Genomic DNA, 114,751 nt, shown 5'->3' with positions numbered 1-114,751 from the left:
AGTGGTTGATATGTGACAAATGACAATGACGTGCGGATTATATAGGTCACTTTGATTCAGGGTGTTGTATTAAATTAGCCAAATGTCAAGTTTAGCAAAAATATTAGCATTCTCAACATAAAACTCCTTGTATTGGATTAAGCATTCATGTGCAAGTATGGCTTTGAGATAGCTAACTTATCTATTTGAATTTTATATTATTTTTCACTTAAAACTCTTAGCACAAAAGATAACGTACTCCCACAACTGGCTTAATATGTTGAAGGCCTAAGATTTATTGGAAAAAGTAAGATTCAATAAATTTATTTTAATTTCATTTTTTACATTACATTCTTATTTAAAAACTATTCTTCTATTCCTATCATTTTGCAAAATAAAATTACTAATTAAGATTTAACGCCACCTTCCCAATTAATATAATATTTAATCTTTGTTAGAAAAATATTTGTTTAGAGAAGATTTTACCAATTTTATTTTTGAAGAGGTGTTTTAATTATAACTATTATTGCTAATAAAGTTTTATAAATAACCTACCCATTTGAAAAAAAGTGAGCCCTTACCTCTTTAAAAAATTATATAAACAGAAATTATATTTATAGTTATAGAATGCGTAAGCGCTGATACTCATTTTGAAAAATTGAATAAATATGAGATTTACATGAAAAAAATTAATTTTTTAATGATGGACCATATTCTTTTTCAAAATAAATGTATGACATTTGCACAACTTATGATTGTATATAATATTAATATTCTTATACAAAATCCTTTTATGAATACTTAAAAATTAGATTTTTCTATTTATAATTTATAATTTATATATTATATATTAAAATAATAATGACAAAGGAAAATGATAGTATGCTCTCTCAGTTTGCTCACTCATTTTGACTGCACATGTATTTAATTATTTTTTAATTTTTTTTTGTTAATAGTTAAGGAAGTGACTATTAGTGTATTGATATATTTTTTTATTTTTTAAAAATCTTTAAAGATGTTTAAAAATGAGAAAAAAATAAAGAAAAAAAAATATAAAAAGTGGGATTTAGCCTAAGGGTACACCCAACTCTTACTGCTGAGCGGCACCCTAGCAATACCACAAATGACAAACGATAGGTTTATTCTTATAAAATATAATATGTGAAAGAGAAGTATTACATGTACTTATATTTTTACTTACAATACTCATTTTGTTAGTTTACTTAACAGTTTTCTATTCGCTCTATCGGTTACCAAACATGGGATTCCTTCTTAGTTTTCTTAATCGACACTATCAAATGGAACTATTCATTTCATTGGTAAAAAAAGGGGGGCTTTTAAATTGGAAAATAAAAATATCAAAATTGTGGAATTCAAAGTTTAATTAATTCAAAAAAAAATTAATTAATTGTCCTCAGTGACACAAAGAGTGAACATGTTTACATATTTATTGAGAAAGTTATATTTTTTGGGTATTGTAAATGGAATGTGATTATAATTTATAATAACACATATACACAGTATGGTTTTTATGAATATCAAAAGTTAATTCAATTAACTCACTTATTCCTAGAAATAATGATTTCATTTCATTTTGTACTCTTATCGTAAGGAAAACTCTAGGCAACCGCGAGGTATCCCTGTCGTGGCCTCAAGGCCTATGTGGGATAAAAAGAAAACGATCAAAATCCCTCCCTGTTCTCTCATCCCTCTCATTAGATTTCCCGTTTTCTTTCATCCCTCTCCTTCAATTATTCTCTGTTTTATCTCATCACTCTCCTTCGATCTCTTTGTTCTCTCATCCCATCATGATCTAGGGAGACAAGTGTTTGTTCTGGCTGCCAAGGAAATGGTCACTCTTGAGAATGGTCTTCTTACCTAGCACAGATACCCCTATCAGCTTCATCAACTACTCTAGCTCCTTAGGTATCAACATTACTCTCTCCATACTTGCTACAGTCCTCCACACAAACACTTGCGCAAATTTTCTTAACTTGAAGTTAATTCCAAAGCAAAGTAAGAATGTGCCCTCTGTAAGTCCGCAGCTTGGGATTGTGAGTTTGGAGCCCATTTTTTTGTAGTATGCGCAAGTAGAGAGTCCCCATCGAGATCCACTTTCTTTTTCTTTTTATTTTTCCTCCACCAAAGGACGTGATACCTTTACAACTAAAATCAAGTTTAAAATGGTTCCATTATTGAAAAGGACAAACTCCACCATTTGGCATCCTCTCTCTCAAACATTTCTCATCATGTCTCTCTTGGATCTATCTAGAAACCAAACGGTGAAACTTGAATACCTTTTTACTTGTATCATCCTCCTTCCTCGAAATTGCCACTATTTTCAGGTCCCACCAAAGATTTCAAAACTTTGAAAATGGTCTCTATATAAAACTAATAAACAAAGCCATGTTTTCACATATACACAAAAGAGAAAAGAGTAACAACCCAAAGCTCCTGTTCTAGTGCGAAATCCATCAAAGAAGAACAATAAACATGCAAAGAGCTCATGTTCTCTTACCCAGAAATGCCGATGAAAGAACCCAGCAAAAACCCAGAAGAAATGTCAGCGACAACAACAGAATAAGATGGCGACCACAAGGGCATTTTGTTTCTCTCTGGTTTTGGTGAGTTTCTTTAAAATGAATTCACTCCCTCCCCACATTTTGTTTCTGGTTTTTCATTTTTTTAATAATATTATCGTGCCACATCAGGGGCGAGGCCATGGCTGGAATGTGCGTCGTTTTCCTTTTATGCCACGTAGGCCTCAAGGCCGTGTGATGGAAGGCTCACTTGCGCTCAATCGTTTAAGGTTGCGTTGGGTGAATGAATCTAGGGTTACCTCGAGACAACACCAAGATCCAAATAGTTGAATGATGAAAATCAAGACTAACTCAAACTAGCACTCAATTTTTAGAAACAAGTGTTTAAATTTTTATTCAAAATAACATAATAATCCAATACAAAGCTGCAAAATATTTAAATACCCTAGGGTTTGGTTAGTACTTCCCCAATTATTCCCTCTAACTTTTTTAAGATAACATTAAAAAACAAACCCAACAACTCCAAAAATTAAGGGAAACAAATCTAATAAATGAACAAATCGATATTCAAACTAAATTATTCAAACTTCCTAATTTAAAGAGCATTCAAATGCCAAATTTCTTTCAAATCGCATTAGCCCCTACAATCAAGGGAATTGCCAATAAACTCAATCAACATCTAGGTAGCAAGTGGTTGGTCCTTCTTGCATCTCCATCAGTCATCCTCTCTTCAAGACCGACCTTATTCTCAAGGTCAAGCTCTGGGAATTGCTTCCTGCTCTTCATCCCCTAAGTCTTCCTCCTCATCTAACTCAATCTCAATGAGAAAAATTTGCTTCACCTTGCATTTGTGGCCCATTGTGAACCTTTTATTGCAATTGAAATAAAGTCACTTCTCTCTTCATCGTTGCATCTCTTCCCATGATAGCTTCTTCATGCCCGCGGGTAGTGTTTTGATTTCATTTGATCCACCTCCACTAGGGCCTCCCAGTAAAAAGTTCTTACTAAAATTTTTGTTCAAACTTGGAAATCATTGGGGGTGCTTTCCTTACCTTAGTGGCTATTCTTCCTCAAATCTTGGAGTTAATCCTCCTTAATTCGTGCAAACTTTAAGGCCTGCATCAAGGTTTTCGGCTTCTTAAACTTTACCTCCACCGCCATTTCACTCTTTTGAGCTCTATAGGTCTTTCCCATCCATTGCTACCATTGGTTAGCCTCCTCCTCAAGGAAGTAAGCGGCATAGGACACCTTAGCACGACTCTCCATGTGATTATATTCAAAGTATTACTCGGCCCTACTTACCCAAGTACTCGGGTCATTACCATTGAAATTGGGAAAATCCATCTTAGGTTTGATGGCTTCCCTCCTTGGCCTTTTATAACGAACACCTCTTCTCTCACCTGGGTTGACTCCTCATCAGAGTTTAATGAATCTTTATTAAATGAATCTAAATCCTCCACCCTCTCATGGTGTTGGCTTCTTCTAGACCCAACGGAACCCTCGGAACTATGGTGTCTCTTGGCCCTTCTTCTATGGCGCTTCCCACCTTCATTCTCAGGTAGCCTCCTTTGGTTCACCAATTGGTGGAGCACCTCTTCTATCATTCTAAGCCATTCATTAGTGGCTATTTGTTGTGCCTCAAAAGTGGCTTCAAGGTTCTCAATCCCTTCCCTATGCATCGGTTGTCAATCAGCCATGATTTTCCTTCTTGGCTTCCTCTCTAAGGGTTGAACGCCTCTCAATGAAAGCACTAACGATGGAAGCCTCGCTTGCACTCAAGTGTTTAAGGTCGCGTTGGGTGGATGAATTTAGGGTTATCTCGAGGCAACACCAAGACCCAATGGTTGAATAATGAAAATCAAGACTAACTAAAACTAGCACTCAATTTTTGGAAACACGTGTTTAAACTTTTATTTAAAATAGCATAATAATCCAATACAAAGCTGCAAAATATTTAAATACCTAGGGTTCGGTTAGTTCTCCCCCAATTATTCCCTCTAACAACCTTTTTCAAGATAACATTCAAAAACAAACCCAACAACTCCAAAAATTAAGGGAAACAAATGCAACAAATGAACAAATCGATATTCAAACTAGATTATTCAAACTTCCTAATTTAAAGAGCATTCAAATGCCCAAATTTTTCTAAATCACATTAGCCCCTAAATTCAAGGGAATTGCCAATAAACTTGGTCAACATCTAGGTATATAGCAAGTGGTTAGTCCTTCTTGCATTTCTATCAACGGGGATACCTCGCGGTTGCATATAGAGTTTTCCTATACCAAAATAGCATGCAATGTAATGCACACAATATAATATGTAAGGGAAAATACCTATTGCAAGCGCAAGATGCAAACAGGGCAATCGGTGCCATTTAATAATTTTTTTTTTTAATTTTTTCTCCTCTTTTTTTAGTTCTCTCTCTATCAATTTTGTTAGTTGCCATTTAATAAGTGTCTGAGGAGCAAAAGCCATGGCCGATTCAGACTTAAGAGAAAAGGTTGAGAGAGAGAGAGACTAGTTAAGAAGAAGGGAAAAAAAAAGTAAACGGTGCGACGACTTTCTCTATAAATCTCCTAGATTTACACATTGTCGATGCTCAGCAAGTGGATCGTTGCTTGGGTCATCTTCCTTGTGTGGCTCTTCGGCTTCATATCAGTGCAAAGTTCCATGAAAGGTCTTGAATAAGTGCGGCTATTTGTTCCCTGAGTTTGACTATAGTCTTCAATTCATTTCATGGTTTTCAAATCTTCAAGTGGAGATATGGCAAAGAGATTGGTGTTGTTCTGTGCTCCCTCCCTCGTTGAAGACGACTACAAGTTGTGGTAAAGAGAAACTAAGGGTGCATCTATAGTTGAATCTATTTGCCTTTAGATTCATTTCAAAGGCCAACCGCTTGCGTTTATCAATAGAGATCCGGGTTTTAAGACCAAAAAAAAAAGATAAAAAAAAACCTTTGATTGAATGCTATGGGATGGTGGGATATCTTAAAACCAACCTAACATTTGTCCATTGAAAAGAAAATCTAACTAGCAGCAGAGAGATAGACGGGACTGAAAAAATACATCTATGAAGACCAAAATGTGTGTGAGAGAGAGAGAGAAGGAGAAATAGATCAAAGAGAATTTGTCAGTGTTGGATGGTTTTGGCAAATTGAAGATAATATAGGGTGAACTAGTGAAGGACAATGGAGACAAGTTCGAGAGAAATAAGATGGAGGAAGAAGATAGTGAGAAAGAAGAATCCAGATGCGAGAAAACGATTAGGAAAAAAAATAGAGAGATGAGAAAGAAGAAAAGGAAGAAAGTGAAAAAGAGAGGTATGTTTTTATTTTATTTTTTATTTCTTCTGTACATTCATTTACACGCTACCTATATATGACGACTGTAACTAACCGTTCTGAATACGTAAGTCTCTCCATTAAGTATTGTATCTAGGAGGTATGATAAAAACAGCCACCAATTAAGAGAGCTAATATGCGAGCAAAAATCCGTGACAATAATGAAGCAGGAGACAACTGCAGCCAAATTAAAGCACATTAAAGATGCGTAAATTTGGAAAGAGAACAAATTATATGATCTCCGGAGAGCCACGTATTCATACTTTTGTTCGATTTTTATTATATACCGTCAATCATTAAATATTATTTTTATATTTTATTTATTTATTTTATTAATGTGATTAATTAAAATATTTATTTTATATTAAAAAATAACGTAATAAATCATATTAATAAAATAGATAAAAAATACACAAAACTAATTTCCCATAAAATTTTTGCTATCTATGCAGTCACTTTTCATGGTAAGTAATAAATTCTTATATTTGAGAAATCTTGCTTTTTTGATTTACCAATCATGGTTAATTTCTTGATGGCCAATTTTGCTCGGGCGCGTATCCCTGGCCGGCCTCTTGTATCAGGGCGGCAAAGGCATGAGCTAATTCCTTGAATCTTCCTTGATGTGATCTTCAGACCCTTTTCTCTATAAAATTACGGTGCATGTGTGAGATCTTAAAATTTCAGTTTTTCACATCACCAAAAGATGGGGCGCAGAAGAAGAAGCATGGAATTCATAAGCAACGACAAGTCTCGAATGATAACCTATCATAAGAGAAAAAAAGGTTTGGAGAAGAAGCTTTACGAGATCTCCACTCTCTGTGGCATCAAGGCGTGCATGATCATCTGCGGTCCCAGACGAAATGGCCATCCCTGCGATATGGCAACCTGGCCGGAAAACGATGAAGATTGCGTCAGAAACTTGGTCAACAAATTCAAGTCCAACACTAGCAGCGCACGTAAGAGAGGAACACAGGATTTGTCCGACTACTTCATTGACCGCAAGAAGAATATTGAAAAAGAGATCTCAAGAAAGCGCTCGGAAAATTGCAGGAGTAACATGTTCCGGACGTGGGATGAACGTATGGATTATTTCTCTTATGAACAACTAAGGATAGCTCAAGGGTTTCTGGATACGAAGATTGAAGCAGTGCAGAGAAAAATCGACATGTTAAAGGCCGTAGATAACAACTATGCGATGAATATTGATGCAGCATTAGAAATAACAGGCAACTCCAACGTCTTTGGATCAATCCCAAGCGATTTTCCTAACTACACTCAGGGCATGCTTCAAACGATTAACGTTGGACTAGATCAGGCTAGTAACCTGCTGCCTATGCCTGAATCTTGTGTACAATCACTGGATGATCATAACGGCCTGCAGTGGCCCGATTTCTATTCATCTTATGATCAGGGTGATCATTCCTCTTTGCTTCCGTTTTGTATTAATCCTTTAGCCGATCCGATGAAGGTTGTCAAGGTCGACGAGTCTTGTTCTTCACATGGAAACATGTCTATTAGTACTAGGATACAGTATTATCCACCGAACTACCCGATCTGTTATGATCTGACTGTTGGATTGATGGAAAATATATCAGTCAACAACTCCTTGTTGCCTCCAATGTTCAATTACAATCCCAGCATGCAGCTGATTCCGCCTATTAATATACAGAACCCCATGATGCAGACTAATTTACCAGATGAACAGATGCACGGTCCTCCAGCGGATATGAACTCAATCTATACTTAGGTACACCCGGCATCAACGAGTTTGAGATCGATGAAGATGCAGCAACTAGAAATTGAAGGTAGGCATGATCATGAAGTTGGATACATGATCAGATTAACTTTAACATTGGGGTTCGATCGGATTGGGTTTCAGAGTTATCTCAGTTTCCAATTACTTCTTCGAATTTAGTTTTACAACCGGATTGGATATGCATGATTTTATATCAATTTTCATTCTTGGTCACAATTATTATTATTATGTAGTTAAATTTCATGGCGGTTAATTAATGTATTTTGCCAATATGCTTAATTTTGGGTTTATCAATTTTTGTGACTTGCAAAAGCACCAAATATCTCGAACTTTGCCTATCGTCTCTCAAATCCGATCCAACCAGCCTGAATGCTGATACCAAGGGATTAGCAAGAACGTAATGCGCATTACGTTCTTGCTAATATTTCATGGCTTTTTGGTTATCTGAACTCTAAAACTGATGTTGTGTATCAGACTTCTGTGTATATTAAAGCATTGTTGAGGCTTCTACAAGTTAGTTTTGTAGTTAACGTGGAAGGTTTTCAAGACTCTATCGTAAGGCCTTTCATCGGAGTTTTGGATAAATCTTTTGCAGGAGTTACAATGGTTCTAAAGTAATCACACCAGGTTGTCACTCTGGATTAGACTGAATATTGCCTACTTACAGCCAATTGATCTATATGTTGAACCCAACCAGGAGAAGAAATCAATACAATATTTTTGAGGAAGGGCATCCTCGAATCACTCATTCTCGGGGTTCAACTTAAAACTAATAAGCCAATCCGATCATATCTATAAAAATACAACGTCAATGAGATAAAGTCATTCACGTTTAAACATATACGTGTTGATCTTCAACGTTAGATCTTGAAATGATGGTTAATTAGGTTGCGGTCCAAGTTGAACATAATCTGCTTATCATTGGGTCAGCCTGTGGTCTTTGAATTAAACCTTATATATAGACAGGAAAAATTAAACTCGCTTATTTTCTGGACTTGGAAAGTTCGTTGCTGATTTTCTAAGATAAACTCTATGCTCATTATTAGGCTTATCCTTGACTAGGTTTCACCGCAAGGATATCCTGGGCCTGCAGTGGTCTGCCGATGGTGCGTTTCTTTTGTTGAGTTTTGCTACATATCGATTCGCATACCAATACTGCTGTTTTCATGTTCAAAATTATAATTGGTATATTTTTCATTAAAGTCTGACTTTCTAATCAATCATGTTAGATAGATGCACGTACGTATTAGTGCATAGAATTGCTTACAACTAGATTTTTCATTTGGGATTACGGCCAAAAGAAGAGCTTTCAGATTTGTATCATTTAGTATCTTTTGAGAATTATTGAATAATAGGATTAAAGAGATTTCAAACTTTCTATTGCACATCCTTTATGGCCAGTATTGGGCATGTCAGTTAAAATGCTTTTTTAATTATCTTGTTTTTCATGTTTCTGTTCTTCAGGTTCTGTCCATCAGATTTTGGATCCCCGCTTCCATTATGTTCAAGGCGTCGCGTAGGATCCACTGGCCAAGTATGTTGCTTCGCTTCGTTCTGATAGAACTTGCCGTATTTACGTTAATAAGCCTCAAACAAGAACAAAGGGCATGGGAAAGATGAATTACGTTTGCCAGAATGTCATAACAAAGGCAGAACATTCACCAGTAGATACTCCAAAGTAAGGACATAATAGGACATTCTTTTGTTTTTTTCCTGGGTTGTACAACAAGGCATCGCATCCTGTAAGTCTCATGAATGGTTTCTGGTGCAGTCTGCATTAACAATCTTTTCCACGATGAAACATTGCCATCTTTCTTCAAAGATTAGCCTGGTGCAGGTACTAATTTCATCTGTAATATACGATCCAATCTACTGTGGACTTATGCAGACTAGTACTTTTTCTTTAAATGTTGGTTTAAGAATCCTTGATGATAATTTGATGGAATTATAAAGTTGCTGCTTCATGAGATTGTCATTAGCACCTTAGAGTCCCCGATCACTCACATGAGTATTGTCGCCTAAAATCTAGCATATAAGGCCGTTCATCTGATGCATTATTTAGGAGATGGTTGTGATATTCTTTATTAAAAACACGGTTTTGCTTTTCTTGGTTGGCAAAGGTGTTATTGTGGTCGAGGAGTAAACATATTAAGCTGACACTCATGTGCCTTTGGTGTCAAAATTTTCAGCCGGCATTAGAAATGGGAGGATTAATCTGGTGTTGTTAACAATTAGGTTGCATTTTTGTTCCCGTAACTGCAAACTTTTAGGACACTAACTGATAGGACTCTTGAATTTGGTTCGAATGGACAATAATGGTTGATCAGCATCTGAAGAACATAGATGGCACCTTCTTCTACTTTACTAGTACATGGAACATGTGATGCCGTATTGACAGGAACATAGATATCAAAATTCCTGTATATTTTGGCCTTTTATAATTTTTACCCATGTCTTTCTTAATCCAATCCAATGCGCGAGACAGAGGGAACAGAACATGAACCATCTTATAAACAGTGTGGTGTGAAGCCATGCCTCAATATTTTATTGTCTTCTAAATGATCTCGCCCTTTTCTGATTGTGCTCCATTTTAACTTTTTTAATAACCTTGACAAAGAGCTGTACTTTATGACGCTTCCAGAACTTCTGACTCCCTTCACTGAAGTAAAACATTTTTTCTATTTTTTTGTTTGAATTTATGTTGATGAGACCACTTTTCCTTTCAGGTTCTTGCAAGATTTCAACTTCATCCGAAACAGTAAATAAAGCTTACATATTTTCCAGAAATTATCTTTCAAGGTAAGATAGTTGCTGCACATTTGTATACTGTCTCTTTTGGTACTGCACCTTTGTTGCTTTCTTAAGAGCTATTTGTGCCAAATATTGAGCATGATCTCTTAATGAAGCAAGCTGAATTAATAGCAATCTATGTTTTTCAGCAAGTGATGATTAACTCCTTTAAATAATAAAATAACTTTAAAAGGGGACCTTCGGTTTTGCTGTCATTTTCTTAAAGTATCTCACATGCAGGCCCGCTCTACAGCTCCCAGGTGCCAGTAAACCAGTCGTAGCGGTTCGTTTCTGTCCAGTAGTTTTTAGCCTTCGGGGGTCAACTCCAGGTACTTTTATGATAGTTAACCTGTTGTTCAAAAATGATTGCAGCTAGGCCAATATATGATAGTAATCTGAATTATCTTCCGGAGGTTGTGCAGCTGCGCTCTTTAAGCTCCCATATCGCCTCATTTTTGCGGTGGCCACTTTGAATTCTTTATACTTATATGATACAGAGAGCATTCCTCCCATAGCAATCTTGGCTGGTCTTCACTATGCAGCCATAACAGACATTACATGGTAAGTTTTGTACTATTTCCTATGTAATATGCACTATTGTGCGAATGTTGACAATTCTTTTTTATAATTATAGTTGATATTTTCTGGACATTGAACGACTAACATTAAATTACTTTGTGTTCAAAGGTCACCTGATGGCCGGTACTTGGCATTATCCTCCCAAGACGGTTACTGTACTATACTAGAATTTGAACATGATGAAAGGGGATCTCCCATCTCTTTATCAGGTTGTTGTCCGTGGTTTTTATTTTTGAATCACTCGTTTGCCAATCCTTTGTTTCCCCTCAACTGCTTAGTTCCTTTGATTTTAGTTCTTGTTTGATCTGCTTTAGAAGGAAAGAAAGTCATGGTTGATGAGAACCAGGGGCCTGTTCAGAAGCCAGAGGATATGGTAATTGATGCAACTAGGAAAGATTTTATCATTGCAGCAGATAGCACGAAATCAGAAGCAGGAGAGAATGAAAGGAAGCTCGCATCACCAAGCTCAAAAACTACTCCTATCTCAAATAAACAAGCTAAGAGGCGCATTACTCCCTTGGCAATTGATCCTTGATACCAATGCAGGGTCTACATGATATATGGAACAATAATCTTGTTTATAAATGTCTAAAAAAGACCCCTTCCCTTTCCATTTTATTTTTCAGGGGCTATAGGGTTTTGTGGATCACTGTATTTCATGGAGCTCCAATAGTACACGCAACACAAACTGCACGACTGCCTATCACATGTAAAAGTGTATAAAGCATGCATTAACGAATAGTATTTACAAAGACGATTAAAACTAAATGTTACCTTATAGGACAAATTTTTTTTTTTCCAGTCCTCTTTGCAATAGGTAAGTGATGGGCAAGCATCCCAATTACTTTAGACTAATTCTTATAAATAATAAAATAAATATTTTTAATGAAATAAACAAATCCAAGGCATTCAATCACATAAACATAATAATAGGTTCGGAGGAACGCCACATAGGTTATGATTTATCTTTAATAAGTTCAAAAGTTCATTTAAGAATAATAGGAGATAAAGTCAATTTACAATGAAAATAATTAATCAAATTTTATAAACTTGTTAAAATGAGACTACAAAGAATATTTAAACCAAATCTCAATTAAAACCCTAAGTCAAAATAATGCCATTTCTTCCAAAAATATCCTTGGGTGAATAGTGTCGCAGTTACAGTAACTCAACTATAGTAACTTAAAAAGCCTCTTGAAATCCTAGTTTAACAAAATAAAATATATGTAGGCCAAGTATCATCAAGTTCAATTATTCTAGACTAATTCTTATAATTAATAAAATAAGTCGGTTCTTGAAACGAGTTCCTCATTGGGTTTAGATTTTTCAATTGACTTGATTTTGGCTTTTTTGGGTGGGTCTTCAAATTGATTGTAGGTTCAAGGGATTTCATTTTTGCGGGTTTATATCAGTAAGTTTTACTTCTTCATGCATTCTAGTTTCATTCCGGAACCCCATATACAAATGGGTTATAGAAGATACATCGTAAGATTCCATATTCATATCATTTAAATTAAATTGTAAGATTTGATTAATAAGATTAAAATTTTAAAATTTTTCTTTTAAATTAAATTATGTTATGTAAGTATTTTATTATATATATATCATCTTATAAATAAATGAATGACTCGAGGTGAGTTGCTCACCTGTGGATGCCAAATTTTGAAATCTATAGATGCCGCGATGTGAGTGTATTGGACATTGGACATACAATTTATGTGCTTCCAAAATGTAGTAGCTGAACTTTTTTTAGGCAAAAGAATGGGCAGAGATGGATGACCAAAGGTTGTGCTAGACATAATCATTGTAACATCCTATTCATGAGATCTCTTAATACGTTTTTATTTATAACAAGATTTTACAACAAAATATTCTGTCAAAAATAATGCTACACTTCATTTTAAATTTTGTTATTTTTAGTCAATATGGTATGTTTTAAGTGATTTTATATATTAAATAAAAAATTACTTAAAGTATGATACATAAACCAGAGTGATTAGAATTCCAAAGCCAAGAAAAATAACATCAGTTCTTCCCCCTCCGATGTGTTACTCTCTGTCTCTGATTTCTCTGTTTAATCTCTCCCACCCCGTAAGCCCTCTTTTCGGTTCCCTCTCTGTTTACTCTCTCCATCGCTCATTTCGCTCTCTCTGTGTTGTAGGGTAACTCATTTGACCAGTGGAGGTCGTGGCTTTCATAGTCTCTGTTTCGAAGTGCCGCCGAGGACGTCTCCAATGCCTTAGATAGCGTCGTTTTGCTCTAAATTTGATGGGCCATCGCACGAAATTAGGTATAGTATTTTCGAGTTTCCGTCTGGTATTTTGCATTGTGCCGTTGTGACATGAACTACTGGTGTTAGTTTGCAGTAGTTTTATTGATGTTTGTGTTGGACTTGTGATTTTTGGGCTATGTGGTTGTGATTGGAAGTTTTATGTGAAGTGTGGGAATGGATTTGTGGCATTGGATTGTGAATTTGTGTAGTGGTCGAGTGCCCGTGTGCAATGTTGGAATAAAATGTATAGTGGTGATGTGGTGGTTGTGCCTGGTGAAGTGTTGAGATAAAATGGGTATTGGCGACGTGGTAGATGTGCCGTGCGAAGGGTTAGGATAAAATTTGTAATGTGATTTGACGTTGTGGTCAGTGGTGGGATATGGATGAGGTTCGGGAAGTTATACTTTTTGTGGATGGGAGTTGAGTAGCAACTGCGTTGGAGGAATTGGAACCACAGAATTTGTTGTCATGGAGTTGTTTAGTTATGTTGTTTATCTTAGATGTGACAGGTTAATTGTATTAATTTATAGTGTGTTTCAAAGTCCCGCCAAATCTTCATGTGACCGTTTGAATTTAACAACTTGAAAAATGTCTAACATGACTGTGTTTTCCTTGTCTTCCCTCTTGAGAAAATGTGCTCTACTCCCTGCAATTTCCCAAACTAAGCAAACTCATGCCCAAATCCTCTTTCATGGCTTCCTTACCAACGTGACCCTTCAAACCGATCTCTTACTGGCCTATTCTAAATGTGGCTTTCTCCAAGACGCTCGCCAAGTCTTTGACAATATGTCTGAGAGGAATATGCATTCTTGGAACATCTTGCTTGCTTCATATGCGAATAATTTTCTTTATTCGGATGTTATTCATGTTTTCCTTGAGTTTCTTAAAATGGGTATTCGACCTGATCACTATACTTTTCCTCCGGTATTTAAGGCATGCGCTGGAATCGGAGATGCTTATCTGGGTAAGATGCTTCATGGTTGGGTGGTTAGGCTTGGATTTGAGCAATACGTTGTTGTGGGAAGTTCAGTTTTGGATTTTCATTTAAAATGTGGGAATTTAGTTGATGCAAGGTGTGTATTTTCAAATATGTCGTCTAAAGATTCTGCTGTTTGGAATTTGATGATTTCTGGTTCTGGTAGGGCTGGCTTCTATGCGGATGCTTTAAATTATTTCAGAGGCATGCTTAATGAAGGGAAAAAGATGGACTCTATGATGATTCCTAGCATTTTGAATGCTTGTGGAGGGGAAGGAGACTTGATAAAAGGGAAGGAAATTCATGGGCAAGTAGTTAAAAGTTTCATATTTGACGGAGATGTTGCAATTGGTAATTCATTGATTGATATGTATGCTAAGTGTGGATGCTTGCATGACTCAGAAAAGGTTTTCAGGAACATGCGTGAGCTGAATTTGATAACTTGGACCACAATGATATCTTGTTATGGTGTTCATGGGAAAGGAGAGGACTCGCTGGCTTTGTTTAAGAAAATGAGAGATTGTGGGTTTAAACCTAACTATGTCACACTAACAGCAGCTCTGTCTAGTTGCAGCCACTCAGGTCTTATTGATCAGGGCCGGAGGATTTTCAACTCAATAAGTTTTGATTATGGGTTGGAACCCAGTGTAGAGCACTATGCTTGTATGGTGGATCTTTTAGGTCGTTTTGGGTATCTAGAGGAGGCAATTGCATTGGTTAAAAATATGAAGCCGGCGACAACAGCAAGTGTTTGGGGTGCCCTACTTGCGGGTTGCATGATGCACAAGAATGTTGCAATTGGAGAAATTGCAGCACTTCAGCTCTTTGGATTGGAGCCTAGAAACTCTAGCAATTACATAGCTTTGTGTAGTATCTATGATTCTCTTAGCATACGGGATGGTGTGTCACTAATAAGAGCAAAGATGAGGAAATTGGGTTTGGTTAAAACTCCTGGTTGTAGCTGGATAACCATTCAAGGAAAAATCCATAAGTTCTATCAAGGGGACCATTCTCATCCTCAAAGTCTGGAGTTACACGAAATGTTAGATAGGATAATACAGGCATCAGTATGACCTGGTGATTGCAGACTGGGAAACTGCATCTGAGTACAACCGTAGGTTGTTAATTCAGTGTTCTTTGCAACAACACTATTACCATATTTTCACATCTCTACCTGCTATTTGGGTTGGGAATACAACCAAATCTTTTTTAGTTGCATAATGCACTGCTGGAGGCTTCATTCAATTTATGCAAACACAACTTGCACGTCAGCATGATCCATGAATACAAATATACAAGCTATCAGACCATCTGTACATTGAAATTTGGCTAGGCTTTGGACTTTCAGACCCCTCCTTTCAAGGCAAACTCCTTAAACCTGCCCATAGATACCATATTATTATTTTAAGAAAAATCCTTTACCTTTAAGGACATTCATTCGTTCACAGCTTATTTGCTTGAATGTCAGGTCTTGTCCTGCCAATTTCTTACCTTCTGGCAAGCGGCTTGTACTGCTTCTCATTCCTGACGGTATGTTTCCCATCATTTAAGTAAATGTTTCATTTGAACTTGGACAGCTCATTCTGCTACCTGATTCAGTATTATAATGCAAATCTCTGTTAAACATGAATCTGGCTGAATGGTGTAGTCCCTGTATAATTTTCTAGGGAAAATTTTCCTTTAGACGGCAAATTTGGCACATCTTATCAGGTTTTCAAACTAATAGGATGCCATCACATTTGTGAAATCTTAAATCAGGGAAGCTTATCTTTGACTGCTAATTGCTAAATTCATGGCAAGGTTCGTTATTCATGCCAGAATATGCTGACAGATTGATTGCTACATGAAAACACACTAGTTTATGATACACACACATAATTATTTGTATTTTCACCTATCTTAATTATATAGGTGAGCTGTTGTGGAGGACATCACTAAATTCATCTTATAGATACCAGACATGCTGCGAAATTGAAAATAGTAATGCATATAGATATTCTATACATGCTTGGAGTTCAGAAGGGAAACCCCCACCATAAATACGACCAACCTTGCGTTTCCTTGTGCGCTTTGTTTATCTTGTAGATCTGTCTTTTTTTATTTCTTCATGAAATATTACTCAATGTAGAAAGGTAAACTTGCTACCCACCATACTTACAGCCAAGCAGTATTCCTTACATATAAATATATATACATGGATCTATCTGCATATATAATATATATTTGTATTTATGTATGTATGTATGTACATACGTACTTACGTACCTACGAATTTGTAAACACACAAAGAGGAATATGAGGGTATAGTTCGACAATCTTAACACCTTTTATTCCAACAAAAAACTTACAAATTTGGGTAAGAATGATAAATTTCCGATTATTATCTTATGAAAAAGTGATCGTATAGAAGGGATAACTAATCAATTTGTTGCTTCGCCGGTTCATTTGGATGGCATTATTCAGGCGTTTTGCTCAAGATGGTAATGAATAGACCCAGAAGAGGATGCTGCCGCTTTAATAGCTTGAAGATGATCCTCTGCAGATTTAAAATGTGGACCATCCCTCATTTTTCATTTTACACGATCTCTTCCTCAATGGGCATGTCCTCTTTGATCAATTGAACCTTAACTCGCTTGCCATGTGGGCCCGGTATAATGGCTTCCTGGACCTTTCTATGTTCTTCAGTAATTATTATCTCAGTTTTCCAATAGTTCCTTTCTTCCTGTTCTTAATGAAGCAGCACAGAACAACTGAAAGGAATGCAAGAAAGAATGGACCACCAAGTGAGACGAAGACAACTACAATAATAGTTGAATGGTGTCCTGAGGGAGGTGGAACAAGAGGTGGTGATGGAGAGATATGATGAGGTGGTGGTGTCATGGTTGGTGAAGGAGGTGAGATTGAATGACGGGGCGGTTTTGCTGCTGGAGGTTGGTGAGTAGAAAGAATGATGGGGTGGTGTTGTCCGTTGTGGTGCAATGGGGCCATGGGATGGGGTTGCTTATGGAGGGGATGGATTACCATGACATAGTGCTACCTTTGGAGTAGAGGGAAAGTTAGGGGGTGGGTCCACTTTTGGAGGTATTGGAGAATTATGAAGAGTCGGTACTATGGGAGGGAATGGAGGGTATTGGTGGGGAAATGGTGAGGAAAAAATGGAAAAAAGTACTCTTCAAATTTGTAAGAGCCATTTCAATGTTTTAAGTATAGAATTGTGCTAGTATTCTGCCTATTCGCAGGCCTGATTAACTGTTTTGAATACTTCTAATCTTTCGATTACTTTGACCCCCATGCAAGGATTTTGCAGAAGTGTCATTGAATGCATCGAGAGATATTTCTTAGTTTAATTTATTTAGTTTTCCCTTTCCATAGATTTGCTAACCCATTTGTAAGCCTCTTGGTAAGAAACCATACAGCTGGATCGACTCTTTGTTTTTTTTGTCAAATGGATTCGATCATCATTTCAAAGGATTTCCTCCCGTTTTATAGAAAAAATTTACATGGTTATGTACTGTATATTTTGAGTGGGAATACCACCTAACATGTGATTCCTTCAATTACATCTAATGCTTGATAGCACTGTGTGTAACACCACCTAACATGTGAGGCCCTAAATTACGCACGATATTTAGCAATGTCATGTGTAGCCTACAATATAAAATACTACAACTATACAATATTACAAAGATGACAAATAACGTGAGGACTGCTGTACGTTGACAGCCCCCCTCAAATTGATGCGGGTTGATCAACAAACATCAATTTGCTACTTAGGAAGCAATGTCGATGACGAGTGAGAGTCTTAGTGAAGATATCAGCAATCTGTAGTTTAGTGAAAATATGTGGAAGAGTGATAACACTAGCTTCAAATGCTTCACGAATAGAGTGACAATCTACTTCAATATGCTTCGTGCGCTCATGATGGACAGGATTGGCTGTGATATGAATAGCACTCGTATTGTTGGCATGTAGAGGTGTCGGATCGTTCTCAGAAAAATCTAGCTCAGCAAGTATACCTCGAAGCCAAATAATTTCAGAATAAGCTAAAGACATCGCCCGGTATTTAGATTCCATAGATGACTTAGAAACTCTGTCTTGCTTCTTACTCTTCCAAGAGATTAATGCATCACCTAATAATACACACCAACCAGTGATGAAGCAACGTGTATCCGCATAACCAGCCCAATCAGCATCACTATAAGCAGCAAGATGAGTAGAATTACTGACCGGGAAGAATAAACCATGGGTAGAAGTGCCTTGAACATAGTGTATGATCCTACGGACAGCAGTGAAATGAAGGTGACGAGGAGTCTGAAGAAATTGACTGACTTGCTGTACATCAAAAGAAATGTCTGGTCTAGTAATTGTGAGATAAACAAGACTACCCACCAACTTCCGATATAAACTGGGATCAGCAAGTAAGTCACCCTTCTCTTTGCGAAACTTGATATTTAATTCCATGAGAGTATCAACAGAAGTAGCCTCCTATAGGCCAGTTGTAGCCACCAAGTCACTAGCATACTTATGTTGATTGAGTGAAATACCAGAGGGACTACGATGCATCTCAAGACCAAGAAAATATGTGAGAGATCCAAGATCTTTCATATGAAAGGACTCTGAGAGATGAGTCTTGAGCTGACCAAGTAAAACAGAATCGGAACCAGTAATCACAATATCATCAACATAAACCAAAAGCACAACAATATCCATGTCTGATTTCCGAAGAAACAAGGAAGTGTCACACTTGCTCTACTTGAATGAGAATTCTAATAAATTAGTTCAAAATTTATCAAACCAAGCCCTTGGAACTTGTTTAAGACCATAAAGGGAGCGACGAAACTTACACACATGTGAGTTAGGAGAGGGTTCCACTCCCGGGAGTGGCTTCATATAAATACATTATTTAAGATCCATGTGAAGAAAATCATTCTTGACATCCATCTAATGTAGTGGCCAATCATTGGAATTGGAAGCAGCAAGAGCTAGAATTGTACTATCAGTGGTCATCTTAGCCACAGGGACAAAGGTTTCTTCATAATTGACATTATATTCTTGATTATTTCCAATTGCAACAAATCGAGCTTTATAACGATCCAAACTCCCATTAGATTTAACCTTAATGGAGTAAACCCATTTGCAACCCAGAGGAACTATGGTGGAAGGACAAGGTGCAATGTCCCAGGTGTGATTGGCCTCTAGAGCAGTAATTTTTTCTTACATAGCTTGTCGCCAACAATCATGCTTGACAGCATGTGAATAGCATGTGGGAATATTAAAATTGGACAATGTAGAGCAGAAACAAACAACCCATATTGGCCTATCCGGAGGTACAGATACTCGAGAGGAGCAACGTACCGAGTGCTTTGAAGCTGCTGTAATGGACTGATTTTGGAGCATGGTAGGATCAGATATTGGTTGAGCCACTGGAAGAGACTGTGCGCGGGAGCGTCTTGTATACACAAGACCTGGTTTAAAGCGAAAGTTGATTTAATGAAGATCTGAAAACTATTGCTCAAAAGATGGAAGGACCATAGTAGAAGAAGAGAGCACAAATGATACAGGAAAGAAATGTTAATTTTTAAAGAAAATAACATTCTTAGAAATGCGTGTACGATGTACAGTAGGATCATAGCAAACAAATCTCTTTTGACACACATTATATCCCAAGAATGCACATATAACAGATTGAGCAGATAATTTATATCGCTCATGAGAAGGTAAATGAACAAAATATACACATCCAAAAATATGAAGATTCTCATGACTAGGTTGTGTAGCAAACAAGCGGAAATAAGGAGACTCCATATGTAAAACTTGGGATGGTAACCGATTAATTAAGTGAGTAGCAGTTTTCAAAGCCTCAACCCAGAACATGGATGAAACAAAGGATTCTCACAAGAAAGTACGTACCACATCAAGAAGATGATGATTTTTGCGTTCAGCTACTCCATTCTATTGGAAGTAGCAGGACATGTACGTTGATGAATAATACCTTTAGAAGCCAATAATGTCTGAAACTCAGTAGACAAATATTCACCACTAGAATCTATGCGTAATGTCTTAATAGTTCCAGAAAATTGATTGTCAACATAGTGAAAGTTCGAAAAACTTCAGATTTAGAGCGAATAAAATAAACCCAAGTGAATCTGCTATAATCATCAATGAAAGTCACATAATATTTAAATTTTTCATGTGAACTAACTGGGGAAGGTCCCCAAACATTACTATGGATGAGATCAAATCAGTGAGAAGCTCTACTAGCATTCAAAGGAAATGGAAGAATTTTACTTTTATCAAGTTTACAAGAATCACACTCAAGAGATAAAGAGGAACGTATTTTATTATCAAGAAAACCCGAGTGCAAGACATGAGAGAAGATTTGAGTGTTAGGATGGCCTAACCGACGATGCCACACTATACTCAGATCAGGAACATTATTACAAGCAAAAGACTACAAAACTAAAGATAATGGAAACAAGCGCTCCACTTTAGGTCCCCTCACGATCGGCTCCCCTGTTTCCTGGTCCTGCACAATACAACCATTACCAGAAAAATTAACAACATAATTATTATCAACTAATTGACCAACCGAAATAAGATTTGTAAAAAGTTGAGGAGCAAGAAACACATCAGTAAATTTGGAAGAGACATCTCCGACAACAGCGATGGGCAAAGAACTGCCATTGGCAGTCTGAATGGCAGATTGACCAGCATAGAGCCGCACATGACAGAGCACTGGTAGTATTCGTTATGTGATTAGAAGCACCTGAGTCTATATACCAGAGTTTAGTATAATTTTTACCTTGAAACCCTATTGTAGATAATGCCGAAATTAGCATCTGTTGCACCATTTCTGGTGTGCAGTAATTTGTTACGGGAGGTGCAGGATCAGAGGAAGCACCTGAGGAAGAGCCATGTGCTACAGAAGTCTTGACGGGAGGAACAATAACAGAAGTCTGAAATGCTTGGGCCTGATGATTCTGGGGGCGGATACGACATTTTTTGATAATGTGACCCTTCTTCTTGCAATAAGAACAATATTTCTTAGGACAATTAGCAGCAATATGCCCATGTTCCTTACAGCAAAAACACTGTAAGGTGCTAGAATGTGTAGGCGGTCCTCGTCATTGAGCAGCATAAGCTACAGGACCAGACCCTATCAGAGAAGCTTGAGTGCTAAGCCTTTGTTCTTCACAAAGTAACTCACCAAAACAAACATCAAGAGAAGGAACATGAGAGCGATTCAAAAGAGAAGAGTGAACAGATTCATACTCAGGATGAAGTTTCATAAGGAACTGATCACAACGACGAGTCTCGTGAATACGTTGAATAGTGGAAAGAGAGGCAATAGGAACATCCGTGGTAACCAAATCAGAATATTTGTTTCAAAGAGTCAAGAACAAGGAATAATAGTCTTGGATGGAACAACTGTCATGTTGAAACATGGCAATCATATGGTCTAACTGAAAACGACGAGCATCGTTATCTTGATGATAGACTTTCTTTAAGTAAATCCACATTAATTAAGCGGTGCGATGGGGTTGTAAGTGGATAACAATATGTGGCTCAACCGAGCCAAAAAGCCAAGACATAATCCTAGCATCAAGCATAGCCCAATCCTTGGATTTACCAGGATTGGGTGCACAATCAGTACCATCAATATGATCCCAAAGATCTTTTCTCTTAAGAAAAAATTCAAACTGAAATGCCTACATAGAATAATTGTTGCCTGTAAATTTGGTACACACATGTGCGAAGTCCATGCTAATTAAATGGTACACACAAAAGCTGAAAAATATTACAAAGGGCGAGAAGAAAATTAACTGAAATGCCCACGTGGAAGACTAATTAAATGGAATTTGAGACAAGACAAAAGCCAATGACAGGAAGAAAATGACCCACGGCAAAAAAAAATTATAGTGAATGCGTTTGACTATGCTTAACAGCCTGTACTCAAGCTGTATTCTATGGCAAAAGAAATGAGCAAATGGCCAACATAAATGGAACCGAAAATATCACAAATGTCCCTCGACAATTTTTTTTTTGAAGAAACGAAAGAGACTGAAAAAAAAAATCCAAACAAAAAAATATTGCCGAAAGCAAGAAACGGAGTTGCCGAAAATTGAAACAATCGGCTAGCAGAGTTGCCGAAAACAGAGAAATAGAGTTGTCGACAGAAAAAAAATTACTGAAAACAGAGAACCAAGCTCAAGAGACGCCGAAATCAAGCACAAAACCAAGAAAATAAAGAAACAGCGCAGACCCAACTGAGACACAAGATCGAAGGTGCCAAGGACACCAAATCACAAGAGAAATAGACGAAACACAAGAGAGAAACCTAAAAATTCGAGAGAGACAATCTTCGGCTTTGATACCATGTCAAATGGATTCGATGATCCTTTCAGAGGATTTCCTCCCATTTTATAGAACAAATTTACATGATTATGTACTGTCTATTTTGAGCAGGAATACCACCTAACATGTGATTCCTTCAATTACGTCTGATGCTTGACAACATTGTGTGTAGCACCACCTAACATGTGAGGCCCTAAATTACGCATGATATTTAGCAGTGTCATGTGTAGCCTACAATCTAAAATACTACACCTATACAATATTACAAAGATGATAGATAACATGAGGTACAGCACTGCTGTACGTTGACATTTTTCCCCTATATTTCCCGTTATAAATTATTTATTTTCTAACAATGTGTTTATTGGTTTGAAGTGTTTATAATGTTCTCCACCCTCTCTCCCTTTGCATGTTGGTTGAATTGACTTGTATAAAGGGAAAATTACTCAGTGAGGCGTCATAGCAGCAAGTAAAACTAAAAGTTTTATACCTCGAACAATCAAGTACTGCATTCTTCCCGAACAGTTGGTTCAATTCTTAAGATTTATGAGATTCAACTGATACGAAAATTAATAAAAGAGTGAGCGGAAGTACTCACCCATGGATAAATCGTACAAATTACTCCATTTAACAACTTATATTCCTTGCCCATTGATAGAAAGGCACAAAGATAGAATTCACATTCAAGGAATTTTTGTGTCACTGTCGTTCTATCATGCTAAACCATCATGGACCATGCAAAACTCATGCAAATGATCTTTGATGACAAAAACTGTAATCAATATTGTGAAAAAACTTCCCCTCTTGTTCTAGCCGATGAAATTGCAATTAGCAAAAGAGCATTCCAATACTTGCATACTAATACCATAAAAAATGAGTATCTCACAACCTTCTTATAACTTCATGTTAGATGGGATCGAACCAGTGAAAATCACCTTACTTTCATTTTTTACCATCAAATCTTGAACCTCCAATGCAATAGAAGAAACAGAAGTCACCAAGATTGGATTTGAATTGAATCGAATTAGCGAAGGAGTCTAGAGCAAGTGAGATCGAACTTGAACAAACATAAGAAATCAGATAAGTTGGAGATGGAATTTAAGTCGATCCTATTCCATGTAAGGGGGTGGTTGTATTGATGGAGCAACAATGTTGGTGAGTTAGTGAAGATCTCAACAAGATGACATGGAGATAAAATAGTCTGAAATATGACTTCATGTCTCTAGTCATTTTATAATCCAAACACTTGATTATCCTATTGACCACCCTAACGTACAATTTTCTGTTTGTTGACTACCAGTTTTTGCCTTTACATTTTCATGCTTCCTAAATAAACAGCCTTTTAATATTTATGTATTGTACATGCAGCTTGCAGTCTTTGTACATTTATAATGTAATTTTAGTACATTTTTTGTTTCCTGGAGTATGTTTTTTAACTTCGTAGGAAATCCGATATAGTATCTTACACCATATATGTTTAATTCCATGATTGAGTGAACTGTGTTTTCAATTTCCACAAGGTCACTGTACACACCAGAAGGGAGAAAAGGACACAAGGAATACCCTTTTGACTGGCATTTTAACTTTTGCTTGGGTCAAAAAGCGTTGCGTCAATGGAAAGGATGGGCTGACATTGAAACGATGGGTTGATGACTGCCTCTTTGGCGTTTCGATTGTTCAGACGTTTGTAGCAGACCATAACTTCTAACAACCTTTGCATGAATTTTACAACTTCCAAGCCAATTTCCAATCCAAAGAACAGTATTATGGACTGGCACTATAATAGAAACAGTAGTTCTATATGCAAACGGGAAATGTAAGCGGCACGCAGTCGGGTGACGTGGCATTATGCCACGTCAGCATCTATTTAAAAAAAAAAAAAAAAAAAAAAAAAAAAAAAAAAAAGGGAAACGAATGAAAACCAAAACCGGTGCAGATTGAAAGCATTTCCGAAAGGCACCTGATTTCCCGCTTCTTCCATTCGCGAGCCCCCCAGAACTGAAAGGAGGAAGACTACGTCGGCGTTGGTGCAGAGAGGTGTTGCCGGTGGGTGGGTTGATCTCGGGCTGGTCCGGTCTGCGTTGGAGTGGGTCAAAGGCCGACCGTTGTTTGGGTCAGGTTGGTTTCACTTGAGATTGGGTCAGATCCGTGGGCCATCTGCTTGGGTCCGGTTCGTGGGCCATCTGCTCGGGTCAGCTTCGTGGGCCATCAGCTCGGGTCAGCTTCGTGGGCCATTTGCTCGGGTCAGATTCGCGGGCCAGCAATTTAGCCCAGCATCTCGGGTCAGGGACGTGGGTGGTCAGTTTCGTGGGTCAGCACCACCACGGCCGCACCACCACGGCCAGGTTCTGGTTCTGAGATGGATCTATATCTGCATGCTTCAAAAAACCTGAAACAGATTTTCCTCCATTTGTTTGATATATATGTGGCTCTGTTTTGTGGGATTTGAATGAACATGGTAAATATATATTGTTGAATGTGAATCCATAGAGGAGTTTGAAAATGTTGTATACAAATGTGGTGTGGGTTTGCTCGGGTTTGTGTCGTGTAGGAGGCCAATGATATTGGGTTGATGTTGGTTTTTACGTTGGTTGTAAACTACAAAATGTAAAGGTGTGATTCAAGTATAAAACAATGGATTTAATATTCGGTTATTGATGGCTTTAATATTTGGTTAATGATTTGAATATATAAAAATTTTTCTCATGAAATCTTTGCACGATTTTTTATTGGCTCTTTTCTGTTGGAGATGATTTGGTTTAATGAACTTGTTATGCAACTACTTTGTTAAAGGAGTTTATGTTCCCTTTTTTAATTTGTTGAACGCCATAAGAGAAGAAATTTGGGGAATGGAAAGCAATATGCTTTTATTTTATGAACCAAGATATAGCTTATTTCATAGGAAAGTTACTAATTCCTCATCGTTTACTTCCACTACCTAAATTATAAACTATTAGTTTCAATATGTAGATTTGATTACCTGAAAAGTGGGCTGAATACATCAATCTCTGGTAATATTTTAAGGAGTTTCTACTGTGGTGAAGCTTAGATAAAAATTTTTTTTTTTATTTGGTAGTGCCATAAAATGATACCAGGTATTTATTATTTTGTTATGGTCAATTTTGGTTTTTTTAATTTAGTATGCCATTACCAAGTGTTTTTTCAACATTTGGAGATAAAAGTGAACAACTTTTACAGGGCATGGGAGAGTTTGAAGAACATGCATTGGATAGACCAGAAGAACGGGAAACTGAAGATGGCAGTCCAGGTGAACGGGAAATCGACGATTGCACTCCAGGTACATCACACGTAGTGCCATCGTCGAAAGGTGATGATATGATTGAGGAGCCAAAGTCGGGCATGGAGTTCAATTCGTTTGAAGATTTGTTTAGGTATTATAAGCAGTACGCTAAGCAATGCGGTTTTGGGGTGATGACACAAAGGAGTGAGAGGTCAGAGGATCAAAGTGTCAGATATGTTACTCTTGGTTGTGCACGGGGAGGGAAGGCACGGGTTAAGACATCCAATGTTGCCAACCCACGTCCGACGGGAAAGACAGATTGCAAGGCAAGGATAAATGCCTTGAGAGTCGATGGAAAGATGCAGTTGACAACAGTCAATAATTCACATAATCATGTTACCAGCCCACAGAAATCTCGCTTCTACCGATGTAACAGAGAAGTGAGTGAGACAGTTAAAAGAGTCCTTGACACCAATGACTTAGCGGGTATCCGATTGAACAAGAGTTACGGATCTCTTGTAGTTGGTGCAGGTGGCTTTGAGAACCTGCCATTTCTGGAAAAGGATTGTCGCAATTACATCGACAAAGCCCGTCATCTACGACTTGGTGCAGGTGGTGCTGGAGCACTTCGTGATTATTTTTTAAGGATGCAGTACAAGAATAACGGATTTTTTGCATTGATGGATTTAGACGATGACGGGAGGTTAAAAAATGTTTTTTGGGCAGATCCACGTAGTCAGGCAGCCTATAAGTATTTTGGTGATGTCGTGACATTCGACACCACATACCTGACTAATAGGTATGGGATGCCCTTTGCACCATTTGTTGGTGTAAACCACCACGGGCAGTCGATTCTTTTGGGGGCTGGGTTGATTTCCAATGAGGACACGGAGACCTTTACATGGCTATTCCAAACCTGGTTGCAATGTATGGACGGAGTAGCTCCAAAGGCGATAATTACTGATCAAGACAGAGCAATGAAAAATGCAATTGCTATTGTTTTCCCGGAAACGCGACATAGATTTTGCCTATGGCATATACTGAAGAAGGCACCTGAGAAGCTTGGGGCATATGCTGCATATAAAAGCGGGTTGAAAACTGAGTTGATGAAATGTGTATACGACACACAAACTATTAAGGAGTTTGAAAAATGTTGGGCCGTGTTTATTAATACATACGACTTACATGAGAATGTGTGGTTGAAAAGTTTATATTTGGAGCGTGCGCATTGGGTACCGGTTTTTCTAAAAGAGCACTTTTGGGCGGGAATGAGTACCACTCAGCGTAGCGAGAGTATGAATGCTTTCTTTGATGGTTATGTCCATTCAAAAACAAATCTGAAAGAGTTTGTCGACCAGTTCGACAATGCACTAAAAAGGAAAATTGAGAATGAAAATCAAGCAGAGTTTCTTTCCTTTAGTGGCACCATTCCCTGCGTATCTAGATCGCCAATTGAAAAGAAATTTCAATTGTTGTACACGAATGCAAAATTTAAGGAAGTTCAACAGCAAGTAATCGGTGTGCTTGATTTGGATCCAACTTTACAGACAATGGATGGTGTAATGAAGACTTATTTGGTAGAAGATGAAGTTCGTATTCAGGAGTTCACAAAACAGGTTACATATTTTGTGGATTTTAATGTCGATGACTGTAATGCAAAGTGTTCATGTGGTTTATTTCAGATGAGGGGGATACTGTGTAGGCATATTTTGTCTATATTCAAATCAAACGGTATAAAATCGTTGCCAGATCGGTACATTTTAGACCGATGGCGGAAGGACATCAAGAGAAGATACACTTTAATCCGATCTAGCTACGATGCCGGGGATGAAAGGCCAAATGGTAATAGACAATCCATTCTTCTGAATATGTGTTATGAGATGATAGATTATGCGGTTGAATCTGAGAAGGACTTTGACGATGCAAAGAAGAAGATACAAGAGATGACTGGATTATATCGTCAGAACCAACGACCCTTATCTAGCGGCCAAACAGGTTTGAAGACCACCAATTGAAATTTATTTTTGTGAAAAGTTTTTTATTTTGTATATTGAAATGTGTATTTACAATTTTGGGTTTACATTTGCTATTTATTTTGGATTGACATTGGAAATGATCTTTTATTATATTTTTGCAATGCAAAGTTTCGGAACCTGGGGTTACAATACTAGATGGGGCTGTAGTTGGTAGCTCACAACAAGTCAAGAGTCCACTTGTTGTCAGAGGAAAAGGAAGACCTCCGTCTCTTAGACGAGCATCCAGGATGGAGACAGAAATGCGGAAGGTTAAAGCCAAACAGAAGAAAGCACAAGTGGTTCAAAAACGCAAACAGGTTCATGTTTTAGTAGGGGATAATAAAAACATAAATATTTTCGTAGTGTGTCATTATGATAAAGTTTGGATATATTCCTTATGACGAGTTATAACTATTTACTTCACTTTTAGCGAGATGAAGGAGATACAGTACCTATGGGCACAAAACGGAGTTTATTTGGGCCATCAGAAGCAGATGCATATTCCAACCACGGACAATTTACGGTATCATGTTTGGATAGTTTGTACGATTGGCATATTTTTTGAAGGAGGTCTATATTTGTAATGTGTTTTAATAACCTGTATTTATTAACAGGTTATGGACAGTAGTGGGACCACGCAAAGTGTTCAGTCGTGGTATTTTGGTAGTCAAGGAAGTAATCCTCCTATGGTTGGTAGTCAAGGAAGTGTTCATCATATGGTTGGTAGTCAAGAAAGTGTTCATCCTATGGTTGGTAGTCAAGAAAGTGTTCATCATATGGTTGGTAGTCAAGAAAGTGTAAGATCTCTCACTTATCTAGGCCATTTTAGTAATATTATTTATTATTTGATCAAGATTTGTTTATTTGGATGGAAATAGATTTTTTATGATTGGATGACACACAACCAAAGCGGCCTGGGTGGAGATGGGTCAAACGCATGGATGTAATGCGTTTGTATATTTCATGTGACTTGGTGTATTTACAAGGAGGAGGCTGATGCATTTTTTGTACACCACATGATGTGGTCTATTTTGCTTTTCCCTCTGAATTATTTGGGCAGCTTGCCAGTTATTTGTAGATGAGATCCTATTTTGTATATTCTCTCTGAGAATTTAAGTGGATAAAAGGAGGAAGTGGCTGAAAAATGTATGATGTAAGATTCAGATATATATATATATATAGATTACAAGAGAATTTGTGTTTCCCTCAAAACGGATTTTAATTGATGGCATACATAATATAAGCATTGATTTATTAACAGGTCATGTGATGTGAGGTTATTGGGATTGTTACGGCACGGGTTTTGACTTGGGGAAACTATGGACCAATTGGTAAGCACAACAGGTGTGCGTGCAATTGATGTTATTTGTTAGGTGATGTTTGTTAGGTGATGTTGGTGTATTTATTGTGGTGAAAGACCATATTGTATGAGGATTTGTCTTATAAGACCTGATGCTGGTATCCGTTTCAAGCTTTTTGGCTTACATATTTTGTGTCTATGACACATCTATACGAGTTAATGTGCAATGATGTGGTAACGTGTAGCATTGTAGTTTATTGTAATCTTCTGTCTGATGCAAAAATTGACTACTAAGTATTCAATTGGTGGCAAAAAGCTGGTATCCAATAATACACTGCCAAATTTGTATTGTACAAGCAATATGCTTAACAGAAGCCCAAATAATCATACCTTAATATACTGGAACCACATAAAGAAATGGTAATAATTTCCCTCATACATCAAACTATAAGCACAAGTGGTCTATATACAGAGGATCAAACTCGTTAAAGTACCAGAAAATTCACCTGAAATTTCAAAGTGTTACAAAAGTCCCATGAAATTTGTAAAGAAATTTTAAATACATACAAAAGTCCCAGGAAAAAGACAATAGAAATTTTAAATACATCTTAACTGTCCCAGGATATACAAAATTGCATATGACACATCTATTACATCCACTGATCAAAGTGTCATGAGCATCAAAAGGGGTTGAGTTACATGAGCTGAAGCATTGGCCGATAGACATTACAACCACTTCGATACGAAATAAATACAGCACAAACTAGTACAAAAAAAAACCATGAGACTTTTAATACTTTCAACGCTCCCTTGTACTTCTTCTCCAATGCGGTAAATTTGGCTTCCTCCGTGCACAGCCGCTCATGAAGTACCCTTTCGTGCCTCCGTTCAGCTAACTCCAACGTCATCTTACAGCAAGTGTTTTGCTCACTTTGAAGATCAATCCACTCAAAAAAGCCACATTGTTTATTCATCTTATAGTTTGGACAATTGAAAAATCTTCTACCAAAAGATTTTGCTTTTCCAGAAATCCGTAGTTTCGCTTGGGAGCCACAATAGCAAAGTGGTCTCTCCAAGCTTGACCCAGAATGAGAAGCAGAACTCATTCTCTATCATAATATTGAAGTAAAAACAGCCACCAGTCAAGAGTATATATTAAACAGTGTATATATGCATGGGAGAAGAAATATACACGGGAGGTATGGCATAATATTTTGCAAAGAGATAAATTGTCTAACAAAAATATTTATATAACATTTTGCACTTGGGTGATAATTTTACACGGGAGGATATGGCATATTATCCTGCAATGAAGATATATAGTAACTGATATTTCCATCCTAAACAGCAAATAATATATAACATTGAGCATCTATTACACCAAGATTCAATGTGCTCATAAACCCATACACTTCAGCCAGTTCGACAATGCACCACATACCAATTACCCACCAACTTAACCAAAGTGTCACAATAGACCACATAACAGAGCACATAAACTAAAATTCACAAACTAAAAACAGAAATCAGATTCGAAGCATCTACTGGGCAATTCAATAACACAAGATGAACAGAAATTTGTAAATATTATAGATCTAGTAACTGAACAAGAGTCATCATACGCAGGAAAAAAACAGCCCCCATACAGTATTATGATGAACTAGTGGACAGAGAAATCTTACCTTAATAGTTTCAGACCGAACAGAGAAATGAATTTAGGGTTTTTCCACTTCTAAGGGGTGAATCGCTCGAGAAGTAGAGAGGGAGGGAAGTGTTCATCATACCAACAGATTCCCGTTCGACAACCAACAAAAATAAATGACAGCCTAAAAAATGACAACCAAAAAAAAAATTGAAAAATTACGTAGCGGAAAAATTTAGGGTTCGGAATTCTCGGGATGAATCGGACGAACCTTTGAGGGAGGAATCGAGAGAGAATCAGACCAATCGTAGAGAGTGAGATACGGAATCGAAAGTGGTTCGAGAGAGGAGAAGCAGTCTAGGGTTCTCTACATCTAGGGTTCCAATCGCAGAGAAGGCGAGAGGGTCTCGACCATTAACTGGTTCGACAGGATTTGGGGTTCCAATCACAGAGAGGGAGAGAGGGTTTCGAGGGTCTCGTGATGAAACTGGTTCTGAGATGGATTTGGGGTTTCAATCGCAGAGAGGGAGAGAGGGTTTCGAGGGTCTCGTGATGAAACTGGTTCTGAGATGGATTTGGGGTTCCAATCGCAGAGAGGGAGAGAGGGTTTCGATGGAGGTTTCGATGGATTGCAAGATGAAACTGGTGCTTGAATGGATTTGGGATTGGATTTGGGGTTCCAATCGCAGAGAGGGAGAGAGGGTTTCGATGGAGGTTTCGATGGATTGCAAGATGAAACTGGTGCTGGGATGGATTTGGGATTGGATTTGGGGTTCCAATACCAACCAGAGAGGGTTTCGAGGGTCTCGAGAGTGGATCGAGAGAGGAGAAGCAGAGAGTAAAGAGAGAGACTTAGGGTTCCAATCTATCCAATCTAAACGGTGAGTTCCAGTTCCAATCTAAACGGTGAGTTTTGATTTATCCACGTCAGCAGCGCCGACTGCACGCCGTTTACACCAGGCGACTGCACTCAGCATTTTTCTAATAGAAACGCAGTCCTTTTGGTCACAGAATTTTCCTCATAAAAATCTGCTTCTCTTATGATGTGTAAACTCAACATGGATTGCCTATAAATGGAAAAGAAAATGAGTCATCATTCGTATGAAATGCAAATAAATCAATAGTATGAACTATGAAAGGCGATTATGTCTACAGTACCAGAGTAAAGAAATAGGTCGATAGCACTTTTACCCATGAAAGAAAAAATAATTTGTAAGCCTATTTATTGACACATCCGACATGTTATATCGTATCAATAACCATTAAAAAAAATCATAATTGTCAATTTATACAATAGTAATGCTATACACCATACTCACATCTTATTTTTATCCTATTAAGTAAAATGTGACTGAATGAAAAAGAAACATGCAATAAATGATCATTCAATGATGATAAATGTGTCATATCATACCTAATGGAAAGAAAATAAGATGGTAATATAGTGTATAGAATTTTCCTTCAAAAAGACGTTAAGAAAAAAGGTGAGGAAATTGCAGGTGGCCTTCGAGTAAAAGAAAAAGACTCGTCGATGGGTCTAATTTGCGTCGCCCCAGTGCCTCAACATGTTCTTCCAGTTGCAATAATTGTCTATGCATTTCTTTACACGTTGATCCCTTACTTTAATCCTCCAATGCCCATCCGTGTAGTTTGCTTTCTTGGCTTGCCTACGGTCCCATTCTAGCTGTGCCTTTTGCGTCGATCTCAACAGACAAAACTGCTGTAACAGAACTGGCATTGCATCATGCACTGTCCACCATTTTTGGTGAGCGACATCACTTGCGAACTCTTGTAATCTATCAACATTCCAATTACAATCGTAGTCACGGAAGCACATCCATGGCTTCACCCCCAGATAGTGAAGAACATAGATAATTGGAGGCTCAGCGCCAAAGAGCCTAGTTTTCATTTGCTTAACTTCTTCCTCGTCACCAACCCAGAAATTCTTCAAGAAATTCATGTGTCTTGGAATCCTATGCCACCATGTGAAGATCTCGTTTAAGTATCCTTGGTCCCCCCCATTATAGGACTCAATCTCGTTAATGTGATCCATCAAAAGCTGGAAAGTGCAATTTGAAGGCTCAACTACCATTACACCAGAGTTAAAAAGTGTGCCATTGTTCCCCGTTGCAGATATTTCTGGCATCCCAAATAAGAAATCGATGTTTCTGAGCATAAGCAAATCAGCATCGATGAATATGATCTTGTCATAATCTGTTAACTGCCATAACCTGAACTTGCTGTAATTCCATTCGTTATAGGCATCTTTCTCAGCTTTTGGGTTCCTGATCCTCTGGATTGTCTTAATCTTCCAGCCTGCAGCTTCAAGTCCACTTCTGTGGTATGCACTGATTGTCTCGTCCACAAGGATAACAAGGTCTCTTGTGGAGCCGGACATGCGGATGCTCTGGGCAGCAGCAATGGCTCCACAAACATAAACGTCAGCTGAATGCAGAATCGTTGCATATGCTTCTCGGTGCATGTTTTTTGAGTAAACCAGATCTGTATTTCTAAGTGTTAATTAATAAATTTGCTTTCGTAACATCGTTAAGAAAAAAATTAATACTATTAGATTAGCACTTACCACTGCCCCTGAAAGGAAGTGCAAGTTCGCAAGAGCCAACTGGGAGCTGAGCTTTTTGTCTTAGCGCATTTAAGTCTGGTTTGTATAACCATGAATTCCCTTCACGTGAAACAAGTTCCTTGCAAGAAAACAGACTTGGTTGTGGGAAGCACTTGGTAATAAAGAGCAAATGCACAGGATACAAGCCTTTGAAAGAGGCTGCTAGATCAGCAGCTGCAAGCTGCAAATGCAAACGAGCCACATCTCTGGACCAATTCCCCTCGTTCCGACATGGAAGCTTAACAGCTATAAGATCGAGTCGTATTCCGGGGGGTCTAAGCTTTGGTAGAGATGGACAAATTGGAGCTTCAGATTCTTCTTCCTCGTCTATCCACTCTGGGTATAAGGAATCCCATGTCACATTTTTTGCTGCATGGTCCAGGTGGAGATCAACGCTTTTGGCATCAGGAATGAGCTGCTTCCAATGATTGATTTCACGCTCATTGAAGTTCAAAAGACCAATTCCCCAATTTTCACTAGTCTCAGACACCTTCTCAAGAACTGTCGTGATGTCATCCCAATCAATGTCTAGATTTGATAGATAACGAGGATCTGGACCGCCCCATATCCACCTGTCAACAAAACTCGGCTTGCATTACTAATTTTTTGCTATACTCAGTGAATAACTCCACTCTATATGCTACACAGGTTGTATTTGAATGGAGTGGAGTTATTAAACGGAATGTATTCTACTCTACACAACTATTGCGTTTGAAAAAAGCTGTTTATTAGTCTTGTCCTTTGCCAGGGGGAAAAGAACTGGAAAAATTGTCACTCAGCAAAACTTCAGATATCAGTAACAGCACATTCAGGAGTAGAACATTACATACCCAGAGCCAGAATTTGGTAGTTGATTGCTATTGTAAGCCTTTGGAGAGTATAGGAATGTTGCAAGTGTTCCAGATACGATAATTATGAGCGCAAGCTTAAGCAGAGCAAACTTGCATCTTGAATTTCTATCTTGAATGGATATATGGAAAGGCTTAGCTTTGCTTTTTTGAAATCTTCTCTTATAAACTTCTTCACTGTTCCAAGTTAGAAATTTAATTACAAAACTAGTAAGCAAAACGAAAAGATTAGTTCATAGAGAAGAATGAAAAAAAAAATATTTTGATGAAAAAGTGCATCAAGAAAAGCAAACTTTATTTGTTGAATGCTTCTAGTAGATATGTGTTGCTTGTATTATATGTACTACGTTTGTGCTCATCATCTAATGTATCATTTCTGCAAAATGTTACTTTCTGGAAGAAATCACAAATGTCCTGTTTCTGGCTAATTTTAAGATTCTTGAAATGAGATGTGATGACAGTTCATCTGTTATTACACAACTTTTCAGATACATTCCCAGCCTAAGATTTGGAACCTAATCTTCAAAGGAGACAAGAGAGTACTTGGATACAAAGAAAGAAAAATGTTTCCAAGGTTATAATGCGATTGTACTTGTACATAGTGCCCTGCATAGGCCACATCAAGGTTTCTGTAATCATTCAATCGAACTCGTATTCACGAACCTAACGAAGTGATCTAAGTAGAAAATAATGACATAAAACTGGAAGTTCCATGCTTACAGTAGCCAACTTTCTTATATCAATGTAAATAATGCATATTTCAAGCAAATAAAAGACTTACACTGATGCAGATAAACGATGTCGAGCCTCAAAAGCACTACCGGAAGCACCCTTTGCTCCTCTCATACTGATCTATTGCAAAAAGAACATTGCAACATCTGTGCACGAATAATTGGAAGAAAACTTTGAACTTCAAAAAATGATAAATCAAGAAATGGTTAATGGTTTTACAAGGAGTTGCTTGTTAACACTAGTTTGTTCATAATAGCATACAAACAGCGATCATACTGGAGACCAAGAAACCCAGAAACCAAATCCTTCCATTCAGATATCAGAGCTATGAATCAATTTATGGAACAAAGAGTCAGAATGCATTTGAGAGAGAGAGAGAGAGAGAGAGAGAGAGAGAGAGAGAGAGAGAGAGAGAGAGAGAGAGAGAGAGCATGTATACCGGACCGTATTAGGAACTTTGCAGAATAAGATGATAGTTGAGGGATGTTGAGAGCGTAGCAAGGCAGCAGAGCAATATAGACAGACTAACGACCAATTGAATTTTCCATCCATTCTAGAATTTTGGTTTTCTTAAATTTATATTTGTTGTTTCTCAGCTACTTTTTCCATGTCTTTTTTCCTTCTCAGTTTTTTTTGCTCGATATTTCTTCATGGTTGTCAAAAAAGGTAGTCAAATGGAATGCTAAGTATATTTTCCCCCTGTATTCTTTTGTTACGTACTTAAGCCCTGTTTGGACGGAGGGAATTCAAGGTCTTCACTTTGTTTTGCAAGTTCCCTTGAGATAAAGATCCACTATTTTCACTGAAGTCAGTCTAGCATATTGCCATAGATGGAGTGCATCATTTTATATAAAAGAAATGACAAGATCCTTTAGGCACAAAGATCTGTCTCTCTTGCTGCTCATATTAATTATGACAAATACTTGTGGATTGGATTTGGTACTACAATGTTATTTTCTTTAATCCAATATTTCTTTAATTTTCTGACAGATCAGTAAATATCAATGCTTTTGTAGTGCCAAGAAATGAAGTAGAACTTGTACTCAACGTCACAATTTAGACCTCATGTTGGCATCATTGATGGGTACCCTTAAACAAAGAAAACATCTTTTACAGAAACTCTTCAAGGATATTGATCAGCAGATGTTTTGGACAGTAAACTAGTTATTTTTTATCTGCCTCTGAATATGAGAGATAGAGAGAGAGAGAGAGAGCACACATGAATGCACACACGTTCACATTTCCTTCCCTTGAAAAACCAGTCTCTTTGTTTCTACGTTATGAATCGAATGTTCTATTTTCAAGGTAAGCCGTAGGTAGTTCGTATTGTCCCTTTCTTTTGTTTTCTGTTGTTGATCTTAATGAAGAAGCAGATGCTGCTATTTCAAGAATTCATGAGCACCTAATTCACAGCCCAATTAAAGACGATTGATTGATGATTCTATTAGTTTATGTGCTTTCATTATAGTTTCAATTTTCTTAATGCAGAAGGAACACTAATTATCAAAAGTGATATAGGTTTAACGTCCCTTTCAACAACCATGCCTGCCACCACACTCCTCAAAGCCCCAATAAGAAGATAACTGAAACAAGGGTTTATCAAATAATGACTGATCAATTAGTACTGAACTTGCATGCCAAAATGGACACCCACTTCTTGGTGTATTTGGTCCTACTGTTGATGATCAGGATGCCAACAAGTATAAACCTTACAGTATCGCCAAAAAAATCTGGAGAAATTAAAGGCAATACATATATATATATAGATAGAGAGAGAGAGAGAGAGAGAGAGAGAGAGAGAGACGCGAGGTCGTTTCCATATTGTATTAGAAGCAAAGCAACCGAAAGGGCAGCGGCTAATTGGTCATGCAATGAACAGGGCCATCCTGACGTGTGACGTGCCTTTGACCAATAGATAGAAAGATCGAGCTGAAAGGCAAAGTTGTTTAGTTAACATTTGGTTAATTAACTAGGAAATCTCACCATATCATCGAGCTTGAGTACTGACGAAGAATAAGAAGAAGAAGAAGAATAAGTTTTTTCTTTTTTGTATAGGACGGTGCTACTCTGCCGCCCAGAGTGCACCGCTCCTTTTGACCGCACAGCGGTTTTTTTTTTTTTTTTTTTCAGATTTTTTTAATATATTTAAATATTTTTAAAAAATATAAAAAAAATATCAATACACTTAAAATCACTTTTTTAATCACTAAGTAAAAAAAATTATAAAAAAAAAATTGTGACTAGCAGTCACTTTGAGAGGACACGGGGAAGGGGCATCTTAGCATTTCCCTTTTCTATATATACTACCGACCGACTACTCTACCCGCCCTTTGTCCACCTTTTAATTTAAAATGAGTACAACTTACAGTTTTATTTATATTTTTGTTTTCAGATCTTATGATTTTCTTTGTATCAATGAAAAAATAAATTTTTTATAAATTTTTATTAAATACATTTAGTATTTCTCATTTTAAATTAATGTATCCATTCTCTGCCTAATAATATCAGGCCGATACAAACGGATGGGTCGGATAAACCGGGTACAAAGGCCCACCTAGTGGTTCTAGAGATGACTCATTGCAATCATTTCCACTCTATGTTGTTATATTTTCATCCCGCTTGCCTTTTAATTTAAGATTGGTTTAGCTATAAAAAAATTTTATAAAATAAATTTATATAACTTGATATTGTACTTTAGATTGTAAAACAACTTTGATCGTAAACTAAATTTAATATATTATATGAAGTTATGTCAATTTATAAATATATTTTTATAAAATATTTTTGTAGCTGTAGTATTTTTCTTAGTGCTAACAGATAGACCAAGCAGGCCTGGTATACAAGCCCACCTGATGACTCTAGCTATGATCTATAGTAGTCATTTAGGATCTATTTAAATACTTAGACTATCTTGATATATCTGTAAATAATAGTAAAATACTTTTAATTAAGATGTTTTATTAGGTTTTAAAAAATAAGAGAGAAAAAATTGAAGAAAAATATTATAAGTTAAAAAATTATTTGAATATAATTTTTATTTTGAAAGTTGAAAAAGTAGTATTATTTTTTATATTTTATTTAAAATTTTGAAAAAATTATATTGATTAGGTAATGATTGGATGGAAAAATTCAATACATAAAATTAAAAATATTTTATATTTGAAAGATATAAAAATATTTTATAATAATTATGTTGTCAAACGAATCCTTATTATCGATGAAAAAAACAAAAGAAAAAAGAATCCTTATTATCGAAAGTGTACAAATGGATGGGCCAGGGAGGTTGGGCACATGGACCCAGCCAGTACCTATAGTTATGATCAATAGCAGTCATTACCCCACCCGTCGGCCCCGTGTTATTTCATTACAAATTAGACACTGGCAATGGAAGAAGTTGCAATGTTATAAATTCGTCTGCTCAATTAATATCGGGCTGAATGCAAACGAATGGGTCGAGAAGGCCCAATAGCTCTAGTTATGATCAATGGCAGTTACTGTCACCATATATTGTTACATTTAAAGCCATATAATTTCCCATGTGGTAATAACAAATTGGGTGAGAGTGAAGGTGAATTCATGTTTGATGAAACCATCTTTTTTATTTGAATGATTAAGAGAGAGAAGAAACCGTACGTTTACAATGTCCAATGATCTCTAATCTTTATGTTTGACTAGGGATCGTGCCAAACGTAGAAGACAAGTGTTTTAACGATAATAATAAATAAATGAGAAAGATATAGACAGTTATGTAATATATAAGCATTGCTCACCCATTTTGATAACGATAGGTTGCCACTTTTTTATTACATATTTATTATTATTTTTATTTGATTTTTTTAATTTTTAATTTTATTTGATAGTTAAAGAAGTGATTATTAATAAAATTATATATATTTTTTAATTTTTTTAATGATTAAAGATGTTAAAAAAATACTTAAAAGAAAATGATAAAAAAATAAAAAACTTTAAATATATTGTAAGTAGTTAATGGGTAGTAAAATAGTAATAACCTTATTACTATCCTTTAAAAAAAGAGAACTGCTACATACATAAAAACACAAGAAGATTATATAAAATAAACACTCAAATTAATACGGCTTCAAAGAATTTGTTAAACATACTTTATAATAAAAAATAATTTTACAATATAACATATTACATCAAATCACATCAATTTATTAATTTATTTTTATGTAATTTTTTTGTAACTAAAATATTTTCTTTAAAAAATATAAATAAATATAAAATTTACATAAAAAAATTGATATTGTAAGAATAAATTTCATTCTTCTTCAAAAAAAAAAATAATAGACATCACTTACCTAACTCATAATTACATCTAACGTTTCGAAATACATCAACACCCATCCACATTTTTTTGTTTTTTTGGGTGTCGATAACAATATCCTTCCAAATAGGGCCTCTTTGTTGTATGCATCATTCATACATGCCACATAGCATCCAGCTGGACGAATAAAATCTAGTTCTGTTGTTAACTGCAGCAGTAGACACGTTAAGTTTGATAAATAAAAATTTTCATCTCAAATTTAAAATTTTTATCTTATCATTATAATTTTATTAAATCTTCATATAAAATATAATAAATAATTTAATTTTTTTAATTTTTTTAAATCATAAAATAATAATAATATTTTATCTAAAATTTAAAATTTTTATCTCACCATAACTAAGCCACTGTTTTGCGCCAATTGTTTTCCAAATCCCTCTGGTTTTTTTCAGTCTGACCTGCTACTATATAAGTTGTCTTTTCATATGTTCTCATCTAATTTTTTATGCATGTGGGCCGACGTCAGGTTTTGGATATGCTTGAAACATAAAGCATATAAGGATTCTTGGATCACACAACTAATCTACGAACCTTGAAAACAGAAAACAGTCATGTTGAGTTTTTTTTTTTTTTTAATTATTATTTATGACCCCTCAAATTGTAGATAAATAATTATTAAATTGTTTAAAAAATGAATGCATATATTCTCATCCTACATATATATATTATAGAGTTAAAAATTAATGAGAAATAATATTTACAATCGTGAGTGTGCAAGTTTCGTATTATCATTTTAAAAACAATAAATAAATATGAGACACATGAAAAGAAAATTAATTTTTTAATAGTAAAATTTACTTTTTTTCAAAACGAATACACGGTATTTATATATTTCATAACTATACATAATATTACTCAAAATTGATATTTAGTAAATAATGTTAATAATATATTTTGCGATACATGATGATCAACGTGATCATGAATACTACATCACCTATACGTGATCTCTTATCATAAGTGTTTTTTCAAATTTGAGACCCCACCTCAGAAGCTCCACAGGAGAGGAAGAAATCAGTGGAAGATGATATATGAAATTGGAAACAAATAATTTACAGAAGCCTCAAAAGATGTGTTGGTTTAAATAATCAAAGATAGGGAGTGGTAGATCAAATAATGGGTTGGTGAAAAATGTAAAGAGTAACGCCTTTAAGATTTCAAAAGAATATGATATTAATGTCTTCACTATAAATATATAAATATATATATATATTATAACTAAAATGAGTAAGAGGACCTAGACGACAACACATAGTAGCAGCTTACCTACTCCAAATTGGACAAGAGAAACCTAGATGATGAGAAGCTGCAGATGCTTTCTCAAGTTGAGTTAAGTCAGTCCTACTAGAGAATTCAATAAATCATTATGTGGCTAATACCAATGGTAAACCAATATTCGGGCTTGAGTTTAAACCTAGTACATGCCAAATTATTTGAAAACAACTTGAAAGAATTTTTTTTTATTTTTTTATTTTTTTATTTTTTATATAGAGAGGGTTTCGAACTCAGATTTTTCATTTAAAAGACTGAGTCATATGCCATCAAACTATTAGACTCTTGACAACTTAAAATATTGTTGAATTACCACCCTTTGAGTTGAAACTGTATATTAAATGCAAGTACAAAGTTTTTCTAATGATAATGACTAATTCACTATAAATATCATTTTTCTATATATAAATTTGATGCCGCTCCTAGTAATAAGCAATTAAAATAAAAGTGGTCAGTTTTTATTATATTGCATGTTTCTATGTTATCTCGTTGTTAACATATACCTCGTGCAATTCATGAAATGTGTAGAGTTTCCTTCTACTCTAATATTTATATTTTAGAAACATATTTAATAATATATTTTCATTCGACTTTTATCCAATCATGTTGATATGCCATTATGCATCAACTCTTAATTTTTTTTATTTTTTTAAAAGAACTCTATATAAGACAATATGATATTAGTACATAATAATTTTTTTTAAAGAAAAATGTCATGATTTATTTATAAAAAAAACTTACATCTATGACCAGATACATTCTGGAATGTCTTTCATATCAAACATGACATCATAAACTAAAATAATGCATTTAGAGCTACACCAATAGACTATTTCCATTTGTGACTGGTCTGGTCTTCATTATTGCTAATATTCTCTACAGACAAACGTCCAATAGACAACACTCTTTGTCTAAATAGAGACTCAACCTCACCCTTCATAAAAAGAGATGACTCAATTTTTACAGACAAACATCTGAGAGACAAACTTTTTTTTTTAAATTAACAATAAGGAAACAAAAAAAAAAGTAGTAAGATAAATATGAAAAATGACGGATTACTGTTTGGACCAACTCTAGTAAATTTCAGAATTAATGATTGCTCACGAAAACAATACACTTGTCTCTTTCAGCCATAAAATTCAAATCTGAAAAGTCTGGTGATGGTAAATCGGGTGGTCAAGCACATGTTTTAAAAAGAGCTACCAAAAGAGGTGGCACGTGAGGACCACATGTAGATGTGGGCGGCACTTAAGAACCATGCACGGTGATTTTTACAAAACTACCACTTTCCTCCAAACGGTTTTCGACCTGCTAATTTGATTATGCCATGCGTGTCTCTCAAGAGTTGTCATAAAGTTGTGATCTATCTTTTTCTACCTTGAAGAAAGTAAAATAAAACTAAATAAAAAAAAAAATCTTCATATACAAAGTGGGTGAATGGGAGCATTGAATGAAGGAGAGGGAGGAAGAAGCTCAGACGTCCTTCCCCTCCAACGAAAATCCGATATAGAATCCTTAATTTTTTGAGAGAGAGAGAGAGAGTGGGGAAGGAGGCACGTAGGGTTTTTTCAAAAGGATGAGACAAGCCTCATCAACTTTCTTGACATCAAATAGAATTTATCATTATATAATTTTAGTGATCCCAGTAAAGTTTGACTCGTGATGCCCATTATTCTTTGGGGTAATCATCCTGCAGGAAGAAAATCTGTAATATATATATATATAGGTATAATGACACCATTTCCCTATTATTATTTTGTCAAAAACTTGACTATCACCACCTAACTATGGATGCACCACCACGGATAAGAAAGCCCATGCACGCATGATCCATGCATAAATTTTGTCAAAATGAAAATTAGTTTTTTTTTTTATGTGTTGCATATTTAATGGTGGATTATATTTATTTTCAAAAGAAGTACACAGCACTAGCACAATATATGACTATACAATACATAACTGTAAATAGCATTGTTTGATTATTTCTCAAGAAGTATATACCCATAACAAAATCTGATCTATCTCAAGTAGAATAACTAGCCAAATCTGCATGCTTGTTGACGATCTATCAAGGAAAAAAATAAGAAAAGGTGGACAGTAAAAAAATGTCAATGAATCTTTCCAATGAAAGAAGATTGGATGCATATCTATATTAGGAGAGACAGTAACCACGTCTAAGAAAATAAAAGAAAAATATTATAGACATAAAGGGATCCCACATATTGGAAATGTGCCATGTCTTCCCTTATTTTTTTTTCCCCTTCCTTTCTCTCCCCCCAATTTTTTTTCTCCCCCTCCCCCCGTGCCCTATCTCCCACGTCTTGTGCCAAGGTGCTCAGAGGCATCACTCTGGGAACAAAAAATGCTGACAGATCACATGGTGGCCATTGGCACTCCTGTTGTGCCTCGGTGTGACTAGGCCGAGGAGTTGATGGCCACTGTTGCACACTCTTGTTGTGCCTCGGCATGACTGGGCCGAGGAGTTGATGGCCATTGTTGCGCCCGTGCAGCATCCTGTGGCCAGGCAACTAGGCAGTCGAGGACCATCTTCGTCATGGCCGGGCGGTTTCGTTGTCGAATGCTCATTGTCGCATGCTCCACAACTTTGTCGTGCCCTTCTCTCTCTCTCTCTCTCTCTCTCTCTCTCTCTCTCTCTCTCTCTCTCTCTCTCTCTCTCTCTCTCTCGTGCTCAGCTCCTCAAACGGCGATAGTGTCGCTACATCACCGTGATCCGTTGTCACACGCTCGTCTCCGTCAATCCACAGCTTCGTCATGCCCTGCTTTGCCGCATGATCTCTGTTTTGAGCGTGGTGGCCGGTGGGGGAGAGAGAGAGAGAGAGAGAGAGAGAGAGAGAGAGAGAGAGAGAGAGAGAAATCGACGTGATACACTGCTAGTTTGCCACATCAGTGTGTAGGATCCCTTTGTGTCTCTAGTAGCTCCCAAAATAAAAACTTCAGAGATTGCATATATATATATATATATATAAAAGATCTTCATTGAGATATATTTTTCTGCATCAATCTGCAGTCAGATTTGACACAGGTGAGACGTCTCAAGAATCAGGGTATCTCCATAGTCAAATACCACACTGCTCATGTGAATCATGACTAATAACGAGACCTCTGTATCCTGCAACAACAATCTTCCAAGTCCTAATCTCTATACCTGTTTGCAGCCCAATATAGACTTCCCAGGAGGCAGATCAAACGAGTTCTAAGTACATGTATATGAGTTTTGGTGAAATATATCAAATTCTTCAAATGGCAAAACTATTTATAGGAGGATTACACGTTTATTAGATGCAGACATGGCCACAATGGTGCACATTATCATATTCCGTCTCCATACAGCTTCAACATTTGTTTTATATCTAAGAATATAAGATTTTTAAGGTAATAAGAGTCATAGAGAGAAGCACATGCACGTAGTGCACGTTAACATACCTAAAGTTAAACAATAAGGAAATAACAGGAAAAAATAAAATAAAATAAAATAAGGAAAAATATATGGCAGAATTGCGATGGGTACATCCCTCGCCTCGGTACAAAAAAGGACCTAAATAACCAAATACATCGACAGAAATACCAGAAAATAAGAAGGGAACAAAATTGGGCAGCCTCTCTGCCAATATTAGAACTCGGCAATCAAAATTTCAGCAACAATTTATGCTCATCCCAGAAAACTGACTAGACAAGGCCGAACCGCCACCCAAATTTCTCTGCCTATTAGGTTTGGCCCTTGGAGGCGAGGGTGTCCAGTTGCTATACTCATCTGTAACACTAACACCTTTTGCTTTTCTCTTGTCTGCAGAGACTTTGTGAGTGCAGCCAGAAAGCCATTTGGACTGCATGTAAGTGGTAGTCCTCCATGGGGGGATGTGGAGGCCCCTCTCTCTAAGGGACTGTTTAGCAGCTGAGCATAGAAGAGAGATTATATTGTTAAGCTTGTCCTCAGTCCCAACAAAGATCTGTGGGAGTGTTTCTGTTAGCTCCTTGTATGTTGTTGTAGGCCTTGCTAGCTCAAACTGTGACTTGAAATCCACGTCCACAAAAAACTTCTTTGAATTACCACTCTCATCATCTTCCATTCTGATATCGATGTATTCATAATCACCTGTTAAAACCGAAAAAAAAAAAAAAGAAGTGAAGAGTTTTAACTCATGCTCGCAACTTAGGGATTTCCCCTACAGCATAATAAGGAAATTGGAAGATATGTATAGGCATTTAAGTTCTTGTGATTAAAAAAAAAATGCCTTAAATTCTTGTGATAAAAAAGTGGATGGATCAGACTTGGAGGGGACGGGAAGTATGGAATTTGAGGTAAATAATAATAAATTTGAAAAGAGACCCACCAGCAGGGCATCCCAAGGAAGTGATCCAAGAAGTCTGACAAAGTGAAGCCTTATAACCATCCCTTTTGAGCCTCATGACAAGCCACTTTTTCAGACTGCTGGTTTTATCAGCATCTCTTTTGCTTCTCATATGCCTCAACACACTCTCAAGGATCTCAACCTCGGCTTTTGTCCCACTCCCAAGAATCTCCTGAAACCAGACAAAATAACAAAATCACACACTCTCTCCATAACTTATACACGCACACAAAAGAAAACCGAAAGCAAGACCAAAAGATCATATTCAAAATAACAGATTATAAACTTCTTGGGCTGGAACCCTGGAAGCATCATGTATGTGGGTCAAAATACATACGTGTAAAGCGAGATACTGGGTGCGATGGTTTAGAGGACGACACTTCGAGGAAGCAGAAAAGATAATGGGTGATGGCGATTCTGATTCTATAAACTCCTCTACCATCTGAACCAGTCTTTCATCTTCGAAGCTACTCATCTCTCTCCCACACTCGTCTCTAGAAATGGATCCTAAGCTTTTATTTATATTGGGAGTAGTAAACAAGCTAGATAAGTATGAGTTTGGGGATGGAGAACATGGTTTATTGGGTCCTTGGGGGGCCTTCTATATATGGCAGACTGTGCTATGGCGGTGGGAATAACAGCTATATGTGGACAGATGAGGTCATGAATGGAGCTAAGTAGTCTGATATACGTGCATACATCGGCATGGTAAATAAGATTAATGATATAAGTATGAGAGGGTGTAAAATTATGGCATGGTATATTAATGGATAATATACTTATTTATGTACTGTAAAATTGACAATCTTCGCACCAAAAGGCCGTCGGTTCAGTTCCAGAAGCCACTTGAAAGATTCAGGTTAATGTTCGGTGACATGATGATATCCAAGGGCTGGAAATCTATCCTGCCTGGGCCTAGTCTTTACAAAATCTAATCCAGTAGGACTGACTCGGACCTCCATTGACTACTCATGATCGATGTGCAATAACGTTGGATTAGAGAGTTTAATTAATTTCTAACAGTATCTTCTTATTACAAACTTAAATAAGAAAAATGATAGATATATAATTATTTTTACAATATTTTATATTAACATTATTTTATATAAATATTTTCATTTTAAAATATAGCTATATATATTAATATTTGTAAAAAGAGTTGTGCCTGTATAATTGAGAATTTGGTATAATATTTTTCTTATTTGAATAAGATTGTACAATATTTATTGTCAATTTAATGTTACTCAAAATATTTATACAGACAATAAGAAATATTGTATGACTAACTGTATGGATCTATCTCTCTCCTACTTCAAACCCTCGAATTTATTGCTTATTTTAGATCTTAAATGATTTTAGATCTCTCACAATTAAAACCTTGATCCGATCCTTAAATGGATTTAGATTAGTAAAAGATATAAATTATTTTAGATATTTTGATCATTTTTGTATGTAAAATAATAGTATTTAATATCTTTCGTTAGCATTATAATAAGTTTTATATGATTTTTATATGGGTTTAACTCTCATTTACATCTTAAGGTTTACAAGAGAATCCTCATACTGCATAAATAGGAAATTAGAGAAATAATTTTAGATGCCTTTCTAATTTCATTATATTTCGACATCTAGATTTTATTATCCATATAATTAAAAGTTACTATACCAATATTTGTGTAATGACATGGTACTATGGTACAATTTTACTTTAATCCGAATATAAAAATAAAGAAAAATACACTATTCACGCTTTAAAGTCACATTAGAAAAAGGCATTCTTTTATGATTTAAAATGGCAATTGAGGTATATTATTAGTGTACTATTATTTATTATTTTATTATTATTTTTTATTGTTATTATTATTATTTTTCACTATTATTCATAAAATATTTGAGATTACTTACTTATATAAAATTGGTTAGATCAAATTTATTTCATATTTAATAATTGTTTGAAAAAATATATATACACTCAAACAAAACCCTAGCTATGCATGTATAGCTTTATGGCATGAAAAGAGTGATTTTCTTCTAATTATACATGGGCACTTTCATCTTGGAAGTGAAACGAAGAATTTTACGAGACTTTGTTCATTTGGCGTTGGTTTTGGTTAGTGGAACTGGTCGTATTCAACCATCATTGAATTTCCAGGAAGTCAAATCAGGACGTACGTTGGATGCAACTTATACTTTTTCTTTTAGTTTCAATTTTTTATTACGATACAGATAGTGTCGACATACCGCGTGCCGATGCCCATAGAATGTTCTGCTTGTCCCTTCCATATTGATCATAAGTAAAATAATGCATTCTTTTGGATTGCAAGCAAGCAAAGATCTATTTATTTTTAATGCCAGTTTGCATTGAATTTGAGTAAAAATCTCATGCAATGCTTGAAATGAAAAAATAAAACATGAAAATTGACCGAGGGTTGTTTGAATTCAGATGAGATGAAAGATAAATGTTGAATAAAATATTGTTATAATATTATTTATGTTTTGAAATTTTAAAAAGTTATATTATTTATTATATTTTATGTAAAAATTTAAAAAAGTTATAATGATGAAATAAGATAAAATGAATTATTTTTCAAATCCAAATGGGACTTTAGAAATTCGACCTTATCATGATAGGTTTCGACAAAAAAGTAGTCTGAAGATCGAAGAATTGCCATGGTAATAAAGTGATTAGTGTTGGGTTTGTGGAGCTTGGTTCATTGGTGTGTTGGTCTGATTTGATTATACAACCCGATAATGATGTGTTATGGTTTTTTGACAGATTTTCAAGAAGGCTTGGCCATATTAGTTTTGGTTAAGGTCGTTGCTTCCGGAAAAAAAATTTTGGCACCACTTGTGATAAGAGGAAGTGCCAATAGAAAGTTTGCTCAATGTTTGTGCAATAGGTCACTCTAGCAAAGCTCAGACAGAGAATTCGCTTAACAAGTCGCTCAAACTAATGCCTGACAAAGATTTTGCTTGAAATGTGCTCGACACTTCACTTGAGTGAATAATTCAAAAAAATAAAAATTAGGTTTATGTCATGTGACATTATAAATATATACTTAATGAATAATATATGCGTCTTGAGTGTTTTGAATAATGAGATTTTACTCCAAAGTTTATTTTGTGATTTCTTAGTACAATAAAATCCTCTATAGCTCTATATATGTAAACATGTTAACGAACTATGTTAATTTTATTTTGTGTGATTGATTTATTTGTGTCTGCTTTTGCTTTGTCTGTCATCATTTTGACAACAAAGAGGGGTAGATTGTTATCCTCTAATAAGTGGACTGCAGATCAATTGTACTTGGGAGGCTGTAACTAATAAAGGGGCACTGCAAGCAATTCTTTTGCCATATTCATTGGGGGGTTTTCACTTCTATTACCTTAATGTTTTTCAATCGGAGAAGGCACCTGGAGAACATACGTTTTGAAGATATAAGGCCAATGAAGTCGACAATATTACATTTTAGGGCCATGTGTAGAACTCATGCATGGATTAATGAGAGCCACATAAATTGGTCCAATGACGGCACTTTTGTCTTCTGCTCTCTTCTTGAAGATCGGTGAGGAGTACTGGAGGCTGTTATGATGTGGTGCGTGTGGTTTGCAAATGCTTGAAAGGTGGGCAGATTGAGGGTTTTCCGACTTGGATCGAGAAAATGAAAAAGAAGTGAAAAATCCATAGACAGTTGAACAAGAGGGAGATGGGTATGGAGGAGAAGGGGGGGAAGAGGGAGGAATCAGGACAACCCCTCCTAATTTTCTTTAACAGATAGAAGCGAGATTTGTTGAAGTGGCTTCTTGGCAAAGGTCTATTAATTTGCACCTTAGGTTTTCAAGTATGGTAAAATCAAAATAGCAGAGGTGATGGAAAACATTCCAACAAGAGTTGCCGACCAGATCATGAGGCATGTTAAGTAAAGTGAAATGTGATAGTTGAGATTGATTCATTCACCATAGCCATGTATTTGTGGGATTTGATCTCATAGTGGCTGCTCATACATATCTAATCACGCAATATTCTAAGGAAAGACGATCTGTTTGCCTCGACCATTTGGTGAATATTGTAAAGCCATGCATGGCTTTTTACCTTGCAAATTTCCTAATTCCCTGTGTTACAATTAGAAACAACAGGATGTCATGCTGATATCCGCATGCTATTCACCAAAGGACTCTCAGTGATAGTGATACATTCATCTCCTTACTGTTCTTTTCTTTATGGAGATGGGATATTCTCTTCTCCACCATAGGCTGTGCTACAACCGTATGCTAGTTCTGACAGATCCTTTACCTAAATTGTATGCTCTAGTGGGAGTTGTCAGTACTCGGATCGAATTGCTGGACTTTCCACTACGTCCTTAATGCTTGTCTGCATAGACTCATACGAATTTCGGGCATTTTGCTTCTTCTATATGTAGTTATCTTTTAGCTATTTTTGTATAACAATACAACTTGGCATACCCTTTTGCAGTTTGCCACTAAAATCTGTGAATGAACAGATTAGCTCATGATCTGCACTTAAGGGTGAATGAGTTGAAGGATTCATGAATTGAATTGAGTTAATAACCAGCTTCAATTCAAGACTGGTTAATGCCCAGCCATAGGAGAACCAGCCCATTATCAACAATTTTCTATGTATTTATTTTTTCGTTTTTAATTTTTCAAATTAAAAAATACCTACAATATTTCAATTAGCTTCCTCTATCAAATGTGTCATGTTAATAAATATGGGTCAGGATGACATAGTTTAAGATGAACAACAACAACAACAACAACATTATTCCTTGAGATTTCTACTTTCTAATGCATTTTTTTTTTTTTTAAATTTTGCTAGATAATCTTTTGAACATCAACCCTTGACATGTCCTACCACTGAATGTGATCATCAACTTGCAACTCACTGTGAGGGTGGCACTATGTACTTGTAACAACTTTAATACTTAAGTTAGTAACAAGTGATAGATAACAACTCAAGAATATGAAATCAGACCTTTGGAGAATTACCTCTTATTCATATATATAGGTGGAGAGGTTCATTGGATAAATGCCATAAACAGATTAATTTTATGCGATGCTTAGCCATTAAGGGACTTATATTGATGTATCATAATTATCTAATCACCACATCATAAATATTCATAGGCCGATGATTCATTCCTTCTAATAAGCCAGGTGGCTAGGTCTGTATTAAACAACATGACTTCTTTGAGTAGTTATCCTTTAAGAATAGTGGGCCTTGAGCTTTGACTTGGGCCATGCCAATATTGACCCAATATATGCACGCAGACCCCTAATTTGAACAGTACATTTACTATTGACATAAACGGTATATTTACTGTTCAAAATCCATTAATGGGCCCTTGGAACCACAAACTCTTATAGCTGCTGGTCTAGAATAATTCCTTGAACCAACTGATTCGATCGTGGAAATGGGGTGTTGTTCAATCGGCCCAGGCCCAAGCCCAAGCAAAGTAAAAAGTCGGATCCCAAAAGCCGAAATCCAAAGTAATGCCCAAAGGGCCCCGAAGACTGTCTTTAGTCCTAGAGATCTGTTTAAACGACGTAAATCGAGGTGAACTTGCGCCTAAAGTTCCTTGGCACCTCATAGACTGTGTTAGGGAAGTTCACTTCATTATTATTTAATATATATATATATATTTTATACATATTTTTTATTATTATTTAATATTTTATTATTATTATTTTATTACAATTTTACTATTATTCAATATTTACAGATCATCTAAAATCATCTGACTACTCAAAATTAATTTAAAATACAGTTACAAAAAATTCAATAAATAAACTTATAAATTGACATATTTTTATATTATTTGTTAAATTTATTTTATAATAAAATATAACTTTACAATCTAACATATTACATCAAATAAATAATATAAGATACAATTATGAATTTATGTAAGTGCCATTACTATTTAAAAAAGATTTGGATTCATTATTAAAAAATTAATTTTTTTCATGTGAATATTATATTTACTTATTTTTTCAAAATGTGTGACGGCGCTTACGCATTCTATAACTGCAAATATAATTTTCTATACATATTTATTTGTTCAAAAAGAAATTGGGTTCAATGTGATTTGTTTTTTTGTTTTGTTTTTAGGTATGGATCCCATTTTGTTTAGAAGCTTATGCAAAGCTTCCACGTTCTAACTCTTGTATTAATAAATTTGCAGGTTCTAACTCTTGTATAAATAAATTTTCTTAAAATAATCTCACTTAGTGGGAGGTGGACAGTGGATGAAAAGTTTTCTTATTCTCTAATTATGAATTAAGAGTTAAGAGGCGGCAGGGATGATGCCATCGCCTGCTTAATGTACTCATAATCATAAACATATTATCATAACAATGACTACTCTAAAAGATATAAGGCAACTTCAGTTTTCCGCAAGTTGAGGAAGACGGGGATCTTTATTTTAGGTTACTGTCGGTTACCTTTATGGAATGAATGCAGTTGTTAGTAGTTTGTAAGCGGTCCCACAAATGTAGTTCAACCAACTTATTGGTTGCCATACTAATGGATTTACGTGAGGTAGGTCCCAGCCTCGATATTCCGACAACAATACACTTTGCATGGTAGGACGGGTTTATGTAATTTAGAAATAATAATTACAAATATGTAAGTATTGTATAATTTATTTTAAAAAAATTAAATAAATATAAAATTTATAAGAAAAAATATTATTTTTTAATAATAGACTTTTTTTTTTTTAAATGATTATACAATATTTACACATTCTACGACAGCATGTCATATTATTCTTAATCTTATTTAAATATTATAATAAATAAATTTTATTTTATATATCTATGATATACAAAAATCGACCACACCAGCCATCACCGATTCAAACTGACCATCAAAGTAAAAAATTAGTCGAAATTGACAGAGAACCAATTTGTTGATAATGAAAAAATGTAAAAACTAACGTCAATCGCTTCAGGCCCAAGTTGAACCTTGATTTGAACCTAGATTCAACCCAGATAAAACCAGGCGATTATATATATATATATATTATATCATATATAATGGTGTCATTTTAGAGTTGACGTTTATAAAAATAATTATATAAAATTTTGTGGTTTGGTTTAATTAAGCCAAACAATGTCATTTCGATTTAGGGTTTAGTAAGCTCGCCTCCTCTCCTCCCTCTTCTTTCTTTAGAATCTCTCATCTCTTTCACCCGCAACCCCATAGCCCGTTGCTCCCCTCTTCCTTCATAGCACCACTAATGAAAAATCAAAGAATCGATTGAAATTACGCTGACACCAAAACTGCTAATTTGCTCCCCTTAATCGGTTAGTTTAGCTGGTTCTAAACATGTGAAAAATCCAGTAGTTTGGCGTCAATTTTGAATTGAAATTGTAATGACAACGGTCGGTTTTCACCCTAGATTCTCTTCCTCGAGGATGTGAATTTAAACAAAGTTGAGAAGTCATTTATTACAATTTAATCATTAAGTTAAGACAACTAATTAGAGATTTCAATTCAAACAAATAAAATTACCTGAGGAAAATAACTGATTTTTAAAAGTAAAAAAAAAAACAAAAGAGGAAAATAATCTTTTAAAAGTACACACATAAAAATTTAAAAATAAAAATAGAAGAAAAAGAAGGAAAAAAAGAAAAAGAAAAAAAGCAAAACAAAACAAAACAAAAACGAAGAAATAGACATTCTTTTTGGGTTGTTTTTTAAGTCAATGAAATTGCCTAGATTTGTCCACGCTGCTTGAAAGGTTGAATATTCATTAGCTAGCCAGCAAGTTCCAACTTTCCTCTTTACCTTTCCCTTCCCTCTCTCTACCTCTTCCACTTCCCCAATCTTCTATTTTGAAAAACCTCACCCTCTCCCCTTTTTAGTTCCATCGACACGATCCAGTCGAATTGCCTCTCGAGAGGATGAACCCGCCGGACCCAAGATATTCGCCGGAAACTCCCAAGAAAGAGCTTCAGCTCCAGGGCCCCCGCCCTCCTCCTCTCAGGGTCAGCAAAGACTCCCACAAGATCAAGAAGCCTCCCCCACACCCACAACCCAAACCGCCGCTCAATCCCTTCCGCCCCGAACAACAGCCGCTGCAGCCTGTGATTATCTACGCCGTCTCTCCCAAGGTCATCCACGCCACCGTCTCTGACTTCATGTCCATCGTCCAGCGTCTCACGGGCCCGTCTTCGTCTTCGTCTAGGGTGGGAGATCTCTCGCCCGCGGCTAGGATCGCCTCCATCGAGAAGACCAGCCCGCCGGAGAGAAACAGAGACAAAGCCGCAGCGATGGGTGAAGACCCTATAGTGGACGGAGAGGGGGTAGTAGAGCTGGGTCAAGCTCATCCGGGGATATTATCGCCGGCGCCGATGACTTTGCCTCCTATTCCGGACGGTTTCTTCTCACCCACAAGTGAGTCGCAGGGATTCCCTCCGTTCCACGAGCTGATGAGCCCGTTTTGGCGTAATGGATTCTTCGCGCCAAGCCCATCGGGGTTGCTCTCGGCTCCTTTGATTTCTCCATCTCCTTCTTCACTGGAATTCTTGTCCAACTTTTTGAACTTCTAGGCTCAGCCGCGTGCCGCCGTGCTACTTAAGGAAGAGAAACAAAAGGCCTGGAAATTCTCAAAAGAAAGTGGTAAAGTTTTTGCATTGACTGACTTTTGGTGGAAGAAAGGTATTCGCCATAACCATTTTTTTGGTTCTCCTTGCCATTTTTACTGAAAAGTTAAGGTCTCTACTCTTCCAACGATGCAGCAGGCTGCAGCAGCAAATAGTTTGTCTGAGTAAATCTTAGGGAGTGTGTAATCTATTTTTTTGTCTGTAATTTTACTATTGTTGTGCTGGTATAAGTGAGGTAGTTGAGCGGTTGGGCCTGCATTTAATGATTGATAGGCCATTCACTTCAATTCTTTGTACTTTGCAACACTTTTTTTTTTTTTTTTGTTTTTCTCGCATCTTGCTTTCTTTCCGTTTGTTTTCCTTTTTATTTTGTGTGATTGGGGATAAATATCCAGGTGGCACGAGATTTTGGTGGCATGGCACAAAGATATTTGATTTTTTTTTTAATAACTGTTATTTTTATATAGAGATTATATAAAAATAAATTTATAAATTGATATAATTTTATGTTATTTATTAAATTTATTTTATAATCTAATATATTAATTTAAAATTTTATTTTTATATAATTTTTTTAAGATTAAAATATTTCCAATAAATAATTGAGTGGTCGGTCTTTTCCTAGATATCTGTAACCAATATTTAAAAATCCAGATTCTTCCTTTGATGGGATCCCATTAGAAACTATCCACTAGGGAAGCCACTATTTTTGAGGCATCTAGATGATGATTGTCTTGTATTAATGGTCAAAGGAACTAATAGGGAAAGGAGGTATTTATGTTGTCGTGGCACCAATCTGAGGTGGTGGAGAAGGGGATCGAATTTGATAAATAAAATATTAAAAAAAAAACAAATTTTGTCAAAAGAATGATGGTAAATAAGATAAAAGTAATAAAAGAAAGACATAATGTTATTTATTTTAGAATATTGCCACATCTATAAAAAATAATTATATAAATTAACGTGATTTTATCTGATCTGTTAGATTTATTTTATAATAAAAATAATTTTATAATTTAAATAAAATCAAGTCGCATTATTTTATGGGATTACTTTTATGTAATTTTTTTTATTCTTAAAGTATTTTTTTTCATTTTATAATATCTTATCTCAACAGTACATGTTATGTTAAGTGATTGTTGTTTAATGGATTAATATACTATTTTAAAAATACGGGCTGATTTAGTTAACTAAATTATTTTATCTCATATAATTATTATAATTATTTTAAAATTTTCACATAAAATATTATAAATAATTCAACTATTTTAAACATCAAAATAAAATTAATATTAAAAAAATTATATTATAATTATATTTTATTCAACTTTTAACAAAATATCTCATCTCATTACATTTCAAATTATCTCTATTGCGTAACCAAAAATCAATCCATGTGAATAAGGATGACAAAATATAAGTTGGAGAGTAACATTGTAATCCAATCATGCTTCTTCATTAAAAGGAAATTTTATTTAATGAAAGCACCTTTCATTTTATATAAAGTTATAAAGTAGTCCATGAAATTGCCTCAACTTTAGTGCCTTCGCGTCCATAAAATATGTAGAATAACGATTAAATAACCACAGATAGCGTGTTTCTTCGAGATAAAAAAAAAAAAAAAAAAATAATGTCATTTGCTTTGTGAGGATAAGACGGATAATTAAGAGGTAGTCGCGTGTTGTCGTAAAGTACCATATTAATAGAAATGATATTTATAATTGTAGTTGTATAAGTATCATGTAGTCTTTTTTAAAAAAATAAATTAATATAAAATCCACATGAAAAAAAAAATTAACTTTTTAATCGTAAATCTCATTATTTTTCAAAGTGATTGTATAATATTTACACACTCCATAACTATATATAACATTACTCCTGTAACAACCCGCTAGAAATTCAATTGTGGAATTTCTTTTGACCTTAAGAACCTCGTGAAAATTCTGTAAGTTTACACGAATCGACTAATCGCATAGGTTTTAGCCTGTCAACATAGTTAGTGTTATCACTCACTATGGTGCCAGAAATGCGATTTTAATTATTTGAGATAGTTAGAAGTGTCAGAATACATTATAGTCTACACCACTAGGCTTAATTGAATATTTAGGATTTTTCAGTACTAAGTTTATTACGTTTATTTTTGGAGTGAATAGTAATCTCGGTAAACGTACTAAACGCGGTGTTTTCAAAATCACAGTGTGAAATGTTCAAATTAGGTTAGCGGAATTTTATTTGGATACTTGGCAAGATCTTAACCACACATAATGAATAGTATTAGATACTTAGCACAAAGAGAAACCATTAGATGGAATTGTGAAGGAAATCAAGGTGTGAGATCATGACACCTAAGCAAAATACACATTTGGAAAATATCTTAAGAACATAGATTTAAAATACACATGGAAAGATTTTAACCACCTTACTCTTCCAAGTCTACTCTACATTTAGAAAATATTTTAAGCTAATTTCCTGGATATTATTGGGTAAAAATATTTTGAGTTGATTTTTGTAGATATTATTAGGTAAGAGAGTCCTACACTCCACTCTCACTCCGGTAAGAGAGTCCTACACTTAACTCTCACTTTGGGTAAGAGAGTCCTACACTTAACTCTCACTCCAGCCTCATCTCTTCCATATCTTATCCACAAGTATCTCCAGCCACCTCTCCCCACGAAATTATCTTCATTTATGCTTTCCATTGAAAGAATACCAAACACTCTCTCTCAGACAGCTTTTAGGAGTTCTTTTTCACACCCATTTCGAAGCTTTTGTAAGTGTTTTATCATAAAGTCTCCTTCATATAAGTTGTTCCTCTTTGAGTCTAGTTTCCGTAGATGTATTTTTCGTATCATTACATGATCATTTGGTCGGTCAAAAGTATTTTTAACCATAGAAAGGTCATTCTGGGCGTGAATCTGGAGAGTATGTTATAGTTTGGAGTTTTTGACCAAGCTAATGGATAGATATTGGTCCGAAATTTTTATGGAGTATTGTTAACATGTATATATGACTATTGGTTGAGGATTTTTGCATGATTAAAGGTTTTGATGAAAGATTTTCTTAGATTTAGAAACTTAGAAACTGGAAGAAGAAAAACAGTTTCTGTTTTGAGAAAGTTTAACTCTTTGGTGGTCTAAACCTATTCTAATGACTTTAATAATTTTATTGGAGGATACTAAGTATCTTATATACATGTTATATTATTATTTTGAAGATATTTGATGTTAGTTTCAAAGATATAAAATTTTATGCAAAGAGATATTCAAATAAGCCAAAGTGTGGATATTCTTGGCTAAATTTATGTTTTGGTTAATTTCTAACCATGTGATCTTGAATTAGAAGTTTATATATGTTTTAGGACATCTTTTTAAACCATGTGATGGTTTGGTTTGAAGATCATATAATTATAAGTCATAGATCAAGAGATTTATCAAAACTAGTTGAGGAAAAAGTTTATGTTTTTTGGACTAAGTGTAAAACCAAAAACTCCAAATGTTATCTTGTGATTTTGGTGACTTTAGTTCGATGATTTAAAGCATGGTTGATGTTAGGATGATATTATTAATATGTTAGAAGTAAGATTTGATTTTTGAAATTCTTGGAGATGTTTTGATTTAAGGTCAAAACTTGTGATTCAAGTGCTTGAATCTTTTTACAAAAAAGTTTGGTGTTAATTATTAGCTTTTTCTAAATGGATGTTTTAAGTATGGTTTTGAACTTAGAATTGGAAGATGTTTGTTGTAAAATTTTGGTTTAAGCATGAGTTTTGAAGTTGGAAGGAATTGCAACAAAAATCAAGGGAAATGGCCTATGGATGTTTCGGCCATAGTGTGTTTTCCATAGTTGTGTTTTGTTTTAAATTTTTCTGAGTTGATATTTAAGTTTAGAACAAAATTTACATGAGGAATGTAAATTTTGGAAACTTTTGGAATTAGTATACAAAATCCTTATGGGTAAAACGGTCATTTTCCCACATGTAGAGAGTAAAATGAAAATTTTACTCTTTAAATTAGTATTTTCCATATTTTAAATTATTAGTGATTTAGTTCTAACTTTTAGAATCACTAATTACAGTTCCTCGTGATCGCACTTGAAGTTTTATAAGAAACGCGGAGATCGAGGTAAGTTAGCTTTTAACTTACTAGCAGTCTACTGTGTATGTATGCTAAGTAAAAGAACTACAGTGTATGTATGTATGTTATCATATGTGTCATGCCATGTCAAGTTATCATGTAATTGTCTATTATACAGAATTTATTCTGTCATCAATTTTTATCTGTTACATAATATATTCTGTTATGTATTACTGTACATTACAAGTACGTCATGCTAAGTATGTCATCTATTACATGTAAGTCAAGTCATGTAATATTCACTGTTGCAAATATGTCATGTTAAATATGTTGTCTATTATATGTTATGCCATGTTACGGAATGTTTCTATCTCAAGTTGGTCATGTATTCTAAGTTATGTTCAAGTCACGTTATGTTATGTCAGGATTTCAGTCCTTTCATATTCCAGTCACATTTCATCTTGAGTACATTATGATGTGTAGAATACATGGGGCCACAACAACTGTGGAGTATGTATTTAACTACAATTGTGATGCGTAAAATACATGGGACCACAACAACTGTGGAGTATGTATTTTTCATATTAAGTCAAGTTTGTGTAGAATACATGGGGCCACAACAACTGTGGAGTATGTATTTTTAATGTTAAGTCAAGTTTGTGTAGAATACATGGGGCCACAACAACTGTGGAGTATGTATTTACACGTAAAATACATGGGGCCACAACAACTGTGGAGTATGTATTTTTCATGTTAAGTCAAGTTTGTGTAGAATACATGGGGCCACAACAACTGTGGAGTATGTATTTACACGTAGAATACATGGGGCCACAACAACTGTGGAGTATGTATTTTTCATGTTAATTCAAGTTTCAGAGCAAGTTCATGCTAAGTCAAGTTTCAGATCAAATTCATGTCAAGTCAAGTTCAGTTCATGTTTCAATTTAAGTTATGTCAATTATGCTATGTTGTATGCTAAGTTATTCTTTAATTACTTATGAATTTGATTATGCATTTATGCTTTTACTGTCATCCATGCATCATTAGTCTGTGTGGAAGTTTTTTGTTAACTTGCTGAGATTTGTAATCAAATCTCACTGTGGTAGTCCCAACTACCATTCCTCCCGAATGGTAGATCTTGTTACAGGACCTGAAGGAGGATCAGGAGCTGACCAACTAGACACAGTCGACTGAACGACGGTGCGTCGTTAATGTTAATATAGTAGTTAAATTACTACTTGTACGATGGAGTTGCATCTCCAGTACTTTTGGATTATAACTATTTTGGAATAGTGCTGTGATCTTAGTTATTCAATGGATCTTTATATATGAAGTATGTTTTAAGTATTGGGATATTTTCAGTTTGGTGCATAATATTGCTAAAGAAAAAAATTATCCGCTGCGAATATTGCATAATGTTATATGCATGTTAGGATTATTGCATCTTATATGTCATGAACGGGGGCAGGTAACCTTGTGTTGCATGTCTCGACGCTTCAAATGTTCGTCCGATCTCAAACGGAATTTAGGGGCGTCACAACTCCCATACCAATGAACTCAAACGGTGGTAAGGAAATTACATCTTACTCTCTCTTAATATTGTTATCAGTTATTAAAAAAATATAGTATTTAAGACAAATTATATATGATAAAATTGACTCTTTACCATAATTTTAAATACCGTTTTGTTCTAGTCATTTTGGTTGAAATTTTTCATTCCAGTGTAGTGTCCAATATACCAAACCTCCTTATTCCGTATCGTTCCAAATTCTGGAACTTTCTAATCTATTTGGTCATACCGGTCAAATTCTAGCCATTTTGACCGGAATTGACATTTTCATTTCATTCTATTTTTATAAATTTTAAATTCAGATAATATTTAATTAATTATAAAATATAAAATATGTTTATATAATTTTGATTTTTTTGTAACTTTAAATATTTTCCTCATTCTCTCTCTCTCTTTTTTTTTTAAATATCATTATTTTTAATAATTTTTCTATTCTTTTATTCTTTTTCTTTATTTGTCTCTCAATCCAAATTTGCGATTTTTTAAACTTATATTCATTTTATAAATTTTTAATTTTTCTATATATATACACATATACATAATACACACTTATATATATATTTATTTTATTAATCGATAGTTTATATATATATATTTAATTAATTTTAAAACGGTATTTGAAATAATATTAATATTAAAATATTTTATTTCAATATCTTATCCTAAACGGCAACTAATATTCAAAACTGTACTCATTACACAAGTCAATACGTATTTCAACTCGATATGAGATCATGCTAACGTAGTTTTCATAGATACCTATTTATTTGGAAGGTCATAGAATTTTACTTTTAAAAGTCAGAAAAGGCTTCTGCCGTGTGATTATCAGTCCAAGTCAATTTTTTTGACATTTCTCGGAACTTTGTCAAACAAAATGAATTAGATTTAAAAGTGTTAGCATTATTTTGGAAATTTGCGATTAAATTCAATCCTCACGAGTCACGAGTCCCATTTCAATGAAACGATGAAAGTCAACACAAAATAATGCTAATGTAGCATTATTTACAACTAAATATTTAATACTTAGTTACAAATAAATTGTGATATAATTGTTATTATATCATTTTTCTTTCTGTAATCATCTTCTCGTATATTCTTAGATGCAATTTTGATAGCAAGTTAAAATAAAGTTAAAAGTTAAATAAAATAATATTTTTTAATATTATTATTATTTAGAATTTAAAAAATTTGAATTATTTATTATGTTTTATATGAAAATTTAAAAAATATGTAATAATGAAATTAGAAGAGATGAGACAAGATATTTTCAATATCCAAATTGGGCCTTAAATAATTCTCAATTAAATAAAATATAAAATAGAAATTTTCATTTGATTCCTTGTAAAAAAGATATTATTAAAAAATAATAAAATAGGATGAATAACACTTCTAGGCAGTCTAAAAATTTCAAAAAAAAAATATTAATATGCCGCTTGAGTTTACTCCTTCATTTTAACCGTTCATGTATTTAATTGTTTTTTTTACTTAATAATTAAGTAATGACTTTTAATGTATTTGTGTGTTTTTTGAAAAAAAATATTTAAATATATTAAAAATTATTAAAAAAATTGAAAAAATAAAAAGCTAAATTTGTATTTAGACGACACGCCCAGCGCAACCTAGCATTTTTCAAAATTTAATTGCATGGCCTGCCTTGGCTGAATAAAACCACGTTTGCTAGCCATTTGTAATATTCTAAATGCTCTGATGTAATACTATTGACATGATAGATATTGATATACATGTCAATATCGACGCTGTTATCCCGGCTGTTACAGCTGAGGTATAACTAGAATTTTCTAAGGAAATAGAGGAAGGTATTCATTCACCATCCATCAGAGGTGAAACTTCATAGTTTCTAAATGCTCTAGCTTGCATGCTTCCAGACGGCCAGGAGAGATCACCAGAAAACTCTTACAGCCTGACGGGAAGCCCATAGTTATGGAATGTCCGGATTGTTCCATCGCATCCAGCAGTCACAATCACCAACCCCCAAAGGTTTGATATGGCCCTGTGTTTGTGGGCATTACCGTGGTGCTGATCCTGAGATTCTTCCTCTGAAACTGGTACATCCCACAGAGGAAGTTTCTCTTCCGGCCAAGTTGCATAACCCCTGCATGAGCCATCCATAGAAAACCAATTACCCCGGCTGGAAAGCCGCTCCGAATCTTTGAACCTAGAAGTGGCCTCTTGGTCCAGTGCCTGTGAACTCCTCTGTCCTGCTCCACTGCCCGACCAAGGTATTGCAACCGTCACACCTTCGGAGAAGAAATGCTCACAAGAACGCACGGATTTTGTTCGTTTCGATGTTTGGATGCACATCCCATCATAGTTCCAGAGATAAACACGAGAGTCCTCTCCATTTGAGACTATATGCGTCCCACTCGAAGTGAAGGAAGCTGACATCTGACTTCCTGACTTTGGAAGACCTGTTTGAAATCAGTTGTAAATATTTTTAAGACAACTTCATCCAAGAATGCGAAATATACATGAATATAGAGGTAAATCAGGTAACCCCATATTTTGTTCACAAGTCGAGTGATTTTATGGATGAAATGCATATAAAGAACAGCATAAGTATTAATTTAACCCAAAAATAAAGAACTGTGCACTAAGGCATGTGTAAAGAATATCCAAGTTAAGAATATATAGCTGTAAAGGCTTATGGGAAAGCTTTGTCGTATTATGCAAGATCAATCATCTGCATGTACACAGGTATTAAAATTATGTGCATGCGCAGGACGATTTTCAAAGAATAGGGTGTGTGAATTCATTCACGCTCATATGCATGTGGAGTGCACACAAAAAGACTACATAGAAACTATATCCACACTTCATGTATGGCCAACTGAGGTACGGCACCAAACTATATATAGGTATGGTTCTCAAACTCCCAGGAACAGCAGTGCATATGAAATTCGCATTCTTTATATATGATTAATTTCTCCAATTAAAGGCAACCTCATCTAGTTCTAACATGGATCTCAAACTTCACTGATACAGCTTTCTGAACTCGGATAAAGAAACAATACTCTAGCATCACAGACAGTTGAGTCAGATCTGAAGTGTGTAATGCTGCATCAACATTTGATTCACAAGACCCCTTTAACAAGGACCAACCACAAAATCCAGATGTCCCTCATATAACATGGAAACTCGCTACGGTAAGCATAGCATAAGGAGAGGAAAAAAGTGACTAATAACTAGGACGTGATAGTGGGTATTGAAAACTGCTTCAACGACACAAATCACTTGGAACAGACTACTAAGCGTAACTCGTAACTCTGTCTCTTTTTTTAGAAGAAATAACTCTATCAATATAACATGAAAAAGATGATCGTATGAGAAGGTTTAGGATATATGATATTTTAAAAGGCAAGATGTAGGGCCAAATAAGGAAACACAATTAAATAATTATAACGTATAGAATATGATAGGGAAGTTTCGAATACATAAGCAAAGGACCATAAGTCCAATTGCAGAATTTTAGTCCTACTAGAACTGCAGATTCGACCATAGGATGATTGCAAAAACATGATCAGTCAGTCAATGTAGGGTTGATATTGCAACACACAGGAATTCAGTTCATAGTTATATTCTATCTAAGGCTGCAAGTAAAACCTAGAATATAATGGAAAGAAGAATTGGTAAAAACAAATTTTCACAGCAACAATCTCAACTCAATGATATAAAGTCAGCTCTACCTCTGTATTTCTGGACAAGATCAATGCCATCATATACTCGGAGCTTGGAGTCTTCTGATGTTATCATAACTCTTTGAGATCTTTCTTGGCAAAACTGCAGGAAGAATATGCACAAGGTAAACAAAATATGTCACAGCCAGTATCATTTTAATTACAGCAAGAGTAAAGCAGACCTGAATGCCAGTGATCTTGTTAGCTGAGGTCTTCTTTCTACCTTGAATACGTATCTGTGCATCAAGTTTTAAATGTTTGCCTATACAATCATTAGATTGAATTAGGCACTCCAGGAGGGAATTAGAAAGATTCAAAGTATACTATTGGCACCACCTAGCATAAAGCTGTACCTGATGCATCGTAGAATCGGCACGTGCCTCTAATAGAACCAACTATGAAAACCTGATTGCAGAGCAACATGAAATATGATTATTGTCATGAGCTTCAAAAGGCATAATTTAGTAACAGTTTATATGCATGAAGATCAAGATATTTAGATCATACTTTCCCATCTGGCTTGTAACATATAGCAGTTATTACATCTCGCACATCAGCCCAGTCAACAACATGCTTTTCAGATACCCGCCAAAGTCGAATTTTTCCATCTATGGAGCCACTGATGAAGTAATTTTCATCAACAGGATTGAACTGAATGCATGTCACTGGTTACAATGGGAGAGAGAGAACTATATTAATATTGCTTCACAAAATAATGCAAAGGAAATGAAGAACTAATAAATCTAGGATTATATATAAATGCTGGAGAGAATATTCGTTTGATCTGTTATCATAATGGCCACAAGATTAAAAAGAATCATTTGTCTCATATTTACCATAATCATTGTGACGGAAAACATTTAAACATTGTTTGCAACCCAATCGCCACAGACGGACAGTTTTATCCGTGGATGATGAAAGAAGACACTGTAGCAAAACATTTGGATTAGCTTCAAACATATTACAGGCTTATATTATATGAAAATATAATCATGCAAAACAACTGCCAAGAAACTCACATTTGAATGGGACCAAGACAGGTCTAACACATCACTAGAATGGCCATGAAATTCTTGTAGTGGTGACTCTTCAATGTGAAAAACCTTATCAGGAATGTCAATGGAGGCATAGCTCGTGCTTTTTCCTCCAAAAGTGGACTTGCCACCTTTCACTTTTATACCATAACTATTTATAGCCGTCATATAATTATCAGAGGCATCTTCTGATGTAACGCACCAAATACGTACAACCCCATCTTCGCCACCACTTGCAAGGTACCGGCCATCTGGACTAAACTTCATTGTCCAAATTAAGCCATTGTGTGCAGGAATCTCTTGCCCATTGTAAAGAGCAGTAAACTCCATGTACCTCTTCTTATTCTGCCACACCTTCATTCTGTTTATCTTAGGTGTTTCAGAATTTGGTTTTGATACTTTTGTTACAAATGTATCTCCTCCACCCTTACTCTTGCCGACAAAGTGTTTTAACCAATTTTTCAATCTCCTTTTACCCACATCTAAGCGGCTATATTCTTCTGAACACGCACGCACATCACTCTCTACATATTCCCGAGCAGGACTAGAAAGCCCAGCATCTTCCCCATTGAGAACTGATCCCCTCTCTCTTCTACAACAAACCAAATTTTCCTCTGCTAGATCAGTAGATGAAATACAAGAGCTTGAGAATGCTCCACTACATTGCTTAAGCCTCTCTGCTCCACTACATTGCTTAAGCCTCTCCAATCCCATCAGCTCTTGGGAGGCAGCAGCGTCCATTCCATTCTCCTCAGCACAAATCTTAGGAGAAGCAAGCTCAGATAAACCCATTCCACGTAAAAATACCTCCCGCCTTTCCTTAACGCTTACTGGTGCATTCATCCAGACACCATATTCTAAATGTATAGAACCTAACGCTTCATCTGCAACTGAATCTACAGACGAACAGCAATCTGTCGAGTCAAAGAACACGTCAATTTCTCCCTCATCAGATCTCAGCATGTCTTGTACTTGAGGCCAATATTCCACATCCAAAACCACCTTGCTCACACTCCCTACAGGCAATTAAGCAATAGTTGGACTACTTAAATATCCACTGAAGCCCCAATTTACGGACCGAGTTTTTCTCGCTAATTATGCAAGCAATATGCAACCACAGCTTGTAGTTCCACTATAAATATGTGATTACAAGCACGAGTAAGTACAAAGAACCAACGAACAAACCAAGAGACCACCAATGACAACCGTTTTTCACATGTTCTAATGCTCTAGTATATGGCTTCCGGTGTTAAGATATTAGTAAAATAGCAATATCAACACCCAAAACGCGGAAATGCTAGAATAATCAAATACAGGGAACAAAGATCAAAGCTTCAAGGTTCGAAGACTGTACCTCGGCTTCAATGCAAAGCAGCAGTGAAATTCAACTCTACGACCGACACTCCCTAAAATTGTGGCCAATGCAACACCTCAAGGTCAATTCCACAACTTTGAGCACATACAAAACAAACCCAATACTCTTCAAGTGCTTTGTATTGGGAGGTCCGCATAGAGGCATTAAGAGAGATTGGCGGAGGAAGGAAAGGTGTGGAGAGAGAAGGAAGTGCAAAAGATTATAATAAAGTCTGTGACAAGTGTCAATTAGAGGCCTTATAAAGGACCTCGAGATCTGGGTTTTGGAGTGCGCCTGGGAGACTAGAAGCCAGCGCGGTGCTCTGCAACCACTCTACTGTTGCCTTCGTTTCTAAGCCCACCAACCTATGTAACATAAAAGAAATTCATTAATATCCGATGCCCAGTTGAAAGGTTAAATACAAACTTAAATTTCATAAGCCCATAGCACAAAAGTTTATAGAAAACCAAAAGAGACAACTTGATCGGTAATCAATTCACGCACACAAATCTTAAAGATCCAAGTGCCAATTTTTTATTTATTTTTATATATCTACCTAAAGTTCAGAAGACCCAGGTAAGGAATCGAAAAAATAAATCGAAGTTTTAAGGCCCAGTTGAGGAAATGTAGAAATAAAGGTTAGTTTTTATAAATCCAACAGGAAAACATTTAAAATTAGAACGAAATTTACAAACACAATTGAGCATGTAGAAAGAAGACTACAAGATGAGAACCCCAAATCGAAAAAAAAAAAAGATAAAAAAAAACTCGGCTCAAGTTAAAATTACAAAAGAAATTTTGTTTATTACTCCTACCATAAATCTGTGTCTTCGGGAAGTTGAATAAAGAGTTGGAATTGGCCAAGAAAAAGAAGAGGGAAGGACTGAAGTAGTGTAGCAGTCATAATGAGGTGAGAAGCTTACAGTTGGCTCTGATGAAATTTTATGAAGCTTTTAATTTCTAAGAAGCATTCACGGCAATCGAAACGAAATAACAAACTTAAAGGAGAAAACGAACCAGAGACAGCGTGTGAGCGAAACAAGTCCACTGTTACTATTTATATTCGATGCTAATAGACTAGCCAGCCAGAGGGCCCAGAACTACAGCTACTGTTGTTACCATTTTGAAACAAAGTAACAGAGACAAGGAAGAGAGAGAGAGAGCTAGTGGTAGGGTGAACATTTGTCTTTGGGCTATAGGTCTTAATTGTGGGAGTAATTGTTTTAGCTGGGCTCTCTCTCTCTCTCTCTCTCTCACTGGGCAGAGGGGAATGAGTTCTTGTATCAATATTTCTTGGGTTTTGTGTTGTGGGTGTATTTTTTGGCTTCAAAAACTAGAGGCTGTAAACCGATCTCTGGTTCTGACTTTCTTCTCTTATGGTCTTGTTTTTGTTTTGTTTTGCATTTCATTACTGTGTTGTTAGCGAACAGTTTCCCTGATTTTCGGGGCTTTTGTTGGAAAATAACCCCAAAGACAACAGTGTGAAAGATCGCTTTCAATAACATTGGCCCTTGGGTTCTGGAATTTGTATTCACACACACAAGGAGATCGAGAGGCATGAATTAGATCACGTAGCTAGTAGTAGCCCTTTTCCATCACTTAGGAACTTTCGTCTGCCCTCAGATCCTCTCACATCCAATCCTGTTTAGCTCCTTTCTGTAAAAAGGGTTTCTTTCACAGAAAAAGGTTAAAATTTTGAAAACAGGTTTGTCTTGTTTTGGTAAAATTCTTCAAAAGCGATATAAATGCCATACAAAGGACTGCATTGCTCAAGACCTGATAGAAGAGAAACTCACGTGACCCCAAGTCATCAACGGAGAAGACAGAGAACCCTCTGGCGACATCAGGGGTGGTATCTTTACCATTGAAACGAAATGAGAGCTCAGCACGACGCTCTCTCTCTCTCTCTCTCTCTCTCTCTCGTACTCAAATTACAGAGTACTTGCTGTCTGATGTCGGAGATCTCCTTTGGGACCTGTTTTTGTTTTGGTTTTCTTAGAACTCCTTAGTACGGACAGTTCAATGTTAATGGGCGTGGTTGAAGAGTGAGCGGTGCAGGAAACGAGGGTCTGCTTGTACGGAGTGAGTGCGTTTTCGTTACGCAGTCATGAAAGGGAGAGAGAGAGAGAGAGATAGGTGGAAAAAGAGAATGATAAGATGGATCATAAGTCTACCGTATCATTAATTGTCAATTCCTACTGTGTATATAAATTTGAGTAATCAGGGCTGAGCAGCCCTTTCCCGTATGTTTTTTTCGATAAAAGGGCATTTCTATAAAATAACGATGCTTTAATATATACTAGTAGTTTGGCAACGTCCGAGGGACGTTCGCCCAATGTATAAAAATATTATTTTTAAGAATTAATATTATTTTTATTAAGAAAAAAATTTTGATTAATAATGTAATGTTTTTAGAAAAAAAAAATATAATTTCTAACATCAAATAGTAAGATAAACTTAAATCAGTTTTAAAGCATTTAGAATTGAAAAAACGAACCTTGAATCAAAACTGTGCAGCACAGGAGATAAATCGTTAACAGTAAAGCAACGTGTAGAGCACGTTTTCTTAATTTAATAAAACGATTATTTTTTTTTGTGATATAATTTTTATAAGATATTATTATTTGATTTTAATGTTTCATAATGAATTTAAATTGATAAATAAATAATATTTTATTGGATAATTGTATTTGTAAATGTAGTTGGTAAATAGATTTAAACTTAATTATTTTACATTTCTCTTTATTTATATAAGGAATGAATAGAAATTTTAAATCACTTATATAAATTATAATTTATATAAAATATCATATATATAATAGAATATAGAATATATATTTATATAATTTATATAGATATATATATATATCTATATAAATATCTAATATACCTCCTAAATAAATGATCATTAATACATGGGTTATAGGCTACATAAATTTTAATAACTATGAATTTATTCATAAGTGATTTGGGAGAGAGATTAAAAAAATAAGAACTTTTAAGAAGAGAGAGAGTCACTTTAATTTATTCATGTAACTAACGACGTTAGTTTTAACGGTAAAACAACAAAAACCGTTAAATCAACAAAATTCCGTTAGATAGCCACTTTATATATATAAAGGTATATATTTTTTATAAATTAATATAAACCATGTCTTTTATTTCATTTAAAATATGGATTGTAAAAAAAATTGTGTTTATAATTTTTTATATACTTTTGTTGGCACCGGTGTCACACTCAAACCAACGAAATAAAGGCTCAAATTTTTGTTCAAACGTGACAGCGTTGAGGGGGAGTCACTTTAGAAAGTGAGTTGAGGTAAAAATAAGTTGAAATAAAAATTAAAAATTAAATAAAATATTATTTTTTAATATTATTATTATTTTAAAATTTAAAAAAATTAAATTATTTATTATATTTTGTATAGAAATTTAAAAAATTGTAATGATTAAATAAGATGAATTGATATAAATTTTAAAGACTTTATATCTAAATCAGGCCTTATTATATTTACATGGCTCAAGTGGGACAAATGAGCCTTATTATATTTAATGTCATCTATATATATGCTATTTTGGATATTAATATTTCAACAACAATATTAAATATTATATGACCCGCTTCATATGTTTATTGTTCTTCCACTTTAGTAGAATTTGATCCTACAATCATGATTCAAATGTTGATCTCAACCGTCGACTTCGTACCATCTTGATGGAATACCTGCATCTAAAGCATATTCCTCATTGATGAACTTGCTGAGGAAAATCGACGCGAAAGAAGTGGATTGATGTTGAATTGTGGCGAGTAAGAGTAAGAAAAGAACATTTCAAATTTATTATGAATGCTAAAATCTCGTTAAAGTCATGTGTTTCACGAGTAGCGCTAGTACTTATGTATATATCAATGCAAATATATTTTTCGTTAACGTTATGTGTTTGGACTTGAATCTAGTGGTCGCTTTAACCCATGTGAGTCTAAATGCATGAGAAAATTATATATGGAAGAGGTGTAACACCCGATGATCATTGATCTTATTTTAAACTTCTATTTTTTCTAAAGGTTAATAGTCTTATAATCTGATCAACTTGTGAGATCAACAGAAGGTCACCAGGTCATGACCTAAAAAAGAGAGTCTAATTGACCAAAAAGAAAGAGAGATTGTATCTCTAGTGTGAAGTACTTCGATCTCCACGTACGTGGCAAGTGGCAAAGGCATTTGTTTTCACTTCCAAAAGATATATGCTCAATTTCACCGAAGAACAACAAATAGGTTCAGAAGAAAGTGCAGCCCGAGAGTAGAATAAAGTAGAAAGCAATTGCATGCATAACTTTTTCATAGTTTGAGGCAGGGGTGTCAAATCGTGTTAATGGGTCGTATTCGTGTCGTGTCAAAATATGTATATTATACTATATAGATCAACCCTAATCCGACCTGTTAAGTTTATCGTGTTAAAATTTCAAACCTAAACATGACCCATTAACATAAAGGGTCATGTCATGTCAACTCGTTTTGACCTATTAGTAAATATTACGAAATATGTTAACACGATACAATATGACCCGTTTCAAACTGTTTATGTAAATGGGTTGAATATGCACAAAATTAACTCATTTGACCTGATTAAATTTAGTAAAATTTTATATAAATATTAAAATCACAATATCTACAAAAATTATAAAACTAACTACAAGTCCAAAATTACAATTTAGATAATAAAAATATCGAAATTGAAATTTTAATAATTTTACTTTTAGGTATAAGGGTATAATTGTAATTTTAACTTTCTTAATGTGTCAAAACGGGTTGACCCGTTATCAACCCGTTAAGCAATCGTGTCTTAACGGGTCAACCATTTTTAACCAAAACCCGTTAAGACCAAATTCTAACCCGCTATTATCGTGTCGTGTTCGTATAGAATTAACGGGTAATGTAACATATTAAACTCCTAGTTTGAGGTCTCATGATGCTATATAGCATAACTCAAGCCTAATCATGTCAGGCTACCAAGGGAGCTGGGATCTAAAATCAATACTTGTCTAAAAAACTTAAAGTAATGAGAATGAGTGGATTTAATTATTTGTATTAGATTTTTAACATTAATCCGCCTCACGTGTGAGTAAGACTTATTCTCAATGAATGGATCCAATATGTGAAATATTTAATTAAATGAGATATAGTATAGTGTTAGAGTTCGAATTCAAGACCTCTATACTAATACTATATGAAAACAACACTTGTCCAAATAGGTTAAGTTGAAAGGCATATGTAGATTTAATTATTTTATTATATTCTTAACATTATGATCTATCAATATTAGCAAATTTTGCATTTATCTCAGCAGAAACTATATATGTAGTTTTTGTTCTGAACTGGGGATCAATCACTGAGCCCATTTCAACTAATCTAACCATGATCATACCTCAAGTACTATATATTGCTTGTTTGACATATTAATTATTACGAACTCACACGCCTATAGTTTACCATCGATGATATTCAACTTTAATGACTTACAAAGCAAATAAGGAAAAGAAGAGGCAACATGTAACCAACATTCTCATATAGAATCCAAGATTTGTCCTTGAAGTCTTGTATGAAAACAAACAAATATATATAAGAGTCCCGCACAAGAGAGATCATGACTACTGAGATCAGATGCGCATGAGCAAGATTGTAACAATTAGACAAACATTTCTAATCCCACAACTGCAGTACTTCTCGGGAAATGAATGTGCAGAACTAAATGAAAACTCGGTTAATTATATGAAATCAAAATGCATAACAAAATAAAAGGTAAGCGTACGTGATCGATGTTGGGCGACTAGGAATCAGACACTCGTCCATGAATATCAGATTCATAAAACAAATGCTAGGATTTGGAGACTAACCTCAAAGAGCGGTAACCTTAATTTGGTCGTTGGCAAACAAAAAAACCCGAACCCTGCAAGTAGAGCCAATCCCCAGTACTATGATTGTGCCTGAGAGAGAGAGAGAGAGAGAGAGAGAGAGAGAGAGAGAGAGAGAGAGAGAGAGAGAGAGAGAGAGGGCCGGTATGAATTAAGAATAAAGCAGTGATCAACTCGATCGTAGAAAATATATGTATATTGTCAATAATTTTAGTAGATATAGAGCTTTTTGAGCCACCTAAGCACTAAGCACCATGCAAGCGCCATTAGTGGCAGCTAGCATATCTCGGGTCAATCTTCCCTCGATTTCCTGTCAACAGAAGCCAAAAGGTGCACGCTCATTATTTTTATTACTAGCAGTTGATTAGCCTCGCGATCGTCCCGGCGTGTGCATGAGGCTGTAGCGCGGCCTGCATGCACAATTAAACTAATTTAGCGGTAGACGCATTTAACTATGGCTTTTAAATAACATGAAAAGGAAGTCTACAATATACCTATATGCATGCATGCAATTAAGCTCATACACATCCACACACATAGTGCTTTGATGCTAACGATAATTAAAATATATAATGCTTCTTAGATTTTATTGAAGACATGATTTTAATTACTAGCTAGATATAGAGCAATGCATATTAATTAAACTAGATGTTCAATGACTAAGTAGCTCTCAAGGAATTCCTACAAACTTTGTTGCCTTTAAAAGGAAGTACATAACTATATTAAACATGCTTTCATCATGTCTGTGAACGATATTGCAAATAGTTGGTGCTCATGAAGAAGATAACACACACATAAATATAGAAAATACTTTAACTACAAAGGGATTATATAAAAATAAACTTACAAATTTATATTTTTAATATGATGTGTAAGATTGTAAAGTTACTTTTATTATATATATATATATATATATGATTTAAAAAAAAGACCCACACTCACATGCCCTCTGGTTACTATCATTGGAGTTTTGACTTTTGCATTTAGCACATTCTCCCACGTCGTCCCCCACCCATTTACTAGTTAGCACAGATCGCCCAAGTGTCGCATATATGCTTATCTCGTTCCCCTTCCTAAAGTGGACCGTGCACGCATTGAGGACCTTAGAAATTTTGATGCCTCTGATTTGATATTCATTCTTTCATCACTAGAGATTAACTCCTAATTAATTCATCACTAGAGATCATTATGCACACACACATATATATATATATACACACACACATATTCTCGAGATACGTCGATTGCCAATTAATTACTTAAATCATCATTTTGACAGAATCATGATTTATTTTCATGATGAGCTCTGTCTTTTGCAATTTAAACGCCATCGCCTCAAAATTTTGGAAAGAAAAGATTTAAGCAAAGATCTGATTGCACCAAAAAAATCCCAGCGGAATTTATGTTGGCCTACCTCTTACGCAAAATCTTTGGTGGGAATGCATCCTCAAATCCCTATAGATCCAGCTTTGTCCTCCACGAACTGTCACGCGGATTTTTTTTTTTTCTAAATCTGAAAGATACTCTATTACTCTCCTATATAGCACGTAGAGGATTTGTGTGTTCCCTCTACACAAATACTCATAAGTATATATTCTAAAAAATCATAGAATTCAAAGAATATGTTAATTGGAAGTACTGGGATTTAAAAAAAAAAGGAATGGGATCGAAAAAATTGATTTTTTTGTAAATGAAACCGGATTGATTAACTGGATAACTGGTTTTGAGTTGAAATTTCTAAAACTGAAACTGGTTAAGTTCGGGTCAGGTCGGAAATGTCACTACTTCTCAAACTGGGTCGGACTAGGTGAACAATCTAATGATCATAACCTCATGCAAACCAAGATTTATTAAACATTCCACGGCTCTATATTTATTTTTTCAAAATATCATGAAAACATTAATGTGGTACCACAATTATTATATATAAATGCTGTGAAGTCCATAATTTTATGTGTTTATCTATCTCAATACTCCAAACTATATAGTTTGATTAAGAGTTGATGTAAAAGATTCAAATCCCCGTTTTGAAAAGCTCCTCAAAGAATATCGATCCATCCCGCCTAGGGTTAGAAACCATTTTCTTTCCATGGAAATGCAGTTGAAACGATGCAGGCATACCAATTAAGGGCTTTATGATGTGACAAGTCGATCGAGGACGTAAAATTAGTATTAATTGGGACAAAAGGGGACATGATTCCCGCAAGTGATATAATGAACTGTGTATAGTACTGAAAGATACACATGCTATCTTCAAAACAAATGTGCTTTGCATTTCTTCCTGTAATTGACCATGCATATAGGCTTAAATTCAAAATCAAAAATTAAATTCGATGTAATGGGCGTACGTGGCACGTACATATTGGTTCATGATTGTCTCAAGGTATGTATACATACATACATACATACATATATATAATCAGCTTGGGTAGTAATATTCGATTGCTCCAAAAAGTTTTTGGAAAAAGGTTCTTTGAAATGAGAAGATCACAAGTGGCCACTTTGCAAGTATATATAAGTTGGAGCCATTTGGTTTCAGAAATGAGATCGACTCGTACAAAGAGACACTCCTTTCATGCAAACACTTATTTTAAAATCACTTCTTAATCTAAAATCATCTCATTTCATTTCACTTCTTAATCTAAATATACAAAATTTTTAAAAACTATTTCATCTCATCTCAATTCAAAAATTTTACTACTATTCATAAGTCATCTTAACTTATCTCATCTCACTATCCAAACAAGCCCAAAATTAATGTTTTATATTAATATTGATTAAAAAAAGAAGAAGAAATGAAGAACCAATATTTTCTATCTTTTGCCCATTTTGTTTTATTTTGTTTCCCCCTTTAATTTTACCCCTATGAAGTATGGTCATGTGTATATATATATATTCTTCCATTAAATATTACGGATTTAGTGAATGGTTTTTCAGAGCAGAGAAGATTGAAATGGCCCAATTAATTTACGTCGTTAGTTACAGATTATTCAGTCTCTGTAATTTGATCTCAAGTTAATTGGTTTATTTTTTAACTAAAATTCTGCGATCGCAATGAGAAGTAGTACTGAAAAAGTTTTTAGTTCTGTACGTATTAATGGACCCGCTGCTCGAAACAACAATAGACTCCTGTGAGTGTAAAGGAAAAATATAATTGTATTATAATTATGTATTAATCTGTGTATTAATATGATGTGATTGGTTAAAAAGTAAATTTTATTAAAAATAATGTTAATTTAAATTTTAAATATGAATAAATCAATATTGATATACAGATTAATGCGTGATTATGTTTATATGTAAAAAGACTCGAATGTAAATTATACAGTGCTCGATGTACGCACCAACTAATGTTGTTTATTTCTTTATTTTCCGGTCCACCTGCTTCCAGTACTCTGACCTGCTTCCAGTACTCTGTCCTGACAGTGTTGCGACATTTATGGGCTACAAAGTTACAAACCATGCAATATCGTTTGATTTAAAAAATGGGAAAAGGTGAGATAAAATAAATTAAAATTAAAATTAAAAATTAAATAAAATATTATTTTTATATTAAAATTTAAAAATTTTAAATTATTTATTTTATTTTATATAAAAAATTAAAAAAATTATAATAATTAAAATAAAATGAGATGAGAGTTTTCTAAAAGTAAACAAAGTCACGCTAAGTACAGTCCTACGATGCATAAGTGGTATATATTTGTGTTGAAAAAAAGTATTTGAATATTTGAAATTTAAAAATGTTTGTATTCTAATATACAGATATTTAAATAAAATAAGATGAGATAAAATTAGATGAATTTGGATGACTTGGCTATTCAAACCAGGCCCGTAATCTTTTAAGTTCAAACTCATTTAAGATAGTCAATTTCTTTTACAACTTCTTTGTTAGAAGTGGACCATTCCTAGTGACAATGACTTATAATTAACAATTTAACACTAAAAATTCATCAACGGACAAACAATTAGGTCTTGTTTAGTTACGCAGTTTAGATAAGATGTTTTTGTTAAAAATTAAAATATTATTATAATATTTTTTTAATATTATTTTTATTTTAAAATGTAAAAAAATTGTATTATTTATTATATTTTGTGCGTGAATTTAAAAAAAATTATAATAATTATATAAAATGAGATAGTTTAGTTTTATGTAACTATCACTCATATTAGATATATTCAGTTTTGAGAATATTGGCTAAACTTTGTCACACAAATGATAAATACACGGGTGGCTTTTACATCATGAACATGCGGTGTCTTGAAAAGTTCCTCAACTCTCTCCCGGCGATAATGTTGGTCTTAAAAAAACACTATATTTTGACAGAAACTTGAAAAAAAATGGAGAATAATAAGGGGGAAAAAACAAAAAAAAAAAAAAGTAGGCTGTGCATGGTTTAATACAGTTTACAACTGAGTAGTCATTATATTACTGTCTATTCTGGCCTGTGCTAAAAATTAAAATCTGTTCTACTGGTTCTTGTTATTCTTCTGGCCGGGTCTGGATATATATTAGGAATGTCTTACTCGCATTGAAACTCTAACAAGTATTATTACTTCTTTAGACACTTCTGTCTTGGGAGGATAGCTGTGCATATACACCTACACATGTAAAATGCTTGATCAGTGGGTTAGTGAAGAACAGATCCTAAATATACATTCGTCCCGTCTCTCCGTTGATCGACAAAAATCATGTATTCTAGTTCGGATGCAGCTTGAATAATCGTATGGCCGCGTACAAACTACAAAGAGCCTCTAATTAGGTAGGGTTGATTTGGTTGTCGACCAATATATATCATATCACGAAGAAAGGATGGATAAAAGAGAAAAAGAATATATATATACCTTCATTGTGTTTCTCATGCATTCAAACGCTTTTCAATGTGGATGCGGCATAAATTAGAAGATTAAGTCCAGCATGAGAGATAAGAGCCCGTCTCGTTAGCCAAGGAGACTGCCTGTATACCATACAAGGATCCTCAAAACCCTGTAAAATATTGATCATGACCCTCCCTGCCTTTTTAATTAAGGCTCCTCGTGAGGCTGCAGGCAAGTCATCCTTGGCTACAAAACAAGACTCTTTATCCTCATGCAAGACCTATCTTCCTGATCTTAACTTGTAAATAAATCGTCTTTCTCCAATGGGATGCACTTGTACACTGTTCTTGACCCTATTTATAGGTAGCTAGCTTATGAGCATTTTGCAATATTGGATTCAGATGTGACATGTAAACTAATCAACCATATCCCGGCCATCAATCTTGATGATCCAATCATTTAGATTCTTGTCCTGGAATATATTCGGGGATTTGCATGGCCCAATGTTAGCCACTCGATGGCTATTGGTAATGATGATATATAAAATTCCAAACTCCCAAAAATGCCCATAATCTCTGAACTAAAAAAAGCTTTGCTCACATGTCACTCTGCTATTGCTCAGATGTGATAGTGTGACCATTATCCATTTCCAAAGGGTCCTGGGAAAATGGGATACATGTCATTTTGTGTTCGCATCTTTTCTGGAAATTACTCTTTGTTCATTCATGGTTGCAACCTGTCTCAAACCAGTGGATGAGAATAAGGGTTTTGACATTTGCTTATAATTTACTGGGGAAGAAACTGGAGAATGTATGGGTTCTCTTGATCAATTTGGGTTGTTGATCACAAAACCCCTACTGACACAGGATTGAGCCACCCTCTGGTTTTTTCTTCATTGCTGTGTCATTAATATTCCAATTCCAATAACATCAATCCACATCTCACCTCACTAACCAAAAAAAGAAATACTATTGTCTCGATCCTGATTGGCTCTTGCAGTGTGGGGTCTTCATCCATGAGGCATGTGTCATTTCATGATTGTTGGATGAAGGCCGGGTATGATTGTAGTCCTCATGACTGGATGTTAATCTGATAGATATGAATTCTTGAAGATTTAGGTTATTTCAACGCATAAAGCAGCCATATATATGTCAAACACTACAAGTTAAGAAGCTTCTTCTTAAAGAAAGAATAAAGACAGATACATCCCAAATCTGTCTTCTTTCTCCAAAGCTTTGATGGAATGAGAAAAAAAGTACACTGCATGGAAGGGGTACTGGACGCATGTCAAAGTATATATCTTTCTGTCATCTGTACGCTATTGACTCCCATACGGTTCTGCCTTTAAATTGTTCCATGCATGATGATTCAAAGAATAGGGTTCTAGCTAGATGCTTTGATCAATATGGGACTCCTCTTTCCCGTGAAATCCACTTAAATTTTCACTTCCATTATTCGACAGCCTGTTTTGTGCAACATTTTATTTGGAATTAGTTGGTCCAACCTGCAAAATCCGTGAGCATGCATAAGAATAAAGGGGAGCGCCTTCTTGAAGTTCCTCTTGTCATCGAAGAAGTTGACGCGCGAGATGCTTGTAATTATAGACTTTGTCTTATCCTTTTATTCACTAATTTTGTAATTTTTGTCCTTGAAAAAGAATAAAACAAGAAAATAATCCAAGTTTTGGTAAAATTCCAATGGGCATGTTATTAAAAAGAAAATAAAAGAAAAAATGCATCATAAGACTGGAGAGAAGCAGTCTTAAAGAGTTCACTATTAACAGCAGCTTACATTTCCTTGTTTTTCTAGTGCCCTTGGATGATTTAAGAAAAGCTCAAGCCACTTCTAAATCCATCTGTACTCTCAAAATCGCAATTGAATTCCCATAAAAATTGGAGTCCAATCCAAGATATTACAATCTTCCTCTTTTATTCCCAACGTTTCTCGTTAAGTTATTGCATCCAGGGGTGGAACCACTAAGGGGTTTGGGGGGCAAATTATTTTGTAACTTGGCTTCCAAACCAGATTTTCTAGTTCCGCCCCTGATTGCATCCTAGATGATACAGCTGGAGCCTAATACTTACTCATGTCAGAATTGAGTCAGATACCACTTGTAATAATCGAAGAAATTATGACATGTTATATCTGGAGCCATACGGTCAAAGTTACAATGGGAGTTTCTTAAAATAATTGTAAAGATCAATTTGAACTTTTCCGTGATTTAATTGGCCACAATTCCATATATAATCCATATTATTACTATATTTTTTAAAGAAGAAGCTATTGAATGCATTGTCAATTGAGACAAATATGATGGCCCAAACTTATGGTCTATGTCCTGTATTGAGATTATGAGTAACCATGCACAAAGAGTATTCGATAGAAGGTGAAACAGAATTCCTCTGTTTTGTATTTCTTACTTGATGAAAATAACAATCTGTACAATGTGTATATATAGAAGAAATTGTAACAAACTTTTATTCTATGGCTCTTGGATCTTCTGCCAGCTGTCCTTCCAGTCTATTTTCCGTATATTCCAAATATTCCTTTTTGCTTTGCTGTAGTCTTCTAGATTTATCTGAAATGGTTGTGGTCCTGCTGTGAGACGTTGTGCTGTCTCCATTCTTTTGTGGTGTAGCAGATTCTTTTGATGCTTCAATTTCCTTAACATCTTGGATGCTAGATGCGTCAGCACCATAGGACTCATCGATGATAGTCTATCCCGCCAAAGTTATTGCTTTTCTCTGCATCCCGCATATATATGTTGTTCCCTTCACAACCCATTTCTTTTGTTCAAGATTGACTTTAGATGATCTGAATTAGTTTATGAATGGTAATATTTTGTGAGTCTCATTAAGATGTGTTTGAATGTATAAAATACGTTGAGATATATTATGTTTAAATTTGTATTAGAAGTTGAAAAAGTAGCAGGTCAATCAATGATTGGTTTGACACCCAAAAGTAGTCTAAGGTTTCGTTTGGTTATACATATAAGATAAGATGAGAAATCTATAAGTAGTAGTGAGATAATTTGTGAATAATAGTGAAATAGTTTAAGTTAAAATTTTTAAGGCATTTTTGGAAATGAGAAAAAAATTTGAATAAAAAAAATTATAAAATTAAAATAGGGTTATAATATAATTTTTGTTTTGTGATTTGAAAAAGTTAAATTATTATTATTTTTTTCTGTTAGAAGTTTGGGAAAGTTGTAGTGATTGGATAAAAATTTAAAAAAAGTTAAAATTTGAAATTGAAAACTATTTGTATTTAAATGATATTTTAATATTGAGATGGGTTAAGATAGTTTGAAATATTTGTAAAACCAAAGAGACCTAACTCTCTCATCTAAAAGAAAAATATAATAAAAGTGTTATGAAATCATTGAAAAGAGGAGCCATGACGTGTTATAAAACTTTTAAAATGAGAGAGAAAGAGATAGGGTTCAGAGAGGTTATGAAAACTTATATATTTCTTAAAGGATTCAACAATATATATATAGGAGTACAAATGGGACTATGCCTTTTACGACTAGTACTATACATTTTGCGTATAGCTCACTATGCTAGTACTATGCACTATGCTAGCACTATGCACTATGCATTTTGTGGATAGCTCACTATAATAGCACTATGCACTATGCATTTTGCGGCTAGCTCACGGTGGTCATACAATTTATTTTACGACAATGTTATTTTACAACACTCCCCCTTTGGATGACCACATATAAAAAATATGCCTCGTTAAAACCTTACCAAGGAAAAACCCAGTGGGAAAAAAAATCAATGGCGAAGAAAAAAGAGTACAATATTCATGTGTATCGTAAAATGCTTTAAAATTGCCTCATTAAAACCTTGTAAAGAAAAACCCAGTGGGATAAAACCTTAGCGAAGGAAAAAAAGTACAATCAGCACAAGTCTTCAATACATTACTCCCCCTGAAAAGTGCACGATAAAAGGTCTTCAAGTCTCCACATTCCAATGTTCTGCACAATCTTCTTAAATGTTATAGTTGGTAATGCTTTTGTGAATAAATCTACCAAATTATCATTTGATCGTATCTGCTTGACTTTAATTTCACCTTTCTCCTCATGAATTGCAATGATCTTCTTGTGTGTATCTGAAAGATAACATCTATACATCCAACTAACTGTGAACTTGATCCATGTTGATAAAATAATCACAACTGGATCTTTCTGCTCATCACTACTTTTCTGGAGTTGTACTCTTATGGAGTTCTTGTAAATAACACAGTTAGTGAAGAATTCATCAACATTAAACCGCTAACCTCATTGTTTAATAAAAACGGTGGCCAGCTTTTTAAGATCAGACAAGCATTGCGGATTTTCAACTCCTCTGTAGGTGTTAGGCGTGCTGTCAGGCGTCGCAGCTGTCAAGCGTGCTGTCAGGTGCCGCAGAGCTATGAAGCTATATTTCGTCTCTTTTCTCTTGCTTCACGAGAGATGTTGTATCATAATTTTCTCTATAAAAGAGATATTCAGCTCATTTTCATTCTCATCTCATCCTATTCACTTTTCTGTAATCATACTGCATTTTTACTCTGCAATCTCTTTCTGCATTCTTATCCTACAATGGCTCAGCAATCTTCTCATGGCCAATATATGAGGTACTCTGCACCTCGTTCATTAGCTGTTCCTGCTTCTACCACAGGTGCTATCATGCAATATAATAATCTAACTCATAGGTCAGATAATGAAGCTATCTATGAGCTTGTGAGTCTTGGTACCCGATAGTCATCATCCATTGTCGCATTTTCTCAGCGACTGCAATCCAGAACTTGTGGAGTTGACAATCTCCATGATAATATTGCTATACTTCAGCGACTTCTTCTGGAGTCCAACATGAAAATAGAATCAATAAAGTAAGAGAATAGGAATTTAAAATCCTTACTTAAATCTTCTTTTCGATTGCCTACCCCTTTAAATAGGGATGCCATGCAGATTCTTGAAAAACAAGAGCGTTTGAAGAATGAGGCAAAGTGCCTCAAATTTCTGTAATTCTTGTTTCAAGATAATAAAATAATATTTCACAAATATTCATATTTATGTTTCTATTTTTTGGTAGATGTTCTGTGTGCTCCCTTTTTTATTTCTTCTTTAATAATGCACACTTCATATCAAACCCATAATATGAATCTGAAATACTAATTGTATTAAAAGATGGTATTTCATGACTAATAACATCATCCATCTTCCCCTTGAAGCCGTAAGAGTTTCAGATTTATATTTCAAATATGTGCAGTTTTCATGAGCTCTTCTGGAGCCTCAATGACATTTAAATCATATATATAAACTGCAATAATAGCTTGTTTCCATTTACGTTTAGATTGCTTTAGATCATATAAGGATCTTTGAAACTTGATAGAATACATATTTCCATATGTATTCATATTAGAAGCTTCAGACATTTTCTATCCTACAAGAATTTTCATATATATATATCATGATCCAATGATCCATATAAATATGCAGTTAATAATGCATATCCAAACTCTCGGTAACTTTCAAGCTAATAAAAATCTCAATATGATTTCAACCACTTTAAAATCATATCAATATTGTTTCTTCGAGAAACTAACTTGTGATTTCTATATCACATTTTCATATTAAAAGTTTCAGACTTTTTATATCATGTATATAAATATCCACTGATATTTAACAAAAATCACATCTTTTGGTGTTTGGATTTCAACTCCATATTTATCACATTTTACTTAGTGATATTAATTCTGCAGGAATTGAGAAACTGACTCGTGATTTATATATCACATTTTTATTTCCTTTCCATAAATACCCACTGACATTCAACAAGCATTACCTTTTTAGGTGTTTGGATTATAAGTCCCGATGCATCATATTTTACTAGTGAATCAATTCTGCAGGAATTGTTTCTTTCAAATTTGGCCAATATTTTACGTCGTATTCTTTGACGATTCTTGATTCACTTTCATCATTACTTCTGATAATGTCAATTGTCATCTCATATGGAAATACATTGTCAACAACGATTTTATTTCTATCCATAATTTCTCTATTATTCATGAAATGTAACGAGATCTCGTTATTTTCAGGCACATGTCCCTCTTCAAGTGAAGACATTTTCATGAAAAACCTTTTCAGGAGACACTCTTCAAGAGTTTATAAAGGAGAATTTTATACAGAGAATTTGGATGGACTTTATTGCTTGTTTTGTGGGTATGGCCTCTTCAGAGCACCAAATTATTTGTGTCTTTTCTCTTTTGAGATGCAGTACCTTTTGTATCAATAGGTCTCACATGCTTTCAGACTGCTGAATTTCTTAATTATCCTACAGAGATTTCAATCCTCGTTGGGATTTTAGCAGCTAGAATATGAGACATTTTTATCTTATTGTATTCAAAATTTAATTATCATCTGAACTTCTGGTTCACATATGATAATCAAGATAACGTCGAATAATTTCATCTTATTTGCTTCAAGCAAATTTTTCTTTCCACTTCTGGTGGTAAGACTTTATAGTAAAAGAATCTTCTGATTCTTTTATGGACGTCCATATGAAAATCATTCCACTTATCGTAATTAATTTTGGATGATCAAGATAACCATGAAAAGATACAAATATTTTGAATCATATCACCTTTTGATGCATCATAATATTTGATTCAATAATTGTATAATATCATCTCAAAGAGAAAGGTTACAGCTTTTCCAATACGAGCTTCTGGTCCGAAAAGATATTCATTATCACGTCTAATCTCTTAGTTTCGCATCATTCTTTTCACTTCATGGAATAGAATAATATAAATTCATTATCATTCACTTCAGGGAATGATATAGATCTAGTAAGACGTGATTAATGATTATTATCAAAAACTCATTATTTTACTCAGTCACTGAAAGACCTGATACAAATTTAGAATACATTGTGAACGTTTGCATTTCATATTGCTATTTCAGGAGCATACTCGATATTGCTACTTCAGGAGCACATTCGAGACGTTCATTTAAATATATATTCTTTCCACAATTTCAATTATGCAACTTCATGTGCATAAACCATAATAAGCATTTGTACAAGTATCACTCATATGAGATACTTAATAAAATTATTGATTTAGGGCGATCCTTCAGGGATGCTCCATTTCCATTCCCAGATAAATCATATCATCAATAATTTATAACAAGTATAAAAGAATAAATAAAACTTTCATTACTACAAAACATTGCAGAATGTAAAAAAATTTTATAATAAGATAAAGGAAATAGATTAATTAAAAAGGAACACTTCCATGATCAACTTTACTACTAGAATCCTCAAAGAAATCAAAAACATCAAGGCTTGTAATATCTTCTCCATCTATAGAATCTAAAGCATATGATGGTTCAGCAAAATTTGTTTCAAATTTCTTTGTTTTTTCTTTTATAGAAGATTGATATAAGTCAACCAAGTGCTTATCTGTACGACAGACACGAGCCCAATGTCCAGTCATACCACATCTATGGCATTCATCTTCATCTTTTTTTAAAAATTTGTTTTGAGGACTTTTGCCCTTTTCTGAATTGAACCACTTCTGGTGGTACGGTGTATATCTATTATTGTCCCTTTTACTCACTAACACTCTTGAAATCTTGCAACCTCAGGTGCATCCAATCATGACGAGTTTTTGGGAGGATTACAGTTTTCTAGTGTTCATATCTCTCCCTTAAATCATTCCACAAAATAAGTGGATCTTTCACCGTTAGATACTCAGTTTTTAATTCTTCATGAAGATGGTGCCGAAGGAAAATTATTGCATTAGCACGGTCTTGCAGGGACCCTTGATTTCCTTCTTTAATTATATCTCTCAGGTTCATCGCATTCAGATGGATCTCAGCATCAAGGATCCAAGTTAAATAATTTTTTCCTTAAATGTCAAGAGCAACAAATTCCAATTTTGTAAGATTTGACATTTTTTACATATATAAATCAGGAACATAAGTATAGAGTTTTCATTAAGTAATGTAACATTTCATATTCATTTTGGAAACTACAAAAATATATTAAAAAACTTACTTGAAGTAGAGGACTACTAGCTTCAAACTCGTCAGAACTTTCGTGCTGATAACGTGTTATGAAATCATTGAAAAGAGAGAGCCATAACGTGTTATAAAACTTTTAAAATGAGAGAGAAAGAGATAGAGTTTAGAGAGGTTATGAAAACTTATAAATTTCTTAAATGATTCAACGATATATATAAAAGTACAAAGGGGACTATGTCTTTTACGACTAGTACTATGCATTTTGCAGCTAACTCACTATGTTAGTACTATACACTATGCATTTTGCAGCTAGCTCACTATACTAGCACTATGCACTATGCATTTTGCGGCTAGCTCACGGTGGTCATACAATTTATTTTACAACAATGTTATTTTACAACAAAAAAGATATTTTCTTTCCATTATGTTTATTGACATGGTAAATTTTAAATAATTATTCAATTTTAAATAATAAGTATATATAATCATATGATTGAAAAAACAATATATATTATTACTTACGGTAAAAAAAAAAATTACGGTAATAATACTTTATTCAATTTTCATCTAATCTTATCTCAACTTAACTCGCTGCATGTCCGAAATCGCTCCTCTATTCAATTATTTTCAGTTCGTTTTCAGACAGAACCAATTAAACACTTTTATTTGATTCAAACAATACAAGAGATTATGATGATAGAATATCATATGGCAAAAGCCAAAATCTCGAAAATGACGTGGGAACATGCATGCTGCTCCGACATGACTTTTATTTTCAAATTTTCCAAATCCTTATTAAGTGACTACTATTTAGAAAAAAGAAAAAACCATATACTTGTTTACCACAAGAATGTGATCCATGAATGCATTTATGATTTGAGAACTGTTATATATACAAAGAAATTATATAAAAGGAAATTTAAAAATTGACACGTACGTAGTTTCATATGACCTGTTAGATATATTTTACAATAAAATAAATTTACAATTTGACTTAACGCATTAAACCATATCAGATTGTAAATTTATTTATATATAATTATTTTGTATCTAAAATACTTCTCTTATTTATTTTTTTTTTCTGGATCGGAAGGTTTTCTTAAAAATATCTGAGGCTTTTGGCAACACTTTTAAAGGTGAGTTTTTATGGGATTTTGAAACTGACAAGATGTACCAAGATTTTGGTTGGACTGACTATTGAGAACGTTTGCCATATAAATTCTTATGAGATTTAAAAAAATAAATAAATAAATAAATAAATCTTAAAGCTCTTTTATTTTTCTCTTTTTACAAAATCAAGATAAGATGCTATAATGAAAATCATGTTTGAGTTTTTTTTTTTATTTATTTAAAAAATGCTTGAATTTAAAATAAGACAAGTTTGACAATTTTTTTTATTTTTTACTTTCCTTGCCAAACATAACTGATCTAGCTCTCTTTTTCACCGTCTTCTATTTTCATGGCTTCTATCCGAACTCCGAAGAAACCAAATGAGTTTGTACGGACATATTTTATATATCTATCCTTCTCCTAATCAGACAATTAAGACTTATTTAAATAGTGAGAAGAGATAAAATAGTTTTATATAAAAGTTGAATAAAATATTATTTTTTAAATTATTATTATTTTAAGATTTGAAAAAGTTAAATTGAGATTTGAAAAAATTAAATTATTTATTATATTTTATGTAAAATTTAAAAAAAAATTAAAATAATAAAATAAAATAATTTCTCGATACAAACAGTCCTCATTCTGTGTGAGACTTTTTTCTCCTTTGGATGGTGTACGTAGGCCGAGGTTGACCAGTACTTCACAATCCCATCGACTAGTCCATTTTGCTGAAAAAGCCCGTGTTTGATCGGCCCAAGAACTGCTTAAACATCACAATCCACTGAACAATCATTTTTTCGTCACTACTTTTAAGTTTTATTTTATTTTATAAAAAAACATATTTAACTTTTTTAATGATTCGAATTTTAAATCGAATTCCTGTAATTGATTTCATAATTCTTTTATGAATGAAACTATAAAAAAGGGTTATTATTGTTCCCATGCATGCACTTGCCACATTTTTTTTTTCTTTTTAGTGCAAAACATTAATTAAATAGTAATACTAGTCACATTTTTTTAAAACAAAAATTCACCTTTATATTTTCTTTTAATATTTCATGAGGATATAACATTTGAAATGTACTTATGCGGCTCCACTGAAATGCGCGGGGTATAAACATTTTAGACTTGTATATATCATTATTCATAATTAAATGTGCAGCAATTGAGGTAACTTATAATTGATTCAAGATTGAGATGGTAATTAAATAGTCCTTAGTGATATTTATTATTTTTTTCTAGTCATGATTATTCTTGTATAGTTTCATTTCTTCGAATAAACTAATTAGTATGTACGATATTCAAGAGATTATGGATCGAGATCAACAAATAAAATAGATTTATTGAGTTAAAATGTTTTCATGTACTAATATTTGTCTATTTACATACTAAGATATATATATTCTTGAAAGTCTTAAATTAATTTGATACTCATTTATAAATATTTAAAAAAATATTCTTAGAGCACTTCTTAAGAAGACCCATTAGTTAAATATAAAAAAATAAAAAAAAATAAGAAAAAATCATTGTAGGTTTTCCTTTCTTCTAGAACTATATATCAAAAAGATATTTTGGGTCTCAGTTCTATTTTTTTTTTAAATAAAAAAACCATGGTGGTGCTCAAGGCAGGCCACTTTGTAGATATTATTTAAAAATATAATGGATTATAAAGCTCTGCAAGTCTTTTCGTTTCTCTAATGCATGGTGACAAACATCATGGTATGGTATTCTCTCTATATTAATTTTCTTTATAAGATCCCAAGATATTGAGAGCTTTCAATGTATATATATTCTTTTATTCTTTATCCAAGATAACATGTAGTAACAAGAATTATTATTCCACCTCATAGTTAGTACATGTTTGGGATTGAGGTGGGAAATATACCTTATAGGTTTTGGACTTATAACTTATAGTTTAAGTAATAAATTCTACTATTAAAAAGTTATTTATTGTTTAGTAATCATATGTTAAAAGTATTTTGTTTAAAACATTTTCAAATATGTTACATTTGTTTGGAAACAAATTGAAAAATACTTTCTGAGATAGAAATGACGATCATTTGATTTTTTAAAAAAAATTATAACTATATCCTTAAAAGTTTAAAAGTTGTAGTTATCTGAAAGTTGTATGAGTATTTTCTCCAACCTATAGTTTTTTTAAAATTTGAACTACGCTTCCTATTATCCGAAAAAGCACATTTGATGTTTTTTTCTAACGTATTTTTTAGTTTATTTGAAATTAAAGTTTTTTTTAATACATAACGCTCAAACAACCTAATTTTTCAATTAAATAGCTTTTAAAGCTATTTAAAAACTTCTTAAAACTCTTAACGCAACCCCAAAAAGACTCTTAATGATGTTTGTTGATTTTGTTTCATTAAAATACAAATAATTTGTAATTTATTTTATGGAAAAGAATAATTCTACTTATCATTCCACATACCACACTTTTTTTAATATAATAAATATGTGATGTATGAATGATGAGTAGAACAACTCAATTAATTTAGGAAGAATTAAATTAAATTAAATTAAATTAAAAAAACTTTAAAATGCGGAAGGTATACGTGTGGTGTGGGATGATAAGTAGCATCCCACAATAAAAAATGCTAGATCCCAGCCCACCAAATAAAATAAAAAAAGCCCCCCACTTTGGAAGTGTGTATTCTTAATTTTTAAAACAAGCAAAAAAATTGCACTAGGGGCAAAGTGGGGGCAGGGTAGCATTGTCATTATTTTATCTATATTAAAACGAAGAAAATAAGGATTTGTTGGGAACTTAAATGAGATTTCATCTCATATTAAAATTTCTCATAATTTTATCTTTAAATATTATAACTCAAATGTGATAATATTTTTTAATTTTTAACTTTTTCATTTAATCATTGTCTAATCATTACAATTTTTTCAAATTTTTAAATAAAAAAAATCAAATTTTGAAATAAAAATTATATTCAAACAAATTTTTTAACTTTATAATATTTTTATTTAATTTTTTCTCAAAACATGATATAACAAATTCTTTACAATTTGATGTTATATATGAAAATATGTTAATTTATAAATTTATTTTTATCAAATTTTTTTTATAGTTAAATCATTTCTTTTTCATAAAACTCTTATAAACATGATAGCATTAAATTAATCTAAAAAATTATTGCCCCCACTTAGACTGCAATAATATCAATTGTCCCTATCAGTTTGCACAATAATCAATTATTCACCACAGAAAAAATAAAAACAAAAAACAAAACACTACCACCACTATATATCTTCAATTCTTTAGTTTCCACAGTCCACTAAATGCCTAGCAGAGTGGCAAATCACAATATTTTCGAATTGTGATTTGCCAAGTGTTCTTAGTGGAAGACGAAACTACTTTAAGTTAATTAGTTCTTTTTTTTTTTTTCTTTAGTTCTTATTATACTGTTAATTAATCTTTGTTGTCGCTTACCATATGGGTGGAGTAGTACTTGGGCTCTGAGGCTCTGAGCACACCTGTACTATTTTTCTTATCCTCCATCATCATTATTTATTCATATGAATCTGGCTATCCCAGCTGTACGTACGCCGGTTCAAGCTTGGGTCTCAATACTTGAGTCTTGAGACCTCACCTTGCCCACACACATTAGGCAGCAGATCGCAGAATTGCGTATAATTGAGGTCGATGTTTGGTTCTGTGCGCATGGATATGACGCAGCAGCATGCAGCATGTCAGTAGGAAGTCAAGCTTGCTTGTGGAGCGTCTCTACCTTTGACAGACTTTGAAAAGCATTAGCAGCAGGGTCCCAGAACCTTTTGTCTAATCAGTCCTTTCATGTTTTTCAAAGTGGAATTTCCATCGAGAGCACCGGGTACCATTCACAGATGATGATCAATGATATAGATTGGACAACCAGTCACTTCAATTCGTACCCAAAAACCCAGCCCTTTATATCCTCATTTTCCAGCCCTTTATATCCTCCTCTCTTCTTCTTTTTTTTTTTTTTTTTTTTTTTTTTTAAGCATTCACCCACTTAACGACACCAGTGAATGGATCGTTGGCTTTAAGTCGATCGTACCGGTTGTGGGATCGAAACCTGTGAGGTCACGAAATCTTTTCCTTACAATTTTGGACGTACATATCATCACATTATCTTTTTTATCATATTGAGGCTGAAATTTTTTTCTTCCTCTTTTCCAATATAAGTTGATCAATCTCTTTGTCCATAATTATAAGAGCATTCCTATTTGCATTCTTAAACTCTCAAAATTTCTAAATTTTAAGAAATAAATTTAATTTTTGACAAAACTATCTCACTATTAGTTCCCAATTTTAAAAAAAAGTTTTAAAATGGGAACAATGACTCCTTATATGTAGAGAGTTATTATTCATTTTCTAAATCATTTTTTATATATATTTTATAAGGAGTATAGTAGTTAAAGATGTACAAATAAAGGAGTAGAAATAATAACAAAGAATGAATAGAAAAAGATTATTTTAATATAATAGAAAAATAAGATGGAGTGATATGTAGGAGATTTTTAAAAGATGAGTAAAATTTAAGTGAAAATTTTAAGAAATTTGATTTTTAACCAAATTATATGAAAAATTATAGAATAGCGAGCTAATGAGAATGCTCTAAGCTATATACGCATACTTCACAAGACAATGCATGCGGAACTGAAAAAATTAACAAGACAAAGTTTGTGATTCTAGGATCAGTGGATCAAAGGGCTAAATAGCTAGCTTCAAAACATGAAACAGAAGCTTTATACAGAGCCAAACATCTTAACGCCCTTGTCCGTATAGATATGGGGAGATATATATTGTATCCCTTTGAGACCCTTATGAGGCAAGGACCGGTGATGTTGTATCTTAAAACCAAGGAACATCATGTCATTTGTTGAGACTTGCATGCGTATTCAATGCGATGAGATCCTAGTAAAGAAGGGTGACGTCTTGATTAAGAAGACAATATTTACTGCATTAGTGGGATTTAAAGGATACATGCGATACATCGATCTAATGCGATACAATCCTAATTATGAACGTCGGGGGCTCAACGTCCACACCAAAGACCAATTAATTATGAGGAGGCATTCAATATATGTGACAAAAGCTCAAAAATGAGCTTGACGAATACCCGGGATTTGATTAGGTTAGTAAACGCCCAATATCACGATCAAAAGCTAGAGCAGATAAGGGGATGAATCCAATGCAATCGACAAAAGTAACTACTCATCCCTAGCGAGGTCAATGATCAATAGTAACGATATTGGTGCTATGCATGCATGCACAATTGAACTTCAAAATCAAGGAAATCAACTACGGTCTCAACATACAATAAGATAAACCTTACCGAATTATCATCGTAGTGTGTAGAGCTCTCTTATATTCCCTTCTCAATTAACTTTCATCCAGTTATGCAATTAACCTAATAGTAATTGCCTACCCGGAGCATGTATATAAAAGATCATAATGGAGTTAGCTATCTAAAAGTACGTTCTTTTTTTTTTTATGTCTAAATAACTTCATTAATCAAATCAATTACAAATGATTATCAATCCAAATGACATTGGAAATAAAATCTAGGAATTAAGACTCCCACCAAACGTTAATATCATCTGCATTCAAAGCATATCTAGCAAGTTTATGAACTGCATTGTTGTCCATCCTGCCAAAATCATCTCCTAATAATCGTTTATAAGATTTCCTGGTAGTGATCTTGATTCACTCAACTCTTGTATATCTTGGACCATGTGAAGAGAATCACTTTTTACAATAAGCTCTTGCAAATCTAGAGGAATACACAGTTGCAAACCTCTTAGCAAAACTATGTGTTTAATATCTAAGGGCTCATTGACGGTGAATTCTTTCTTACTTGCTACCATTATAACACTTTCTTGACTATTACTAAGAATAAGTCCCATACCTGCATATTGTTGGTCATGCATGAAATGTTGCCCCATCTTCAGTTTTATGGCACTTTGAGGTGGGGGTATTCCATTAGGTTTACTATGGAATAATAATGGAGGTCAGGTAGAAAATGGCATATCTGAATGGAACATGGATTTGCAATCCAAGTGAAAAAATGACCGTCGTACCCTCAGAGCTTTGCTAGGTTAGAACTTTGACGAAAGTTTTTGCCTCTCTCATGGCCCCCACCATGGCCCAGCTGGGCTCACAGGTGATGGTTGAGCGCTAGTGAACAGCAGCAAACCTGGTTGCGCAGTCCCCACAGCCTCTCCTAAATGTCTTCTTGCCTTTAAGACAATCTAAAATTATATGTTGAATCCAAGGTTTCAAGTTTTGTATAATTATATATCTACACATAGATTTTGATGATAACAAATGAATTCAAAAAATAAAGGAATCTCAAACTCAAATTATCTACACAATAGAGTCAAGCACATCAAGAAATCAAGCATGAGCAAAAAGGGAACAAATTCACAATAAAGTCATAGAGTAATGTTGTAAATCTCTTAAAAATTCGAAATGAAGATTTAGGCTTAAAATTAATATTTTATCATAAAGCATTAAAATACATTTTTCACATGTGTATGAATATTTTGAAAATTAAATTTGAAAATTTTGAAAGATGATTAATTGTCATCTTTCACATGTGCATGACATGATTAAAGTTTTGAACTTTAAAAATATTAAAGATGATTGATTGTCATCTTTCACATGTGCATGTTTTATTTGAATATTTTCAAAAGTGATTGATGCTCTTTTTGACTTATGCAAAAGGTAGATAATTTTGTTTGAAAATTTTGAAAAGTAAAGTGTACTCCTTTTGTCATATGCAAAAAGTAAAAAGATTAGGTTTGAAATTTTTGAAAAATAAAGTGTGCTTCTTTTGTCATATGCAAAAAGTAAAAAAATTAGGTTTATTTGAATGTTTTCATAAGTGATTGATGCTCTTTTTGGCTTATGCAAAAACTAAATGATTTTGTTTGAAAATTTTGAAAAGTGAAGTGTACTCCTTTTGTCATATGCAAAAAGTAAAAAGATTAGTTTTGAAATTTTTGAAAAGTAAAGTATGCTCCTTTTGTCATATACAAAAAGTAAAAAGATTAGATTTCAAATTTTTGAAAAGTAAAATGTGCTCATTTTGTCATATGCAAAAAGTAAAAAGATTAAATTTAAAATTTTTGAAAAGTGAATGATATTATCTTTGACATGTGAATCTTTTTAAATTTGAATATGAAGTCTCATATGCCTATAAATAGATCATTTGATAGTTTCACATTCACAACACCAAGAGTATACAATATTCATTCAAAATTTCCATTCTCTCTTCTCTAAGCATTGAGTCTTAACCCTTATTCATTTTGAGAGATATAATTTACATTGTATTGTTCTTATTTTACTCATTGAGGAGTGTTTTCTGATAACCTACTCACTATCAACTCTTATATCAGTAAAAGGATGTGTGTAACCCTTGTGCATGTAGAAAATGTTATACATAAGGAATAGTTGAATCATCATGTGTAAGGTGATTGCAAGTGTAGAAGGTATTCTATACGGATCCTTTGTAGCAGTGTTGTTCAAAGATGTAATAGGTTTCTATCTCCACCTGAAAGAGGTTGAATAGTGAATTTGGGACGAGAACGTAGGTAGTGGGACCGAACCTCGTTAACATATTGAGTTTACTTCTCTCTTACCCTTACTCTTTATATTTACTGCTGCTTTATATTTTATTTATATTTTATATTGTATATTTGATTTATAATTGTTAATTTTTTAAAATATAACTCAATTCACCCCTCTATTGCGTTAGTCATCTAGGCAACATTATAGATGGAGAAGTCTATATCATTTTCTTAAATTAAGAAATTGAGAGATCTGCAAAACTTTTCAAGTTCTCAATGGTGATGAAATTTATGAGGCAATACTCGTCCTTAGACGCCATTTGCTAGTTCATTCAAAGCCGTTGGGGTTTGGGGTCCCAACCTGTGGTTTCAGCTATGCACAGGCCCATAAATGTATTTATCAAATTGTCCAATGAAATTGATTTTCTGAAGGCTCTGTTTAGGGAAGCCACGGATATTAATGGGGTAAATTACAGAGTTTTCCATTGGCACCTAGAATTTAATGAAGATCAAGAACCGTCATTAGTCCTAGTATGGATTGGACTTCCAGGACTCCCACCAAATTTCTACCATGAATCCTTCTTGAAGAACATCACTGCCCCCATTGGAAGATTTTTACGCCGAGATAACACCACTAAATGTGCCACTCAAATTGATGGGGCACAGGTGTGCGTGGAAATGGACACAACTAAAGATCCTCTTCATGGGATTTGGATTGGAATCCCTCAAAAGCCAACCAGTCTGCATGTGGAAATCGTATACAAGACCCTTCCAGCTTACTATGAAAAGTACAAGGTCCAAGGACATAATGACAGAACCCGCCACTGGCAGGAAGGAGGAAAAAAGGATGGGGAAAGGAAAAAAAAAGATGGGGAGAATCAAAACAATGGCAAAAGAAAGCAGGTCGATAAACTGAAGGGCATAATCGACACAAACTGAGAAGAAAATAATGGGGTGGGGCAGAGCAATACTAGAACAGAGGATATTGGCATTGTGAATGTAGAGGCACAGGTTCCACAAGTGGAGGGGGTGAGGAATCTCAATCGAAAATGCAAGAAACTAAGCAGGGAGAGGTTGAGATTGAGGACGTAGTGGGGGAGGAAGGGGAACGGGGTCAGTGGACTTAAAATAACAGGGTGGATCAATGGTCTGCAATGGAGGTAACCGTTGTGTAGGACACATGCCAAATGGGAGGAGAGCTACCCAGTGGCCTTTTAAGAACGGGAGAGTTAGCAGCTCTAGTACTAGCCTTGGAAGCAGTTGAAAATGCTATACTTGTGGAGATGGAGGAGATGGCCACAATAGAATGGAGAGGAGGAATATGGATCTCATAGAAGTTTTCTCTCAAATCCAGAAGAGGTCACAGAGACACAAGGGGTAAAATTCAAGGGCTGGCCATTAGAAAGTGATACGCAGCCAAGAAACAAGTTAGACAATAATAGAAGAAAACTTAGAAGCTCCACCACGGTGCCAGGCAAACCCTTACGACTAAATTTATAATGTGTAGGCCATTTTTCTGAAACATAAGGGGGTTGGGAACATCAAGAAGAAGACTTCAAAAGTTGGAAAAAAAAAAGAAATAAAATAAATTTTATGGTCTTGGCAGAGCCATTTGTCAAAGAAGTCGAGGTGAACTTATTACAGAGAAGGCTACAATTGAATTCCTCTGACTCAAACCAAAATATGGGTGGGAAATTATGGCTCTTGTGGGGAGACAATTTACAGGTCTCCATATTAAATGATAGTGTCCAACATGTATTGGTTTTGATTTCAATTGAGAACCAACTTCTACATTTCTTGCTAGTGTACGAGAAGTGTAAATACCAGGAAAGAAGAGAGCTATGGAGGTCAATATAGCAAGATATCCATCGAGACGCACTGTGGCTAGGATTGGGGGACTTTAATATAATACGTGGAGATGACGAAAGACTTGGGGGAAGACCATGTATTCAGGTGGCAATAGATGAATTTAACGAATTTATTGAACTATCGGGGCTAGAAGATATGAAGTCAATAGGGAGAGCCTTCTCCTAGTGTAATGGCTAGATGGGACTATCAAGAAGCTGAGCAAGATTAGATAGATGCTTGATGAACGTGAAGGCCATAGCTCTCCTCCCAGATTCAAGGTGTAAATATCTTCCAAGGACATCGTCAGACCAAGCTCCCATGGTTATTAATCTAAAACCAAATGTTTCAAGATATGGCCTAGCCCCTTTCAAATTCCAACAGATGTGAGTTTTGCATGATGGTTTCAGGAGACTTGGCAGTAATCATCGAAAGAGTTGGGACTCAATCGACTGGCAAGGAAATTAAAAAATTAAAAGCGACCTTAAAAGAATGGAACACTAATGTATTCAGAAGGACAGAGAATCACATGGAAAACTTGGAGAGGAGGATTGAGAGCCTAGAACACCACCTACAACAACAATTATCCGAGGAAATAGAGTTGGAACTACTGGTTATCAAGGAAGAGCTGGATGTATGAAACCAAAGGGAAGAAACAAGGCTAGCAAAGCAGGCAAAGCTAAATTGGCTAGAGAAAGGAAAAGCAATAGCACAATTCTTTAGGGCCTTTACATCAAACTCGAATATTCTAGTCCAAGAGATGAGACTTAGGGAACATGGAATCCTCAAGTCACCAAAGGACATCCACCTGGGTGCTGTAAATTATTTATGAAATTTTCTCAAAGTCGAGCCACAAAGGGACCTTCCGGACCTATCAGATTATATAAATAAAGAGGTCTTGGATCAGGAAAATCTCACTCTGGCGAAGCTTCCAGCAAGCCTAGAAATAAAAGAGGCAATGTTCTTAATATCAATAGATAGCAGCCCGGTCCTGATGAATTTGGCTCGGGTTTCTACAGATCTTGCTGGGAGTGTGTTGAGAAGGATGTGGTGGAAGCTATCACAGAATTTTTTAGAGGAGCTCCTCTTCCAAAATTTTATTCAGCCTCTCACATTGTACCAATTCTAAAAAAGAAAAATCATACGAGCTTCGAAAGCTTCAGGCCAGTCAGCTTGTGTTCGGTGATATACAAGGTATGTTAAAAAATCATTGTTAAGAGACTGTCCCCTATACTTGGTAGACTAATTTGGCAGGAACAAAGTGTCTTCCTTCTGGGTTCGAGCATTTTCGAAAACATCTCCTTAGCCCAAGAGATGGTCCACCAAATAAACAAACCGGCTCATGGAGATAATGTACTTACTAAGGTAGATATGGTAAAGGCATACGACAGTATAGATTGAGAGTTTCTTATACACGTCATGAGCTGCTTCGGTTTCTCTCGAGAGGTCTGTAGGATTATCTGACAATGCATCTCATCTCCTTAGTTCTCAGTGGCAATGAATGAGACCACAGAAGGCTTTTTCCCTTGTGGTCGTGGGTTACGACAAGGAGACCTGCTATCCCTTTATTTATTCATCTTGGTCGAAGAAGTATTATCCAGGTTGTTGAAAAAGAATTTTACAGCCTGAAAAATAGAATTATTCAGCCACCCAAGAGGAGCGCCAGGACAAAGTGTAAGCAAGGAAAAATTAGCCATATTCTTTTCAAAAAACATCAATGCGGGTAGAAGAAGGGGTCTGTTGAATAGAATAGGATTTTCGGAAGGCCATTTCCCAATAAGATATCTAGGCGTTCCTCTAGTCTTTGGCCGACTCAAACTGATTCATTTTGAAAAGCTTCTAAATAAGATGAGAGAAAGACTAAGAGGCTGGCAGCATAGGCTTCTATCAAACGGGGCGAGGATATTTCTGTTGCGACAAGTGGTGGCAAGCATGCCAATACACTTACTCTCGGTAGTGCAGGCACCAAAAGCAGTCATCAGTAAGATCAACCAGCTCATGAGCACCTTTTTATCGGGCTCCTCAGAAGGAAAATAAAAAAGGAAATGGATAGCATGGTCAGAATTGTGTAGACCAACATCAGAAGGTGGGGTGGGATTTTGAAAAATTAAGGAAATCCAAAATTCTCTATTCATGAAGTTTGCATGGAAAATAATGACAAAAAACTTGGTGTGGGTATAGTTCTTCAAAGCTAAATACATAAAAAACGAACACATCTCCTTGGTAGAGGAAAATAAAGGGTCAAACTTCTGGAAATGCATTATGAGAAATATGCCAAAAATAATTAGTTATTCAAAATGGCGAATCCGGGAAGGGAACATCTCTTTTTGGCGAGATCACTAGGTTGGAGAAGGCCCATTAGTGGAGGAAAGGCCTATTACCAAGAGGCATGATCTCAACGTGAAGGAATGTAGAATCGATAATGGTAAGGATGTAAATTTGCTACGGAGCCTTGTAGGAGAAGATAAATTGGAAGAGATCCTAAACGAATTGGGATAGCAAAAAGAAGGGATAGGCCTTCTAGTATGGATTGCAAATGTGAATGGTGGTTTTTCAATAAAAAGCGCTTGGGAATGTATTAGAGTCAACACTTCAAAATCAGCCTAGTTGGACTGGATTTGGAATGAGGCTCTTCCAAAAAAATACTCGATAACCATGTGGAAGGCGATAAACGACTGCCTTAGAGTGGATGATAAAGTTAGGAAGCTGGAAATTCCCATGGTATCAAAATGTGAGTGTTGTGCAGAGGGAAGTGTGGAGAACCAAGAGCATGTGCTAGCAACCGGAAATATTGCAAAAGAAATTTGGAAAAGAGCTTCAGCTCAAGTGGGCATGACCTATGACCCGAACAAACCATGGAAGGAAAATGTGGAACTTTGGTTTAGATGTGCAGCCAAAGCATCTCAAAAAGGCTGTCTCATTGGTTGCATCCCACCAATCATAACGTGGGCTCTATGGCTTTGGTGATGCAAAGCAGAATGGAAGGGAAAGCGGTGTTGGTAGAGTCCCTCTGGCAGTCGATAAAGGCTACAATCTCCGGGGTTGAAATTAGACTGAAAGCTGGTAAAAAAATGCATTCAAATGATGAGCAGTTCTTGCAGGCGCTATCAATCTCATGTAAAGCCCCAAAACAGAAAAAAGTGATTAGGGTGAAATGGAGAAGACCGAGACTAGGGTGGTGCAAATTAAACGTGGATGGAAGTTGCTTGGGGAGCCTAGGGTGCATGGGGGTTAGAGGTGTTATTAGGGATGATCAAGGGAAACTAATGCTAGCCTTCTTAGTAGGATTAGGGCACGACACAAACAACTAGGCGGAATTGATGGCTCTGCTGCATGGTCTAAGAAGGTGCAAAGAAATTGGTCTAGTGCAGGTGGAGGTGGAACTAGATGCCTTGGTAGTCGTGCGCTAGATGGAGAAGAATCACTATGAAATTTGGTATCTGGAGGACTTTTGGGAGGAGATACAAGTTATAATTTCAAGCATATAGGTGGTGGTAAGGCATGTCTTCAAAGAGTGCAATGCTACTGCAGACTTCCTAACCCATTTGCAGACTGGTTTAGTCCCCAAAAAGTGGTCGCTGTTTGAGGACTTACCCCATGTTCTTCAAGGCATCCTTAAATTAGATGGAATAGGCCTCCCTGCTATGAGATGTTGAGCCTCTCTGTTTTGACCTATATTTTTTTGACAAAACCTGTAAATTGGCTAGATTGATTTCTTTTGTATAAGGGTTACCTTCCCTGTTTTGAGGGCTTCATACAATATCACCCTTGAAGGGTTTACTAAAAAATAATAATAATAATAACGTTGGTCAGGTAAAGATATTGATATTCTCCTTGTCGAGAGCATTTGTATTTTAAAATTAATCAAAATTTTATTTCCAAATACTCTCTGCCAATTAAAAAAAGGTTCAAATATTGATTTCGTTGAGTTGGTGGGTACCCCGTTCTTTATTCTTCAGATTTGACCATACCTCCGGTATCTGCATCAGCTTCCAACCACAAAGTCAGGAGCCAATTACTATAAAGTTGGAGATCCCCACCATCCAAAAATGACAAGAATGGTAACAAGTCTAATTTGTAGGCATTGTACAAAAAAGAGGAGGCATAATCACTATATTCCAAACAAATATATGGGACTATTGTCTAATCAGTGAGCAATTCTCCTGGAAGTGGACCAAGTTTTTCTAGAAATACCCCTCGATAATATTCTTTCAAAGGGTGAAAATTGGGAAAATACTTCTACATCCTTCCGATTTGACGTCTAGTCATTTTATAGTTAAATTTCCTCAGTTTTAATATTTTTGGGAAAAATAGTACTGTTTGTAGAAAGAGTAAGGATACTGGTATAATGTTTTATATAATTATATTTTAAATTGAAAATATTTATGTAAAATAATATTATATTTATAAGTTATATTTCCATTTAAAATTAGGAGTGATAATTCGGATTGTATTCGTATTGTGTAAAGTTATAAATATTTAACTATATAAATTAATCCGAATACGATCAAGTAAATTAAATGAACCAAATTCTCAAACTCTAACATAATCTTTTTAATTAATAAGTTGTGTTGTGTTACTCATTTTAAAAAAAATTAAAAATTAATTAAAAATTGAAAAATGCAGCATGACTTATTTCAACCCATTTTATGTAAATAGATTGAATTTAATTCGCATATTCCATTTGACTTAATTAAGATAATTTCATATAAAAATTAAAATCTATATTTCACATAAACCTTAAAATCTACCTATTACTAAACATATCAATATTTTTCTAATTTTAACTTATAATAAAGTCAATATTACAAATCCACAAATAATAAATATGTACATAAATCCAAACTTACAATTACTCAAATAATAAAAATATAAGTATAACGAGAAATACTAATATTATAATCCAACAGTATTAAAATTATAATTTTAAAATAAAATTTAAACTGTTTATTATGGATTAATTTCAAGTTAAGCAGGTTGACTCGTTTATTAATCGCATAGTAACGGATCAACTTTTTTTTATCTAAATCTATTTATATAAAATAAATTTATTAATTTTATATAATATCCATATTGAGTTAACCAGTTATATTAGATATTATTACCTCTATTTAAAATCACTATGTGTAAAAAATTGTGAAAAATGCTGTATGAGAATGATTTTTCGGGTCTGAAATATCTTATGACTAAAGTTGATTCAAACAAATGAAGTAGGTAGAAAAGAATGAACTAGACATTAACCCACCGATCCAATAATTAAGAAGATGGCAAAATTAAAAAAAGCATGATGTTTGAAGATGCAATTTGGTATTCCAAGTCAAGTTGCAGAAGTCGGTCAAATTTTAAATAGCCACAGTAATTTAATCAGCCGAATTAGTTGGGTCCAATTTGTACACCGCCCCTAGATACATCTTTCAAAAGCTAGCAGATCATGGCCCAGTTGGAGGATTGCAAGCTAATTGGTGCCAGACTGCCACTGGCCGAACAAACGAAGAAAAAACTATTTAATACATTGGTCAACAAGACAACATCACAATTATTAATAAAAATAATTATAATATTTACTCTTGAATTTTTTTATTTTTCTATTATATTGAAAGACTTTTCGTATTTTAAGTGATTCTTTATTTTATTTAAATAACAGATTATTTAGACACAGTCTTAGGATCAAGTCCCACCTACCTTTTTTTTTTTTTTTTTTTTTTTTTTTTAAGTGAGATTAGTTATTAAAATATAATTTTTTTATGTGACTTCTAAATTTTCTAATTTTTTCAAAATAAATAAGAGAGACTTACACAATTTAGTTTAAAACTACAAATATCATTTTTTTACATAATAAATGAATTATAATTTATGAAATTATTTAAAACATATCATATTAATCGTGTTGATTCTTAAATGTCAAAACTCTCTTGTATTTTTTTTTTCTTGGGTTGCTGAGCTAGCTCTCAGATCTCTTTATTTTTTATTTTTCATAAGTGGGAAGGAGGGATTCGATTCTTGATTTTCTTAATGAGAAATCATAGTGTTGCCAATTAGCCCAAATCAACTTGGCAACTAACTCTCAGATCTCAATGCAAGAATATTAATGTATTTTTTGGAAATCATCCTTGTGGGGGAGGGGGAATCGAAAGTTGTCAATATAAATTCGTGCGGGGGCGATGATGAAGCGTCCCACTGACAAATACCATACTCAAAACCATAGATACAATTAAGCAACAAAAAGCATGGAAATTATCATCCAAAATGAAATAGGGTCACGTGAGATGTCCATGTTGACCCAACATTGATGGTACCCACGAAAGGAATAATGACACATCCCACTGAAAATAACCCCCAAAAAATATGCAAATCCAAATATACAAATCAACCCCACACGATCCAATGCTCCATTAGTACAACCTAAAGACACACGTATATATATATATATATATATATAAAGCTTAGAAAAAGAATGAGAACATATATTAAAAAGAAAAAAACCAAAAAAGTGGAGGGTCCGGAGGTCACACAAAGTGCTTGAGGAACCATCCTCCTCCAACTTTCTCAATGCATGTTGAAATGAAACCAATAATCCTCCCCCCTTTCCATACCCGAAAGCAAAACCTCAAAAACCAATACAAAACAAACTAGATTTGGATGCATATGTGTTTTCCTTAGTTGTAATTTATTTCATGGCTGTTGTGGCTCCACCCACTTTTTCCCTAAAATTGCATAATCTAATGTGGTTGATGAATGATGACGGGGGTTTGCATTCCCTCGAGCCAAATATTATTATTACAATTATTTTCGTATATCTGTCGTGGGTTTGGAAATGGTCAAACTTTGTACATCCTTTTCTCTAAACAAGACATCCTTTTTGGATCGGGATTCCGATCCCTTTGATTCCTTTTCTACAACCAAACAATTCTTTAAGTGAAAGAGAATACCAAACGTTACAATCAGCAAAAGCAAAACCCGTTTCACCCGTTTGCGCCACAATGTCTCTCTGTCTTATTACCCTTAATTAATCCAAGGCAAAGTTGTACTGTCGTCAAGGTCCCGATCTTTTGTTTTTCTGCCTCCAACCCGCAGCTTAGTCGTGTTTATTACTAAACAAGTAACCATAGACGTTTTTTTGTCAAATTCTCTGCCATTGCAAGGCCAGTTCATAGGTTTCGCTTTACACGCCCATAGATAATATAGATTGAAGGCTCCATTTCATGCAAATAACTCTGTTTTTTCACGTATTGTTTTCGATTACTTCTTCCAAACAGCTAAAACGAAAATCCGTAGCTCCAAGAACCTTTTCACCCACAGTGGTGTCAAATCTGTAGACCCATCATTGAGAGAGATACCATTCGAGTATGAAGTGCCGTAGAAATGCTCTTAAGATGAAATGATTTGGTTTTTGCATGAATACCATCATTCCCCTTTCATTGATTGTAGCAATTGGTGTGAAATCTTTTCACGAGTTATCTCCAAAAATAAATTCTTGTTAATTATGCTAAATTAATTAAAAAAATAATATTTACAGTTAAAGAGTAATACCGCATATTTCTTTTGGAAACGAGTAAATAAATGACTCACGTAAAAAAAAAATTTAATGATGAACTCTACCTTTATTCCGAAAGAGTGTGCATGTTTGCATGATCTACGAGCGGCAGAAATGCTATTTTGTAAATCATTATGATTGGAAACGAAGCAGCCATGTATGTACCAAAATACTCCTAAGAAAATAGACGAGAAATTTGTTAATTGAATTCCAATTAATTCCTTTTTTTGTATCGAACTAAAACCAAAAATTTTCCTTTGATTTACAGATTTCTCCATCCTTTGGAAACAGAATTAAAGAGAAATTACAAAAACAAAAGGGCCTCCAGATGGAAATTCAGAATGGCATTATATGAGTGGTCTTGGTATCGTAACTGGAGAGACAGGACTTGGAGTTCACCCGAAATATCTTGAGCAAATCGACCGACATTTGACGAACCGACGGCGAGCAATTGCTCTGCATCAGCAGTAGAATCTTGGTCAGCCCGTTCGCCCGCGCCACCTCCTCCTGTGCCCGTTCGTCCCGAAAAAGATAGCACACGCTCCACAGTATCGTCACCGCATGCTCCGTCGCCGCACTCGATACCTTCAGCACCCTCTGTACTATCGCCGCCACGCACCCCCCGTTCTCGCATATCTCCCACCTCCCCTCTTTGAAGGAAGACAACGTTTCGAGCATCTTCAACGCCTTTTCCGTCACCATCACGCTCGAATTCGAATCGGATACCAACTTAGCCAACGTTTTAATTGTGCCGAGGTGCACTAATTCCGCTTTCACACGTTTCAGCATTGATATTCGGACCAAGCACGATAGCCCGGCTTCAATTAGTGCCGGATCGTTCTCTGGGGTGATTAATTTTAGCGTCTCGGATAATAATCCGTCCTTCTCGGCGATCAGAAGTTTTGATTCGGCGTCGTTTGCAATGGTTTCTAAGACCCTAGCCGATGCGATTCTGGAATCGGTTCTTCCTTGTTGCAGAACGAGCAGCAGGGAAGCCAAGCAATCGCGGTCGCTTTTCAACATCATCTTCGATAGCTGCTGGTGGTCTTCGAATTTGCTCAGTACCAAATTCAAAAGTCCGACCACTTCTTCAAGAAAATCGAACTTTCTACATTCTCTGCCACCGGCATTGGCAAGGAATTCAAGGAGAGTCACAATGAAGCCGTCCATTTTTGCGAGAAAATTGCGGTTTTCCTCTGATTCTTTCGCGAAACGAACAATTTTCGATAAGGAGTCCAAGGTGTGGCTGTTGTTATTGCTTTTTTCCGTTTTGGTCCGGATGTCGTTCATTAGGTCCTGCAATTGGTCCAGCGAGGGAGGTGAGTCGGGCGGTGATTGGGCCGAGTCGGCCCGGTGGTTGCGGGCCGAGTCGGACCAGATCTGAATAAGGCGCTGGAGGGTGCGGTTGGGGACGAACTCTTTGCTTTGGAGGACTTGCATCGTGGCAGGGCAGGTGTTGTTGCCGTTGTCCAGCCAACGTTGGATGCTGGAGCGGTCGTAGGTCACTCCCGTGCACAGGCTCACAGGGGACTTCATAACGTCGAGCGAGATCGGGCACTTGAAGAAGGTGGGCACCGTGATGTACAGGTCGTCCCTAACCATTGTTTTAGCGCCGTTTGGAATCGAAGAAAATTATTCAAGAAAGTGAGAGAAAGTTCAGAGAGAGAGAGAGATGGAGAGAATCAGAGATCGCGCGCGGGGATGTAGAAAAAGACAGACGGATGCACGCTTAAAGGCGAGACAGAGAGAGAGAGAGAGAGAGAGAGAGAGAGAGAGAGTCAAAGGTACGGTTATGTCAGCAATTTTCTTTATTTTTCCCCATCGAAGATACATTAGTTCTAATAATAATATATTCTTTGTGAAAGCAGCTTCACTATTTCCCAAAAATTAAAATAAAAGCAATGGTATCCGGTCGATGGTAAGGATCATTTCTGGCTTTTATTAATTTGAAAAAAAAACTTTTATAAATTTATTTTTTTAATACGATTAATTATAATAACCGTGCTCTATGAATGATTAGGAATCAGTTATTTTATAATATTGGTCCATGTGCAGTTTGACTCGCGGGATTTCTCATAATTCATTTTTTTCTAAAATTCAAGGTAATGACTCATGAATATTTATTTGTAGGAATATTTATATATGCGTGTCCGCAATATTAAATTATAAAATGTGAACAAAATATTCGATTATTAACTTCTCCGGGATCTTAGGCCAACATAACTCAGCCTTTGAATTATGGATGAAGGGCTAGGAAATGAGGAAGAGCTAGGCCGTAGACATGTTAAACTCCAAATAAATGAGTGTAAATACTGGACGGACTACTTCCGATACAACGTGGGGAGTGGGGAGTCGGGACCCCACCGTGAGCAAAGAGGAGCCTTTTAATTCAATGGTTTTTATTTTTTTTATTTTTTTTATGAACACACTTTCAATGATTCTAAAAATCTTGGAATTGTTTATTCAGCTACCTTTTCAGTTTTTTTTTTTTTTAACATTCATAAAATTATATATAATAAAGTTTATATATTCATTTGTACAAAATAATATTATTATTTGATTCAATAATGATAGATAGGAGTGTAGGAGTGTTGAATTAGGGTGAGTTGGCTATACGGTGTATCTAGTATGTGTTTTAATTTTTTAAACACCGACTAATGCTGACAAGACATTAATTAGAATGGGATATAATATTTATATGTATTGGAATTTAAGAGCAAGAGTAATTGCATAGTTAAAGGAAAAAAAAAAAAAAAAAAGGAACCCTTAGAGTCACAGTGACAGACTGACAGTGTACTTAGCTAGTTGTGAGTCGAAGTTGAAGTCTTACTCACAATTAATGTTACTTCACGTGCCTTCATTGAAAACCCAATTTCAGAGGCCATTGAATCACATGCCAAGCTTCACCATCAAGAAAAATGATATCCATTATTATTACTATTATAACATATCGTTTTTTTTTTTTTTTTAATTTTGTTTATTTAAATTTTAACTCTAGAATTGAGACTAAAATTTAAAAAAGGGTAGATAAAGGAACAAACCAATGTAAAATGACTCTCCTTCATTTTAATCGAAAAAAGAAAAAAAGGATAAAAAAAAGAAGAAGAGAGAGTTAAATGTCAAAGTACGTGGATTTGGATGAAAAAGACAGGAGTCAATTTGTGTGGGCGTGTGGAAGACGGGAGAAAGAGATATTCAAAGACAGAGAAAGCAATTTGTATCGACCGACCTAACTAACACGTACACATCGGGCTTTATGCCCAAAAGTCCAATTTGCGTGAATCGACTCCTTACGGCATTGCCGCTTTTTGTTTACCATTTCAAAGTCAAATTACGCATATTTTTCAAACTTTCATTTTAGGAATAACAACCCTCCAACCAAGACTTGTCCAACCACACACACAACAACCTAGCCTCTCTCTCTCTCTCTCTCTCTCTCTCTCTCTCTCTCTCTCTCTCTCTCTCTCTCTCTCTCTCTCTCTCTCTCTCTCTCTCTCTCTCTCTCTCATTTTTTTTTTGAATTAATTAGGTGAATTTCGTGGTGGAAATTGTAATCCACTATGACTATGGGCAGTGGCGTTTTTAGTTAGTTAGTTTTTTAAAATTTCTTTGACTATCTTTTTTTATTGTTGGTAAATAGTTTATACTTCACTCTAGCTGGATGTTCCAACTTCCAACCTCATACCTTTGAATAATCATGCCAAGTTAGGTAACTTAGGTTATAATAGGACTAGAATCAAATAAGGCAAATTGAGACTAGAAGAAGAAATTGGAAAGGAGGGCGATTTTTCAAATTTTGTTAGTGATGTCAGGATTATAATTGATATTATATATATAAAAAAAAAGAACTATAGACCCGAACAAATTATATAAAAGTAAACTCTCAAACTGATATGATTCTATGTGATTGATTAGATCTATTTTATGATTAAAAAATTTATAATAAAATATAATACATTAAACTAAGTCATTTTGTGAATTTACTTTTTATATAATTCTTTTATACCTAAAATATTTCTCATTTTAAAAGTATAATCAACGAACATACTTCACCATTGTCATATTGTTAGCTAGACAAATGCATCATCAAAAAAATTCAATCGGTTGGTTCGTCTCTATAGGGTTGAACGTATCTCTTTTCTTACTTTGAACACAATTTAATTAGTCAGCATGCATGCAAAACAAAAGACAAAAATGTAAGCCAAGTACGGGGTTTGGAGAAGGGGAAAGGTACCTCATGAAAATATATATGTTTTTTCGTGTTGGAACTTAGATTAATGTTCAAATGGATGAGAGTCATCATTTCAATTTCACCTACAAGTTTTGGTAGCAAAAAAGATTGTGAGAAACAAGTTAAGAGGTGTAGCGTGCAAGTCACTCGGAGTAAGAACCACGGTTGCTAGCTGCTCATGCATGTATTAATTCCTCCCTAGATGATCATTTTGGGTTTTGTAAAGCAATCATTTTTATTTGGTCAGAAACGTGTAAAAGTCCAAAAGAGTTGTATTTTTTTGGGAAATTACTTCATAATTCATACGTGCAATTTCAGTTCGTGTACCAATGGATCGATCGATCATGTATTTAGCAATTAAAGACTCAATACCATCGATGATTGTTTTGTGACGACAAAATGACAAGCTAGGGAGTTATTTTTCTCTCATTTTGAGCCAAAAAAAAAAAAAAAAAAAGCAAAGGAGGGAAAGTAAGAAAAAAATACCATCAATTTAGGTTGAAAATAGTCTTAAAATATTAAAAAATAGTTACAACTAAAATTAAAGAGCTTAGTAAATAAGAAGTTTTCATTAAGAAAAATGTTTAGCAACTAATTAATCTGCGTATTTTTTGGAGCGCATCGATAGTTTAAATCCAAAGAAAACTTAGAAATTTAAGGATGCATGCATGGTCATGTGTAGCCTGGTAAAGCAACAGCTAGCTAGCATCCATCATCTGTATTTTAATTTATAAATCTGATCAAACCTTTCACACAGCTACGCATCATCACATCATGAATTCATATAACCCGATCGACGAATGAAAATAATCGTGACTCTGATATTTTTCATATTATATTCACAACATTTAAAAAAAGAAACAGCAATAATGTTAATGAGACTTGACTAGAGAAATGTTTCGAGAACAAAAAGATTTTACAAAAATGAATTTACAAATTGACGTACATTTATATGATACGTACGTCGTTAGATCTACTTAACAATTTAACATAACACATCAAATTATATCAAATTATAAATTTATTTGTATAGAATATCTTTCTCATTGGGGTTTAAACTTGTAACCCTCTTGTTATGTACTTACTAATTATTAGTTTAATGGACTTTGAATAGAGGAAAAAAATGTATCAACGGTAATTTTGAGGGTTATAATTGGGAGGACGGAGCAGCAGCGGCCAAAAATGACATGAGTCACGGGAACAATTTGACACTGGCAGGCCAAAAACAGAAAAAGACGTGTCCAAAATGTCGAGTGCAGGCATACTATGTTCCCCTGCTGCAGGTTTCACAGCGAAAAGGCATCATGCAGAGTTAGAGAAGCACTGTTTACAGGGGTGGCCACTTGCCATCACTTGGCTCAAAGCTTAATAATGTAATCTCCACGCAGGAGGACCTCCTTCATAATTGTACGCATGCATCGGCGCGGTGGGTCCTTCCTCCATATTCTATTAAGTGTAGCTTCCCATTTTTGCGCTGCATAACGTGTTTGATGAAAGTTTGCAGTGTATCTTCTATTTCTCTGCCCTGTTTGTGAAGGACTCTCTTTCCAAATCATACGGTTCGTGATATGCCTTTTTTTCCCCTAAGCTGCTCCATGATATGTCTACATTATATACATATATATATATATATATATCTATTGGTTAAAAACTCTGAATTCATATATGTCACGCAGAACCGGTTCAAAGATTAGGTTTTTTTTTTTACTAAATACTTTGTATAATTAGGAAAGATATAAACATTATTAATCCTATTACATTAATTGTTGTACGTGAATAATATAGATAAAATATTAGATACAATATGATCTACATATTTTATCTATCTAATTATAAAGTTTTTGAATAAAAATTTCTTAGGCAACGTTTGGATGATGAGATCACTGGGTTGATCAATAAAGAATAATTTTTTTATGAATCTTATCAATAATTAGTTTGAGATGGATTGATGTGATAAAAACATATTTATCTACTATCATATAAGTTAAGTTTTGTATTATTTTTTAAATTCAAACTAATAATTTCAAAGATATTTTCCGTCAATTTCACTTGATATTCACATTATTTAACCAAGAATAATCATATGTAGAAAGCTCAAATGTACAAATCTTGCAATAGCTTTTTACAAAAAAGTAGATCATATTATAAAAAGGTATAAAAAAAATTACTCTTTTTTTTTTTTGGATGATATCCACTTTTTAACAAAAAAACAAAAAATTTGCCTAAAATTGTGCATTTAAAACTTAGCCACGGTGTTATGTCTGGTTTGGATATAAGAAGATATTTTATCTCATCTTATCATTATAAAATTTTTAAATTTCTACATAAAATATAATAAATAATTTAATTTTTTTAAATCTTAAAATAATAATAATATTAAAAAATAATATTATAATAATATTTTATTTAACTTTTAACTTTCATTTTAATTCATCTATTTTAACTCATTGTCCAAAAACAATATTTTAGATATAGTTTAGATAATAAGATTAGATGGAATGGTTTTATATAAAAGTTAAAAATCAAATCAAATATTATTAAAATATTAATTTTATTTAAAAATGTAAAAAAAATAAATTTTTTATTAAATAATACTACATATAATTATTTTTATATATTCTTGATATATTTTACTAATACAACTAATTATATTAAATTTTTTAATATATAATTAATTATATCAATAAAATTTTAAAAAATAACAACACGTAACATTTTTATTTCCAAATCGAAATGACCAAAACTCCGACCTCAAAGGCAGGGATGGCATTTTTTTTTGGTTTGTGTGGGGGCGGTGGTTGGATCTTCTCACAAACTGTGCATTAATTACACCAGACAGTTGCAGAAGAAAAAGCAAAAGCAGATAGACGCACACGTACATTTTAGGCCCAACCTCACCTAAGAATGCCATCAAATCAATAGGACAACCCATTCCTCAAAAACTCAGTCCCTGATCTCAGTCAAACCACTTTTTTACAAACTGTCATTCCTTTCTTTTTCTTGGTTTCTGCAGTGCTATATTTTTGTGGGTGATCAACGCATCAACTCGCCCACTCTGCGAATAAACTGTGACTCAACTAGCTAGGCTTTCAATGCAATATATTTTGTAAAGGAAAAATGATAAGGGTTCAATCTTTTATTATTTATTTATTTGATTTTTTTAATTTTACTTAAAATTAAAGAAATAATTATTAATAAAATTATCTATATTTTTAATTTTTTCTTAATGATTAAGAATTTAAAAAAATACTTAAAAAAATAATAAAAAAATAAAAAATTTCAAATCTTAATAAATAGATAGTAATAGAGTTATATCCTATCACTATTTTTTGAATTGCCGTCTTTTTTTTTTCTTTTATTATTTTTATTTAAATTTAACCTACTTTTGCATGTTAATATATTTTCAAACGATTTATAAATAATAATAAATAATATTAAAAAATTAATAAATAATAATGAGATACTTCCATATAATTCGCTAACCAAACGTACGTAACCCAACAGCCTGCCTTTAGATTACAGTGTCATCGGGGAAGAAAACACATCCGGACCATTATTTGAGGTATGAACAGATAAGATGAATACGAAATGACATCCAATCTTCTTGTTTTTTTGGGCTAGCTATTGAGGTCGTCTGAACTGATGTGAAAACATTGACATCTATGTCTCGATCTGTTGATTTTACTCTTTTGACAGCTACAGCATAGAATGTTTTTATTTGATTTCTCATGATGTTGGCATTTGGCAATCGACATGGGAACGCCTGATTTTGTACAATTAACCTTTTTTTTTTCCCCCCCGGGAGACGATTAGAAGTTTGGTGCCTAAGGCCGCTTCTGAGGCATTTTAGGTCAAGTTTGTTAACGATGAATAATAAGGATTAGGTTGGTTACGTAAAATTAAATTATTTTCATTTATTTTATTTTATATTATTATTATTATAATTTTTTTTAATTTTTATATAAAATATAATAAATAATTTAATATTTTTTAAATTTTAATAGAAAATTAATATTAAAAAATTATATTATAATAATATTTTATCCAACTTTTAATAAAATATTTCATTTTATCTTATTTAAATTATATAATATAACGAGGCCTAAAATTACTTGATGGCTCGAAAATGATCTAAATGATGCAAAACGCATGTTAATTATAAGATTCCACAAATACCCTGCAAGAATCAATTTGTTAGGATTTTAGGATTTCAAGAGGAGTTTGTTTCAAAGGTCAAAACTCTGGTGGAAGGGCACCATCGACAACGGAATAGTTTAAGAAAATTAGATATGGCAATTAAGAGCTCTAAATTTCTAAATTTTCTTCGTTGTTGTGCTCCATTGTTTTTAATCTTTGGAGCAATTTTTGTCTGTAATTTCATTAAGGGACAAGTCTCCAACTTACATGTTAGCTAGCGAGGGGGATCGAAGGTGACCTTTCATGATTAGCTTCTTAATGGAATTATGATCATTGCATATATCCTATTCCTTTATCCCTCAAATTATTCCTTTTTGATATATATAGCTTGACTCAACCAGTAATTACGAGTGGTAAATACATAAACACATGATGACATAGTCTTTTATCGTGAAATCGTGATTGAGAGTGTGCAAATTGTTCTCTTTCTCAAGTGTTTCGCCTCCACGTACGGACAGCATGCTTCTAGAGATTAAAAGCAAAAGAAAAAGCCTTTCATCATGTCACAAATTCAATTACATTATTTGGGTAGCCTGTTTAAAAATCATTGCAAATAGAAACTTAGAGAAGATTTTCATTTCACAACTGTTTTCCAAAAGCACGTACGTAGCAAAAGTTATTATAACCCGATCTCTAAATGGATAAAAAACTAAAGATATCTTCGGACATTTAGAGTATCTCAAAATTTCGGTGAATAATAGCTATATGTGAATGTATTTTATTGAGTTTTGAGAAAAAAGATAAAAAAATTAAAGAAAAATATTATAAAGTTAAAAAATTGTTTGAATAAAACTTTTTAAATATGATTTTTGTTTTGAAGTTTATAAAAGTTATATTAATTTTTGTGTTTTATTTTTAAGCATGTAAAATTTGTATTTGTTTTTGTGTTTGGATAATGATCGGTCTAAAGTAATAATTAGTTGAAAATGTTGAAAATTTAAGTTGAAAAGTATTTTTTGTTTGAGTAATGTTTGATAATGAAATTATGAGAAGTTTTGAGAATAATTTTCTTGTCCAAATATCCTCTAAAACTATTGTCTCACAAAACTTGATTACGAAATGTTTGGAAAAAAAAAAAAAATGATCTCCTGGCCTCAAGTTGTTGATGTAGCTTGGGGGCATCACACAAAAGAGAGATAGATATGATATGGATCGAGTGGGTCTTCAATGTGAATCATTACTTATATCAAAGGTTTAAACTGATATGAAAATGCAAACTTATATAATATTACATCTTAATTATACAATTTTTATTACTGCATGAGTAAATATTTTAGAATACATTAAATGAACAACGTGTAGGCCAGTCCACTCCATATATATATATATATATATATGTCCCTATCCCACTTAAAATTTTCAAGTTCAGGCAATAATTTGATCAAGCCTAAGTCTAAGTTTAATAGGGCTGGTTTAGATACTCAGATCTTAGTTGTACAGTTTTTGATCTCTCATCTATGACTTTTCAACCATTGCTAGGGTGATGCTACAGTACAACTATAATAATGCTACAGGGCCTACAAAGTTTCATCTGCCTTGGAATACCGCTGCAATATCGATAACTACCACATTTTTAATATATATCATTATCTATTAAAATTTTTAAACTTATTGTAATATATAATTAGAAAATTTTATTTCAAATTTTATAAAATATAATATAATAAATAAGTCATAATTAGAATAATATAATTTAATAAAGAAATGCTTTCACATTTGGAAATATTGAAATAATTATGACCAACTACAAAAATTATATTTTGAGAAAGTCAAAATATTTATGAGTTTTAAAACTAATAATAGATATTATTTATTTTTATATATTCATAATAATTTTCATCCAATAATTGAAAATATTTTTCAATAATTGGTGAGATTTAAGATTTTATTAATTTTTCAAAAAGTTAAAACCATCTCATATCATCTTACTATTTAAATATATTTTTTTTATAAACAATCTTTTCACATCTTAATTCAAAAATTTTATTATTATTTAAAATATTCAATCTCACCTCATCTAACTTTGGAACCGCCTTAGTCTCATGTTTGACTTGGGTATTAACCCTTTTGGAGACTCATGATGTAAAAAGAAGTGATAATTATACATGATCATGCGGATTTCGCATTCCACTAGTTGATATATATTCGTTGATGACTAGCTTATGCTCGGTAAGTGGCATAAAAATTTTGAGTTTAAGATTAAATAATAATATTATTATTTATTTTAAAATTTAAAAATATTAAAAAAAAATTAAATTATTTATTATATTTTATATGAGATTTTGGTAAAATTATAATGATGAGATAAAAATTTTAAATTTAAGATAAAAATTTTTTATTGCCAAACTAAACCTAATTCTTACACAAGATACGATATTTGATAGCTAGTTGTTACTATTAGTTTAAATTGTTTTATATATAATATGAGATGAGATAAGTTGAGATTAAAATTAAAAATTAAATAAAATAATATTATAATATTAAAATTTAAAATATTAAATTATTTATTTTATTTTATATAAAAATTTAAAAAATTATAATAATTAAATCAGAAAAAATAAAATGAGATAAAATTTTTTATAAAAATAAACAATACTTAGGCAGAGTTTTTTTGTTTTTTTTTTTTAAATCATTTGCTTACAGCTGGCTTGGGTGCACTGAGCAAGATTAAACTGTTTGTACGGAATTGTTTGTGTGTGAATCCCTAGCTTGTTACAGTACGGGAGCAGCTTTCCAACTGTCCAAATCTTACATCACTTTGGGTACAATCGTATGGCTAAGGAAAGCGAGTCAAGCGATTGTAATGGAAGTACTGTTGACATGACATGATTGGAAAGATATAAATCTCCCATTTATCCATCCATGTCTATAAAGCTTTAATGATTAAAATTAAATTCTTATTTTAGTTAATATGATATCAATTTATTAATTTTTAATTTCATCCATTAAATTATCTAATCTTATTAAATTTTAATTCTTATTTTATCCGTTCATTAAATTCTTATTAAATTTATTATTTTATCTGCATCAAATCTTTATATTAAATTATCTATTTATTTATCATATTATAGTTCAATAATATTAATTTAATTTTTACCTTATTTAATTTTATCATATTTTACTATTCAATCAATTATATATTAATTAATAATCATATTTTGATTAAATTATTAGTTAAAAAAATTATATTTTTAATGGTATTTTAATACTAATAACTATAAACAAGTTTGTCTTAAACAACAGTATTAAGCAAATATAACTTTTAAAATATAAAAGAGTTTTGGAGATGCTGGTAGATTTTTGGATAGTAATATAAGAAGATATGATTAAAGGTGAAAGTTAATAGTCGATTAAAATATAATTTTTAATAGTATTATTATTTTAAAATTTAAAAAATTTATAATAATAAAATAAATTGAGATGATACACACAACCTCTCAACAGACCCTCAAAATGTGTGTGGGCGAGCGCCGCTTATCTCTGTTTTGAGACTGCGAAGCAGGAAACTGAACATGCAAAGGTGAATAAACAGTGAGGAGGTGGAGATGGAGATGGACAGATAATTGATTGAGCTCAGTTTGTACGTTCTGATTCGTTTGCTCACTGTCTTTGTTCATTGACAGTGATTGGAGTCGCTTTGAAATGGGTTAAGTAATACGAAGGATGAAACTTGAAAAAAGGGGAAAAAGAGAATCGTGGGGCTGTGCCGAAGGGACAACATTTCGTGTTGTTTGGGCCTAAAGTAACAGTCCAAGTTGCTTAGTCGGCCAGTAATCTGCAGTGGGACCACACACTCACCTAACCTCAAAAGATGGCGTAGCTAGCCATAACCCCTTTGTTTCCTCTTTCTTTTCCTAGCATTTGACAAACGAGTGATGGTACTGATCATCATACGTATCATATTTTAGATATTTTAATATTATGTTTAAATAAATATTAAAATATTAAATTTTTATTTTTAATATAAGGAATATTTTTATTTTTAATACTGATCATCATGGATATATATTTTTATTTTTATTTTTATTCAATTAAAAAGCTTTTTTCCGTTTTCGTTTTTATTTATTTATTTTCTATATCTCGCTTTGTTTTTCGAGATATTATTCATACTCCAACCCATGAGAGCCATTCAAAAAAGCTTCTGCCAGGCTTTTTTTCTACTTTCTGCTTCCAACATCACTTC

General features: G+C 34.2%; 9 protein-coding genes across 18 annotated transcripts; 5 read left to right on the top strand and 4 right to left on the bottom strand.

The window, feature by feature from the left end:
• Window positions 1–6,352: 6,352 nt before the first annotated feature.
• LOC122307162 (floral homeotic protein AGAMOUS-like) lies at window positions 6,353–9,452 on the top strand. 2 transcript variants are annotated; one of them, XM_043119848.1, is made up of 3 exons: window positions 6,353–7,665; window positions 9,081–9,294; window positions 9,388–9,452. In XM_043119848.1, the coding sequence occupies exon 1, from the start codon at window positions 6,564–6,566 to the stop codon at window positions 7,605–7,607; it is 1,044 nt and encodes a 347-aa protein (XP_042975782.1). In that variant the 5' UTR covers window positions 6,353–6,563; the 3' UTR covers window positions 7,608–7,665; window positions 9,081–9,294; window positions 9,388–9,452. The 2 variants fall into 2 exon arrangements, with proteins under 2 accessions (XP_042975782.1, XP_042975781.1); XM_043119847.1 differs by having other exon boundaries at window positions 9,081–9,443.
• Window positions 9,453–9,715: 263 nt separating this feature from the next.
• LOC122307164 (chromatin assembly factor 1 subunit FAS2-like) lies at window positions 9,716–11,603 on the top strand. The gene is made up of 5 exons (XM_043119849.1): window positions 9,716–10,415; window positions 10,647–10,735; window positions 10,829–10,967; window positions 11,094–11,194; window positions 11,300–11,603. The coding sequence occupies exons 1-5, from the start codon at window positions 10,315–10,317 to the stop codon at window positions 11,518–11,520; spliced, it is 651 nt and encodes a 216-aa protein (XP_042975783.1). The 5' UTR covers window positions 9,716–10,314; the 3' UTR covers window positions 11,521–11,603.
• A 1,400-nt stretch (window positions 11,604–13,003) lies between these two features.
• On the top strand, window positions 13,004–17,710 carry LOC122307749 (pentatricopeptide repeat-containing protein At3g57430, chloroplastic-like). Of its 5 annotated transcripts, XM_043120829.1 has the most exons (4): window positions 13,004–13,275; window positions 14,191–14,221; window positions 14,400–15,763; window positions 16,697–17,710. In XM_043120829.1, the coding sequence occupies exons 1-3, from the start codon at window positions 13,254–13,256 to the stop codon at window positions 15,304–15,306; spliced, it is 960 nt and encodes a 319-aa protein (XP_042976763.1). In that variant the 5' UTR covers window positions 13,004–13,253; the 3' UTR covers window positions 15,307–15,763; window positions 16,697–17,710. The 5 variants fall into 5 exon arrangements, with proteins under 5 accessions (XP_042976763.1, XP_042976762.1, XP_042976760.1 ...); XM_043120828.1 differs by having other exon boundaries at window positions 13,004–14,330; XM_043120826.1 differs by having other exon boundaries at window positions 13,004–15,763; window positions 16,697–16,882; window positions 16,974–17,710.
• Window positions 17,711–25,624: 7,914 nt separating this feature from the next.
• LOC122308149 (protein FAR1-RELATED SEQUENCE 5-like) lies at window positions 25,625–28,985 on the top strand. Its single transcript, XM_043121338.1, has 4 exons — window positions 25,625–27,824; window positions 27,974–28,161; window positions 28,275–28,367; window positions 28,459–28,985. The coding sequence occupies exons 1-4, from the start codon at window positions 25,730–25,732 to the stop codon at window positions 28,720–28,722; spliced, it is 2,640 nt and encodes an 879-aa protein (XP_042977272.1). The 5' UTR covers window positions 25,625–25,729; the 3' UTR covers window positions 28,723–28,985.
• A 3,190-nt stretch (window positions 28,986–32,175) lies between these two features.
• Window positions 32,176–35,393, bottom strand: LOC122308150 (UDP-glucuronate:xylan alpha-glucuronosyltransferase 1-like). The gene is made up of 4 exons (XM_043121339.1): window positions 35,039–35,393; window positions 34,240–34,434; window positions 33,371–33,981; window positions 32,176–33,288 (listed from the first exon to the last, which is right to left on the bottom strand). Exons 1-4 carry the CDS (start codon window positions 35,101–35,103, stop codon window positions 32,324–32,326), a joined length of 1,836 nt encoding a protein of 611 aa, XP_042977273.1. The 5' UTR covers window positions 35,104–35,393; the 3' UTR covers window positions 32,176–32,323.
• An 8,622-nt stretch (window positions 35,394–44,015) lies between these two features.
• Window positions 44,016–45,583, bottom strand: LOC122307043. The gene is made up of 3 exons (XM_043119650.1): window positions 45,317–45,583; window positions 44,962–45,151; window positions 44,016–44,723 (listed from the first exon to the last, which is right to left on the bottom strand). Exons 1-3 carry the CDS (start codon window positions 45,452–45,454, stop codon window positions 44,263–44,265), a joined length of 789 nt encoding a protein of 262 aa, XP_042975584.1. The 5' UTR covers window positions 45,455–45,583; the 3' UTR covers window positions 44,016–44,262.
• A 7,144-nt stretch (window positions 45,584–52,727) lies between these two features.
• On the top strand, window positions 52,728–53,894 carry LOC122306728 (protein MKS1-like). The gene has a single exon (XM_043119233.1). The coding sequence runs from the start codon at window positions 52,906–52,908 to the stop codon at window positions 53,551–53,553; it is 648 nt and encodes a 215-aa protein (XP_042975167.1). The 5' UTR covers window positions 52,728–52,905; the 3' UTR covers window positions 53,554–53,894.
• Window positions 53,895–60,818: 6,924 nt separating this feature from the next.
• Window positions 60,819–67,449, bottom strand: LOC122306570 (WD repeat-containing protein 44-like). Of its 5 annotated transcripts, none has more exons than XM_043118992.1 (9): window positions 66,257–67,042; window positions 65,334–65,698; window positions 63,965–65,111; window positions 63,782–63,872; window positions 63,453–63,610; window positions 63,299–63,350; window positions 63,128–63,207; window positions 62,955–63,048; window positions 60,819–61,679 (listed from the first exon to the last, which is right to left on the bottom strand). In XM_043118992.1, the coding sequence occupies exons 3-9, from the start codon at window positions 64,940–64,942 to the stop codon at window positions 61,165–61,167; spliced, it is 1,968 nt and encodes a 655-aa protein (XP_042974926.1). In that variant the 5' UTR covers window positions 64,943–65,111; window positions 65,334–65,698; window positions 66,257–67,042; the 3' UTR covers window positions 60,819–61,164. The 5 variants fall into 5 exon arrangements, with proteins under 5 accessions (XP_042974926.1, XP_042974924.1, XP_042974928.1 ...); XM_043118990.1 differs by having other exon boundaries at window positions 63,965–64,995; window positions 66,257–67,040; XM_043118994.1 differs by lacking the exon at window positions 66,257–67,042 and adding an exon at window positions 67,130–67,449 and having other exon boundaries at window positions 63,965–65,698.
• A 34,886-nt stretch (window positions 67,450–102,335) lies between these two features.
• Window positions 102,336–103,888, bottom strand: LOC122306780 (U-box domain-containing protein 27-like). Its single transcript, XM_043119289.1, has one exon. It carries the CDS (start codon window positions 103,740–103,742, stop codon window positions 102,477–102,479), a length of 1,266 nt encoding a protein of 421 aa, XP_042975223.1. The 5' UTR covers window positions 103,743–103,888; the 3' UTR covers window positions 102,336–102,476.
• Between the last annotated feature and the right edge of the window lie 10,863 nt (window positions 103,889–114,751).

The sequence above is a fragment of the Carya illinoinensis genome, chromosome 4, assembly GCF_018687715.1.
Source record: "Carya illinoinensis cultivar Pawnee chromosome 4, C.illinoinensisPawnee_v1, whole genome shotgun sequence".
NCBI classification, from domain to species: Eukaryota; Viridiplantae; Streptophyta; class Magnoliopsida; order Fagales; family Juglandaceae; genus Carya; species Carya illinoinensis.
The sequence above is the reverse complement of the archived record's forward strand: the minus strand, read 5'-3'. Positions and strand labels throughout refer to the sequence as shown.

Excerpts from the sequence above, each read along its gene's own strand:
- LOC122307162 (XM_043119848.1), top strand. The coding sequence starts at position 6,564 with ATGGGGCGCAGAAGAAGAAGCATGGAATTCATAAGCAACGACAAGTCT.
- LOC122307164 (XM_043119849.1), top strand. The coding sequence starts at position 10,315 with ATGTTGATGAGACCACTTTTCCTTTCAGGTTCTTGCAAGATTTCAACT. Across the intron at positions 10,968-11,093 it reads GCCATAACAGACATTACATG|GTCACCTGATGGCCGGTACT; the intron begins GTAAGTTTTGTA and ends TTGTGTTCAAAG. Across the intron at positions 11,195-11,299 it reads ATCTCCCATCTCTTTATCAG|AAGGAAAGAAAGTCATGGTT; the intron begins GTTGTTGTCCGT and ends GATCTGCTTTAG.
- LOC122307749 (XM_043120826.1), top strand. The coding sequence starts at position 13,846 with ATGTCTAACATGACTGTGTTTTCCTTGTCTTCCCTCTTGAGAAAATGT.
- LOC122308149 (XM_043121338.1), top strand. The coding sequence starts at position 25,730 with ATGCCATTACCAAGTGTTTTTTCAACATTTGGAGATAAAAGTGAACAA. Across the intron at positions 28,162-28,274 it reads TGGTTCAAAAACGCAAACAG|CGAGATGAAGGAGATACAGT; the intron begins GTTCATGTTTTA and ends CTTCACTTTTAG. Across the intron at positions 28,368-28,458 it reads CCAACCACGGACAATTTACG|GTTATGGACAGTAGTGGGAC; the intron begins GTATCATGTTTG and ends ATTTATTAACAG.
- LOC122308150 (XM_043121339.1), bottom strand. The coding sequence starts at position 35,103 with ATGAGAGGAGCAAAGGGTGCTTCCGGTAGTGCTTTTGAGGCTCGACAT. Across the intron at positions 34,435-35,038 it reads CATCGTTTATCTGCATCAGT|TGAAGAAGTTTATAAGAGAA; the intron begins GTAAGTCTTTTA and ends AACTTGGAACAG. Across the intron at positions 33,982-34,239 it reads CTACCAAATTCTGGCTCTGG|GTGGATATGGGGCGGTCCAG; the intron begins GTATGTAATGTT and ends TTTTGTTGACAG.
- LOC122307043 (XM_043119650.1), bottom strand. The coding sequence starts at position 45,454 with ATGAGTAGCTTCGAAGATGAAAGACTGGTTCAGATGGTAGAGGAGTTT. Across the intron at positions 45,152-45,316 it reads CCCAGTATCTCGCTTTACAC|GAGATTCTTGGGAGTGGGAC; the intron begins GTATGTATTTTG and ends GTCTGGTTTCAG. Across the intron at positions 44,724-44,961 it reads TTCCTTGGGATGCCCTGCTG|GTGATTATGAATACATCGAT; the intron begins GTGGGTCTCTTT and ends CGGTTTTAACAG.
- LOC122306728 (XM_043119233.1), top strand. The coding sequence starts at position 52,906 with ATGAACCCGCCGGACCCAAGATATTCGCCGGAAACTCCCAAGAAAGAG.
- LOC122306570 (XM_043118994.1), bottom strand. The coding sequence starts at position 64,942 with ATGCTGAGATCTGATGAGGGAGAAATTGACGTGTTCTTTGACTCGACA. Across the intron at positions 63,873-63,964 it reads TGTCTTGGTCCCATTCAAAT|TGTCTTCTTTCATCATCCAC; the intron begins GTGAGTTTCTTG and ends GTTTTGCTACAG. Across the intron at positions 63,351-63,452 it reads GTTACAAGCCAGATGGGAAA|GTTTTCATAGTTGGTTCTAT; the intron begins GTATGATCTAAA and ends CTCTGCAATCAG.
- LOC122306780 (XM_043119289.1), bottom strand. The coding sequence starts at position 103,742 with ATGGTTAGGGACGACCTGTACATCACGGTGCCCACCTTCTTCAAGTGC.